This window comes from Thalassophryne amazonica, chromosome 9 (genome assembly GCF_902500255.1).
Source record: "Thalassophryne amazonica chromosome 9, fThaAma1.1, whole genome shotgun sequence".
Lineage (NCBI taxonomy): Eukaryota > Metazoa > Chordata > Actinopteri > Batrachoidiformes > Batrachoididae > Thalassophryne > Thalassophryne amazonica.
In genome coordinates, this window is record NC_047111.1 from 88,765,803 (window position 1) to 88,909,981 (window position 144,179).

The 144,179-nt window shown below is 42.6% G+C and overlaps 1 protein-coding gene and 2 long non-coding RNA genes across 3 annotated transcripts; 1 reads left to right on the plus strand and 2 right to left on the minus strand.

The window, feature by feature from the left end:
- The first annotated feature begins 11,872 nt into the window (after positions 1–11,872).
- On the plus strand, positions 11,873–111,321 carry LOC117517621 (transcriptional regulator ATRX-like). The gene is made up of 30 exons (XM_034178716.1): positions 11,873–12,053; positions 28,293–28,399; positions 28,501–28,556; positions 31,628–31,656; positions 39,643–39,764; positions 39,856–39,969; positions 63,893–64,002; positions 65,346–65,413; positions 65,500–67,274; positions 69,045–69,105; positions 80,743–80,882; positions 81,065–81,235; positions 81,317–81,413; positions 93,164–93,317; positions 93,476–93,620; positions 93,890–93,999; positions 96,400–96,543; positions 96,926–97,103; positions 97,207–97,344; positions 99,083–99,258; positions 99,360–99,477; positions 100,663–100,790; positions 100,872–100,945; positions 101,117–101,208; positions 101,286–101,427; positions 103,464–103,555; positions 103,642–103,747; positions 105,409–105,586; positions 110,945–111,136; positions 111,226–111,321. The coding sequence occupies exons 1-29, from the start codon at positions 12,004–12,006 to the stop codon at positions 111,047–111,049; spliced, it is 4,980 nt and encodes a 1,659-aa protein (XP_034034607.1). The 5' UTR covers positions 11,873–12,003; the 3' UTR covers positions 111,050–111,136; positions 111,226–111,321.
- LOC117517622 lies at positions 66,893–78,104 on the minus strand. The gene is made up of 3 exons (XR_004562771.1): positions 77,945–78,104; positions 69,329–69,333; positions 66,893–66,905 (listed from the first exon to the last, which is right to left on the minus strand). It is a non-coding gene; the product is annotated as an uncharacterized LOC117517622 (long non-coding RNA).
- LOC117517623 lies at positions 78,457–102,579 on the minus strand. The gene is made up of 3 exons (XR_004562772.1): positions 102,564–102,579; positions 90,276–90,284; positions 78,457–79,609 (listed from the first exon to the last, which is right to left on the minus strand). It is a non-coding gene; the product is annotated as an uncharacterized LOC117517623 (long non-coding RNA).
- Positions 111,322–144,179: the final 32,858 nt, after the last annotated feature.

The following is a 144,179-nucleotide window of genomic DNA, read 5'->3' on the forward strand; positions in this document are numbered from 1 at the left end:
CCGAGTCCCGAACTCCCAGGTGGCCACTGCCTCCGTGTGTCGGACCTGGTACTGCTGGCGAGGAACAAAAACACAATTAACGTGGGTGCGTCTGCACCCAGCAATCTGCACGGCAGGGAAGCTACCTCCACCTCTCGTTGGAGAAAAAGTCTGTTATCACTCACAAAAAGGGCTTTCTATCAAGCAGTCAGGCTGAGGATATTACCTTTCAGGTAGAACGATATCTCGGCAAAGAGGTGGAGATGACGTCTTGCTGATATACCGATGCAGATCAGATGAGTGGTGACAGCTGTCACAGGTGATGAGTGTCAGCTGTCACCCCCGGCTGCTCCTGTGAGGGCGGCAGCGCCCTCTGGTGCCTGGAGCCACGCACTCCAGGCAGGGTGCCCTCTGGTGGTGGTGGGCCAGCAGTACCTCCTCTTCAGCGGCCCACACAACAGGACCCCCCCCCCCTCAACGGGCGCCTCCTGGCGCCCGACCAGGCTTGTCCGGGGGGCGGCGGTAGAAATCGGCCAGGAGGGCCGGGTCCAGGATGAAGCTCCTCTGCACCCAGGAGCGTTCTTCAGGTCCGTACCCCTCCCAGTCCACCAAATACTGGAAGCCCCGGCCCATCCTACGGACATCCAAAAGCCGGCGCACAGTCCAAGCTGGCCTCGCCATCGATGATCTGGGCAGGAGGCGGTGCCGGACCCGGAGTACAGAGGGATGAGGTGTGATGTGGTTTGATTCGGGACACGTGAATACAGGATGGATCCGCAGTGAGGCCGGCAGCTGAAGCCTCACTGCGGCTGGACTGATGACCTTCTGGATTTTGAAGGGACCGATGTAACGGTCCTGTAACTTGGGGGAGTCCACTTTGAGGGGGATGTCCTTTGTCGACAACCACACCTCCTGCCCTGGCCGATACGCAGGGGCCGGGGGCCGCCGACGGTCTGCATGGGCCTTTGACCTCATCCGGGCCCTCAGGAAGGCAGAACGGGCGGCACGCCACACCCGACGGCACTTCCGTAGGTGGGCCTGGACCGAGGGCACACCGACCTCTCCCTCAACCACTGGAAACAAAGGCGGTTGGTACCCCAGACATACCTCGAAAGGGGAGAGGCCGGTGGCTGACGACACCTGGCTGTTATGGGCATACTCGATCCAGGCCAGATGGGTACTCCAGGCCGCCGGGCGCGCGGCTGTCACGCAACGCAGGGGCCTGCTCCATCTCTGATTGGCCCGTTCTGCTTGCCCGTTGGTCTGGGGATGGTACCCGGATGAGAGACCTCACCGTGGCCCCCAGTTCCCGGCAGAAGCTCCTCCAGACGTGCGAGGAGAACTGGGGACCGCGATCTGAGACCATGTCTGTTGGGATCCCATGCAGCCGGACGACGTGGTGAACCAGGAGGTCCGCTGTCTCCTGGGCCGTCGGGAGCTTCGGGAGGGCCACGAAGTGGGCCGCCTTGGAGAATCGGTCCACTATCGTGAAGATGGTGGTGTTGCCCTGGGACGGCGGAGACCCGTGACAAAATCCAGGCTGATGTGGGACCAGGGGCGATGGGGGCACGGGCAGCGGCTGGAGCAGACCCGAAGCCCTACGATGGTCAGCCTTGCCCCTGGCGCAGGTGGTGCAGGCCTGGATATAATCTGGACGTCGGCCTCTAGGGACGCCCACCAGAAGCGCTGCCGGACAACTGCCACGGTTCTTCGCACCCCTGGATGACAGAGAGAGCTTAGAGCCGTGACAGAAGTCCAGGACTGCAGCCCTAGCTTCTGGTGGACGTAAAGTCTGTTCTTCGGCCCAGTTCCGGGGTCCGGGCTTCGTGCCAGGGCCTCCGGACGGTTTCTCTCTACGTCCCAGGTGAGGGTGGCCACGATAGTGGACTCCGGGATGATGGGTTCCGGTGGATCCACAACCCGTTTTGACTTCGTCTTCATGTACCGGGACAAGGCATCCGATCTCTGGTTCTTGGTCCCGGGACGGTAGGTGATCCGGAAGTCAAAACGGCCGAAGAACAGTGACCAGCGGGCTTGCCTGGGATTCAGCCGCTTGGCGGTCCTGATATACTCCAGGTTCCGGTGGTCAGTGAAAACCGTGAATGGCACGGACGTTCCCTCCAACAGATGTCTCCACTCTTCTAGAGCCTCTTTCACTGCAATGAGTTCTCGATTGCCGACATCATAGTTCCGTTCGGCCGGGGTCAACCTGCGGGAAAATAGGCACACGGGTGAAGGACCTTATCGGTCTTCCCGCTCTGGGAAAGCACAGCTCCTATCCCTGAGTCCGAGGCGTCCACTTCAACCACTAACTGGCGACTAGGATCGGGCTGCACCAGAACGGGTGCAGACGAGAAGCGCCGTTTCAACTCCTTGAACGCGGCATCGCAACGATCCGACCAGGTGAAGGGAACTTTTGGTGAGGTCAGGGCTGTCAGGGGGCTAAACTACTTGACTGTAGCCCTTAATGAACCTCCGTAGAAATTAGCGAAGCCGAGGAACTGTTGCAGCTTCCTACGGCTAGTGGGTTGGGCCAGTTTCTCACCGCCGCACCTTGGCCGGATCAGGAGCGACGGAGTTGGGGGAGATGATAAACCCCAGGAAGGACAAAGAGGTGCGGTGGAACTCACACTTCTCGCCCTTCACAAACAGCTGGTTCTCCAACAACCGCTGCAGGACCTGACGTACATGCCGGACATGAGTCTCAGGATCCGGAGAAAAGATGAGTATATCGTCTAGATATACGAAGACGAATCGGTGCAGGAAATCCTGCAAGACATCATTAACTAATGCTTGGAACGTCGCGGGGGGCGTTTTGTGAGGCCGAACGGCATGACCAGGTACTCAAAGTGACCTAATGGGGTGTTGAATGCCGTCTTCCATTCGTCTCCCTTCCGGATCCGAACCAGGTGATACGCATTTCTAAGATCCAGTTTAGTAAAGATTTTTGGCTCCATGCAGGGGGGTGAACACGGAATCTAATAATGGCAACGGGTATCGGTTGCGAACCGTAATCTCATTCAGCCCCCTGTAATCAATACATGGACGAAGTCCGCCATCTTTCTTGCCCACAAAAAAGAAACCTGCCCCCATCGGGGAGGTGGAGTTCCGGATCAGCCCGGCAGCTAATGAGTCCCGGATGTAGGTCTCCATTGATTCGCGCTCAGGTCGTGAGAGGTTGTACAGCCTGCTGGACGGGAACTCAGCGCCTGGAACCAAATCAATGGCACAATCGTACGGACGGTGCGGGGGAAGGGTGAGTGCCAGATCCTTGCTGAAGACGTCAGCAAGATCGTGGTACTCAACCGGCACTGCCGTCAGATTGGGCGGGACTTTGACCTCCTCCTTAGCCTGGGAACCGGGAGGAACCGAGGATCCTAAACACACCCGATGGCAGGTTTCACTCCACTGAACCACCACCCCAGACGGCCAATCGATCCGGGGATTGTGCTTTAACCTCCATGGGATGCCCAAAATCACGCGGGAGGTGGCAGGAGTTACAAAAAACTCAATCTCCTCCCGGTGGTTTCCAGACACCACCAGAGTTACTGGTGGTGTCTTGTGTGTGAGTAAAGGAAGGAGGGTGCCATCTAGTGCCCGCACCTGCAATGGCGTAGGAAGCGCCACCAGAGGGAGCCCTACCTCCTTTGCCCATCTGCTGTCTAGCAGATTCCCTTCTGACCCCGTGTCCACCAGTGCTCGGGCTTGAAGGGTTAAATCCCCGCTCAGGATTGTGACTGGGAGTCGTGTGGCAATTTGTGTGTGTCTCACTTGAATGTCTTGACCCCCCCCTTAGCCCAGTCTCTAAGGGCGAGTGTTGACGTTTTGGCCTTTTGGGGCAGTCTCTCTGTGTGTGCTCTGTTGAGCTGCAGAGAAAACACTCTCCACGGATCAGCCTTCCCATTTTGGCCCTGTGCGTCTCCATAACAACGCCAACAGGGGGAGCTGTTGCCCCACAAAGCGCTGCGGCTGTGGAGCGTGGGGAGGGCGGCCCCTTTTCGAACCCGGAAGGGAGAGGGGCGGCGCGTATCAGGTCACGTCCTTCGCCTCGCTCCCGACGGCGTTCCTCTAACCGATTGTCTAATCGTATAACGAGATCAATAAGCCCGTCTAAATCCCACGGTTCGTCCTTGGCCACCAGGAGCTCCTTCAGGACCAACGACAGTCCGTTTACGAAGGCGGCACGGAGGGCAGTGTTATTCCAGCCGGACCTCGCAGCCGCGATGCGGAAGTCGACTGCATAAGCAGCTGCGCTCCGGCGCCCCTGTCTCATTGACAGCAGCACGGCTGAAGCGGTCTCTCCTCTATTTGGGTGATCGAACACTGTTCTGAACTCCCTCACAAACCCATCATATGTCAGAAGGAGCCGTGAATTTTGCTCCCAAAGCGCTGTAGCCCAAGCGCGTGCCTTGCCGCGAAGCAGATTAATTACATAAGCTATCTTGCTAGAATCAGTCGCGTACATGACAGGACGTTGTGCGAAGACGAGCGAACACTGCATAAGGAAGTCCGCGCACGTCTCCACACAACCTCCGTACGGCTCTGGAGGGCTTATGTATGCTTCCGGGGAAGGTGGGAGGGGTCGTTGAACGACCAGTGGAACGTCACTGTTACGCACAGGGTCGACAGGAGGGAGAGCCGCAGCAGCGCCCTGAGGGCGCGCCTCCACCTGCGCGGCGAGAGCCTCCACCCTGCGGTTAAGGAGGACGTTCTGCTCGGTCATTAAATCCAACCGAGCCGTGAAAACGGTGAGGATCCGCTGCAACTCACCGATCATTCCTCCTGCGGGCGCCTGTGCACCCTGTTCTTCCATTGGCCGTTCAACAGCCGGTTGACGCCCCTCGGGATCCATGACGTTGGCCGAGATATCCTGTTGGGAAAGTGTAAGTACACGGACCCACAACAGGGGGCGCAAATGAACGGACAATGGAATAGGTCAAATAACAACACTTTACTGTTACGAACGTGCACAACAAACACAACAGATTACACAACAGATCAGAGGTCAAATTACAAGGTGTCGTGTGGGCAGGCTCGAAGATAGGAGACGCCTGTCCAAAGCAGAACCGGAACCACATGATTTCCTCCGCCACCAGACCCCGGGAATACTGGAGCCGCCAAGTCCCGAACTCCCAGGTGGCCACTGCCTCCGCGTGTCGGACCTGGTACTGCTGGCGAAGAACAAAAACACAATTAAACGTGGGTGCGTCTGCACCCAGCAATCTGCACGGCAGGGAAGCTACCTCCACCTCTCGTTGGAGAAAAAGTCTGTTATCACTCACAAAAAGGGCTTTCTATCAAGCAGTCAGGCTGAGGATATTACCTTTCAGGTAGAACGATATCTCGGCAAAGAGGTGGAGATGACGTCTTGCTGATATACCGATGCAGATCAGATGAGTCAGCTGTCACCCCGGCTGCTCCTGTGAGGCGGCAGCGCCCTCTGGTGCCTGGAGCCCGCACTCCAGGCAGGGTGCCCTCTGGTGGTGGTGGGCCAGCAGTACCTCCTCTTCAGCGGCCCACACAACACCCTTAATGGATCAAATCCTGAAACAGTGGCCTCCATCATCTGTAAATGGAAGAAGTTTAGATCCACCAGGACTCTTCCTAGAGCTGGCCACCCGTCTAAACGAGAACCCGATGGTCGCTCTGTCAGAGCTCCAGCATTCCTCAGTGGAGAGCCCCCCAGAGGGACAACCATCTCTGCAGAAATCCACCAATCAGGCCTGTATGGTAGAGTGGCCAGATGGAAGCCACTCCTTAGTAAAAGGCACATGGCAGCCCACCTTGAGTTTGTCAAAAGGCACCTGAAGGATGCTCGGACCATGAGAAACAACATTCTCTGGTCTGATGAGACAAAGATTGAACTCTTTGGTGTGAATGTCAGGTGTCATGTTTGGAGGAACCAGGCACCATCCCTACAGTGAGCATGGTGGGTGGCAGCATGGTGGCAAGAACTGGGAGACTAGTCAGGATTGAGGGAAAGAGGAATGCAGCAATGTACAGAGACATCCTGGATGAAAACCTGCTCCAGAATGCTCTGGACATCAGACTGGGGCAACGGTTCATCTTTCAGCAGGACAATGACCCTAAACACAATGCCAAGATATCAAAGGAGTGGCTTCAGGACAACTCTGTGAATGTCCTCGAGTGGCCCAGCCAGAGCCCAGACCAGAATCTGATTGAACATCTCTGGAGTGATCTGAAAATGGCTGTGCACCCCATCCAACCTGATGGAGCTTGAGAGGTGCCTCAAAGAGGAATGGAGAAAACTGTCCAAAGATAAGTGCACCAAGCTTGTGGCATCATATATAAGGTGTCTCAAAAAATGTACAAAAATAATTTGACAGCACAGTAATCAGACATCAGATATCAGACATTTTCTGCATGACCATGTGGCCAAAGCATGTAATTTTTTCTCCCCAGTGCACAGTTTTTGGTTCAGTCTTTCCTTTTTCATGTTTTAAGCTTTTATCTTTTACATCCCATGATCAATGTAACCTCCTCGTCTGAAGTTTCCTAAGAAACAAATCATCTGTCTCGTTTTCCGGAAAACTACCTTGCAAATTCAAGTCTCCTTGCCATTTGCTGGGGAGTTACCTCGTACTGAGACTGAATTTTGCATGGAATGAGATGCAAGTCAGCTCGATGCATTGCACAGAAGTAGACAATTTTTGTTCTGTATTGAAATAGGGTCAGCTGCGGCATTTTTCCTGGACTTTAATGTCTTCCAGAACAAACTTTAGGGTTCCTGAAATGAGAAAAACACCATTATTTCCCAGTAAAACCATTTCCTGGTATTCATATTTCAGAGTACTTTTGGGTGCATTTTTGAGATACCCTATGTAATTGCTGCCAAAGGTGCATCAACAAAGTATTGAATGAAGGGTGTGAATACTTAAGTACATGTGATTTCTTAGTTTTTTATTTTTAATAAATTAGCAAAAACTTAAAAAAATAAAGAAAACTAAATGAATTAATAATCTAGAAGCACTCAGAGAGTGCAAACCTCTGCCGAAGCCATGGGGTCACTGACGCCATAACATCTACACGCCGTGGAATCATTGAACCTAAAAAAGTCTAACAATGATGTTTGCTCAGTAGTAAAAAAAAAAGTTTCATCTGCTGTGACTGGATAACATGTATCCTTAGCGCTTGGCATCACAGTTTATTGCAACTCTCTTTCTCTAAAATTGTATATAATAATCATTAGATTATTAATATATAAACAAAAATAAATTTAAGAAATATTACAATTTGAAAACAAATGCACCCGAACGTGATGACAGCTGCAACTGCTTAATGCTAACTTTTAACATTGAAACTGCCATAGACATGCTAACGTGTTAGCATTGGGATCCGGATCGGGATCGGGATCACCACTAAAATTTAATCACTTGTTCCTCTTGTCATTTCCAACCACTCCACAAAATTTCATCAAAATCCGTTCAAATCTTTTTGAGTTATCCTGCTGACAGACAGACAAACAGACACAACCGAAAACATCACCTCCTTGGCGGAGGTAATAAAATCTTTTTTCATGTTGTCATTATCTGGTGTTGTGAATAGAAGTTTGAAGGAAAATTATTTACTCCATTTTGAAATAAGGTTGTAACATAACAAAATGTGGAAAAAGTGAAGTGCTCTGACTACTTTCTGGACACACTGTGTGTGTGTGCGTGTGCGTGTGTGTGTTGTTCTTTCGGCTGTTCCCGTTAGGGGTCACCACAGCAGATCAGTCTTTTCCATCTCACCCTGTCCTCTGTATCTTCCTCTGTCACACCAACCACCTGCATGTCCTCCCTCAGCACATCCATAAACCTCCTCTTTGGCCTCCCTCTTCTCCCAATGTCTGGTGGCTCCATCCTCAGCAACCTTCTCCCTATATATCCTGCGTCCCTCCTGTGCACATGTCCAAACCATCTCAAGCTTACCTCTCTGACTTTGTCTCAAAACTGTCCTATCAGAGCTGTCCCCCTGATATGTTCAGTCCTAATCCTGTCCATCCTCCTCACTCCCAAAGAGAATCACAACATCTTCAGCTCTACCACTTCCAGGTTGCAAGGGCACAATTTAGAACTAGAAATTTGGGGGAGGGGGGGACAAAGTGCGAGGTCCTCAGGGCTGAAGTCCATAGGCTGGGGGTCTGGGGGCCGCTTTGTCTACAGAATAGTTGAAGAATGTCACAGGAGGCAATATTTTGTCACTATCTGAGGATAATACAAAACTTCCAAAAGTCCTCGATTGACATGAAAATAAATGAGAGGCAGAGAAATATTAATTTAAAATTATCCTGGATCGAGGGAAGAGTAATGCATTAACGTAAAAAAAAAGGTTTCCCTGTTTTTCAGAATTAATAAAATCTTTATCTCGTTAATTAAAAAAGCATGAATTCAAAAACAAGAATGTTTTCCTGAATGTCTGTTTTTATGAATTTACGATTCTCTGAAGTTCTATTTTTTCAGGATTAACGAGATGCAGTTTAAAAAACACAGCAGTTCAGAAAAATAGATGAATATGTTTCCGCATGGATCTGTATCTTGCTGTAAACAACACTGCCGCAAGACTTACTTCTCAAAAAAAAAAAAAAAATCGTTCATGTATCTTTGAAATATATTTCTAAACACACTGATGAAAATATAAACTTTCACAAAAAGTAATAATAAATATTTTATTTCAAACTCAAAAGTGGGTCCAAAAAACATTCTATATGTATATATAGGCCCAGGATAACAATGACCACCACCTGGCCAACAAGGTGTCGGCAGAAATTGGGCTACCGCTGGGTGAACAAGAAGATGAGGAGAACATGTCCACAGACAGCATGTGAAGAGGAAAACTAGAAGGGTGGAAGTGAGAGTCAGGATTTGGAATATTGGCAGTATGACTGGAAAAGGGAGAGAGCTGGCTAATATGATGAGAAAGGCAGACATATTGTGTGTGCAAGAAATCAAGTGGAAGGGAAGTAAGAGCAAGAAAATAGGCAGTGGGTTCAAGTTGTTGTACCATGGTGTGGATAGGAAGAGAAATGGTGTTGGGGTCATTTTAAAGGAAGAGTTATGTTAAGAGTGTGGTGGACGTTTGGCGAGTGTCTGACAGTGATGAGTGTGAAGTTGGAAATTGAAGGTGTGATGATGAATATCATCAGTGCATATGCCCCACAGGTAGGTTATGAGACAAAGAAGATGGAGAGTGAACCCAGTGAACCCAGCATGAAAGAATAGTGATAGGAGGAGACTTCATTGGGCATGTTGGCAAAGGGAAAAAGGTGACACTCAAGTAATGGGTAGATATGATATCAAGGGCAAGAATGTGGAAGGGCAGATGGTAGCTAATTTTGAAAAAAGATAGAAATGGCTGTGGTGAACTACTTTAGGAAACGGGAGGAGCACAGGGCAGCATATAAGAGTGGATGAAAGTGCACACAGGTGTACTATATTCTTTGTAGGAGATGCAAGCTAAAACAAATTTGAGACTGTAAGGTAGTGGCAGGAGAGAGTGTAGCTAGACAGCACAGGATGGTGGCTTGCAGGTTGACTTTAGAGGTGAAGAGAAGGAAGAGAGTCAGAGCTCAACAAAGGGTCCGATGGTGGAATCTGAAGGAGGAAGACTGTTGAGTGAAATTCAATGAGCAGGTGAGACAGGCAGTGGATGGACAACTGGAAAAGTACTGCAAATGTGGTGAGGGAGACAGCTAGAAAGGTACTGGGTGTGATATCTGGACAGTGAAAAGAAGACAAGGAGACTTGGTGGTGGAATGAAGATGTTCAGGAAAGAATACAACAAAAAGGTTGATGAAAAAGAATTGGGATAGTTGGAAAGATGAAGAACGTAGACAGGCGTATAAGGAGATGTGGCATAAGGCAAAAAGAGAAGTGGCAAAAGCTAAGGAAAAGGCACATAGCAAGCTATACAAGAAGTTGAACAACAAGGAAGGAGAAAAGGACTTGCACCAGTTAGCCAGACAAAGGGACAGAGCTGGAAAGGATGTGCAGCAGGTTAGGGTGGTAAAAGATGCAGATGGTAATGTGCTGACAAGTGAGGAGAGTGTGTTGAGAAGGTGGAGAATATTTTGAGGAGCTCTTGAATGAAAAAAATGAGAGAGAGAGAAAAGGCTGGATGATATGGATAGAGTAAATCAGGAAGTGCAAGAGACTAGTAAGGATGAAGTGAGGGCAGCTATGAAGAGTATGAAGAATGGAAAGGTAGTTGGTTCAGATAACATTCTAGTGGAAACATGGAAATGTTTAGTAGAGATGACAGTGGAGTTTAAATAGATTGTTTACTAAAATCTTCGAAAGTGAGAGGATGCATGAGGAGTGGAGACAAAGTGTGCTGGTTAATATTTTTAAGAACAAGGGTGATGTGCAGAGCTGGAGTATCTACAGAGGCATTAAGCTGATCATCCACAGCATGAGAAAGTGCAAAGATGCAATGTTTGGTCTGAGAGTACTGATGGAAAAGTATAAAGAAGGTCAGAAGAAGTTACATGGACTATGATGTTTGTAGACAACACTGTGATCTGTTGTGAGATTAAAGAGCAAGTTGAGTCTAGCCTGGAAATGTAGAGATATACTCTGGAGAGCAGGGGAATGAAAGTGAGTAGGAGCAAGACTGAGTACATGTGTGCAAATGAGAGGGAGCACAGTGGAATAGTGTGGTTACAAGTGGTAGAAGTAGCTGATGAGTTTAAATACTTGGGGTCAACTGTCCAAAGTAATAAGTGTGGTAGAGAGGTGAAGAAGAGAGTGCAGGCAGGGTGGAGTGTGTGGAGAATGGTGGTAGGAGTGATTTATGGCTGAAGACTATCTGCAAGAGTAAAGGGGAAAGACTACAAGACAGTAGTGAGACCAGCTTTACAGTTTAAAGTAAAGTAAAGGACAGTGGCACCAACAAAAAGACAGGAGACAAGCTGGCATGAGCGCAATTTGGTGGGGGATAGGGGGACATGTCCCCCCACCTTTTCAACCAGGGGGGACAGAATATGGTATGTCCACCCCACCTTCTGACATACGAGTATATGTGTGTACTTGAAACATGCCATGTCAGTCTTATGTGCAAAACCATGTCAGAATAGTATCTTTGTTTCTGCACGTTTGTATTTTTAGCAGCATTGACTTTTTTACAACACCTGTTTCTTGTTTGTCACATTCAGAATTTTCTGGGACTGCATTTACCCAGATTTGAAACCAAAATAGTTGCCTCTAGGGACTAGTGTCTACACATAAGTATCAATGGACCATGTGCTAATTTATGAAATTCTGAAAGTTAGAAAAGGAAATCAGAAAAGCTATCTGGGACCTCAGAAAGCCCATCTGCAATTATTGCTTGATCTCCAAAATCAGTCTATGCAAGCGAAATTATGTTCAATATGAGTGTTGTCATTAGTGCCTCTTCGAAAATTAAATTCATGATAAGTAATTTATCCTAAACTTATGATCTGTTGTTTTTTCAAACTTATGCAAAAACAAATCTTGAGAAAAAAATACAGTATGCGATAGTTAATAATTACTAATAGCCTGTTCTTTCATATTTATGAATACATTTTACCTCATTGCCGTTGTTTTTTTTTTTTTTTTATAAAAACTCAACCTATCATTCTTTTTGAGTTCTACACATGTGGTGATACCTTATTTACTCCAGGATGTTAATAAAATGAATGCTGGCTATTCTCAGAATAAAGTACTTATATACACAGTTTCAAATTGCATAAGTCAAATGGTGTCCACTTTATGGTCTTCTCAAAACATTAAAATTGCTGTTCTGTATGCTCAAAATGCATCTGAGCTTATCTAGAAACCGTTGGCTTTTGGGGGCCTGCCCCCAGAAGCCAACGGTGTAGACATGCTCCGAGGCACTAGGTGGCAGTAGTGCATTAATGTTGGCTATGAAACGCTGTAAACAACAGTGGGGAGAAGGAAAAGAAAGAGAGACACTTTGCTTCGTTGGTTTTGTTTTTATTTTGTCACGGATTGAATGCCACATTTTATCCTGTTACACTGGTGCCATGAGCCGATAAGGTTTTGAATGACTTCGGTTGTTCAGTGGCTTATCAAAATGTCTACGGTGATGTTAAGGTAAAAAAATTTGCAGACCGAATTGTTGACGAAAATGCGTGTCGCTAGCTGAAGCTGTTTTAGATTAACGTACAGCTAACGGTCGTTCTTCCAGCTAACGGTTTAGTTCTAATTTGTGTCGTATTCCGTTCACGACTTTCTGAACCTTACATCAGACAATATTTTTTTAAATTATTTTTCTTGACGCTATTATATACATTTTCACACAGGTTGTTCTGTACCTCCTGTGGATTATTCGAGTACTGCAGGAAGTAAAAGGCCTTCCTTTCTAAATTCAAAATGGCTGGCACTGCTGTAAAATGCAAGTCACCAATTCTCCTCAACTTGAGGAAAGTAAGTTAATGAGTGTTACATTAATTCTGCTGCTTATACATATTTTTACGTCATAATATACTACCAAAATTTGGTGGTCCTTTATTTTTATATATATATATATATATATATACACACACACACACACACTTCCATAATTGTGCGAAGCTGTGACCCTGAAGCCGAAGTCTTGCTCAAATTGCCACATGATTTATGCATTTGAGAAAAATTTAATATTAAGCCTTTTCCTGCTCCTAGCCCTGACCACATACATTCAAGAGAAAGTAATTAGCAAAGTTGCCATGCAACAAAAAACATTGTCTTTAGAGCTTTGTTTCAAAACCACAAGTGCAGTCAATTATTCAGGTGTGAAACATTTTCAGCCTGTCCTGCCTACTGCATGGAATGTGTACAGTCATATCCATAAATATTGGACAGTGACATTATGCTATGGGTCGCAGCAACATCGCTTTCGGTTTGCTTCCATGTCAAGTGCCTCACTGACGTGAAAACACAGCTGGTGCCTTGGTATACCACAGAGATCTAGTATATATTTGCAAGTGTTATTTGCTGTTGAATTGAAACAGTGGCACAGTGTAAGAAAAAAGCTTCAAATTAAGCTGCGTTACATAAACCCCGGTCGCACAGCACTAACGAAGGACATCGAAGCCAAAACGAAACAAGAAATCTGGACTTACATTGAGTTTTGGAGACATTGTTTAACCATTGTCCAGCTTCGTTTCTGTAGCTGGCGCTTTGTCAGAATTTTCAAACTTGAAAAATGTGAATGAATCCTGATGGCAACCTCAATTCATCCGTATTCTGTTTTGCTTTCTGTCTTAACAGTTCCTTATTGTTTGCGTAGTTCCCGTACTGTCAGCGTTCCATTTGATTGTCGTCCAACTTCGTCCAACCTCCAGCCTCTCTTTCTTGCTCTCTCTCCAGCCTGTCAACGTCTCTGGCTGCGACGTGCGTGTATGCAGACATGTTGTCAAGACAACACAGCTGAAGGTGGCTGTGGATGGACACAACAGACTCACTGCAGAAATGATCATACGCTGATGCTTCGTTTTGATTTTGTTTAAAGTGCCATGGTTGCTGTTCGTTTAGTTTTTGTTTTGCTAGTTTCGGTTTCGTTTCAGTCTTTTATGCGCTCTGCACTCGCAGGCTTTTTGGTGATGGGAGAAGTCCAGGGTCATTTGTCCACTTTTTCTCGACAATTTGTGAATTTTTTTCAGCTAATGCCGTGTGACCAGGCCTTTAAACAGCCCACCTGCTGTGACTGTTTTCACGCCAGCCGGCATTGTGCCTGGATGTGTGACCGACAGAATTGGCTTGTTAGCACAATTGTTCTGAAATGGAGAGGCCTAGGCTCACCAAACTTACATGGAAGGTATACCAGGTTGAGACCTAGGTGAAGTTGCAAATTGAATGACCTTGAAATCAGGGTCACAGGCCAAATTGTAGATTTTTAAATTTCATTTTTTAAATGCCCTTGCATTATGTAAGGTCAGTGAATTAATGTTTTGATGTATAAAAGCACCTTATCCAAGGTTCTAGTCAACATATTTGCCTTGCTCAAACCACAGGAATTCTGTCACCTGTGGATTTCACTGCCGTGTATTTTTATAATATTGTCTCTGTACCCTTGATGCTATATTGAGTCTTGCTTTTAGTACACGCTTGCCTCTATGACTTAATGTATTGAAACTTGAAATAGCCTGCATCCACAGTGTGCTTAAATGGGTTTTACTGGGGCTTAAAACTAATGGCCCAGTCACACGGCACACGACGATTCCTCAACGAACAGAAAAAAGTAAAAAATCCACAATTCATTAAGAAAAGGTGGACGAAAGAGCTTTATCACCGAACAGCCTGTGAAGCAAGAGCGCAAAAGGGAAGAAAGAGGAACTAAACAAAACCGAAGCTTTAAACAAAACGCACCTGGAGCCACAGCTGGAGCAGTGTGTGTCTGCATCTCTGAGATCCAGGACTCAGCGCTGGGACAGAGCTCATAGCGCTTGAGTCCTGGAGAAACTGCAAACAGAAACTGTGGAGATCTGTGCACACGTCGGTGGACCCACCTGTTCTGATTCCTCGTCCAGAACAAAAGAGGGATCTTCTAATAATAATAATAATAATAATTTATTAATTTATATAGCGCCAAATCACGAGTAATCGCCTCAAGGTGCTTCACAAACATTTAAAAGCAGAATAAATAAGATTAAAACACAAAAAAAATTTAACCATAAAAGGTAAAAGAAGTAAAATAAATAAAACGAATAAAAAAAGGCACACAATCATATAAAATAGTAATGATAAAACAGGGAGAACAGATGTGTCTTCAACCTGGCTTTAAAAGTCTCCACAGAGTTCGACTGTCGTATTAGCGCAGGCAGATCATTCCACAGAGCTGGGGCGTGGTGATAAAAAGCTCTGTAACCCGCTGATCTTTTCTTCACCCTCGGGACACACAATAGTCCTGCACCCTGTGAACGCAGAGCCCTTGCCGGCACATAGGACTCAACCAGGCCGGCCAGATAGGGGGGCGCCAGTCCGTGAACCATTTTATAGGCCAATAGTAACACCTTAAAATCCGATCTCAAGGAGACCGGAAGCCAGTGAAGGGATTCCAGAACAGGCATAATATGATCAAACCTTCTGCTTCGTGTCAGAAGTGTGGCAGCAGCATTTTGAACCAGTTGAAGACCCCTGATGCTGGACTGTGGTAAACCAGAAAACAAAGCATTACAGCATGAATCAGAGTCTCAGCATCAGCCATAGACAGGATGGGACAAATCTTTGCTATATTTCTTAGATGAAAGAAAGCAGTCCTCGTAGTGTCCCTAATGTGGAGGTCAAAGGACAACGTAGGATCAAAAATTACCCCACGTTGTCAGTATGATGTATAACACATGAACCTAGGCTAAACGCTAGCTGATCAAATTGATGCCGATGTCTTGCTGAACCAAGAACCATAATTTCAGTCTTATCAGAGTCTTCTCCTTCATAATCAGAGCTCTCACTGTCTGACGTCACGCTGTGTGCTTCGTCTTGCTCCAATTTAAAAACAAAACAAAAACAACAAAAAAAACTCTGGTGTGCCGTGGTCACTGCTGTATCACTGTATTACGTTACTTATATATATATATATAGCTTAGTAAGTATCCCTGTAATTTCCGACGGTACATGAACGCAGCAGCTGCAGCGCTCACAAACCAGCTTCTGCACTGTGTGAAACGTCGGTCGAACGAAGTCAAACTAACGGAGCTTTCACAGTGGCGTATTCGTAGAGCTGCTCATTACAGCTTATCATCTACGCTGTAATGAGCAGCTCTTCGCCCACTTCACGAGGAGTTTTTTCTCAATACGCAGCAGTATGTTGAGGGCTACGTGCGTAGGATGGAAGAAATTAAACATGTTTAATTTTCTTCGGCGTACAGCACAGCATGGAGCCTTCACGTGAGTACACGCGCCACTTCACATCTCCCTGTTGTTCTTCTGGAGCTATAAATGCTGCAAGATCGTTGCTTCACTTTATCATACAGGACTCATTATATGAAGACTGTTTCACTGTGTCGCATCGTTTCAGAAAATCTCTCTCTCTCTCTCTCTCTCTCTCTCTCTCTCTCTCTCTCTCTCTCTCTCTCTCTCTCTCTCTCTCTCTCCTCTCTCTCTCTCTCTCTCTCTCTCTCTCTCTCTCTCTGTGTGTCTAATCAGAGCTGTGACTCTTTAAAATAAATATGCACTCGCTGCATGTCGGTGCGCTCATCAAATGCCCTGATCAATCAGTCTGATCAAAGCTGAAAAGAGCTGTGACTCTAAAATAAACTCGCACTCGCTGCATAAAAATAAATAATAATAATAACTAGGACTGCAAGCAGTCATATACGGGCCCTCGTTCCGCGCGACCGCCTACCCAGGCCAGTGGGTGCCCTTGTGACCACATGTGGGCATGTGCATACCTGGGCAGCCACTCATCACACAGTGCATGAAGGAGTTATGACATGTTGATGGTTCATCCACTAGGGGGCAGTCAGTGTACAAACAGAGGGGTCTGGTGTGTTCAGGGGCCAACCGTGATCACACGTGAAGTTTCAAGTCAATCAGGCAAAGCATGAAGGAGTTATCATGACTTGTTCCACGGCAAGGGGTCAAAATGGTGGCGCCATAGCGGCCACAACTTTCAACATAGAGACAAGCTTTCGATAACTTTTGGTCAGTATCATCTGTGGATGCTGTGAAAGAAATTTGAAGTGCATTGGACAAAATCCCTAGAAGGAGTTCGTTCAAATACAATGTGTGGAAATCATTGCAAAATGACAAGAAAATTCAAAATGGCCAACTTCTTGTTTGGAGTAGACCAATGGTGCAAGAGACTTTTTTGTACGTCTATGCAAGTCACACATGTGTACCAATTTTCATCTCCCTACTCCAAAAAACTCCTATGGGGAGGGGTTTTTGAAAGTTTCAAGGGGGCGCTATTGAGGCATTTTGCCCCACCCATGGGCTACGCCTCTATGAATTGTAAGAGGTTGTCGTGCTTGACCTGTGTATCAGTTTTTCATGATGATACAACAAAATTAAAGCCGTCAAAAGGACTCGTAACTTCACGGTGATCATTGCCTATGTTCAACAACTTGTTCTGCATGTTTTAGAAGTGGAAGGAAGTTGATGGTGTTAACTATGTGACATCAGTACCTGTTTAAGTATAATGTTCCATGGCGAAGGGTCAAAATGGCGGCACCATAGCGGCCACACCCTTTGACATAGAGAAAAGCTTTCGATAACTTTTGATCAGTATCGTCTCTGGATGATCTGGAATAAATTTGAAGTGCATTGGACAAAATCCCTAGGAGGATTTCGTTCAAATACAACATGTGGAAATCACCCCAAAATGACAAGAAAATTCAAAATGGCCAACTTCCTGTTTGGAGTAGACCCATGGTGCATGAGACTTTTTTGTACGTCTATGCAAGTCACACATGTATACCAATTTTCATCTCCCTACTCCAAAAAAACCCATATGGGGAGGGTTTTTTGAAAGTTTCAAGGGGGCGCTATTGAGGCATTTTGCCCCGCCCATTGGGAGGTTGTCGTGCTTGACCTGTGTATCAGTTTTTCATGATGATATAACAAAATTAAAGCCGTCAAAAGGACGAACGTAATTTCATGGTGAAGGGGCGATATTCGGCACGCTGCCACACAGACGTCGTTACTCGTAACTTCACGGTGATCATTGCCTATGTTCAACAACTTGTTCTGCATGTTTTAGAAGTGGAATGAAGTTGATTGGGTTAAGTATGTGACATCAGGACCTCTTAAAGTAAAAATAGGACATTTCCCGCCACCACTGGGGGGCGCTATGGCCGAGGTGGGAACTTAATATATGTAGACATTCAGGGCAGAGCCCTCATCATGTCCAGGAAGTTTGAAGGATCTACGATGAAGTATGTGGGCGTGACAGCCGTTCAAAGTGAAACAGTGTGCTCAGAAAAGCTTGCCAAAGTTTGACGACCCCTAGCAGCCACGCCTTTTGACCTAATTAGAATCGTTTGATAACTTTTGATCACCATTGTGTTATGATGATGTTGACCAAATTTGAAGACGATCGGATGAAATCCCTAGGACGAGTTTGTTCAAATGTAAGTAGTGGAAATGGCCAAAAATGGCAAAAAATTAGCTCAAAATCGAAACTTAAAATGAAAATGGCCGACTTCCTGTCGACATTTCACCATGACGGTAAGAGACTTTTTTTGTGCATCCCGGCATGGTAAATATGTGTACCGAATTTTGTGAGGCTACAACGAAAAAAACCCAATGCGGAGGGGTTTTTGATCATTTCTAGGGGGTGCTATTTTGCGATTTCGCTGCGACCTTGTGTGTGACCGCCAAAATATCGAATTTCGGATCTGGTCGGATGACTTTGGAAAGTTTGATGAGTTTTTCAGCATGTGAAAGGGCCGAATTTTCGATTTCAAAAGTGGCAAGAATAATAATAAATAACTAGGACTGCAAGCAGTCATATACGGGCCCTCGTTCCGCGCGACCGCCTACCCAGGCCAGTGGGTGCCCCTGTGACCACATGTGGGCATGTGCATACAAGGACAACCACTCATCACACAGTTAAAATTTTAAACAAATCACACAATGCATCAAGGAGTTATGACATGTTGATGGTTCATCCACTCAGGGGGTCCTCGTAGGACTTTTTCCTACTCGGGCCCTAATGATAATAATAATAATAAACAGCGCAATTACAATAGGGTCCTCGTAGGACGTTGTCTTACTCGGGCCCTAATACTAATAAACAGCACAATTAGAATAGGGTCCTCGTAGGACTTTTTTCTACTCGGGGGTCCTCGTAGGACTTTTTCCTACTCGGGCCCTAATAATAATAATAATAATAATAATAAACAGCGCAATTACAATAGGGTCCTCGTAGGATGTTGTCCTACTCGGGCCCTAATAATAATAAACAGCGCAATTACAATAGGGTCCTCATAGGACTTTTTCCTACTCGGGCCCTAATAATAATGTTAAATGACTCTGTTTTTGAGCCGCACCACACCATGCAGTAGAGAACACAGCGCACTTCCACCGAGGCAGAAAATAGCACTGAAACTGGTGTGGCATGGTACACGCGACTGTGTGTACATATTAAAACACGAACACATGCAGCTGCAAGTATGAACGAACACTGTTAAAGGCTGAGTATGCGCGGATTTCGGGCGTATTTAAATGACACACAATGCTGCAATGAGCAGCTCTACGAATACGCCACTGTGAAAGCCCCATACATGCTAATGTTACAAAAACTAAGCAAATGATTAAAAATGTCAAGAACGACAGCAAAACGAAACACAGATTGAGGTTTTCGTTGCACTTCGTTCAGATTTTTTGGCAGTTTAAAAATCCTGAAGAAGCGACCTCTGCAGGAACAAAGCTGAGCGAAGGTTAAACGATGCCAATGAAAGTCAACGAAAGTCCACATTTCAGGCTACGTGCTCGTTTGTGGTCGGAGGACACCACACACTGCGATATCGGGGCAAGACAATCCAACATGTTGAATATCCCTGATTTGTGATCGGAGTGCTCCTGACGTCCTTCTGAGCAGATCAGAGTGCTCGTAACGCACCACACATGGCAAGAATATTTGATAAGATTATCTTTAATATCATCACAGTTTTCGGGGCGTCCTTAATATTGTCCGAAGGGGAAAATCGGGTCCGATACTGGTCTAATTATCTTGCCGTGTGAACCAGGCATTGGCTGGCATCAGTTCGCTTTGGATTTTCAAATGGCCATTACCAACAGATTCAAACTAAAATCTGATGCTTGCATTTACGTGATTTTCCCATTATCCATTCCACTAGTAAGTGTATGGTGTCTTATGTCGAAGACGATGTATGAGTAACCCTGGACACATTAACAGAGAGTCCTTTCTTGAAAGTGTAAACAAATCCTGGAGTGATGAGCTTGATTGCAGGTGATGCTGCTGTATAGTTAAAATGTTATGGTGTCGCTGGCATTGGCCTTTTTGCCATTTTGTCAGTGAATTATTTTATTCTGCTCCTCTCAGAAATTTTTAAAGCCCTCTAAACAAATGGTGTACTGTTTCTTGAGCAGTTATTACCCAGGGTCAAAGTTGATACTGGATGCCTTGAGGTTTTGCTTGAGGGTTTCCTTGTACCAAGCCTTTCTCTACCTCTTGGTCGCTTGCCGTTGCTAAACTAGTTGAAGAACCAGTTTGGTTATTCTTGTGTTTTCTATTCTGGCAAGGTGTCTTCCCCAACAAAGCTGTACATTAATGATGTGGTTATCAATGCTGGGGGTACCACAGCACTTTAGAACCCCAGCATTGACAACCTTGTCCTGCCACGTGATGGTGAATCTGAAACTTTGTTGTTGAAACTACTCTAGGAGTTTTATGTGGCAATGGAAGGATGTCAAGTTTTACAGCTATACTGGAGGGAAGTAAGAACAACTGCCTTCCCACATTAACAGTTTTCACAGGCTCATGTCCTCATGCTTCAACTGCAGCCTTAGCATTCTGAAAGAGCTAGTAGCTTGGAAAATGCTTTGTTGTGTCATCATTTATGGTTGATGGTAGCACAGTAGTATCTTCTTTAGTTTGAGAAGATACGACCCAAAAAATATATATATATACGAGGTCTATTAGAAAAGTATCTGACCTTATTATTTTTTTTAAAAACCATATGGATTTGAATCGCGTGTGATTACATCAGACATGCTTGAACCCTCGTGGGCATGCAAGAGTTTTTTCACGCCTGTCGGTTACGTCATTCGCCTGTGGGCAGTCTTTGAGTGAGGAGTCGCGTGAGGAGTGAGGAGTTCATTACAAAATGTCCTTAATGTCCGCATAAACTCCTCATGCCGGCCTCTTCTGAATCTTCTCTGTTCTCTCACGACGTCCTGGGTCAACAGAGCCTTAAATTAGGATGATTTCAACTTGAAACAGGCCGACGACGGCGCCTGGAAGCGCTGCAGGACGTCCCGCTCCGTGGGAAGTCCTTACACCGACAGAAACACCCCATAATCTCTCATCAGCCGTTAAACTGAATTTCTCGAATAGTGTCCACTCGGATATTCCTCACAGGTCCAGAAAAAAGTTTGATAAAGCAATGTGCACCGTCTCGAGCAGCATGTGAAACAAAGGAATTCAGCCGAGAAGGCGGGACCACATCTCACTCAAGGCCTGCCCACAGGGAAATGACATCACCGACGCATGAAAAAACTCACGCATGTGCACGAGGGTTCAAGCATGATTGGTGTAATCGCATGTCAATCAAATCCATATAGTTTTTTTTTTTTTATAAAACTGCTGGTTAGTTTTATAAGCTACCTCGTATATGTATGTGTGTATATGTATGTGTGTGTGTGTGTGTATATATATATATATATATATATATATATATATATATATATATATATATATATATATATATATATATATATATATATATATATATATATAAATAAAAATTTGGCCACAAATTTAATAGGTGATTTGTTGACGGTAGCAGCTGAGGCTGTGATTACTTAAAGTGCATCCGGAAAGTATTCATGGCACTTCACTTTTTCCACATTTTATTATGTTACAGCCTTATTCCAAAATGGGTGAAATTCATTTTTTTCCTCAAAATTCTGCACACAATACCCCATAATGACAATGTTAAGGTGTTTTTTTTTTTTTTTTTTTTTTTGCAAATTTATTAAAAATACAAAACTGAGAAATCACTTGCATACAAGTATTCACACCCTTTTCCAGATACTTTCTCAGACGCTTCCGGTTATCCTTGAGATGTTTCTACATGTTAATTGGAGTTCACCTGGTATAAATTCAGTTGACTGGACGTGATTTTGAAAGGCACACACCTGTCTACATATAAGGTCCCACAGTTGACAGTGCATGTGTGGTAAAGCGGACGAGTTAAGTTCATCAATAGGACAACTAGAAATCATGAATAAACATGATTGGTCAGACTTCTGACATCACTCTGGTAATTTCACCCAGTTAATTCTCCAATTAGAATAACTCCAACTCACGACACACAGGTTTGTTGCAAATGAGACAGCGCAGTGTTTCCAAAATACAAAATAATTTATTAACAATAAACCTACTTAAAATGACAATTTGTTGATCCTTATTAAAAAAGAAAGAAATAATTCCGCAGAGGACAGCAGAAGCGTCAGTTCCATCAAAGGACCAGTGGATGGTGTCAAAGTGCTGCGCAGTCTGTCTACTGGCAAAACCTCCCAGCTGAACATCAGGTCAAAGCAGCAGGGATTCCTTTGGCGGCTCAATCCACAATCCTGCGTTTTAAATAAACAAGCATAAATAAGGAATAGCCCAAGGAAGAAGAGCCCCACGCCCCGCACCACATACCAGACCACCCGTTCAAGCGACGCAGCAATCAGCCAACAGATCACCACTGCAACAGAGTGTCACACACTCTGTGACCACATGGCACCAAACACACAGCAGCGCGCCACCAGCGACGACTCTTGCAAAGATATCTGTGCAACAAAACCATTCACATAAGCAGTCAGCAACACACACACACACATCAACGAGCCCGCAGCTGTGGCCGACACCTACCTGTCCTCCAGGAACGTGGAAGTGAACACGCCCAACAAGCACCTGCAGCAGATCTCCAGCGAGAGAGAGAAGAGCGCACTCTACCTTCTTTTATATGAGCACTCTCCTGCACCAATTGGCTGAACTCAAAACTGCAAACTGAAAATCATTAACTTATTCATCCTGCTACACATGTCAGAGCACAAACCAAGCATGAAGTCATAGGAATTGCCTATTGACCTTGGAGACAGGATTGTCTTTTGGCACAAATGTGGGGAAGGGTACAGAAGCAATTTTGCTGCTTTGAAGGTCCCAATGAGCACAATGGCCTCCATCATCCCTAAATGGAAGACGTTTGGAACCACCAGGACTTTTTCTAAATGTGGCAGCCTGTCTAAACTGAGTGATCGGGGTAGAAGGGCCTCAGTCATGGAGGTGAACAAGGACCGGATGGCCACTCTGTCAGAGGTCCAGCATTGGTCCGTGGAGAGAGGAAAACCTTCAGGAAGGACAACCATCTCTGCAGCAATCCACGAATCAGGCCTGTATGGTAGCGTGGCCAGACAGCAGCCACTCTCCTTAGTAAAAGGCACATGGCAGCCCAACTGGAGTTGCCAAAAGGCATCTGAAGGACCCTCACACTTAACCTGTCGTACATACAAAAACAGATGTTTTTACCCGAGGCCAAAATGTGGCCATCAGGTATTGCATAAGCCTTGCATCTGTCCATCTGTCTGTGCTCGTCATAAATCCAGTCTATTACTGCCAGGGTCTTAAATTTCAGACATACTTGGGACACAGATCTTTGACAAGTTCAAAGATGGCTAACCTTGACCTATTTTAAGAAGTCAAAAGGTCACATTCTGTTTCCGATGTTTATGCTCATAGGGCCGAGGGTATTATAGCATTATATTTATCTGCATGCCGAGCTGTGAACTATGTTGCACGTACAAAGTAGGTGAGTCAAAGCAGGCATTGACATTAAGCTTTTTAGTGTACTTGTACATAGGACAAGTAACCCTGGCAGTTTACTTGTCCTGTAGGAAAAGCTGGTTGTCCAGACAACCCGTGAGTGAGATTCAAATTAAGTATCACATATACTTTGCTTTGACTTGTCACTTAATAAAAACCTGTCATACTTCTTTTGTTTGTAAGTACTTTAACTTTAATAGTCCAACATAAGAATTGCAGCTGAAATAGAAAAAATCATTACATTTCAACATTTTCTGGGACTGAGATTCAGATTAAATATTTATCCCATCTACAAGGTCTGTTAGAAAAGTATCGGACCTTTTTATTTTTTGCAAAAACCATATGGATTTGAATCTCGTGTGATTACATCAGCCAAGCTTGAACCTTCGTGCGCATGCGTGAGTTTTTTCACGCCTGTCGGTTGCGTCATTCGCCTGTGAGCAGGCTTTGTGTGAGCAGTAGTCCACCCCTTTCGTTGGATTTTTATTGCGAATAAATGTCTGAACGATTTGGAGCTTTGCTGCATCAATTTTTTCCAGAAACTGTGAGAGATCTCCAGGTGGACACCATTCAGAAAATTCAGATGGCTTTCAGGGACCATTTTATGGGGATTACACAGATTAAGGAGTGCTCCAGCCGGTTTAAAGACCGCCCACAGCGTCTGAGAGCACGGCGCACTCCGAGCGCCGATCGACAGGCTGACACCCTGCTGAAACAACCAGGTCATTTCCAACGTGAAGGCTTTGTTGATCCGGGACGTCGTCTGACTTCCACAAAAAAGGCATAAGGCGTGGACATCAGCGCTTTATCGGCACATTCCACTGTAACAGGAGTTTGTTTTCATGGAAAAAGAAGCGGACGGATGCGCCACCGTGCCGCTCATGGTGCGGGACAAAACCACCTCCGTGTTGGTCTCACAGGACGACTTTGAGATGGATTTCAGATGGCTGTCGGTGGCTTTTTAGTCATTGTGCATGAGCTGGACATGCCCCAACATGTCCTGTGAGGCTTCATCACGGCGTTGCTTTGCACCATGCACTCCGCCGCGACGCGCGGAATTCCTCCGCATGTCTGTCTCAATGTGCCAAAAAAGTGCTGATGTCCACGTCTTCCGCAGTTTCTGTGCTAGTCAGAGGACGTCCAGTTTAGAAATGAACGGCACATTCCACTGTTACTGGAGTTTTTGTCATGGAAAGAGGAGCGGAGGAATTCCGCTCATCGCGGCGGAGCCGCATGGTGCAAAGCAACGCCGTGATGAAGCCTCACAGGACATGTTGGGGCATGTCCAGCTCATGCACAATTTCTCGGATAGTCACACGACTAAAAAGCCACCGACAGCCGTCTGAAATCCATCTCAAAGCCGTCCTGTGAGACCAACACGGAGGTGGTTTTGTCCCGCGCCATGAGCGGCACGGTGGCGCATCCGTCCGCTTCTTTTTCCATGAAAAAACTCCTGTAACAGTGGAATGTGCCGAAAAAGTGCTGATGTCCACTCCTTATGCCTTTTTTTGGAAGTCAGACAACGTCCCGGATCAACAAAGCCTTCATGTTGGAAATGATCTGGTTGTTTCAGCGGGGTGTCAGCCTGTCGATCGGTGCTCGGAGTGCGCCGCGCTCTCAGACGCTGTGGGCGGTCTTTACACCGGCTGGAGCACTCCTTAATCTGTGTAATCCCTATAAAATGGTCCCTGAAAACCATCTGAATTTTTCGAATAGTGTCCACCTGGAGGTCTCTCACAGTTTCTGGAAAAAATTGATGCAGCAAAGCGCCAAATCGTTCAGACATTTATTCGCAATAAACATCCGACAAGAGGGGTGGACCACTGCTCACACAAAGCCTGCTCACAGGCGAATGACGCAACCGACAGGCGTGAAAAAACTCACGCATGCGCACGAACGTTCAAGCTTGGCTGATGCAATCACGTGATTCAAATCCATATGGTTTTTGCAAAAAATAAAAAGGTCCGATACTTTTCTAACAGACCTCGTACTTTCCTTCTTTTAGTTTTTAGGCTTTAGTGTTCTGTAGTTTTATTTCAGAAGATGTGGCAACAGAAACAGTTCATCTGTGATAATATAGGGAGACACTTTATGCCTTAATCCCCCCCAAAAAAACTTAATTAAAAGACACAAAACATAAATAATGCATGTACTGTGGTCTTATAGTTTTTAAAATGTGATGGACACATAATGATCCTGACATTTACTGTGTCTTCTATTTCTGTAACTGCAGACTGTATGAAATCAACACATTTCTTGTTTTGTGAGATCAGCTTTATTTTTACTTATTTTTTTGATAATGTATATCCATTCCTACATTTGAGGCCTGCAGCATTTTCCAAGAAAAAAAGGTTGGGACAGGGCAGTTTATTGTTAATGGAAGAATTGGTTAATAATATTTACCGCCAGTTTTCTTGGGAAATGTCAGAGGATGAATATATGAACTTTTCCAACTCACTGAATATTTCTTAGACTTCATTTATATCAATCATTCAGAAATATGAACAGTGTGGTACTTTATGGTAAATCTGTGACAGGTAGGCAGTTGTCAAAAAGTAAATGTCCATGCTGGAAGAAGACAAGTGAGGGAGCTACCAAGACACAACTCTGGAATAATGTTTAACTTCTGTGGGTGTGAGTGGAGAAACTGGAAACTGGGAATATAACAACATTTTTATTTTATCTTCATTTTACATACAGTCCCTACGTTTTTATTTGTGGTTGTTTCTGTTCCATTTCTGAAATTAAAGGTGTGTTTACACATAAGCACTCCACTCCATGGCACAGAGCCCAACTACGCATGCAGTCACAAAGTTCTTCTGAAAAACTGGAGCGATCTGAATTTGGTTGGATGAATAAGTGTGTGTGTGTGTGGAGACAATTCACCTCGTTAACAACGTGAGAGAACTTAACGATGCGCTGTTACGCACAATAGTGCGCAACAACGCGGAACATTATTCTTGACCGTGCGTAATGGTTCCTGATAATTCTCCAGCAATACGTGCCATTTATCGTAACGTGTGGTAACGGGTTGCAACAGTTCCTGAGGACACCTGACGCCTCTGCCCCGAATCATCACATTCGTGATCAGCGGCCAAGAATGTGCACTTCGTGGCATTCGTGACTTGTCGTCATTATGTGTAAACACAGCATAAAGAACTGCTATAAGGAAAAATGTTAACATTTTGTTTTTTCAAACTCTGTAGTAGAACAAACACAAAAACCAAACTCCTATAGAGAAGGAAAAAAATGTGCAGGAAAAAACTAAACAATGCAGACTGATTTGACTCGTGATTTTTGAAAATAATAAGCGGTAACTTACTCTTTTTTTTTTTCCCTCCATCACGTTTTGAGCTTGAACATAAAACAACTACATTAAGCCATCTAAAATATCTGTGGAAAATAACAGTCTGTTAAAGTTCAGAGTTCTCAGCTACTTTATGTGATTTCTGCTTCTGTGAAATCACAAAGTGTGTGTGTGTGTGTGTGTGTGTGTGTGTGACGGCTGCAGTGATCAGACCCAGTCTTAATTTTAGACGGCTTTAAGCAAAGTCGCCCTCTATTTTTTCGGCGACTTTTTTCAAAATTGACTGCTCAAATGACAGCAGGACGGCTCGCTGCCTAAAACCTTGGTTCCTGCTCTCGTCTGCTCCCTTGAATTTTTAATCCCGTACCTTCCCAATCACGTGATAAATAGCAAAGTTGACTCCCATCCCAGGGGAATCCCGTGATCTGTGGGATTCACGAAAAAATGTCAGCCTCTGTTACAAACACACACTCCATACACTAGTCTCGTGCACACATTATCATGTTTCCCGATTGTCCGCTGCGTGGAGAGTGGCGGGAAAAACCGAAGACACTCTCTTGCGAGGTGCGACACAAGACGTGATGTAAATAAGAAAATAAAAAGGCGGTGGTCAGGTATTTTGGTGCCGAGCGATGAAAATAAAGAATTTGAGCGGTTTAAACCAAAAAAACGCCACTTGTCCGGTCGAACAACGAATTAGAGCATATTGCTTCTCTGATCACATTTTACACTTGTCCCGGACAATCGGACAAGGGTTAATGTCGATGACTGCAAAGAGGCACTGTGTTTTTTAAATTCATAACACTTCTCTATGCTTGATAAATAGCGAAAATTTCTTCACAAATTTGTTTAATATAATCTCTGGTAATTTCTATGGATCATTTTACAGAGGGTAAATGGTTCTAACCACATGGATGCATGCAGCCAAAATGGCACATTACACTGTGGCAAACTACTGAGGATTTCTCATAATAATTACACCCTTCCCTCCACCACCTCTCTTTGTAAAGTTATTTTAAGCCTGTCCTGCCCAAATAAATTATGGGTCTTATCAGTCAATCAAATCAAGGGAGTTATCAATCAATTTTACTCTGCATATGACACGGCCACCTGTCATACACACAAAAACAAATGCATTTGGATGTTTTTATCTGCATGCGGAACCCTGGACCATTTTGCAAGTAGGTGAGCCAGAGATGCACAGTGTGTTTTTCAAATGTCATATGGCTTCATTCTTGATAAAGGGCAAAATCCCCTCCTTTTTCACAGATGCTTGTTTTCACAAATTAACCCTAGATAAATAGCTGAATATAATACTCAATCTAAAAAAACAAAAAAACAAAAAACTTTTTCACATTGTTATTATGGGGTATTGTGTGTAGAATTTTGAGGGGAAAAGGTAATCCATTTTGGAATAAGCTTGTGACCTAACAAAATGTGGGAAAAGTGCAGCTCTGTGAATACTTTCTGGGAGCTTTGTTTGTAAAACACCCTGATATTGTACATCTATTGTTGTTTTAATAATGTTCTTTTTTCCTCACTGTAGCGCCACGAACAGCAAGCTAAATATCTTGGTCAATAAACTACACGAGTACTTGTCTCATTCCTCTGTTGAGGAAACCAATGGTACAGCAGAGCTAGAGGAACCAGATGGTATGGTCACCGATGCAACTATGAAGCTCATCTTGGATGGCTTGTTTTATAAGACCTGCTAATGATCTTAATGTTTTGTTCAATTCATGTTCTGTTCACAGCTCTCAAGAACAATAGGAATACAATGACAAGTTCAACAGGTCACACTACAAGTGAGGTAAATGAGTATTCTTGTTCTGTGATTGCGAGTGCAGCACAAATGTCAATGTGTGGATGTGCGTGATGCAATAGACAAAAATTGTTCAATACACAATTGCACAGTTTGTATCATGTACAGATTTTGTTTTGGTGTGAGTTTAAAGTATCATTTTTTGAAATTTTAATATAGAGAAGCCTGAAATACCATTGAAATGTGTAAAAGCCAAAGGATACAGGGCTCTCACTAAGCAATGGAAATGTCACAGTGGCAGGTTATTACATTCTCAGTGCCATCGTGCCGATTTTCAAGTTTAGGGTGTTCACTTGCTGGTTTCTCTGATACTTTTACTTAAATTTATTGAACTTGGCCAGTTTGCGGCCATGCTGAGTGATTTCTCGTCTCTATTGATTTTCCCGTGTAAGCTCATAAAGCAGGCATCTCCCGATGATTCAGCATACCAGACTCGTATGTCATTGGTCTGGTTAACCATCAAACACAAGATAAAGCGCTGATATTGGTGGAATATCCAACATCACGCAAAGGTTTAAAAAGTTTACAAACATCTTCAGTTGACTCTCTGTGTGAATCATGGGGAAGCGGAAGAGAGAAACAATGCTTGTGGATCAGAAGGTTATTTTGTTGTTTTTGTGCCATTCCTGGTGGTACCCACTAGGGATGAGCGAGTACACCACTATCTGTATCTCTATCTGTCCAACCATCTAAATGATCTGTATCCGTGTCTGTACTCGTAGTGGGCGGGGCCTAAAGCACAAGTGGGTGTGGTTTAACACGAAATAGCTGGGGCATAAATCAGTACATTAGTCTGAAATTGATATGGATTGATCAGAAGTTGCAATATTTGTTTATTTGATAACTATTTACAGAACAGCCTCAAAATTGAGATTCAAATCAATGTTTTTGATCACAAAAGCAAGAGAACTATTTGCAGAACAAGGTTTTATGAACTCAGAACTTGAATAGTCTGGTGTATGAATGAATATTTACAGAACAGCCTCAGAATTGACATTCAGTGTAGTAGGAAATTATGAACAAGAGTTGTCATACTCAACACATCTTTCTTTTAATAATTTTATTTTATGATCAAGGTGTGATTTCCCCCCCCCCACACCAATTATTTATTTTTACTACCTAACGTTCTTGGCATTTTTTTTCTCACACAAAGTTAAACAGTATTGATTAAGGTGTGTCTGTGTGTGTGTGTCTGTGTAAGAGGGATAGAGAGAGGTTGTTCAACCGACCAATTTATTTTTTATGAACTGCAGTGAGAAAGTTTCAGATACTGCATGCAGGCATATTCAATAAAAATATTAATATAGGCTAGTTTGTGCATTCAGCTATATCTGTGTACGTGTGTAAGTGATATGTAAGACTGTTTATTTTTTTAAATGATCTGTGTGAACTTGGCGATTCATGCAAACATCTAGTGATGGCAAACAGAAATAATATGTCAGCCTTGTTCACTGTATTCTTGTCAAAAGCACCGTGTTCAGTAGGAACAAAGTTTTCGAACTGACTTTATATCACCCAACTAAACGAAGAGCAAGCAAGCAGTTAAAAAAATGAATAAATAAAAAAACAGACCGGAGTGGAGGCAGTGACCGACACGACACGAGCCATTTTCAGCTCTGTCTTGTCAAATGCACTGCGTACGATATGAAACAAGTTCACCAAGTAACTTTAAATATCATACAAACCGAAAAAGAGGCGACCTGAAGAAAACGTAAGGAGTACTGAGAGAGCAACGTGAGGTAGAATCAAGCCAAACACAGAGAGAAATCTTTTCTGTGTTTGTGCGAGAGGCTGCAGAGAGACGTGTCTGTGTAGGGAGGGGTGGGTGCTGTGTGTGACTGGCCAATCACAGAGCGTGAAGACAGTCAGTTAGCAAATGAGGACTTTCCTTCAGCATGAGCACGGATATTGACGAGTTTTACTCGTATCATGCTCATACTCGTCAAAAATGCTTTATCGTAATTTATCAGTTAGCAAATGAGGACTTTCCTTCAGCATGAGCACGGATATTGACGAGTTTTACTCGTATCATGCTCATACTCGTCAAAAATGCTTTATCGTAATTTATTTGTTTAGATTTGTGGGCAACCAAGCAGATTTTCTTTTTTCTTTTTTTTTTTTTCCCCTCCCCAGACTGTTTTCCTGGTCTCTTCTGCCTATAAAGTAACAGGAAATGACTTTCATTGGTATTTAATAAAAAGGCAGTGTTACAGCTTCTCTTCCATTTAAATAGTAATAAATAAAAAAAATCCTTTGGTGACCCCCCCCCCCCCCCCCTCGCACCCAAGTGCCACTATGCTCTAAATTTCTGGGGAAAGCCTGGGATATACAGACTTTATGTATCCACCACAGCTCCTGCAGGTGAATCATTTGAACACATCATTCAGGCAGTGCCTCCTCCTTTTTGGCCACCCACTCACTTCCATATAGCCCCATTCTCGCATGCATGACTTTGACTATGACACCTCCACGACTGTCACATTTTGGTGGGTCCTGGGAATAGTCTTGGTGAGAGTTGGACACTATGGATAAGTTCTTATGGTACAAGATGCACCCCCAAGATGCACAGAGCTCATGGAACAAGCCCTCTTGGCTGTCCTGCAGTTGTGCTTTCGCTTGCCACCATCCTGAATCCAGTCTTGGCCATTTTTGGATATGTGTCAAGTTGGAGTTACATTTTTATCACAATTTCAGCAAGACTACATGACTTTACCACAATAGAATTAATGGTGTCTTATGCAATGTTGCTAAATTCTAGACAGTCTTGATGGAGCATGTATTTGGTGGTCTGCTTCTGCTGCCTCACTCATTACTTATTACAAGAGTGAGGCAGCAGAAGCTACCCCAGTAATACTACCCCTGACCCCACCGCACAAAGAGGAGCGCAAGTATGTTTGTGATTTAAACAACGTAGGCATGACAATGACAAGTGTGATGATTGGAATGTAGCAATGACATCATATTTGATGCAGCTTTGTAAGATCTGTAAAGTGTTTATGAAATTAAAATTCTAACCACTGCTACCACTAAAGACTAAATTCTAACATCTTTCTTTGCAGGCAGGTATGCAGGCTAAATACTCCAGGAGGTGAGTTGACATTAATGACTTGCACGTAAAATATCAGAGACCCCATGTAGTTTTTTTTTTGTTTTTTTTTCCCCCCCCGGAAATCCATTTTTTTGACTTCTGGGTTCTAATATGTTCAGTTATTTTTGTTTTCCTGGCCTGTGTTGGATTTAGCCTGATTTCATGATGTTTGTTTTTGTAAAATTATTTGGAAATGTCTCATGATATCATGATCCAAGACTGAAGGAAAAATGTACCGTACTGCCGCTCATCCATACAGCAGCAAACGAAAGACGGCGTTACAGATTTTACCGTCAACTTCGCATCATGTTTAAACTACAAAGAAACAGATGGAAATGATGTTCTGCTGCAGGGAGATAATTTAAAGTTCACCAAAATGCCGACCGACGTTTTTTTATGTTAATCAGCGTTTATACGGAAAAACTTACACTCCCGGTAAGTCTTTGATCTTATCGGGCAGCGCAGTCTTATTTGAACTCCTTCGTGATATCGCTGGATGTGACCACTTCCGGTGTAACAGTGTATCTTCCCTCCTGGATATCTTAAAGTGCTTTATAAATAAAGATGGTATGGTACTGTGTGTTCTATACATGTATTGTGGATATTTATGCAAAACTAAATTGGAGTATTTTCCCATCACATCACACATTTCATGTTGTCAGTCAGGTCCATATATTTGTAGAGTATAATTGGAAGGGGGATTTAAACACATTTCAGAATAGGAAATATTACTATTGTAGCTATAGCTACAATACAATGTCAAATTTATTTATATAGCACATTTAATACAGAAAAACTGCCCAAAGTGTTGCACACACCCAAAAAATAATAATAGTAATAATGAAAAACACAACAGGAACAAAATGGCTAAAATGATAATCATAACCAGATCAGGAATCGGCTAGCTTGAGTCGAAAGCCAGAGCAAACAAATGAGTTTTTAACCTAGACTTGAAGATGTTTAAAGACATCAAAAGCTATAGATACATACACAAAGAATGCCAATATGGTTCACCATCAATCAAACTGCATCTGGGACCATAAAACATCCATGAAATATAGAGTTTAAAGGTTGCTCTATCCTTATTGGGCCTTATCAAGATTTGGTTTAATCATTGCTGACCTGTAGGAATGTTGCCATTCGGGGGTGTGTGGGGGTGGGTGTGTGTGTGTGTGTGGGGGGGGGGGATTTCCAAGGTGAGGGGGAAGATATCCGGGGGGGTATACTGTTACACTGGGGACAGCCTGCCGTTGCACAACATGAACACAGCATCACTTCACACGGAAAAGTAGTATACTGTTTTGTTTTCAGCTGCAAGGGAAGATGAGGCAAATAGGAAAGGTCGTGTCGGTAAGTTTTAGCCTACACACCTTGACAGAGTAGCTGCGGTCTCTCGCCTGTACAGCATCCTCGGCATGTTTCCGCTCTCTACCGCATCGTCACTTTTTCTTTGCATTTTCACTTTGTCGTGTAATTTGCCCAAAAACTCAAACTGCCATGTTTCTGATGGGAACATACGAGGGCTGTCCCTGGATGTCTTTGAAATGAAATTGCCGTGCACCCTGCAAAAACTTCTAGAATATGATGGGAGAGGAAGGAGTGAAACCAGAAAAGTGACATATCACAGCCCTTTGCAGTGTCTGTCATTTAGCAGGTGCGTAAGTTCACAGCCCGGCAGAGGGCTCTGATCTAAAGCTCTTTGATTCATCACACCCAGGGATATGTGTGAACCTTAACACCATATTGCAGTGCAAGCACCAAGCAGCATTTTGTTAATAAACACTGACCCTGAATTACACCCTCCTCGTTTAGGCACTGGGTCTGAGCACGGTTTGAAAAAATAAACGGCTGGTCTTTTAATCAAGGAAATACAGTACCCGCTTTCCTTAAATCAGCATGTGTCAGTGCTGAAACTCATTTTGTACCTCTGTTATTGGCCACATCCAGACTGCTCTGTCCAGTACATGCAAGGGGTTCTTAACCCCTTAACGCCCATCGTCGCATATGTGCTACAATCTCTGACTCAAATATGCAACTTACCAAATTGACCTGTATGCCTGTTGTCACAAATTTGCAACATACCATCATTATTATTATAACATTTTAACATAAAGTCATTACCAGAATACCCAATATTACTATCTAGATTTTGTGCAAAAGTGAAATTAATAATCTCAACATTATTTACCATCTACTTAAAGGCAAAAACACACACAAAACATTTTTTTTTATATACAGCTATATAAATTCGGGCGTTAAGGGGTTAATGGAAGTACTTTGCAATTGGGCAGGATGTTTTCTCCAGTGTGAGCGAAAATCCATTATATACGGTGTTTATTAAATGGAAAACCATACAAAAGCATTGAAACTTTTGCTTTTGTATGGTGAGTGCGAATATCCAGTTTATATGATGTGGTTTAGGCAAGTTTTACTGTATTCATGTGGAGCAAAATATGATAAACATTTAACATGCTCGTAGAAGTCAAATACTGATGTGAAAAATGTTTGAGTTAGTGCAGCAGATAACAGAATATTTACAGAGGAATCCTTCAAATCTGGAAAGAAGCACCATAGTTGGCACAAATACTCCTTAGACATTACTCTTTTGAAAAAACTGAGTAGCCACTTGAATTTTCAGTAGGCGGCCAGGCAATTGAAGAATTACACAGGGGTCAAAATTTAAAAATGTTTCAATCATATTGAAAGCTATACCACATTATTTGTCTGATCACAACAATATCAAAAAGGTATAGTTTGGACTATCTATGACTGAATGTTATGGAGTTATGGGGTAAAAACAGCAAGAATGGTAACAAAGGTCAGCATTAGTGTGTACAGGGGTCAGATGTTAAAGTTGCTCTAAATATTGTAAAATGTGATGCAAATTATTGGTTGAGTTAATAGGGTTTTAAAAAGGAATAGTTTGCACTATGTGGCATGCTTAGTTATCATGTTACAGGGTAACATATGTCACATGTCATAGAATCCAATGGACGTCGACATTGCTAACACAGTCAAAACCTTTTCATTTATTAATCCTATTAGTTCAACCAATAATTTGCACCACTTTTTACCAAAATTGGAGCAACTTTAACTTCTAACCCCTGTACAAACTGAAATTAACCTTTGTCACCATTCTTGTTGTTTTGCCCCTTAACTCCATAACATTCAGTCATAGATAGTCCAAACTATACCTTTTTGGTATCATTGTGATCAGACAAATAATGTGGTATAGCTTTCAATATGATTGGAGCATTTTTAAATTTTGACCCCTGTGTAATTCTTCAATTGACCCCTACCTGGCCGCCTACTGAAAATTCAAGTGGCTACTCAGTTTTTTCAAAAGAGTAATGTCTAAGGAGTATTTGTGCCAACTTTGGTGCTTCTTTACAGAAATGAACAGTTGTTACAGTTATCTGCTCCACTAAGTGGTTTCGCGTTACACATAAATTGGCAGTATCCCAGAAATGCGGAAGTCAGCACTGGTTTAAAAAAATCTGTTACTGCATTTCCCATTTATATAAGTAAATAAGAATCAAATTTAAACCCAAATCAGTGTTCCTGATAACTAAAAGTGATATTGGTTACTTAATGAACATCAGGTGCAGCGGAAGGTTCCCGGTTAAAATCCCACTTCTGCTACATTTCTCCATATAATATGGAGTTTCATCAGGAAGGGAATCTGTTGTAAAACTTGTGCCAAATCACCCCAGATCCTCTTTGGTTCTGCTGTGGTGATCCTAAGTGAAAACAAGGGAGCAGCCAAAGGGACTTACTAGGTGCAGCTTTACTTGTATCAAAGTTTATTTTAAGACACTATTAGTTGTTGTAAAAGCACAAATTGCTGAAGTCAAATGTTTAGATAAATGTAGAGATTGAACAGTAACAGTCAAATTTGAATATGTCTTTACAAAAGGCAGTCTGTTTGCAAGGCAGCGCCCTGGTGGCAAAATTGGGAACTGCAATTATAAACAAACCAGTCAATGATGAGCTGTACCGAATTCAATTTATTTTATTTATATAGCGACAAATGACAAAGTTGCCTCAAGGTGCTTCACACAAGTAAGGTCTAACCTTACCAACCCCTAGAGCAAGCACACAGATGACAGTGGTAAGGGAAAAACTCCCTCTGATTTAAGGAAGATACCTCAAACAGACCAGACTCAAAGGGGTGACCCTCTGCTTGGGCCATGCTACCGACACAATTGACAACACGAATATACGGTTAAATTTTGGTAGTCCATGCTGGTGCACAGGACGGGAGGCTTGCAGAAGAAGACATCCACTCCCATCTCTGGAAGGAGCCGCACCTCAAATGGAGAGAAAAAAACAGAATCAGGCGGCAGAAAGACAACAAATACAGTGTAATGCTGAGGTGATTGCCGGTCACTAGCCCTAAGCTTCACTAAAAGCTCCAGTTTATAAATATGAGTCCACAGATTTCTAAAGTTGTGGGTACAGATCGACTAGTTTGTTTACAACTGTAGTTCCCAATTTTGCCTCTAGGGCGTTTTCTTGCAAATAGCCGATAGAAAATTATCATCAAGGCTTCCTTGCAAAGGCTCATTAAAAGTCTGCTAACGAGTCTTTCATTGGATTCAGGTGTGTTGGAGCAGGGAGACAACTAAGAGTGTTAGGAATGTGGCTCTCGAGGACCGAACTTGGCCACCCCTGCTTTATGGAATAGTAATAACAGTGTTCTAATCCATGTGACAGACTGTGTATTATAGTTCTGTCATCTTGCCAATATGGGAAAATATGCTTTTTATTACTAAAATGAGCAAGAAAATGGGACTGAAAAATAGCTCTTATTTTGCTTATTAATTCCACCAAAGTCCATGTACTATAAAAAAAAGTTCAGGCCTGCGGCCCAACAAACTTTGGATAATGCTATTGAGGCTAGTAAATCTCAGCAACAGTTTGTTGACCTACATCGGACTTCCAGGCCTCAGCCTGTCAGACATTCACATTCACATTTCACTCTACATCCAGGCTCCCTCCTACTTCCAGAGCTGAACATGCCTCGCTGTTGAGGGCCGGCTCGTCCAGCGGCCTGCCTTTCGAGAGCCTACAGGCAGACCCCCGAGAACTGAATGGTTTCACAGAGCTTCCAGTAATCGCACCCAGAGGTCCTCGGGGACGTGAGGCAGAGGTGGTCAGGTCTGACTGCCAGTGTTTGGCCCCCAGCCATTTTTCACTAACTCATCTCGGGTACTGGGAGGCCCAAGTTCAAGATCCGTGGGTGATAGTAGAGAAGCTTGAATCTTCGACTGGACTGGGTTGCTTGACACAAGGACGTTTCGCTTCAAATCGCAGAAGCTTCCTCAGCTAAAATTCTTGCTCTGGTAGTCTGACTTTTGTCTCACCCTTGTAGAGAAGAACAAACAGAAGCCAAAAAAGCTGGAGTTTTAAACCTAACCTGACTGGCGCTTCTCCTGAAGTGAATGACTCATTACCATGAACAAAAAACTGAAACTGCTTTGACCTGAGTACCCCATTGTAAACAGGGGACAAAGCGTGTCTCAGGCCCCCCCCCCAGGTTGTAAACGGGACAAAGCATCAACCAACCCAGTCCAGTCGAAGATTCAAGCTTCTCTACTATGGAAACCACCTGGACAACTGAGAGCCTTCACAGAAACATCCATGGGCGATTTCAACCTTGTTCGAGTGTTACAGTATTCAGCTCAAATGTCGTCCTCCAAAGTTCAGTGGGGTGAGGATGATGGTTGTTTCTGACCCAGTGAAGTCTGCTGCCCTACAACAGGAGGTTTTGGAACTCCTGGAGAAGGGAGCCATAGAGCCAGATCACAGTTCAGAGGGTTCTATTCAGTCTACTTCCTTGTTCCAAAGAAGGATGGCGGCTTTGTCCTATCCTCGATCTACGACATCTGAATCGTTATCTCAAGGTGCTGCAGTTTCACATGCTCCGCACAGTAGACGTCCTTCAAGCTATCGCACCAGGAGACTGGTTCACAAGCGTTGACTTAAAGGATGCCTATTTCCATGTGCCAGTGGGACCTCGTCACAGGCAGTTTCTCTGCTTTGCTTTCGAGGGACAGGCATACCAGTTCAGGGTGCTTCCTTTTGGCCTCTCTCTCACCCCTCATACATTTACCAGATGTATGGCTGCAGCACTAGTCCCACTGCAAGCTCTTGGATTAAGAATCCCACCCTACTTAGACGATTGGCTTGCGCTGACTCAGGAGCAGGCGCACAACGATACAGCTCTTCCACTGAACCATGTCTCTCAGTTAGGACTCACAGTGAATTTTGCGAAGAGTTCTCTTGTTCACAGTCAACAAACAACCTTCATTGGCATTACCATCAACTCCCTAACTATGACTGCATTGTCATACCTGCAGAGAGTGGGCAATGTAATTCATCTCATCTTACACATTCAACAGACTGTGACACTGTCTTTTGGTTTGCTGCTCCATTTGATGGGCAAACTGACTGCAATGTCACTAGTGGTACCTTTGGGACTTCTGTTCTTGTGTTCCCTACTGATTTGGATCAACAACCTAGGCCTCAATTCAAAGATGCATCAGCACAGGCTTGTACGACTTTCCAACCAGTGCATTCTGCACCTCAGATCCTGGGGGAAAATAGACTTCATCTGCAAGGGTGTCCCTCTCGGCTCCATCCCGATTGTTAACTGCGTGGAGAGTGGCAGGAAAAACCGAAGACGCTTTCTCGCCAGGTGTGACACAAGACGTGATGTAAATAAGAAAACAAAAATGCAGCGGTCAGGTATTTTGGTTTTGAGCGACGAAAATAAAGAATTTGACCGTTTTAAGCCAAAAAAAAATGCCACTTGTCCGGTCGGACAACGATTAAAGCATATTGCTTGTCTGATCGCATTTTATGCTTGTCCCAGACAATCGGACAAGCGTTAATGTTGATGCCTGCATTTTGTATAATGTATAACAAGGCAACCATTCTCTTATTAAAATTATGTGAGAACTGCAAGAACCCATCTGGTTAGAGTTGCATGCTGTATGATCCACAGTTAAAATGTTTTTTTTTCTTATTACCTTTTGACGTTTTTATTTATTGCAGTCAAATGTAATTACAAGCCAGATATTTTGCAAATTCACTGCAGAAAATGGTTCTGGGGGGCATTAGCATGGCTAAAACCCTTCAGCCCTGGCCATTTTAAGCATTTTTCTTTATTTGTCTCTCACATGTCTGATTGTAATCACGCCCACTTTTCCTGTTACTTTAAACATCATCTTTTCACAACCACTGAATCAATGAAGGTGAAACTTGGTGTGCATGCTCCTTCCCATGAGGACACCAAAGTTTGTTTATGGCATTGCAATCAAATTTCAAACATGGCTGCCATGACAGCTATATTGAAAATGCCACCTAGAGGCATTGGTCAACAGTTTTAAAGATATTGAGCTGAAATTTGGCACAAGGGTAGCTCTGAAGGGTTTTTAAGATTTTTATTTCTTATTTTAACCTCAATACAATCTTTGGAGTTTGGCCATGACTACTTTTCTAGCTGAAATGTCTTGTAAGCTAGAGTGCCTCTGGCACTGTTTTAATCTTTATTTCACGTTGATCAGCACGATGTCTGTCTCTGAGCTGTCTTCTTTGTTGCAGTCCAAATACCTCTGCTCTGACACTGAACAAGTGTTTTAAAGACGGTTTATGCTAAAGCAACAATGCAGTCCAGCAAAGAAGCAAAGTTAAGCTCAAATGTCACAAAGTTGCTGGGTGGATCTTTCTGCTCCATCACTGACTGTAGTGGTATCAATATTTTCTTTGTTGAGCACCAGCAAAAATGGAGCATTTTTAGCTGACAAAGCATATACATCCTTAAGAAAAAACACCAAAGCTGAGCTAAATCTGGTGGAATCACTAAATAAAACCTTTCCGCAGCCTGCTTGTTCCCAGTCACAGTAATTACTAGTCAGTAGAAAAGCTTTCCAATCTCTTGAACTTCACACATTTGTTCCCTGATGTCACTTTGTATTTCAGAAAGCCTTCAGTTGTTGTTAAGCATTCTGGACTAGATGAATCTGGTGACTCGAATGGAGGTGAAGACTTGGATCTACCAATTAATTCAAATGGTCATCTCGATATTACTAGATTACCAAAAGGTAAGTCTTACGAGTACATGCTACATGCATTAAGAATACTATTACTGTTAAATATCTTTACTTACTAACTCTGCTTTTTCTATTTATCCAGGCACTGTATTAGTCAGGCCAGAACCAGTTGATAATGTCAGAGGTGACTTCAGGGGACCAGAATTCCAGAGCCGAAAGTCCAATGTTCTGAGAAAAGACTTTTCAAGGAGACGAGGTTGGTAAAATCCCAAAGACTATAATAATTTTTGATATTTAATTAGCACTATTTAATTAATCACTAAAACTATTCATGATCACTGATCATTGGTCAAACTAGCAACAAAGGAAGGCTCACATTTGGCAGGCACAAGAATCTCCCGCCAATTGGCGGTTTCCTGAATTTTGGGGTTCATTTTGGCACCTGTCAAAATAATTTAAAATCCGGTGAGAGCAAAATTGAGGTGGAATGTGATGCATATGTGACAGTCCTCACATTAACCACCAGGTGTTACTGTTACTTTAACCAGTGTGGTGTGCACAAGAGGCTTGACTTCTGTGACTGTGATATATTGCGGTCTCATGCAGAAGATCACTCAGACTAGGGGAGCACTGCGACTGACACCTGTGTAGTGCCAAAGTAGCTATCCCTGCCAGGAATTGTATCCCCTGAGGCGGGAGCGTGCACTCACACAGTGCAGGGCTTACAAACGTTGTGCAGCTCTTAAAAACGATTTCCCCCTACTTCCAGACAAAAATAACATCATGTTGGTTGTTCAGTACATGATTAAAAAATCTGTTTCATAATCTTTTGACAACGTTTAATGCATGTGTGCCTTCGCATTGATTCCACAAGTACTGCACAGGAACGGTGTCCAATAATGCCCCTTTCACTCCGGTGCAAACGTAGAATTGCGTATTGTGGCGTACGTCTATGCCTAGTTAAGCAGCTCTATGCACAGTTTAAACAGTTCTACAGCAAGTTTTTGCTCCCTGCCAGCAGTATGCTGAGGGCTACATTTGGTTTTCTTCTTCTTCTTTGTCTTTCGGCTGTTCCCGTCAGGGGTCGCCTCAGCAGATCAATCGTTTCCATCTCACCCTGTCCTCTGTATCTTCCTCTGTCACACCAACCACCTGCATGTCCTCTCTCAGCACATCCATGAACCTCCTCTTTGGTCTCCCTCTTCTCCTCCTGCCTGGTGGCTCCATCCTCAGCATCCTTCTCCCTATATACCCTGGGTCCCTCCTCTGCACATGTCCAAACCATCTCAATCTCGCCTCTCTGACTTGTCTCCAAACCGTCCCACCTGAGCTGTCCCTCTGATATGTTCATTCCTAATCTTGTCCATTCTTGTCACTCCCAAAGAGAATCTCAACATCTTCAGCTCTGCCACCTCCAGCTCTGCCTCCTGTCTTTTTGTTAGTGCCACTGTCTCTAAACCATACAACATAGCTGGTCTCACTACTGTTTTGTAAACTTTCCCCTTCACTCTTGCTGATATTCTTTGGTCACAAATCACTCCTGCCACCTTTCTCCACCCACTCCACCCTGCCTGCACTCTCTTCTTCACCTCTCTACCACACTCTCCATTACTTTGAACAGTTGACCCCAAATATTTAAACTCATCTACTTTCACCACTTCTACTCCTTGTAACTGCACTATTCCACTGGGCTCCCTCTCATTCACACACATGTACTCAGTCTTGCTTGTACTGACTTTCATTCCCCTTCTCTCCAAAGCATAGCTCCACTTCTCCAGACTAGACTCAGCTTGCTCTCTACTCTCACTACAGATCACAATGTCATCTGCAAACATCATAGTCCATGGGGACTCCTGTCTGATCTCATCTGTCAACCTGTCCATCACCACAGCAAACACGAAAGGACTCAGAGCTGATCCTTGGTGTAATCCCCCCTCCACCTTGAATGAGTCTGTCATTCCGACTGCGCCTCTCACCGCTCTCACACTATTCTTGTACATGTCCTGCACTACCCTAACATACTTCTCTGCCACTCTAGACTTCCTCATACAATACCACAACTCTTCTCTTGGCACCCTATCATAAGCTTTTTCTAAGTCCACAAACACACAATATAACTCTTTCTGTCCTTCTCTGTACTTTTCCAACAGTATTCTCAGAGCAAACATTGCATCTGTAGTGCTCTTTCTCAGCATGAAACCATATTGCTGCTCACAGATCTTCACCTGTTTTCTAAGCCTAGCTTCTACTACTCTTTCCCATAACTTCAGGCTGTGGCTGATCAGCTTTATGCCTCTGTAGTTACTGCAGCTCTGCACATCACCCTTGTTCTTGAAAATAGGAACCAGCACACTTCGTCTCCACTCCTCAGGCATCCTCTCACTTTCCAAGATTTTATTAAACAATCTGGTTAGAAACTCTACTGCCATCTCTCCTAGACATTTCCATGCCTCCATTGGAATGTCATCTGGACCAACTGCCTTTCCACTCTTCATCCTCTTCATAGCAGCCCTCACTTCTTCCTTGCTAATCTCTTTTACTTCCTGATTTACTCTCACCACATCATCTAGCCTTTTCTCTCGCTTATTTTCTTTATTCATCAACTCTTCAAAATATTCCCTCCACCTTCTCAGCACACACTCCTCACTTGTCAGCACATTACCATGTGCATCTTTTACCACCCTAACCTGATGCACATCCTTTCCAGCTCTGTCCCTTTGTCTGGCCAATCGGTACAAGTCCTTTTCTCCTTCCTTACTATTCAACTTCTTGTACAGCTCGCAATATGCCTTTTCCTTTGCTTTTGCCCCTTCTCTTCTCGCCTTACGCCGCATCTCCTTGTACTCCTGTCTACTTTCTTCATCTCTCCAACTATCCCAAAACGTTTTCGCCAACCTCTTTCTCCTTATGCTTTCCTGGACCTCTTCATTCCACCACCAAGTCTCCTTGTCTTCCTTCCACTGTCCAGATGTCATACCCAGTACTGCCCTAGCTGTCTCCCTCACCACATCTGCAGTACTTTTCCAGTTGTCCAAAACTGCTTCCCCTCCAACTAGTGCTTCTCTCACCTGCTCGCTAAATTTCACACAACAGTCTTCCTCCTTCAGCTTCCACCATCTGATCCTTTGTTGAGCTCTCACTGTCGTCTTCTTCTTTACCTCTAAAGTCATCCTACAAACAACCATCCTATGCTGTCTAGTGACACTCTCTCCTGCTACCACCTTACAGTCTGTGATTTCTTTTAGCTTGCATCTCCTATAAAGAATGTAGTCCACCTGTGTGCACCTTCCTCCACTCTTATACGTTACCCTGTGCTCCTCCCTTTTCTTAAAGTAGGTATTCACCACAGCCATTTCCATCCTTTTTGCAAAATCAACTACCATCTGTCCTTCCCCATTGCTATCCTTGATACCATATCTACCCATTACTTCCTCATCACCTCTGTTCCTTTCACCAACATGCCCATTGAAGTCTGCTCCAATCACCACTCTTTCATGCTTGGGCACACTCTCCACCACCTCATCTAACACACTCCAGAAATCTTCTTTCTCCATCTCACAACCTACCTGTGGGGCATATGCACTGATGATATTCATCATCACCCCTTCAATTTCCAACTTCACACTCATCACCCTGTCAGACACTCGCTTAACCTCCAACACACTTTTAACATACTCTTCCTTTAAAATGGCCCCAACACCATTTCTCTTCCTGTCCTCACCATGGTACAACAACTTGTACCCACCGCCGATGCTCCTGCTCTTACTTCCCTTCCACTTGGTCTCTTGCACACACAATATGTCTACCTTTCTCCTCTCCATCATATCAGCCAGCTCTCTCTCTTTACCAGTCATACTACCAACATTCAAAGTCCCCACTCTCATTTCCACCCTTCTAGTTTTCTTCTTCTCCCGCTGTTCGTGGCAACGTTTTCCTCCTCTTCTTCGTTGTCTTCGCCCAGCAGTAGCCCAATTTCCACCGGCACCCTGTTGGGCAATAGCACCGGTGGCGGACGTTGTTATCCCGGGCCGCGACCGATCCGGTATGGGAATTCAATTCTGAGTAAGCATAGTTGGGTTGGCTTGTTTTACGCCCGATGCCCTTCCTGACGCAACCCTCCTCATTTATCCGGGCTTGGGACCGGCACTCAGAATGTCCTGGCTGCACACCCCATGTGGCTGAGTTGAGGGCTACATTTGGTAAACGCAAAAAAAAAAAAAAAACAGGTTTAATTTTTTGCGTTCACCAAATAGGGCTACATTTGGTGAACGCAAAAAATTAAACCTGTTTATTTTTTCTGCATAGTGTGTTGGATGCAGAAAGCACAGTTTTTAAGCAAGTGTGCACAACACGGCATGCAAGTCTGCAACACGGTGCTACTATACACTTACAAAAACTGAGTGCATCCACAGTGAATCAGCTGGAGAACAGGTGGAACATACATGTGTGGCTGATCACGCAGCCTGCAGCGCCTCTGTGTGCTGAGAACAGGTGATTTAACTGGTGGACACGTGTGTGCTCAGAACAGGTAATCGAACCTCAACTCATAAATTCAGAAATCCAGAAACAGAATCAGCAGGTCTGTGAGTGTTGGGGGGGGGAGACACAGCTCTCGCTCTCTCTCTCGAATGCTGACAAGAAACGGGATGTTTAAGTATGCTTCTGAGTTTAAATGGTAAATTTTCTACTTTTTTGGCGGGGGGGACAGACACAACAGACTCGGAACTTTACGATCTGTTTCATGCGGACAGATTGTTTCATTCATACTCGGATTAAATATTACCTGTTCCCTTCAGTCCAATCCATCATCACAGTCTGACAGACACATATTCACATAAAACTCGTGATTTTGGAAAACGACCTTTGAAAATATGTTTAATTCCTTGTTGTAGCTGGAAACGTAGCGTTTCAAAACAAGTCCCTCTATGGTTTTTCTGCTCCGGGTGCATTTTCTCAGAGGATGCCGATGTCTTGCTCTGATCACATCTAGTCAGACAGAAATGCTGTGATGATTTAATCTTTTAAAGTTTAAAGTTGACCGTGATCAGGTCTGATCAAACCTGAATAAGCGATGTGATTCTTTAAAAGCGCCGTCGCTGTCGGTGCGATCATCAGACGACCTGATTGATCAGATCCTGAAATGCTATGATGACTTTTAAAGTGCAGTCGCTGTCGGTGTGATCAGACACCTGATTGTGGTCAACTGGAGCTTTAAAAGTTTAAGTCATGACAGTGCTTCAATATTCAGGTCATCACAGACCTGATCAGATCAGTGGACCTGATTGGAGCAGCCAGCGCTTGAAAAGTTTAAAGAGTCACAGCACTTCATTCACGGCAGCGTTTACCACAGCCAGACTCATCAGCATTCTGTACATAATGGAAATGATCCATCAAGACAAAAAAAAAGTTTCTGACCTGCACCACACCATGCAGTACTGACCCGAACCACTCGGTGGAAATGGGGCTGTCAGCATCTGCTGGTCGTCGAGGTGTGACAGCTGCATTAATTTATGCCAGCATTTTTAATAAATGGTTTGACAGAACAACCATACGTAGTAGTAATTGGGTATGAGTAGGCTTGGGTATCGAGAACCGGTTCTTTTCGAGTATCGTTAAGAAATTATTCGATCCACGATATCAATAGCCTTTTTGCTTAACGATTCCCTTATCAGTCTTTCAGAGCAGCTGTTGTTTTTGAGGGTGTTTGTCGGGAAAATCATCATTCCTCTACGTTGATTACAGACCCTGCAGCGGCTCTGTAATCACCCGTTTCTGCAGTGCGACTCCACTTTAAAGCGTGAACCATTGAAGCAATGCTTCGATCCACTAGCTCATTGGTTCTTTGATTCGCTGCTCTTCAGAAACGGCAAGTCCGCTTCTTAACCCCTCTCAAAGCCATTACAATATTGTGAGTCACTTTTGTGTGTATTAAAGTCACTAACTGGGACTCTTTTTTTGTTGCAGTCAAGAAAAGAGAATCATCCTCCGTTCCCTTGGCACAGCTCTAAACGCTGCGTGGCTCTCTGCCGAGACAGAGTCCGGTCAGAATTAATAACTTCAAAACGAATTGCCACTTTAAATAAGATGACACCTCTTAACAAACATTGCAATACAGACGATAAACTACGGAGCCCTGGACGTGTCATTGCAAAATGTTTTGCATGTAGAGAGAATGTGCGCACGTTTCATGATATTGTGCGCTAAGCATTGTTTGAGTAAAACAAGGGCACGATCTACTTAAATGTGGCCACAATTTATAAAACATGCACTCAGTATTGTCTTGACACATAAATGTTGGCTATTAGCCAACAAACCAGGAGACAGCGTAATACATTTCCCCATTACAAATGGATCTGGTCAGGGTATTTCATGGTTTGGGCGCACAAGGACATAGAGAGATTCCAGCTACCCAGCATGCTATCATCTGGAGTTTAAGCACATTAAAAAGGATGCTGAGGGTGAAGCGTCTCCCCGTAGTGAGGATGACAGTTTAGGTCATATTATACAGTTAATTTTGAACGAAAGGAAAACGTGCGCACGTTTTATTAATTCGAGGGCTTGTTTTATTAATTCGTGGGCTCAATTAAAGGAAAACGTGCGCACAATTTATCACGGCCAGAAAAAAAATGTCACTTTAAGTGACCTCTCCCGGGTTCCATAAGAAACTACAATCGACTAAAATGTTTTTTTTCCTCCCAAAATGAGACATCCTGCATTCTTTATAAATTGCATCCTGACGTGCAGCACGGCAGCTGCAAGAGCTCAGCTCAGATGTATGGAAAGACATTCATGCCAATAATGTCTGAAAGGAAATGGTTTTGACAAAAACTACAGATTTTGTTAATTTATGTCCAGAGATCAAGGATCCACAATGTAGAGTTTATTATGTCCAAAGTTTATGGATCCAGTAACCAATTTCATATTTATTTACTTTTAGACTTAATAAAATGTTGTTCAATTTCAGTTCAATTTAATCGGCTTATAAAGCGCCAAATCACAACAAAAGCCGTCTCAAGGCACCTCACATAGAACAGTTCAACATAAAAAATTTAAAAAATTCAAATGCATAATTAAAAACAGAAGTAAAAGAATAAAACAGATAAAAAAATAAAAAACATTTATAAGAAAGAGAATAAAAATAGTCTTCAAGTCTTGACTTAAAAATGTCCATGGACTCCAACTGCCTCATGGTCGCAGGAAGACCGTTCCACAGAGCGGGTGCACGATAACAAAAAGCTCTTTGACCCGCTGACATAGAAAACCTGTAAAGCCTACTTTTAATACACACACAAAAAAATCACAAGAGGAATCGATAAGGGAATCGATAAGGAATTGGATCGATAAGCGGAATCGATAATGGCATCGATATCTTATCGATACCCATCCATAGGTATGAGCCAAGGTATCTATAAAGACAAAAACCCTGATGGCATGATGTGATACAACTTATGAAGATAGTGGACACATTTTCTGGCAGGCTGAGAAATACTGGCTGCCACAATCTGTGTCCCCTTTGCAGCTGTACTAAATAAATAAAAAAAACTTCCTCAAATTTACTGTAGTAATTGGGTATGACCTAAGGCAGTGCTTCTCAATTATTTTCTGTTACGCACCCCCTAGGAAGAAGAAAACCTTTCACATTCTCCCCACTCTCCGCCGTGACTACAAATACAAAAATTGCTATAAGTACACATCTGCATAACATTGCATCCTTAACATTAAAGAAATATAGATCAACTTATAACAAAGGATAACTTTATTAACATTGTTTTTAGTCTGTAACAGAAAAAAATTTAAAGTACTTTGCTTGAAATAACTTGAAATTACTTAAACTCTAAACATTTTTTGACCGATTGCCATTTGATACTGAAAAATAAAATTAAGTAAAATCAGTAAATGATAATAAATTAAAATTGATCAGAACACTAACTCAGGAGCACAGTATATAAAACACTTTAACTGACAAAACAAAAATGAATAAAGCAATTTGTGTTTTTTTTTTTTTTTTGTTTTATCAAAGGAAGTCCTGAGGAAGTCAGGATTAATGACTACAATGAGCCAGTTTTGCGGTGCACCGCTTTTCAAAGTGGGGCTTGAGGCATGATGCTGCAACTCTCAGCTCCTGCTCAATGTTTAGCTGGGACCTGTACTTGGTCTTAAGTGCATCAACAGCAGAGAAGCCTGTCTCACAAAGATATGACGTTGCAAATGCAAGAAGAATGCCCATAGCCTTCTGCCCTAAGAGTGGGTACTGTCTCTTTACACTCAGCCAGAATTCACTCAGTGTCTGTGATGTGAACCTCAGTCTCAATGGGGAGTCAGACATCATGTCAGTGAACTGGTCCTCCACTGCAGAGCTGCAACCAGTTGGAGCTGGTGCATTGATAGGATCTCTCACCCAGTCATACTGAGACTGAAACTGTTTTCAGGGAAGTTTTATTTAAAGAATCCCATCAATGATGAAATGTGCTGCTTGATATATGGAATCACTGAGGTGGCATCATAGTCATCAGCATCATAGTGTCAACAAATACATGTAAGTTCTCGAATGAATCAGTATTTCCTTCATCCAGTTGCCTGCACCCACGTTGCAAGCTTTCGAGTGAGAGCTGATCTTGTCTATGACCTGAGGAATCTGTAAATTTAGTTAATTTAGCCTTCCAAATATGTTACTCAGACAGTGGTGGGCACAGCTAACCAAAAAGGTAGCTTCGATAACCGCTAATCAGATAACTGGAAAGTTATCTTTTATAATGCTAAACCGATAAACTGCCAAAACGTTTATCGGTAGCTACAGCTAACCGATAATTTCAGTATTGCCTCCGGTACACTCTCAGCTACTAACAAGCCGATTTTGAGTTTAAACATCGCCAATGCTTCTTATACACTCAACAAAAATATAAACGCAACACTTTTGGTTTTGCTCCCATTTTGTATGAGATGAATTCAAAGATCTAAAACTTTTTCCACATACACAATATCACCATTTCCCTCAAATATTGTTCACAAACCAGTCTAAATCTGTGATAGTGAGCACTTCTCCTTTGCTGAGATAATCCATCCCACCTCACAGGTGTGCCATATCAAGATGCTGATTAGACACCATGATTAGTGCACAGGTGTGCCTTAGACTGCCCACAATAAAAGGCCACTCTGAAAGGTGCAGTTTTATCACACAGCACAATGCCACAGATGTCGCAAGATTTGAGGGAGCGTGCAATTGGCATGCTGACAGCAGGAATGTCAACCGCAGCTGTTGCTCGTGTATTAAATGTTCATTTCTCTACCATAAGCCGTCTTCAAAGGCGTTTCAGAGAATTTGGCAGTACATCCAGCCAGCCTCACAACCGCAGACCACGTGTAACCACACCAGCCCAGGACCTCCACATCCAGCATGTTCACCTCCAAGATCGTCTGAGACCAGCCACTCGGACAGCTGCTGAAACAATCGGTTTGCATAACCAAAGAATTTCTGCACAAACTGTCAGAAACCGTCTCAGGGAAGCTCATCTGCATGCTTGTCGTCCTCATCGGGGTCTTGACCTGCTCCAGTTCGTCGTCGTACCGACTTGAGTGGGCAAATGCTCACATTCGCTGGCATTTGGCATGTTGGAGAGGTGTTCTCTTCACGGATGAATCCCGCTTTGCTTTGAACCTTGAATCAGCGAAGCAGTGCTTCAATCTGCTGCTTCGTTGGTTCTTTGTTTTATTTCACTTTATCTTAATTTTTCCCTGCTAAAACCCTAAAGAGCATATGTCTGTAAGTAATATTTACCTTTTTATGTTAAACCGACCTGTTATGGTCTTCTGAAACAGTTGATAGATGTATTTTATAACTTAAAAACGGGATCGATGCTCGCGCATTAGCATGTCTACGGCATTTTCAATGTTAAAGTTAGCATTAAGCTGTTTGCATCTCAGCACGTTTGTGTGCATTTGTTTTCTGTATAATAATTAATGGCTCACGTTTGCTGTCGTAAGAGTCAAATGTATTAAAAATTGTAATTTTTTATTTATTTTATTTATATATTAATAATAATAATAGCAACAACAACAATAATAGTAATAACTAATAGTGCTACAATACAATTTTACAGAAACAGACAAAGAACCTGATAAAACAAAACAGAAAAGATAAAACCAACTAACAATGAACATAAATAAATAAACAAAATTTGACTTGCTCTTTTAAAAGATTTCTAGGGGAGCACCCTCAGACTCCCCCGTAATCAATACTGTGTTTTTACTTCACAGTTTGAAGTGAGTTTTCTTTGTTTCAGAGGGCTTCATACCCATTAAAATTCATCAGAATACACAAAATTTGATTTGCTCTTTTAAAATTTTCTGGGGGAGCACTCCCAGACCCCCATAATCAATAATATGTTTTTACTTCACAGTTTGAAGTGAGTTTTCTTTGTTTCAGGGGGCTTTATACCCATTAAAATTCACCAGAATATACAAAATTTGACTTGCTCTTTTAAAAAATTTCTGGGGGGCACCCCCAGATGCCCCATAATCAATACTGTGTTTCTATTTCATTCCTCCTGACCGCCAGAGGGCGGTGCTTTAGCACCTGGATAACTACATGTGCGCAGCACAGAGGTCGAGAATATATACCAACAAAGTCACACCATTGAATGTGACCTGGGTGACGTCACTGGTTGTCTTTATATATTAGACGCACCCAGCGCTCGCTTCTTTACTACATTCTCGCATTCTTAGAGGTTGAGAACGCATTTAGCTGCGATTGCCGCTCTCGCTTGTAGCCTCGCAACCCACCTTCGGTTGGAGCTACGTGCACTGCATACGTCCTCCAGAGGCTGCGAGACACGGCTTCACCGTTTTTTGTATTCTTTGACGCCTGTCGTGAGTACACCTTCCTAAACGCCGGGTGCGCGCCTTGCTGCTGCCCTGCTGGATAGTTTCCTCTGTGCACATTAGCTGTGTTGTTTCGATGAAAGCTGGCTATTTGTTTAGTTGTGTCGCTAACTACGTGGTAGTGTGTGTATCAGAACCAGTATAGTGTACTGTGTTGGGCTTGCCGTGAGTGTTTTACACTCCTTGAAGTACTTTGTCTGCACTGCTGCCATTTGCTAAGTTTAACAGCTCCGCTAGCAGCTAGTGTTATCGTCGTTGCTCTAAGTAACTTAGCACTTGGGCTGTGAGTTTTTTCGGCTGTGTGCATCGTGTTATTACTGTGGCTGTGAGTGTTTCACGCTCCGGGCCTTGTATTAGCTTTTACACTGTGAGTGTTTCAAGCTCCGTGCCTCATGCCGAGTTTGCGGCTGGAGTGCTTCACGCTCCGTGCCTCGTGTCGAGTCTGCGGCTGTGAGTGCTTCACGCTCCGTGCCTCGTGTCGAGTCTGCGGCTGTGAGTGCTTCACGCTCCGTGCCTCGTGTCGAGTCTGCGGCTGTGAGTGCTTCACGCTCCGTGCCTCGTGCCGAGTCTGCGGCTGTGAGTGCTTCACGCTCCGTGCCTCGTGTCGAGTCTGCGGCTGTGAGTGCTTCACGCTCCGTGCCTCGTGCCGAGTCTGCGGCTGTGAGTGCTTCACGCTCCGTGCCTCGTGCCGAGTCTGCGGCTGTGAGTGCTTCACGCTCCGTGCCTCGTGTCGAGTCTGCGGCTGTGAGTGCTTCACGCTCCGTGCCTCGTGTCGAGTCTGCGGCTGTGAGTGCTTCACGCTCCGTGCCTCGTGTTACTATTTACACTGCGTGTGATTCACGCTTTGTCTTTCCATTTGTAACCATCAGGGCTTGCGTTAGCCATCTGCACGCAGTCCACAATGTTGACAGAGCCTTTGTTGCATGGCTGTAGTACCTGTTTGGCTCCCTTGAGCCCAGATGATGGACATATGTTTTGCCCCTCCTGTCTTGGGATCGGACACCTGAGGGAAGCCCTGACTGGCGATGCCTGCCTTAATTGTGCCAGCATGCCACTGGCAGAGAGATCTGCTAGACTTGCGGCATTGGAAAGTGGAATATCTAGTGCGACTTTGGCCTCCAGCCCCAGGAAGGACCCAAAGCGCCGTAAACACCCACATGCAGGAGCCCCTTCTGCTAAGAAGGTTACTCATGACCATGCTTTGGTTGAAAAGGTCGAAACGTTGACTTCTGAGTTTGCTCTGATTAAGTCCTTGCTTCTGAATCTACAGCCTAAGGATGCAGTGACAGTTCCTGCTGTCCCTAATGAGGCTGATCAGACCAATGTAGTTACTCAGCAGGAGGACGATGTCGTGTCTATTGCTGCAACTGATTCCTTGTACATGACAAGTGATATAAACTGCGTGGAGCATGAGGATGAGAGGAGTCTTTCTCCAAGCCATTCATTAGTGGGCTCTCATACCTCCGAGGCAGAGTCCATGCTGCAAACCGAACCTGGACTATCCTTTGTCAAGCAAGCTGTTCAGTTGGCTTTATCCAGGCTTGGGGGCGACAATCCCCCTGCGGAAACCACCGCTTCAAGTGCCTTTTTCAAAGTCACTCAGAAGCCTGAGTTCAACGTTCCAGTTTCACAACCATATATCGAGGAGCTCCACCGATGTTGGGCGTTCCTCAAATCATTGACCCATCTATCACAGGACTGCAGAGCCCTTAGCTCTATGTGTGATTCAGCGCAATATGGTCTGAACCGTATGCCCGCCGTTGACAGCATTATTGCGAACCTGGTTGTGGCTCCAGCTAATGCTGCTCGGCCGGATGCCCGCTGCCCACGCCCTCAGTGTAGGGTCACTGATGACCTCCTCACCAAAAGCTATGACATAGCTGCTCGCATCGGTCGCCTAGGCAACTCACTGTCCCATTTAGCCCTTGCCCTCTCAAAGTCTTTGAGGGAGGCAGAGGTTGATGATGCTACGCAAAGTCTTAGTGATGCCTCACTCCAAACCTTTGCTTATATGTCCAGAGAGCTTGGCAGACTGATGTCAACCCTTACCATCACTAGACGTCAGGTGTGGCTTGCGCAGTCCCCCCTTTCCGAATCCTGCAGAGGCACACTCCGTTCGCTGCCTGTTCTTCCAGGCCAAGTATTTGGACCTGCGGCCCAACAAACTTAAGAGCGTGCTGTCGAGGCTAGTAAATCTCGGCAACAGTTTGTTGACCTACACTGGTCTTCCAGACCTCAGCCAGTCAGACGTGCTACAGCTTTTCACTCTACATCCAGGCTTCCGCCGACTCCCAGAGCTGCACGTGCTTTTGCAGTTGAGGGCCAGCTCTCCCAGCAGCCTGCCTTTCGTGAGCCTACGGGCAGACCCCCGAGAACTGAACGGTTTCGCAGAGCTTCCAGTAATCGCACCCAGAGGTCCTCAGGGATGCGAGGCAGAGGTGGTCGGGTCTGACTGCCAATGTTTGGCCCTCAGCCGTTTTTCACGAAATCAACTCAGCCACTGGGAGGCTCAAGTTCAAGACCCATGGGTCATTTCAACCTTGTTCGAAGGTTACAGAATTCAGTTCGGATGTCGTCCTCCGAAGTTCAGTGGGGTGAGGATGACTGTTGTTTCCAACTCGGTGCAGTCTGCTGCCCTACAACGGGAGATTTTGGAACTCCTGGAGAAGGGGACCATAGAGCCAGTTCACAGATCAGACCAGCTCAGGGGGTTCTATTCAATTTACTTCCTTGTTCCAAAGAAGGATGGCGGCTTTCGTCCTATCCTCGATCTCCGACGTCTGAATCGTTATATCAAAGTGCTGCAGTTGCACATGCTCCGCACAGTAGATGTCCTTCAAACTATCACACCAGGAGACTGGTTCACAAGTGTCGACTTAAAAGACGCCTATTTCCATGTGCCAGTGGCGCCTCATCACAGGCAGTTTCTCCGCTTTGCTTTCGAAGGTCAGGCATACCAGTTCAGGGTGCTTCCTTTCGGCCTCTCTCTTGCCCCTCGTACATTTACCAGATGTATGGCTGCAGCACTAGCCCCACTGCAAGCTCTTGGATTAAGAATCCTACCCTACTTAGACGATTGACTTGTCTGCGCTCCGACTCAGGAGCAGGCGCACAACGACACAGCTCTTCTACTGAACCATGTCTCTCATTTATGACTCAGTGAACTTTGCAAAGAGTTCTCTTGTTCCCAGTCAACAAACGACCTTCATCGGCATTGCCATCAACTCCCTGACTATGACTGCATTGCCATCCCCGCAGAGAGTGGGCGATGTAATTCGTCTCGTCTCACACATTCAACAGGCTGTGACACTGCCTTTTGGTTTGCTGCTCCGGGTGATGGGCAAATTGACTGCAGTGTCGCTAGTGGTACCTTTGGGACTTCTGTTCTTACGTCCCCTACAGATTTGGATCAACAACCTAGGCCTCAACTCGAAGTTGCATCAGCACAGGCTTGTACGACTCTCCAACCAGTGCCTTCTGCACCTCAAACCCTGGGGGAACGTGGACTTCATCTGCAAGGGTGTCCCTCTAGGCTCTGTTCTTTCTCGCCGAGAGGTGGTTGTTACAGATGCATCACTCAAATGTTGGGGGGCCGTGTGGAATCACAGGATGGTGAGGGGTGTCTGGAGTCCCCAGGGGAGACTCCAACACATAAAGGTGCTGGAGCTTCGCGCTGTGCGACTGGCTCTCAAGCATTTCCTCCCAGCCCTGAGAGGAAGACATGTTCTTGTCCGGTCAGACAACACGTCAACAGTCTATCACATAAACCATCAGGGGGGCACCAGGTCCAATCACTCATTGGCAGAAACTCGGAAGCTTCTCTTATGGGCGTTGCCTCACCTTCAGAGTGTCAGAGCAGTTCATCTGCCCGGTGTACAGAACAGTGCAGCGGATTTACTCTCCAGACAGAAACCACCACCGGGAGAGTGGAGACTGAACCCGATTGTGGTCTAAATGATCTGGCAGAAATATGGTGCAGTGGAAGTGGACCTTTTCGCTTCAAGCACCTCGACACATTGCCCACGATGGTACTCCCTCTTGGAACCAGACAGCCCGGTGGGGCAGGATGCATTGGCTCACCCGTGGCCGGATTGCCTCCTTGATGCTCTCTCTCCTCTCCCGCTGCTGATGTTGACACTGCACAGGATAGATCAGAGCAGCCACAGGGTGCTGCTGGTTGCTCCATTCTGGCCTGGGAGGATTTGGTTTCCCATGATTCACAAACTCCTCGAGGGAGAACCTTGGGCTCTCCCGGAGAGATAGGATTTGTTGTCACAGCTACAGGGGAGGATTTGGCACCCTCACCCAGAACTCCTTCAACTGTATGTGTGGCCGTTGAGGGGCCAGACTTCTTGTTAAGTTCTTGTGACCAGGCTGTTGTTCAGACTATCCTTAATTCACGTGCTGCTTCTACCAGGGCTTTGTATGACAACAGATGGAAGCTGTTTGCGCGGTGGTGTGAGAAACAAAAGTTAGACCCGGAGCATTGCTCTGTGCCTATTCTCCTCACATATTTACAAGAACTGCTGGAGAAAGGACTTTCTGTCGCTACCTTGAAGGTTTATGTTGCTGCAATCTCTGCCCGGCACATCTACGTTGATGGCCGGTCAGTGGGTTCACACCTCTTAGTGTGTCGTTTTTTGAAAGGTGCTCTACGTTTGTGGCCTCCAAGGCTTGCACGTGTACTTCATGGGACCTTCCTCTAGTCCTGGAAGGTTTAAGCTGTTCCCCTTTCGAACCAGTTGAAAGTGCTGATCTTAAATGGGTGTCAGTGAAGACTGCCTTTCTACTTGCACTGTCTTCGGCTAAGCGGGTGGGAGAGCTCCATGCCCTCTCAATCGCTGGGGACTGTTTGCGATGGAATTCTGACGGATCTGGTGTTACGCTGTGGCCTAATCCGTCCTTTTTACCCAAGAGAATTTCAACTTTTCATGTTAACCAGCCAGTTTCCTTGGCTGTGTATGTCCCGCATTCTGATCCAGGATTATCTGTTTCAGGTTCCCTGTGTCCTGTCCGAATGTTGAAGCAGTACATTAGTGCGACTGCCGGGATCCGGAAAACGGATGCCCCGTTTGTGTATTACGGTGATCACAAAAGAGGCTGTGCTGTCTCAAAGCAGCGACTCTCGCATTGGGTCGTGGATGCCATTTTACAAGTATACAGGTCCAGAGGTCTTCAGCCTCCTAAGGTTACGTGCCATTCCACCAGAGGGGTGTCCACCTCCTGGGCTGCACTGAGAGGTGTCCCTTTGAGTGATATTTGTGCTGCTGCTACGTGGGCTTCGTCCTGTACCTTCGCCCCCTATTTCAGACTGAATGTTGCCGCTCCTCCTGCGGTGACCACGGCAGTGTTGTCTGCCTCCACTCCCCACTGCTGATGCGAGGTGAGTGTGACTCTTCGTGACCTTGTTGGTATTAAGTCATCCAGGTGCTAAAGCACCTCCCTCTGGCCGTCAGGAGGAATGAAATAGAACGAGAGTTACGAATGTAACTACAGTTCTATGAATTCCAGATGACCGCCAGAGTTGCTTGTCACTCAGTCTTGCGAGTTCATTCCGAAAAGAAGCGAGCACTGGGTGCGTCTTGTATATAAAGACAACCAGTGACGTCACCCAGGTCACATTCAATGGTGTGACTTTGTTGGTATATATTCTCGACCTCTGTGCTGCGCACATGTAGTTATCCAGGTGCTAAAGCACCGCCCTGTGACCGCCCGGATGACCTGGGCGGTCATCCGGAATTCATAGAACCGTAGTTACATTCGTAACTCTCGTTTTACTTCATAGTTTGAAGTGAGTTTTCTTTGTTTCAGAGGGCTTCATACCCATTAAAATTCACCAGAATACACAAAATTTGACTTGCTCTTTTAATAATGTTCTGTGGGGAGCACCCCCAGAATCAAGACTACACCCTGCCCCCCACCACCCTTTTATGTGCCTTTTTATGTTCACCATTTGCATTCTTTTTATGCCCCCCCCCCCCCCCCCCCCCCAGGCTATTTAGAATAGATTTGTATACTGTATAATGTGTTTATTGTATTTATTGAGGAAAAAGAGTGTGTGCCCCCACTACGCCACATTTTAGGGAATTGCTGGAATTAATTTTTGCCAGGAAAAAAATTCAGTCAGATGAAAATTTATTGCTTTAACCCATGGCATAGTGATGCGTAAAATGGCACTAACAATTGCTGTGTTAACGTTGTTAGAGGATCTTGCAAATGGTACAATCTGACGTGAGCATGTAGTCAGGACACACAAGGATTTACTTCCAAATGAGGAAAATAGGCTCTGAAACCGATTTCAATTACCAATTCCACTGTTACTGGAGTTCCACATAGAACTGCGGTTGGCCCAGAGCGTAATACTGCAAGGACCCAGGGGTTTTCTGTGTCCACACAGATGCTGACCACGTTGAGCTTCCTGGCATCAGAGGCATTCCAGCGTGAGCTGGTTGATCAGTCAGTCGTGTGCTAGTCAACCTTGCTCTTAGCCACCAGCTGTGTGGAACATAATCATCCAATTTTTTTTTAACAGCATGTGTGCCCGCTGTTCTTCGTGTCAGCCTCTCACACACACACGCGCGTGCTTTGTAGCGCCCACGAACATTTTTTCAGTTTCATGATTAATCCGTTTTAATTGCATACTGAATAAACTGTCCCTGTGTGTCTCTGCGTAATTTCCAGTCATCTATAGTAAAATTTCTTTCCTGTGCTCATGTTGTCTGATGTGAAGCCGTGGGGAATCCCTGCTCCAAGAGCCTATTTACATGAATTTGCATATTTAAATGGGCCTGGCCAGGGAGGAGTTTGGTTCCACGCTCAATTCCACGTTCAGTGGGATGTACAACCCCTGGCAAAAATGATGGAATCACCGGCCTCGGAGGATGTTCATTCAGTTGTTTAATTTTGTAGAAAAAAAGCAGATCACAGACATGACACAAAACTAGTCATTTCAAATGGCAACTTTCTGGCTTTAAGAAACACTATAAGAAATCAAGAAAAAAAGATTGTGGCAGTCAGTAACGGTTACTTTTTTAGACCAAGCAGAGGAAAAAAATATGGAATCACTCAATTCTGAGGAAAAAATTATGGAATCACCCTGTAAATTTTCATCCCCAAAACTAACACCTGCATCATATCAGATATGCTCGTTAGTCTGCATCTAAAAAGGAGTGATCACACCTTGGAGAGCTGTTGCACCAAGTGGACTGACATGAATCATGGCTCCAACACAAGAGATGTCAATTGAAACAAAGGAGAGGATTATCAAACTCTTAAGAGGGTAAATCATCACGCAATGTTGCAAAAGATGTTGGTTGTTCACAGTCAGCTGTGTCTAAACTCTGGACCAAATACAAACAACATGGGAAGGTTGTTAAAGGCAAACATACTGGTAGACCAAGGAAGACATCAAAGCGTCAAGACAGAAAACTTAAAGCAATATGTCTCAAAAATCGAAAAATGCACAACAAAACAAATGAACGAATGGGAGGAAACTGGAGTCAACGTCTGTGACCAAACTGTAAGAAACTGCCTAAAGGAAATGGGATTTACATACAGAAAAGCTAAACAAAAGCCATCATTAACACCTAAACAGAAAAAAAACGTTACAATGGGCTAAGGAAAAGCAATCGTGGACTGTGGATGACTGGATGAAAGTCATATTCAGTGATGAATGTCGAATCTGCATTGGGCAAGGTGATGATGCTGGAACTTTGTTTGGTGCCGTTCCAATGAGATTTATAAAGATGACTGCCTGAAGAGAACATGTAAATTTCCACAGTCATTGATGATATGGGGCTGCATGTCAGGTAAAGGCACTGGGGAGATGGCTGTCATTACATCATCAATAAATGCACAAGTTTACGTTGATATTTTGGACAATTGAAAGGATGTTTGGGGATGATTAAATCATTTTTCAAGATGATAATGCATCTTGCCATAGAGCAAAAACTGTGAAAACATTCCTTGCAAAAAGACACATAGGGTCAATGTCATGGCATAGGGTCAATGTCAACGAGCAGATCTGATTTGATGCAGGTGTTAGTTTGGGGGATGAAAATTTACAGGGTGATTCCATAATTTATTCCTCAGAATTGAGTGATTCCATATTTTTTTCCTCTGCTTGGTCTAAAAAAGTAACCGTTACTGATTGTCACAATCTTTTTTTCTTGATTTCTTATAGTGTTTCTTAAAGCCAGAAAGTTGCCATTTGAAATGACTTTAGTTTTGTGTCATGTCTGTGATCTGCTTTTTTTTCTACAAAAATAAACAACTGAATGAACATCATCCGAGGCCAGTGATTCCATAATTTTTGGCAGGGGTTGTACAAATGGAACGTGCGTAGATTCATGGCTACGCACACTTTCATACATCTGAATATATTTGTACTTGCGTCAGATTCAGGGTTTTGGCGTACGCCATGTTTTAGTAGAAAGTCAATGCAAGTCTTTGTACATGAGACCCCGTGTCTTTATAAAATTGACTACACCTACAGGGCTCGAAATAGTATGTGCATGTGCTAGTTTGTGCACGTATTATTCAAGCGGTGCACGTAATTTTATACTGCACTTGCACTGGTGCAAGTAACTTTATCCAAGTTTTATCAACTGTCAGGAATTTTCAATACATTATCAATTATTAATGTCTTTACTTTGATTTGCTGTCTTTGATTTTGTCTTTGATCTCATTCTCCATATACACATTTATATACATGTTTCATTAATATTGGTTTCTTTGTTAATCACTGAATTGCTAAAGTAGTTATATTCACTATTGATACATATCTATTCACTATATTCACTGAACTGTTTAATTATTAAACTGCTCACAAAATGATCTTTGACTCAGTGAGAGGGCAGACTGTTTTTCTGAGATTATGTTTTTGCTGAGCACAGATGCACGTTCTAATTAACAGTCTAGCCTTGAGCAGGGAGCGGTGTGACCTGTGTATTAGTTCAGGGTTATGCTGTTTACTTCGTGAGACTGGAGCCTTAAAGCCATAACAATTTCATATCGATGTGAGACCAGACTTTGTGTCGCTAACGTGTTTTGGTATTTTGTCCTTCTATATGCTTGTATGTAACTTTATTCGAAATAAATATGGGAGGCAGATGGGCGGGGCCCTTCAGAGCGGACGACACGGTGGTTGTCGAGGGATCACGCTTGTTTGCTCTCTCCTGATCAGGAAAAAGAAATTCAGTCTCCTGCGTGATTATTTTCTGTGTTAACTGAATTGTTCTTTTCAGGCCCAGCTCTGAACAACTCTATCATCAACTATAAGCACCAGTAAAAGGAATAAATAAGGGAAAAAAAACATTTCCAGTGTGTTGTCTTCATCTTCCCTGCGTTTTATGACACACGGAGCGCGTTGCTGTGATCTATTTGTTGTTTGCGCGCGCACATGTAAACAAAGAAAAGAAAAAAAAAAAAACTGGCTGGCTGCGTTTTCTCTCTCTCTCTCGCTCTCTCATTGTGTTATGAACCAGTCACCATTTGTTTTATTATACATCTGTGTAGTTAATAAAATTATCTTCACGGATGATTAGTTCGCGCGCACATGGAAAAAAAAGTGGCTGCCGCTGCGGTTCCTTTACGGAACCCGGGACACGTCACTTAAAATGATTTATTTATTTATTTATTTATTTTCTGGCCATGATCATTTGTGCGCACATTTTCCTTTAATTGAGCACACAAATTAATAAAACATGCTCTCAAATGAATAAAACGTGCGCACGTTTTCCTGGCCGTGATAATTTGTGCGCACATTTTCCTTTAATCGAGCCCTCAAATTAATAAAACATGCACATTTTCCTTTAATTGAGCCCTCAAATTAATAAAATGTGCACACGTTTTCCTTTCATTCAAAATGAACTTCATAATATGACCTAAATTGTCATCCTCACGATGCTTTGACCTCAGCATCCTTTTTAATGTACTCCAGATGATGCCATGCTGGGCAGCTGGAGTTCTCTGTATGTCCTTGTGCACCCAAACCATGATGATATACCCTGACCAGATCCATTTCTAATGAGGAAATGTATTACACTGTCTGCTGGTTTGTTGGCTAAGTCAGCATTTATGTGTCAAGACAATATTGAGTGCACATTTTACAAATTGTGGCCACATTTAAGTAGATCTTGCCCTTGTTTTACTCAAACGATGCTTAAAACGAGTGCATGATATAATAAAACGTGCGCATGATATAATAAAATGTGCACACATTCTCTCCATATGCAAAACATTTTGCGATGACACTTCCAGGTCTCCGTAGTTCCTCACTCTCCCCTGAAACTGTCATAATTGTGTTATAAACCAGTCACCATTTGTTTTATTATACATCTGTGCAGTTAATAAATAAAATAATATTCACAGACGATTCGTTTGCGCGCGCACGTAAAAAAAAAAAACCTGAGGGGAGAGCAGCAGCAGCGGCAAACTCTCCCCAGAAAGGAATTAAGTCTTGACACATCAGAGGAGGAGTTTTAAGGTTGATATAAGACTGACTTTTGGTTGTGCAAGTAACTTTTTTTGGTGCAAGTAATTTTTTTTTTTACTAGCACCAGTGCAAGTAGGTTAAAAATGTATTTCAACCCCTGACCTATAATGTCTGTCATAACCTCACTTAATTCAGAGGAAAGGTGTCTTGAGGCCAGTACTTCTCTAACCCCAGTGTGTCCACTCAGCAGTAGGTGAGGCCTTTTTGATGAGTGCCCAAAGTGCTTTTTTCATCCCAGCCATGGTCTCTGCACCATCACTGCAAACACCAATGCAGTTCTCCAACTTTAGCCCAGAAGCAGTCCAGCATTTCGAATAGCTCTTCAGCTGTGGCTCTGTCTCTGACATATTTATAAAAAGTAGATGCTCAGACAGGGAGTTTCTCATGTCAAAACGTACATAACAAATTAACAGTCTTTGTTGCTGTCAGTGGCTTCGAATTGTAAGGCAAAACATTTGTCTTTGAGTTTACTTACCAGCTGTTCTTGAAGGTCATGAGCAATGTCATTTATACATCTGGTGACAGTGTCATTGGACAGAAGGATAGTTTTCTTTTTGCGGGACTTGCATCATCCAGTATGACAGAGACCATGTCTACTGCTGCAGGCACGATCAGCTCATCTGTTATGGTGTGGGTTTTTTTTGTTTTTTTTGAGCAATTTGGTGCGCCACCTTACATGATGCTAACAGTGCTCACTGGTTTACTAAAGTAGCTTTCACAAAGCAAGATGATTGCTGGCAGTATACGCACGTTTTCGCTGAAAAAACTGAAGCAGGTTATCGCGTGATTGGGGTGTAATGTCTTTAAGTGATGTCAGTGTTCCATGATGCATACTACAAAATGGCCGACGCACATCCAAAATGTCCTTGTAACTATTTAATCTTAACCTAACTGCTTTTCAAAATGGCAAACACACACACATCCAAAATGTCCTTGTAACTATTTAATCTTAACCTAACTGCTTTTCAAAATGGCACACACACATCCAAAATGTCCTTGTAACTATTTAATCTTAACCTAACTGCTTTTCAAAATGGCACACACACATCCAAAATGTCCTTGTATTTGGCACGACTGTCTGATCTTTTTATAGCTTTCTAATCCATAAAACCATTTGATCTTTTTAATAGCTGTTTAATTGATGAAACCAAAGTATTCACATCTATTTGGACAGCATGATGGAACAGTCTGATTTGCTGTTTGACAACGACATACAAATGCACTATAAAATTTTTACATACCGCCTTGAACGCAACATGAGCATGACACCCGCTTATACCCGCCTGTCTCACGTAACTTTGCAGCCAATCACATAGCCACTGATTCATGACAGGCTAAGGATCGCACACATGGGGGCTGGCCTAGACTCAGGAATAAAACTTAAAGTAGTGAGAAAATCTGGGCTCTTTGTTCAGACGTTGCATGTGGTTTGTTCGAAGACCCCAGCGCTGCTCGATGATGCTGTAATCAGTGTACGCACCTTCAATACAACATCTAAACTTTGAAGTCCGTTTCCTGTCCAGTTCTTTTTGAGATCACTCACCACATAAAAGAATCCTAACAGTGACACCTTAATTGGTTTCATGCTGTCTGCTGCCAAAATTTTAAGACACAGCAAACGCACCAGTCTTGTCTCCCACCATAGTCACAGTGAAGCCATGCACTACATACATGTCATCATATTTCCTCCTCTTAGCTTTCGAGTGACTTTCGTTTGCCTCTTTATCTCCGTTTCTCTCCGCCTTTCTTTTCATCCCAGTTGAAAATTTGTCCATGGTGTCTCTTGAAGGTTTGTTCACTGCACTTCGTATCACCTGCTCTGTGCTGTGTGTGCGCGCATGCTCCGTGCGAAAACACCTACACCATTGAGCTGCATTCCATTATACTACAGTCCTCAATACTCTTTGCGCACACTGACAATGAGAGCGCCACTGCCACCTACTGTAGTGGATGTGCAACTACACTTGTATTCTACTACGGGGGAAAAGTATGTTCCATGCAGTCACACACGCGCCCTCCCTGGCATCGCAGGGAGGGCTATTTGAGAAGGACTGAGCAAAGGTATATATAAAGACAAAAGACTAATGGCAGCAAAGCATAAATTACAGTTATTGCTGTTGGGGGGAAAATTAAGCTTAGTAATGTTGGTAGACCTGTATAAGCAGTGCATTAAGCTATGCTAGAAATGGATGGTTATGTCCTGCTTTTATGAACATCGTCTGCAAAGTAGAAACTAAAGGCTTACAACATTTATGCTCTCTGGAGTGTAAGTTAATTTATTGGATTTTAATGGCGTTATGTGCATGAAATTGCATTTGCATGTGCTTTATGGTTTTTCACAATACTGTATATGTTACCTGCACAAATATGACAGACATGGCTATACTAATTGCTACCTGTAAAGTGGTGGCAGGACATGCGATTGAATTGCCTTTTGTTACCCTTCGCATTGGCTTAGTGTCAAGCAAGGTATTGTTTTCACTGGTGTGTACGTTGACAAGCGAAATGATTGGTAGGATTTTCTTTCAAATGGGGTGGGAACATTACATTGATGATATCTAGAGGTGATTAGATTTTAGAGTTTGGTCAGAGGTTAAGTTCAAGGAAAAACACAGACCAAAAAGCACTTTTTTTTAATTATTTTTTGATAGCTGGATCAAACTTAGTGGGAATGTTACTTGTGTATATATATCTAGAGATGATTACATTTTGGAGTAGTTTGGTCAAGGCTAAGGAAAAGGTGGTCTGAAAAAACTTTGTTTTGTATTCTTTTATACTTTTCATTGCTTATGATGTTTCTGTGTAGGAGCTGAACATTTGGGAATTGTCAGTTGCACTGCTTGTGGGCGACAAGTTAACCACTTCCAGAGAGATTCTTTCTATCGACATCCAGTTCTGAAAGTACTTGTTTGCAAGGTGAGCCTATTTACATATATGATGTTTTGATTATTACACTAAAAAATTAAATTTGATTTATTATTAATAATGTACACATATAATATTTTATTATTAAGTCAGAAACCATGGAAATGTTCTAAACTATTAAATCTGGAGTTTATCTGAATTAATCATTTTGATGTGTGTGTGTGTGTGTATATTATGTATTTGTATAACTTTTTTAAATAACCAATTATACAGTTAGCCACTTGTGTTAACGTCATAGCCGTTTTGCGGTGCTGCTGTTCCCCAAATAATCAGAAGCCATAGCTCATTCAGTATGACCAAGGCCCTCTTTGCCAGTCAACTGGAATGTTTGCAATGTTTGGTTAAAATGTGTTTGTTGAAATTTGTTAGACCCCCTGCAGCGTTAAATATAGCCACCAGTGATATGAACTGTTGGTAAAGGTAAATTATGATAATTGTTTTGGTAATATCTGAGCATGTTAGGGTGTGTGTGTAATTGGTATCTAGATATAAATGTGCATGATGCGAGTGTATCAATTCGTTCAGTATACATCAATTTAATTGACGGGTGTTTTGAACATGGATGGAAGCCAGAAAGCACATTTCTACCACAACAAGAACAGCAGCAAGCAGTTGGAAGAGATTTTTGATGCACCTAAAACATTTAAATCAGGTATTTGGAGATACTTTGGATTTTTTTTAAACAGATGGGAAACTTGACAAAACGCAGGTCGTTTGTAAAGAATGCCTTGTCGCTAAGCGGTATCGACACAGCCGCAGATTGTAAACCGATCTCCGGCAAAACTGGTAAAGTATAACAAATTACTTTTGCCAAGGTGGTACTCTGCCAGTCAGTGACTCACTTTAAGTCACTCATTGAGTGATGTCGTCTTCCTGTTTACTTTAGTTCTGACAGTGTGATGAAATTAGTTCCAAATTTGAGGGAACAGATTCCTGTTCCTTAGTGTTGAATCTGGTAAAAATGCTGCAAGTCCTCTGCCTCTTGTAGAATCAGAATAGTACCATACTGAATTGCAGCTTCTTATTTTCTGTTTAAATTTTTGGTATAATTTCTTTGCATCATGTTGAGTCGCGTCGTATCTGTGAGGAATTGAATCGCCATCAAATACATATCAAATCACATTGAATCGAGAACAGGGGTGAATCGTATCGCATCATCGCCATGTATCGCTATATGTATCGTATCGCTGGTAGTGTGTCAAGGTGTGTATCGAATTGTTGTCAGTGATGAGATTCACATGCCTAATACACACACACACACACATACATACATATATATGTATATTTTCTTCAATTTATCTGCATTTTGTAATGACATTATCTGTTTTTTCCAGTCTTGCTACAAGTATTATTTAAGTGATGATATCAGTAAGGATGGAGAAGGAATGGATGAGCAATGCAGGTAGGATGACTTTTTTAGATATCTGAACTCAAGTATAGGCAATGTTAACTTGAACATTATAAAGTTTATTTTTCTCCCTTATGCAGATGGTGTGCTGAGGGAGGAAACTTGATCTGTTGTGACTTCTGTAGCAATGCTTTCTGCAAGAAGTGTATTTTAAGGAATTTGGGGAGGAAGGAGCTGTCTGGTATCTTGGAGAGCAAATGGTACTGTTATGTCTGTAGCCCAGAGCCCCTTTTTGACCTTGTGGAGGCCTGCAACACAGTCCTTTGCAGTATGGAGAATCTGTGGCGGCAGCAGCGCAAGAGGAATCGTGCAGAGCCAGAGAAATCTGAACTTTTTCACATCTTGCCACAAAACATTCCTCTGGATAAGTGGGATCACAGTGGCATGGATGGAAGTGTGGTGTTCAACTATAACACTCTGCAGATTTCAAAGGACATGACTAAAAAAGCCAAACATTTAGTGGAATCAGCAAACACTATAAATCGAACATTTGTCAATTTTATTCACACTGTAACAAAAAACAAACAAGCACATGGTGTTCGCGTTCTGCATCTGAAGTCTTTTTTGTCAGTGCTGAAAGGCTTGAGGAAGTCCCTAACAGCCCTTGAGGATTGCCTTAAGGAAGAATTTAATGACTTGGACACAATAGAGAGTTGGGAAAGTTTCTTAAATGATGACTTTGACACGCATCATGTGACAGAATCAGAGCTTGATATCTCGGATGGTGCATGTTTGAATGTCTTGCAGAAGTTGGCAGCTGAACATTTTAATGATGATGATTCAGACTCTAAGGGCTTTACTGATAGTATTAAGTCTTTTTCCCATGGGAGAAGTACCCATGGCTGCTCTGGGGAGTGCCTGGATTCCGAACAAAGGAACAGCCAGACGCCTGTGGTCAGTATGACAAAAAAACTAGTGGTGCAACTTACACCCGTACCTATGGAACAGGAGCCCCCCTCCACTGCTCCGGATGCAGAGACAGAGATAGACAAGCACATAATGGTTAATTTGGAGGAAGAAGAGGAGGTAGGAAATGGAGAAATGGATGTTGCTTGTAGTAAACCTGACAGCAACATGAGCAGTGACATCTCTAGTACATTGAAGGAATCTGTACATCTAGAAGAGGAACAAGGCAATAGGCGGTCTCCTCGGGTGAAAACCACACCCCTGCGACGTCCAAGTGATATCAAGGGTAAAAAGCCACTTTCAGCAGCCGAAACTGACACTGACCTCGACCAGGAGGAAACTCCCAGCACAGGACCAGCCAAAGAGGGTGAAGAAGAGCTTAGAACAAGAGATGACTCAGACTCAGATGAAGTTCCAACAGCTCTGGTTGAAAGAGCAGCTATGACACAAACATCTGATGAGCCCCAGAGTGATGAGGATGATAAAGCATCAAATAAGGTAGCTAAGAAATGTCTCTTTTGGCTGAATAAGAACACTCCGGAAAATATTAGACGCAAGCGCAAGTTCCTTGACTGTTCTCCTGGGTCTGACTCAAGGAAAGTCAAGCCTCGAATGGAAAGTGTAAGCGATTCTTCTAGTGATGAAGACTCTGAGAAGCAAATAAAACGCTTGCAGACTGTGAGGTCAATAGGGAAGCCTCAACTCTCCAAAAGGCAGGATGACTGTGCAGTTAGAGAGCAGGGGCAAATATTGTCCAGCAAGTCCAACTTTAAACCTCGGCAGGAAATAATGGTGTTGACAACTTCGTCAAGTGATGACGAATGTGATGATGATGGTGACGACGATGATGATGACAATGACTCTGGCAGCGATGAAGATGATCAGAAGATCAAGCCAATTACTGAAAATGTTTCCTTATTGGCTACAACAGCATTTCACCAATCATCTGGTGAGTTTGACTTTAATGCTAATAGATACTGTAGGTGTGTAAATCAGTTTTCTCATATGAGCGCAGGACAAGAACATAGATCAGATTTAGGCTAGTGTCTCTCATGTGCCTAAATTGTCCAGAGTTGTCCTTTTGTACATATAGCACATGACTCCATTACAAATGTGTATTTACCGAATGTTCAGTCATGGTGTGAAGGCTGGGTAGAGCATGCAGGAAGCAGGGCTCCGCACACAAAATTATACTGTAGAAATCGCTCTTTTCTTCCCTACATTTGTCTCACAAGTTTGGTGATGACCCTTACAGACAATGGTTTCCAAATCTTGTCTTTTCTCCTTTTAGACCTTTTTTTTTTATTAGTGTCTTTGTATAAATGACCTTTCTGTATCCTCAGATGTTTGTTTTCTCCCAGTTTCATGTCAGTATGGTAGACACATCAACAGTTGCTCACTGTTATTTTTGGGCTGAATTCAGAGAAACAGTTTCACACAAAGAAAGATCTTCCTGTATTCTTGCTTTCTGGCAAACATGCGGAAATTTCACACCTTTTCAAGAACGTTGTCCTCTGTGCACGACACCATAACTGGTGATTCAACAAACAAAACCTGCGCTCTGCACAGTTTCTCCAATCACAGCCACATGAGCCTTTAATGTCTTTAGACTTGTTTGGGTGTCTTTGTGGCTTTATTCAAAAATCTCTTTGCACAGTCACTCGGTTGTTGGGAACTGCCTACTCCAGACACATTATATTTAGTTTGCACAATTATGGCATCTGAAATTGGGGCGCTATGTATACAGATGGCTGTAATGGACAATTTTCAAGTTGTGCCGCCATCTTGAAACCGTGACTTCTGTCTAGTGAGCCTCTCGCTTGCATGTTTGGTGTCATTAGAAACAACAGCTTGTTATGACGCCTCACGGAGCGGCTGACCAACCGGTTAAACAATGTCTCCGAAAGCCAACCTAAGTCCAGATTTCTTGTTTCGTTTTGGCTTCGGTGTCTGTCGTTAGTGCTGTGACCGGCGCTTTACATTCGTTGCTGGGAATGTTCCATGACGTGCGACTGATATCGTTATTCAAGCGTTCAAAAGGCTATTCCTACCTCCACACAACTCAAAACCAGTGAAGCGAAAGTTTCTTGAAGTTATTTTTGTTGAACGAAAACCGTGTCTCCCTAACCACACAGAGTTGTGACATCATCACACACGTGTAGGTGCTGCTCTATATCGCAAATTGAAAATCATCCGTTCCTAAATGGTTAATGTGATGTTTTTGTTAAACCTTTTAAATTAAACTGAAAGTCTGCACTGTAAAAACATCTTGTTTCATTTCATCTCCCAAATCACAAAAATTGTGACTGTTCAATTATTTGTGAACTCGACTGTAATTGTAATCCATGTATTTTAGAGCCATTGTGCTGATAAATGGACAAATATGGACAGTCAATGTAAAAAACAAAACAAAAAAACATTATCTTCATGGTGCAGTGTGCACATTTGAACTGCACATTTGAGGTGCCATGATTGGAATACAGCCATATTCGATAAATAAATAAATAAAACGTTTGTTGCGATTAATTTCATGGAGTCTTCTTTTGTCATCCTCACTATTTAACACGAAAGATGGTTTCATTGGTTTTAATAAATATTTTAGGGTGTTGACAGTGATGTAGTGGCTTCAACATAAAACATTCATTCTGAAGTCAAAAAACTGATCTTCAGTCTTCCTAAGGGCTGGAGTAATAGTTATTTTTATTTATTGTTTTTGTAGGAGATGACGAGCAGTCTGGGCCCTCTTGGGCAGCAGAAGATGACGATGACCCAGAAAATAGGTATGGTTCCAAAAGCCCGGACACAAAGTTTGCAAAATACCATAGATGTGGAAGAAAGAAAACTGCGAACCCCAACCTCTGCGCACGTTCTAGCAACCGCATCGTCATCAAGACTCAGTTGCAGTCTATTCAAACAAGACCAAAACGTAGCTGCAGCAGAGCGCCAGCAATCAAATACACATTCTAGACATACACTGTGAAAATGGCTTGCATGATCATACACTGAACCTGAACTTCCTCAGTTATAGCTTGTGAATCATAAGCCACTTCCTTAGCTTTTATCGTTATCGACTTGAGTTTGCATTCGAGTTGCAGTTTACCCATTATGCCTTTGAGAATCTCTTGAGAGAAAATTTTAAGTTTTTGATGTTGTATTTTCCAGCGATAGTCTAACCTTTGGAAAGATCTGAGCTTTGATCTGTTAGAACAAACTAACAAAATTGTTTTCTTCTATTGAGCAGCACTGTAAAATAAATGGATTGTTTGCAGATTAAACATTAAATTTAATACTTGCCTGCTGCAATATCTTGACAAATTTATTAAAAATAAAAACTAAGAAATTACATGTACATAAGTATTCACACCTTTTCCTCAATACGTTGTTGATGCACCTTTGGCAGCAAATATAGCCCCAAGTCTTGAATATGATGCCACAAGCTTGGCACACCTACCTTTGGACAGTTTTGTCCATTCCTCTTTGCAGCACATCTCAAGCTCCATCAGGTTGGATGGCGAGCATCGGTGCACAGCCATTTTCAGATCTCTACAGAGTTGTTCGATCAGATTCAGGTCTGCACTCTGAAATCAGTCTTTTGACATCTTAGCTGGGTGCTTAGTGTCATTGTCCTGCTGAAATATGAACCATCGCCCCAGTCTGACTTAAAGAGACCTCTGGAGCAGGTTTTCATCCAGGCTGTCTCTACATTGCGGGTTCCTGCTGCTGAAAAACATCACCACACCATGGTACTGCTACCACCATGTTTCAGTGAAGGGATGGTACCTGGTTTCCTCCAAACATGACACCTGGCATTCACGCCAGAGAGTTCAATCTTTGTCTCATCAGACCAGAGAATTTTGTTTCTCATGGTCTGAGAGTCCTTCAGGTGCCTTTTGGCAAACTCCAGGTGGGCTGCCATGTGCCTTTTTACTAAGGCACATGGCATATTACCCCATTAGAGCGCTTCGCTCTCAGACTGCGGGCTTACTTGTAGTTCCTAGGGTTTGTAAGAGTAGAATGGGAGGCAGAGCCTTCAGCTTTCAGGCTCCTCTCCTGTGGAACCAGCTCCCAATTCAGATCAGGGAGACAGATACCCTCTCTACTTTTAAGATTAGGCTTAAAACTTTCCTTTTCGCTAAGGCTTATAGTTAGGGCTGGATCGGGTGACCCTGGACCATCCCTTGGTTATGTTGCTTTAGACGTAGACTGTTTCATAATTATTGTATGGCCTTGCCTTGCAATGTGGAGCGCCTTGGGGCAACTGTTTGTTGTGATTTGGCGCTATACAAGAAAAAAGTTGATTGATTGATTGATAAGGAGTGGCTTCTGTCTGGTCACTCTACCATAGAGGCCTGATTGGTGGATTGCTGCAGAGAAGGTTGTCCTTTTGGAAGGTTCTCTTTTCTCCACAGAGGAATGCTGGAGCTCTGACAGAGTGACCATCGGGTTCTTGGTCACCTCCCTGACTAAGGCCCTTCTCCCCCGATCGCTCAGTTTAGACGGGTATCCAGCTCTAGGAAGAGTCCTGGTGGATCAGAACTTCTTCCATTTTCAGATGATGGGAGCCACTGTGGTCATTGGGACCTTCAAAGCAGCAGAAATGGTTCTGTACCCTTCCCCAGATTTGTGTCTTGAGACAATCCTGTCTCGGTCTACAGGCAATTTCTTTGACTTCATGCGTGATTTGTGCTCTGACATGCTCTGTCAACTGTAGGACCTCATATGTCGACAGGTGTGTGCCTTTCCAAATCATGTCCAATCAACTGAATTTACCCCAGGTGGGACTCTAATTAAGCTGTAGAAACATCTCAAGGATGATCAGTGGAAACAGGATGCACCTGAGCTCAAGTTTTGAGCTTCATGGCAAATGCAGTTAATACTTGTAAATGTAATTTCTTAGTTTTTTCTTTTTTTAAAATAAATATGCAAAAATTTTAAAAATCTTTTTTCCACATTGCCATTGTGGCGTATTGTCTATAGAATTTTGAGGGGAAAAAATAAATTTCATCAGTTTTTGAATAAGGCTGTAACAATAACATGTGGAAAAAGTGAAGCGCTGGGAAATACTTTCCGGATACACGATAGCTTACTTTTTGCGAGATTTGTTTCCTTCCTTTTCAAAACGTACATAATGCATATGTAATAGCTTAATGTGTTGCATTTAAAATTTGTTTGATTTTCTCCGGACCCCCAATAAAGCTGTATTGCAACCAGAACACATTTACTCGTATACCTTAGAAATTTTGTTTTGCTCTAATTTTTATAACATGTTATAAAACTTGTTTGTTTAATAAAATGGTGAATGTACTTTATACAGGTATGCAAATAGACCTTGGTTTTATGTTGATTCCTGTGTCCTAATAATACTTTTGGCTGCAGCATCCATTTCTTAGGAATGTGCCTTTAAAACATCTTAAAAATAAACTGTTGCGATATTGACAGTGGTTGAAATAATGTCTGTGAACACTTGAAATTTTGCAGGCAATTCTTCAGTGTCCTGTCAGAACATTAAAGAAATTCGTGTAATTTGTAAACTCAGATATTATTCATGCCACCATCTTCCACAACAAAGCATTCAAAATTATTAATTACTTTTCAGTGTGTGCAGACTTATAATCCAATAATAGCAGACTGTTCTTTCTTTTCTAGATACAGTTTGTGGTGGATGTCAAGTGACATCTCTTGATGGTGAAACGGTGCACTCTTGTAGTGTCAGCTTCGTACTATCACTGCTTGCCCTTTAGTAGATGAATAATAAATTATCTGGTTGTATAACATATTGTAAGTCTGTAGTTCTTTTTACAACCTCAATTCCAGTGAAGTTGGGACGTTGTGCAAAATGTAAATAAAAACAGAATACAATGATTTGCAACTCCTCTTCAACCTACATTCAGTTGAATATGCTACAAAGACAAGACATTTAATTCAAACTGATAGACTTTTGTTTTTATGCAAATATTTGCTCATTTTGAAATGGCTGTCTGCAACACATTTCAAAAAAGTTGGGACGGGGCAACAAAAGACTGGGAAAGTTGATGAATGCTCAAAGAACACCTAATTGGAAACAGGTGAGTGTCATGACTGGATATAAAAGGAGCATCCCCAAAAGGCTCAGCCGTTCACAAGCAAAGATCGGTCGAGGATCACTACTTTGTGAACAATTGCTTGAAAAAATAGTCCAACAGTTTAAGAACAATGTTTCTCAACATTCAGTTGCAAGGAGTTTAGGGATTCCTTCATCTACAATCCATAATATAATCAGAAGATTCAGAGAATCTGGAGAATTTTCTACACATAAGCGGCAAGGCTGAAAACCAACATTGAATGCCCGTGACCTTGAACTGAATTTGAATTGAACTGAATTTATTAGGTGCCAATGCTTAAAAAACAAACAAACAAACAAAAAACCACTCCTTTACAGACCACAAAATCAATACAAAAAAAAGTTACAGAAAAGAGAGAACAAGGAAACAATGTACATGGTGCCCGTTTTCTAATAAACTCTCTATATAGCATATTTTTCTTCTTGCAAGCCTTTTGCAGCCCTGTTGTTATCCATGGACAATCCTTATATTTATTATTTACACTGTACTGTATAATTGGACAGTTCTTGTTTTATATATCAAGGAATATTTTTTTCAAATTTGGCATATGCTAAATTAGCATTATGCTCTGCATGAATAGAATTCCAATCCTGCAGATGTAAATCATTTTTTAAGGCAGTAATAGCTTCTTCAGTTTGCAGTCTTGTACAATATGGTTTTTTCTCATCACACTTCTCACTTCTAGATCAATTACTATAAAAATTGGTTGGTGGTCACTAATATCATTGATCAATCATCCACTTGATGTTTTGGTGTCAATATCATTAGTAAATATATTATCAATGACAGTAGCTGACTGAGAAGTTATTCTTAAAGGGGCTAGTCATTTTTGGATATAAATTTAAGATGTACATGGTATTAATGAAATCCTTTGTCACTTTATGTTGATATAATATTTATATCTCCACAGACAAATACACACTTATTACCCATCTGAGAAAAATGCTTCTCTATCCAATTTTGAAATTATTCAATTTTTATTGCCTGGAGCTCTATATATGCAGCTAATAATTATATTTTCACCTTTGTCCATACCTATTTCAATTGTAATACATTCCAAAAAATGATCCACGGCTATTGTCATTTGATCTTTAATTTTGTATTTAAGCCTTTTATCAACATACAATCCCACTCCACCTCCTCTATTATTTTTATTCTGATGATTGAATTCGTAACCCTCCAATTCATAGTTTGTATCTTCAACTTCTGCAAGCCAAGTTTCTGTTATAGCAATTATATTGAAAGTTTGGCCAAATTGTTTTAAATAATCTTTTATACTCCCAAAATTCTTGTACAAACTCCTACTGTTAAAGTGAATTATTGAGAAATTCTCCTCATTTGTAATACAGTCGTATTGTTCTTCCGTATAATACTGACAATAGTAATTGTCAGTATTATACAGTATTATTATACAGTGCCACTTCTGATCCCTCAGGTGGCACTGCAATAAAAAAACGACATCATTGTGTAAAGGATCTTACCATGTGGGCTCAGGAACACTTCAGAAAACCATTGTCAGTTAACACAGTTCGTCTCTACATCTACAAATGCAAGTTAAAACTCTACCATGTTTTACGCTTTTTACTCTTTTAACTCATTTATTAGTAATTGGAGCGGGCTGTGGCCTCATCTTTACCTAAATTCTGGGTCTTTTAGTGAAGTTTAGGGCTAGTGGCCGGCGATCACCTTAGTATTTCTCTGTTTTTCTTGTTGTTTAATGCTGGCAAATTATACAGTATTTTTTTTGTCTTTCTGATGCCAGCTTCTGTTTTTTCCTCTCTGTTTAAGGTGCAGCTCCACCCAGAGATGGGAGTTGTATTTGTGTTGGCGATCCTCCTGTCCTGTGCTCCAATAGCATTTCTTGTATATTTGTCCGTGAATTGTTCTGTAATTTATGTTTGTAGCATGGCCCAAGCAGAGGGTCACCCCTTTGAGTCTGGTCTGCTTGAGGTTTCTTCCTCAGAGGGAGTTTTTCCTTACCACTGTTGCTTTGGGCGTTGGTAAGGTTAGACCTTACCTGTGTGAAGTACTTTGAGGCATCGCTGTTGTGATTTGGTGCTATATAAATGAAAATAAATTGAAATTGATACCATGCAAAGCAAAAGCCATACATCAACATCCAGAAGCGTTGCTGCCTTCTTTGAGCCCGAGCTCATTTGAAATGGATAGACGCAAAGTGGAAAAGTGTGCTGTGGTCTGATGAGTCCACTTTTCAAATTGTTTTTGGACATCATGGAGGTTGTGTCCTCCGGACAAAAGAGAAAAAAGACTTCCAGATTGTTACTAGTGCAAAGTTCAAAAGCCAGCATCTGTGATGGTATGGGGGTGTGTTAGTGCCCATGGCATGGGCAACTTACACATCTGTGATGGCACCATCAATGCTCAAAGGTACATCCAGGTTTTGGAGCAACACATGCTGCCATCCAGTCAACGTCTTTTTCAGGGACGTCCCTGCTTATTTCAGCAAGACAATGCCAAGCCACATTCTGTACGTGTTACAACAGTGTGGCTTTGTATTAAGAGTGCGGGTACTAGACTTGCCTGCCTGCAGTCCAAACCTGTCGCCTATTGAAAATGTGGCGCATTATGAAATGCAAAATTTGACAATGGAGACCCCGGACTGTTGAGCAACTGAAGTTGTACATAAGCAAGAATGGGAAAGAATTCCACCTACAAAGCTTAAAAAATTAGTGTCCTCAGTTCCCAAATGCTTATTGAGTGTTGTTAGAAGGAAAGGTGACGTAACACAGTTGTAAAAAATACCACTGTCCCAGTTTTTATGAAACGTGTTGCAGGCATCCATTTCAAAATGAGCAAATATTTGCACAAAACAATAAAGTTTATCAGTTTGAACATTACATATCTTGTGTTTGTGGTGTATTCAATTGAATATAGGTTGAAGAGGTTTTGCAAATTACTAATTTATTAATGTATATAGCGCCAACTCACGACAAAGTCGCCCCAAGGCGCTTCACACAATTCACAACAACACAAATGAATCTAAAATCAAAATTAAAAGCAAGAAAAGCACAACAAAAAGATAAAACACAGAAGAATAAAAGGAAATTACAAAGCAAACACAAACAAATTAAATTAATAAGACAGTCTAAAAAGTGGGTCTTCAGTCTTTATTTAAAAGTCTCCACCGTGTCAGACTGCCGAATAACAGCAGGTAGATCGTTCCAAAGAGTCGGACCACGGTAGGAGAAGGCTCTATACCCCACAGACTTCTTGTTCATCCTTGGAACACACAGAAGCCCTGCGCCCTGCGAACATAAGGGTCTCGCAGTTACGTAGGGCTTAACCAAGTCCGCCAGGTAAGAAGGTGCCAGTCCATGAACAATTTTATAAACCAACAATAAAACTTTAAAATCGGATCTGGCAGTAACTGGAAGCCAATGAAGGGATGCCAGAACGGGAGTAATGTGGTCAAACCTTCTACTTTGTGTCAAAAGTCTGGCAGCAGCATTCTGTACCAACTGAAATCCTCGAATGCTAGACTGCGGCAGGCCAGAAAATAAAACATTACAATAATCCAGTCTGGAAGAAATGAACGCATGTATCAAAGTCTCAGCATCAGCCATAGACAGGATGGGACGAATCCTTGCCACATTTCGCAGATGAAAGAAGGCAGTCCTCGTAATGTCTCTAATGTGGGGACCAAAAGACAATGTAGGATCGAAAAGTACTCCAAGATTCCTCACTTTGTCCGTATGATGCACAACACATGAACCAAAATTAAGCGCCAACTGGTCAAAATGCTGCTGATGTCTAGCTGGACCAAGAACCATCATTTCACTCTTATCAGAATACAAGAGTAGGAAATTACTAGACAACCAACTTCTCACAGATATAAGGCAATCTTCCAAGGCTTTTATATGGGCAAGATTACCAGCAGTTACCGGCATGTACAATTATCATCAGCATAACAATGAAAGGCAATCCCGTAATGCCGCAGAATATGCCCAAGGGGCCTAACACAGACCCCTGTGGAACCCCAAATTTCATTTTACCAAGACTAGAAGTAGTGTTATTATACACAACACAATAAGAACGACTGGACAAGTATGACATCAGCCAAGCAAGAACACTTCCAGTAATCCCAAAGTAATTTTCCAGCCTATCAAGTAAAACACGATGATCCACAGTATCAAACGCAGCACTAAGATCCAAGAGCACTAAAACCATTGTGGTGTCCGAATCCATTGCACACAGAAAATCATTCACCACTCTGGTAAGTGCTGCGTCTGTGGAGTGATGTTTTCTGAAAGCAGACTGAAGTGGCTCAAAAAGATCATTCTCAGTAAGATGGTCTACAAGCTGCCATGAGACCACTTTTTCCAGAATTTTAGAACAGAAAGACAGATTTGATATCGGCCTGTAATTACTAAATACACCAGGGTCAAGACCAGATTTCTTAAGCAATGGTTTAATCACTGCAGATTTAAAACACCCAGGAACAGAACCAGAGATTAATGAAAGATTAACAATTTCCAACACAGTAGACCCAAGAACGGGCCACAGGTCCTTAAACAATTTTGTTGGTATAGGATCAAATAGGCAGGTTGTGCTTTTTGTAGACGTCACGAGCTTTGCAAATCATTGTATTCTGTTTTTATTTACATTTTACACAATGTCCCAACTTCATTGGAATTGGGGTTGTACAAGTTTTCAGAGTAGTTGATTTGCAGGCTACTGTTTGAGTTGAGAAAAGCACAATTTTATGGAAACTTAACTCTGGGTGTAGAAATGACAGTCGTCCTGCTAGTCTACTGAAACCAGGGTAGGCCACATGGAAGATATGAAAATACAGCTGTTGTATCAGATAGGTTAACTAGCTGCAGGTCTCATGTTGCATGACACATTAAAAAATAAAATAATCTTAATGCTGAGATGATCTTCATGTCTTTTGGGCAGCATTTTTTTTATTTACTTTTGTATTATTTTAGATTGCGAAACAGTTACTGCTGGTAATTGATTACAACATTCATGTACATATACCAGATAATGTTTAATTAATTGAAGGGTTGCAATGAGAACTGAGTCAGCCATTGTTTTATTTTTATTTTAATTATTTCCTTTTTTTTTTTTGTTGTAATGTCCAAATTTCCTTGTCTGGAAAAAAAAAACAAAACAAACAATTGCTGATAGAATTGAGATACTGTCATTTTGTTTTATCTTGCAGTGCTGCTCACACACAGATATTTTGTTCAAGCTAAAGCCATGATTTTTATTTTTCTTTCTTCTCTCACTGTGCTGCCTTGGACTGATTCATTGATGCTTTAGACGTTGAAGGGCATCTTGAACCTACCATCACAATTTGATTCTCCTTTGCTTTAGATTGTAACCTATAAGTATTTTTACATGGATGACAATTCTGACAGCATTAAAGACTTTGTTAGGCTTGTTATATTTTGAAGTCTTTGCATTGCTTTTGTTTCCCTACTTTTGTTTCTCTAAATGCTTCCTTCTTGTCCATTAGCTGTATTCTTTTGTTGTTTGTCCCATACTCGAACACAGTTGATTTAAATATTCTACTCTTCCAAGCATATCTGCTTAAAAGTAGGAGACTGAAAACATGCTGTAGAAAATATGGGCCTTAAAAGTTGGTGGGTGTGTCTGTGGTGTTCCTGGGCTGAACTTTTCTTCCACACAGCATGTGGCCACTGATGTCAGTATTTTAAAATAGCTTTCCTTCATTCTGTCATTTTCTTTCTTCATGTTCAGTGAGATTGAGTCCTGACATCTGTTACTTCTTGTGTTTAATATGCCTTTTACACCAAGCTCTTACTGAACATTGGATTGTCTTTGAAAACCGGTTATCCTCTCTCCAGTGACCCATGCAGATGATCCAGTTTGCCGGAGTGGTTTGTTTTAGTCAAAGAGGCGTGATGAGTGATGACTGGATTGACTGATTCCAAGAGTATAGAAGAACAGATATACTGGCTATCCCACATGTCCTGGTTATGTCTTGTGCCAGCTACTTTGGGATATGATTGGTAATTACTGTAAACTGGTGCGATAAGTTGAATTTAAACTTGGACTTGGTGTAAAAGGACATTTTGTTAGGTTGTTTGACAAACGACAACCATAACCTTTTGCTTTATGAAATCATTTTCATACTGAAATATATTTAAATATGTCCATGAAGTTGACGTTGGCTTTTCGGGGGTACTGACATTATTTTACTGGGGTGTGTAAGCAAGTTAAAGATTCATAAGTGTTTTCACTTTTAGTAAATATGTATGTACAGATTTTCTTTCTATTTTGGCTGTTTGTTTTTTTTGTCTTATTTTGTAGCATGCAAAAGATTGAGAACCCCTGTTTGACAGAGAAAAAAAAGCTATTCAGGCTTCTCTGTATTAAAATTTCAAAAAAAAAAAAAATCCTCTTTAAACTCACAAATCTTTGCAACAGATTGTTTAAAAAATCTGAGCTAGAATAATGGAATATACAAGTGTACTTCAAAAACCTCTCAGCCTCACCTGCAAAATCTGGAGGCTCAAGATGTGAAACATCAGTGGACCAAGTGCATTAAAGTTAAAAACATTAAAGAATGTGAAAAATAATTCAAGAACAATCTTGCTCCTGTGACGTTTTCTTAGTGAGGCAGAGAAATGTTTGAAGTACCTTTGGATGACTAAATCAACACTTCTGCAGCTGGTTTCTGTTTGACTAGTCAAGGTACATGAACATACATGAACATTTTAGAGTCACTGAGTATGTGTTGGAGTTTGCTTACATCAGTCATTAAGAAATACAAATAGTATGGTAAATCTGTAGTTCTCAAAAACTGAGTGACACTACGAGGAGACCGCTGAGGGAAGAACCCCAAGGCAACTGAAGGAGTTACTGGTGTTTGTGACTGTGATTAGAGACTGTATTTGTCTGTTGCATCACCACTGACAGTTCTATGGTAAAGTGGAACAGTGAAGATATTAATTTTTTTTTAATGTAGAAATCTTTGCTGAGTTTAACTGGCATGTTTTTTTTAATCAGTTTTAACAGACACCTGATTTTTTTTTCTTCAAAATATGTAAAAATGCTAATGTGTAAACCTCAAATGGGTTCCCAAATATTTGCATGCTACTGTAATATGTTTTTGTCTGCTTTTCCAAGAGCATTGCCTTTGCATCAGTTCTCAGTGTATGTTCAAAATAAATTGTTTCTGTACAACTAGGAGCTGTTGTTTAAGCTTAGGTCAGTATAATTATTTTTACATGGAAAAACTGATGGCAGATGTCTGTTAGATTGAAGGACATTGTAGGGAAAAACTGAACATCTTTCTCTGCACATGGGACATAAACTAAGAATATTTCCTTTACTGAAATCTGTGAACATACCTGTTATAATAAATTCATATAAATTGCAAAGGGTTTGTCTCTGTCTTTGATTTTTGCAGCAGTTGACTTTTATTTGTAACTAAAGGAGCTGTATGTTGACACATTGTTCAAGAGATACTGACGGAATGAATGTTATGGACTGACAAAACGTAGCTCTTGAAATTTGGTGTACAGGTTTTTTTTTTTTTTTGTGTGTGAAATGTCATTCTGCATCTTTTGAGGTGAATGGTTCTGTGAAATCTTTATCCACCACTTCCACATTATTGTGATTTTTGTCTGCAAAATACAGTACACAGGAAATTTTGCTGAGTAAAATTTAATCTGCTGGGATAGCATTTGATCCCAGTCTAAATAGAGCGAATTATACTCTATCATAGAGCTAAATCAAATCAGTGTAAAATCAACTCTTATTGGAGTAAAACAACTTGCATTAAACAGATGGCGTCGCAGACCAAACAGTCCTCCATCAGCCCTGCCTTCACTGCGCTTGTGTCATCAGCCACGGTTCACTGATAATCACCTCGTTTCTGCTTAAAACTGCACTCCAGTCATCTATCTCAGCAACAAATATCTGAAGCTTTTGTCAATGTGTCATCGTTTAAAGCCTTGTTTCTGCTTAAAACTGACTTTAGAATGATTCAAGAGGTTTTACGTTGTCAACTGATGGTTAATAATCCCGTTAGTCCCTTTTGCTTTGGATGGAGAGACTGTCACACGGGCAGCTGGGCTCCAGCGTGACACGTACAGTGGAGGCAGGGGAGACCAATGTTTAGAGGATGGACTGTTCAGTCTGCGACAACTGTTGAGCTGATTCTCTCTGATAGTGTAATTTACTTTAGACTGGGATCCAGTGCTATCCCAGCAGAGTAAATTTTACTCGGCAAAATTTCCTGTGTAGAATCTCCAGCTGAATGCAATGTGACTGACTGAAATGAACTTTAGGCACCTTTTCCTTCTGTTTTACTTTTGAAAGAATTGCTAAGAAAATGCTTTTGGCCCAAATCAATGCCATCTCCTCGAGTGATGATATATCTTCGGATGAGGAAACACAGGACAGTAAATCAGAGTTGGAGGGTGACACAGAAGCTAATCAAAGAGTGGATATTGAAAATGGTGAGTGATTCTTCAACATTTTTGGTTTGCTATTTTTAGTCGTATGCTTTTATAAGAACATGTTCTTTTCCTTGTTGGTTTCATAACATAAATTTTAGAATCTGACAGGTATATTCATTCTTGGTCGGGCACTTTTGCTGTCGTAACTATGGGGGAAGAGGTGATCTTTGTCTTTTCTGCAGGAGAAGACTTGACATTAGCTTCACATGAGCCTGTTTCTAGGCACCCTCTACTCCATCACAAGCTCACCCTAGATGAAAGGCCATTGAATGGCAAACCTCCAGCAGATGAGGATGGAGGAGAGCTAAAAAACGAGACAAAAGCGGACGGGAAACTTGGGCCCACTAGTGACCGTAAGGATGTCAATGTAAACACCTTTTTCTACATGGTTTAATGCATCTTGTTCTAATGGCTTAGTTTTGATTTATTTCAAGTTGATGATAACACTGATGTTGAAGAGTTGGAGATCGAGAGCTCTGGAATGAGCGAAGAGGTCAGCGATTCACAAGATGACAATGTTGGATTAAAAAGGTACATTATTGTAAGCAGTCACTGTTTGAATGCACACACGTGCAAAAAGGGAAAACAAATCACAGAAGGGTGAGTCTGGGAAGGTACTGGTACTGTGCTTTCCACCTAATGAAAGTAGCTGTAGCAAGATGAAGTACAGATTGAAAAGTGTTCCTTCTATCTTGTCTAGGGGGGAATACCCCTTTGGCTGACTTGGTAGAGTTTTGGTCTTCAGTTCGAGTTGTCTGGTATTCGAATCCCACCACCGTCCTGACCACAACGATAGGTCCTCCGGTCACATATCCATCTATCTGCCACAGCAACCAGGTCTTGGTTTCATAAAGTGGTCTAATCTTTTAGTCTACTGAACTTTCTTAATCAACTACGGTTAGTCGCTCAAAATTAGCCATCTAATCACAGTTTCACATTGACGGCTAAACTTGTATATTAGCAGTCTTACATTAGTCGATAATTTTCATGGACATAGCGGCCTCACGCGTGAGAGTTTCGTTTACTTCAGGTTGGTTGCTACAGCAACCTGTGTGTTAGACTCCTGCCCGTTCCTGCAATGTGTATGTCCAGTCCTGCCCGTACCCACTAATCTGAGAATTTATGCCAACACAATAATGCAGATGCATTGATTTTGTCTTCTCCCCTCTTTCAGAAGAAAACACGTCATTTAGGGTATTAATAAAGAGATTTGTGCAATTTTTAGTTTTGTTTTCCTGGCGTGTATGTTTTTTGATGCACTGGTTAGGAATAGCCCTCCTATTTCGTTTTCATTTAGCTTAAAGTTGGTTTTGTATGTGCCATGTATTGGCATGCAGTGTTGCGGTAGGTCTTGGTGCAGCTGTGTCTGTCTGTGTACCTGTTGCTGTCTGTTCATAAGTGCTGAACTAACATCCCTCACGATTTGGCACACGGTCAACTTTGAGACGTGGATGGTGTTGCCAGTAACATGCTGAAAGGTACCATAGGTGCCATTTCTGAGGTAAGACACTGAAGTTTTGTCGACTAAAATAAGATTAGCCTCCTCTATAGTAGGCTAAAAACTTCAGTCAAGTCATGCAAAACTTTAACCGACTAAGCGGTTTGTGCAACGACTAACATCAAAAGGTTAATCGACTAAGTAACTTTAGTCAAGATTAGACTGGTTTATGAAACAGGCCCCAGTAGTTAGCTGCTAAGATGGAAAAATCATGTACTTTGGCATACAAACATGCCTTTGGTATGGTGATACATCTTGACCTATTTATTATTTTAGTATATGGTAACTAGTGTGCCTTAATTGAGAGAGTGGCGATATGGCGAGTTGAAAAAAAAAGTCACATGACTAAGGGTGCCATCTTGGTACCAAAATAGCATTTGCTGTTAATCTGTCTGCATGTAAATCCAGCTATTTTATTTATTCGCGGAAAGTGCCGGGTTGCTGTGCGTTTGGATGCACAAATAGACACAGCAAGGGCTTCAAGATGTACAGATTCCCTTCAGAGCCAAACAAGAAAAATTTGGGAATATAAAGTCAGCTATGTGGGATGGAAGCCAACATCAAATTTTGAGAGGTAAATTTATTGTTCAGTCCCATGTTCAGTAAAACGTAACTAAACAGTCATTGTATAAACCAGGTATTCAGTCACCGGACAAAAAAGTCCCAAAGTTTTTGTATTGTTTTCAACGTAATAAACACCATATATAAAGGATTTTGTACAACGGATTTTCACTCACATTGGATCAAATGTCCCGTCCGATTTCCGTTAAAAACCCCGAGCAGCCTGGACGTGCACAGCAACAGACGTACAAATTAAAGTGCAGTTCTGACACTCACTGATTTGAGGAAAGTGGTACCAGGGTCATTTCTGTGATTAAAAGTCCGACCGTTTATTTTTGTTTTTCGCACCGTACTCAGACTCGGACCCACAGCCTGACATGCACCTGTTAAGTCAGACACAAAAGCCTGTAATTTGATACTTTTCTGATTTTACTCCTTCGTCTGCCATCATATTATAATAGTATTTGTGGTACGCACACTGATGAAAAGTGTATCAGAAAAGTCCACACATTTACAGCACAAAGTTGATAAAAGAGGAAAATGTACAGCTTACCTTTGATTTGGAGATGATTGTAGAAGGAAAAGCTTGTTGAAGGTCAAATTAGTCTAGAATAAAGCATAATCCAGAGACGGAGAAATTTAGAAGTGTCACGCACATCATTGCATGACAGTTACAGAGCTGCAGCTGTATAAATCAGACTTTAAATTAATAAAATAAATTATCAAAAAGGTTCATTCAGTAGTTTAGCGCAGTTGGAACCAAAATGGCGCCATGTTCTGAGTTGACGGCACTCTCAATTAAGGCACTGGAATGACAACAGCCTGAAACTGCCCCCTTGTGACAGGTGGCGACACCTACATTTATATAACATACCAAGCACAAGTTAACCAAGGAAAGATGTCGACCTTGCCATTGCATTCATTGTAAATTCAAACATTGTCATGGCTGAAAGATAAAATATATATCTTGCAGAAAAGATGATACAGATGGCAAATGCTGGTGGCAGTAGCACCACCTACATTGATATATGATAATTAAAGAAAGGTGTAGATCTTGCCATTAAAGTCATTGTAAATTAAAATATTGGTTACTAAAATTACTGCATTCTCTTAAAAGAAAAAAAAGAAAAAAGTATGACTTGCAAATAATCATGCAGGAATTAAACTCTGGTAGTAGGTGCCATCACCTACACTGATATCCTTAATCGAGTTCTGATATAAAGAGAAAATTGGCATTTGCAAGAAAATGAAGATCAACACTATTCTCAGTGAAATTGATGTATTTCTTGTATCCTGTTGATTGTTTTTGTTTAATGAGGCTTAAGGTCACACTCAGCACTAATAGGTTAAAACATGAACAAAAATAAATGGAACGTAGCTATAAACAAAAGGCTGGGCCTCTGTTTGACTATGTAGAAACATCACAAAATGATCCAAAGCTTCATCAAGTCAAATGAGGCTTTCATTTTTCAAATATTTAGAAGTCAGTTTGGGCACAGCCCACCACAGTAACAAGTTCAGTTCACTTGAGGAATTTCTTTCTCCACCCACAATAGGAGTTTCTACACCCTTTCTTGCACCCACAGCTTAGGAGTTTGTCAACAAGCTTCATGCTCAAGCAGCATATCTGTCATGCTTTCATCACTATTGAGCAATTCAGCTTTCAGTGTAATTGGCATATCACAATGAAGAACTTTGTATCCATTTATAACATCTGCAAGATGTCTATAAACTATTCCCTTATCAAATCTGTCTGATCTTGCAGGACATTGCAACTTGTCTGTCCTCTTTTCCTGACACAGTACACATAATGTTCAATCAGTCTTATCTTTTTCATCCATTCTGGGAGAATACTGTTCATACAAACACAAGAAAATTGATCAGGAAAGAATAGCCGAGAATCAATCAATCAATCAACTTTTTTCTTATATAGCGCCAAATCACAACAAACAGTTGCCCCAAGGCGCTCCATATTGTAAGGCAAGGCCATACAATAATTATGAAAAACCCCAACGGTCAAAATGACCCCCTATGAGCAAGCACTTGGCCACAGTGGGAAGGAAAAACTCCCTTTGCGCTTTGAGGCAACTCTGTTGTGACTTGGCGCTATATAAATTGAATATATAATTTGAATTGAAGACAACTTATACTGAAATCTGCATGCTTTATACGGATACTGTAAAAATGGGTTCACTGTCATACAGTGTCCTTGGTGCATACAATTAAATGTATTCGTTCTAGGAAAAAATAACCCTGAAAAAGTAAAATTTTCTGTGATGGATCTAATAATTTGGTCTACTGGATTGAGATATATTTACTTTATGTAATGCAAGATCATATAATGCATCATGTGCCGCCTTACGCAGTTCAAAAGAAATTTATCACTTGAGTCACTCAGTATTTCTGAAATAGAATATAGCATGCACAGCTTTAGCTTGCACTAACACCTGGTCCGCCGTTGACCATTTTTTCATATAGGTCACATGACAGGTCAAATCTAAAATACGAGTAAAAAAAAAAAAAAAAAGATATCCAGAGGGAAATGAATGTAGAATACAAGTACATTCTATACCTACAAATGGACTGTATTTGTAGGGGAGGTGATGGTCTAGTGGTTAAGTGTTGGGCTTAAGACCAGAGGATCCTCGGTTCAAATCGCAGCCTGACCGGAAAATTATTAAGGGCCCTTGGGCAAGGTCCTTAATCCCCTAGTTGCTCCCTGTGTGTAGCGAGCGCCTTGTGTGGCAGCAGCCTGATATCGGGGTGAATGTGAGACATTTGATGTGTAAAGCGCTTTGAACATCTGATGCAGATGGAAATGTGCTATATAAATGCAGTCCATTTACCTACAATCAGCATGGGTTCTGAGAAATTAATCTTCTTATCAACGTGCTATTAACAGATGAGCAGATGGACGGACAGACACACAAAAAGAGAAAGACATATAGAAATGCCAAAATAATATTCACAAGCACATAATACACAGTCTGAGAGCAAAATGTGCACCTTACAATGAGTTCTAGCCATTATTTTGTATCAGTACAGCATATAGAGGAGTGTCTAAATGTAGGTCGCACCACCTGCCACCAGGGGGCACTTTCAGCTTGCCACTATGTCTGAAAATACGTATTCATATACTCTGTTACCATGCCAAAGGGCATGTTTGTATCACAAAATGCATGATTCACCTGATAATGCCAGCTTATCATCTAGACCAGGGGTGGGCAACTAGGGCCAAGACAGTGCAGGTTTTCCTTGCAACTAATCACCTCAGCAGGTGGGTTTGCTGATGAGCTTCTCCTCTAAACATAAACACCTGATCATCAAAGAAGTCACTTGCTGAGACACCTGAACATTAATGAAATCACCTGCTGAGGTGATTGGTAGAAAGAGAGATCTGCAGTGTCTTGGCCCTTCATGGCTCATTATTGCCAACCTCTGATAACGGTGTTCCCTTGGCCATCTCTAGCTCCTGAGGCCATCAACACCGAGACAGCTGCATGCTAGATACGGCTTAGAGAAACGTGCAAATGGTCATACCTAATATTCCTCATTTTAGTCTCGCTAAGTAACTGTTTTGGTCCAGTCTTTCCAGCTGTACCCAAGGATGCCCCCGAGAGCTACAGCCCCAAATCAGAAAACCTTGGAATAGTATGGACAGTGCAGATAAAAACTTTGATTCTTATTTTTTCCATTGCAGACAGTATGAACCAAAGGCCTCATGTTTTTTTGTGGTCAATTTGTGTTGACCACAAAAAAACTGTGTGTTTGTGTGCAGTGGTGGGCACAGTTCCGCTAACCGCTAATTATCGAAGCTAACGTTTTCGTTAGCAGATTAGCTTTTCAGATAACTTTGAAAACCATCAGCGGGCCAATTAGCTTCTGAAAAATTTAGTTCCGATAACTTTTAGACCTACATATTTATTAGACCTACTTTTAGACTAACATATTTCTGCAGGCATAGTGAATAAAGCTTAACAGTTAAAAACATTTGTTAAGTCTAAAATCAAAGATTTTAGTACCAGCTTGTTACATGTTTTGTAGTAGACGAACAGCCATGAATGGTAGAGCTCTGTCCTCTGCAGGCAGAGGAGAGCTGACTACCAGAGAGAAAATAAGAGGAAGAAATAAAAAAGGTAATTTACTTTTAACACCATACAGACCTCTTGGCATATTACTGGAGTCATGCACAGGCTTACAGTTTTGACTTGGGGTTAAAATGTTAAACTAATTCCAAACAAGTTATTGCCATCTACTGGATGGCAGTGTCTGTGGCAGTGTGAACAGCCACACTTTCACTAAAACTGCTGAATCACGAACAGAATTTTCAGTTTTGAAATTGCCTTTTTTAAGAAATGAAAAAATGACATACAGTGAGGAAAAAAGTATTTGAACACCCTGCAATTTTGCAAGTTGTCCCACTTAGAAATCATGGAGGGGTCTGAAATTTTCATCTTAGGTGCATGTCCACTGTGAGAGACATAATCTAAAAAAAAAAAAAATATATGGACATCACAATGTATTTTTTAATAATTTATTTGTATGTTACTGCTGCAAATAAGTATTTGAACACCTGTGAAAATCAATGTTAATATTTGGTACAGTAGCCTTTGTTTGCAATTACAGAGGTCCAACATTTCCTGTAGTTTTTCACCAGGTTTGTACACATTGCAGCAGGGATTTTGGTCCACTCCTCCATACAGATCTTCTCTAGATCTTTCAGGGTTGGAGTTTCAGCTCACGCCAAAGATTTTCTATTGACTTCAGGTCTGGAGACTGGCCAGGCCACTTCAGGACCTTGAAATGCTTCTTACGGAGCCCCTCCTTAGCTGCCCTGGCTGTGTGTTTGGGGTCATTGTCATGCTGGAAGATCCAGCCATGACCCATCTTCAATGCTCTTACTGAGGGAAGGAGGTTGTTTGCCAAAATCTCGCAATACATGACCCCATCCATCCTCCCTCCAGTACGGTGCAGTCGTTCTGTCCCCTTTGCAGAAGAGTACCCCCGGAGTATGATGTTTCCACCCCCATCCTTCATGGATGGGATGGTTTTCTTGGGGTTGTTCTCATCCTCTAAACATGGTAAGTGGAGTTGATTCCAAAAATCTCTATTCTGGTCTCATCTGACCACATGACCTTCTCCCATGCCTCCTCTGGATCATCCAGATGGTCACTGCTGAACTTCAAATGGGCCTGGACATGTACTGGCTTGAGCAGGGGGACCTTGCTGCCCTGCAGGATTTTAAACCATGACAGCATCATGTGTTACTAATGTAATCTTTGTGACTGTGGTCTCAGCTCGCTTCAGGTCATTGACCAAGTCCTCCTGTGTAGTACTGAGCTTTCTCAGAATCATCCTTACCCCACAAAGTGAGATCTTGCATGGAATCCCAGACCGAGGGAGATTGACAGTCATCTTGTGTTTCTTCCACTTTCTAATAAATAATCATAACAGTTGTTGTCTTCTACCAAGCTGCTTGCCTGTAGTTCATCCCAGCCTTGTGCAGATCTACAGTTTTGAAACTGGTGTCCTTGGACAGCTCTTTGATCTTGGCTATGGTGGACAGGTTGGAGTGTGATTGATTGTGTGAACAGGTGTCTTTTCTACAGGTAACAAGTTCCAACAGGTGCAATTAAATACAGGTAAAGAGTGCAGAATAAGAGGGCTTCTTAAAGAAAAATGAACAGATCTGTATGAGCCAGAATTCTTGCTGGTTGGTAGGTGTTCAAATACTTATTTGCAGCAGTAACATACAAATAAATTATATTAAAAAATAAATCATACATTGTGACTTCCGGATTTTTTTTTTTTTTTAAGATTATGTCTCTCACAGTGGACATGGACCTAAGATGAAAATTTCAGACCCCTCCATGATTTCTAAGTGGGAGAACTTGCAGGGTGTTCAAATACTTATTTTCCTCACTGTATTTACACATACAGATTTATTTGTAAAACCCACCACACATTTCAGTAACTTGTGGCTTATACTGACCAGCCAACCACTGATGTCATGAAACTGATCTTCCCATAATGCGTTGCGGCATATGTGTCTAAATGCTAAAACCTTCCAAATTAGTGCATTACTTTAAAACTAAAACACATAGCTGATATTTTCACTTTGTAAAATGACAGACATGACATTAATTTCAATAACTTCTCTGGAATTAGTTTGTTTAAAATTTTAATCATAAGTTAAAACTGTCTGCCTATGCATGACTCCAGTAATAAACTCGCAGATCTGTATGGTGTTAAAAATAAATTATCTTTTTCTTCCCTCCCTCTTCCTTTCTCTCTGGTCACCAGGTCTCTTTTACTGAGAGAAGACTGATCTGAGACACAAGTACTGACTCACTGTTGTGTCGGTAGGTGCCAATGTACTGAAGTCAATACTTAAAGTTATCAGTTTAGCTTTTTATCTGTAGCTTCCACTCAATTTTTTTAGGGGTTTATCGGTTTAGCTTTATAAATATAACTTTTCAGTTAGCGGATTAACGGTTAGCAAAACAAATTTTTTTTGTTTAGCTGTGCCCAGCACTGGGTGAATGTCACTAATGTGAAAAGACAGATCGAATTTGGTTTACTTGGAGCACAATAAGTGGACACAATCATGAACACATAATATTGTGGAAATTGTGTGAGGCTAAAGAAAAAGCGACAATTTCACATTCTATCAACATATTTGCATGTCACTTTAGTTCACTGACATCATTCACATTCACACAGACTTTATAAGGTGGCTCAGCCCCGCTCCTTACCCCACAGGGGTCCTGACAGTAAAACATCAAAGCAGCCGAGCTGGTTGTTTTCATACACAGCAGGAGCAGACCTTTGTCTGCACCTGCTGCAATGCAGCATGTGATTGGGATGAATGGATGTTGTTAAGACAGCTTTAAGAGCAAACAATCATACATCACCCATGCAGGGTACAGCCAGGAAAACCGTGATATGTATGTCTTGGCTTGTTAACGTGTAAAGCAGGGAACACAGTATAAAGTCCCCCTGACACTTGCACGACTTTGAGCCGCATACTTGCACACACTCTGCCATGCACGAGAGTAAACTTGTCTCAAGCTTTGTGCACGTGTGCAAAGAAAATTTTGAAATGTTCAAAATCTCCATCACGCGTTAATGATGTGAACATTGCAAACAATTCAAAAACACTGGGTGTGAGTGTGAGTGATTGTCAGTGCACCGCATCAAACCTCAGCTTCTCTGAATGATTATAACGAGATGTTAAATTTATCATTATCATACTTTTACAGCTGCACACAAGAAGGAATGAACATGCAACTGTTTTGCCAAGCTATTACAATATAAGCATTACAAATATTTACCTTGTTAAACTGTTCCAAATGCGTTCTCCACCACATTAAGCAAGCACGTGCATGCGAGAGAGACAGAAAAGCTGCAGCTGGAGCGGTCCGCTGTGATTCTGGAAGCAATTACAGGAGTTTTCAACAGCCAACTCAGACAAAAAATTTAGTAATCTGCTGCGAATTAATTATTTTATATACGCAGCATCCAGCACACAATGTATGGCATCCAGTGGACCAAAGGCTGCCGTCCGGCTGGGAACACAGTGGGTGGGATCGTCACAACGATGTGCATGCAAGTGTCAGGGCACCTTAACTGTAAGAAGTGGCACATTGACATGCAAAGCAGATTTACATGTAGAGCAGGGCACACATTGTAACTACAGGTGACGATCTGACTTGGTGAATTATGTCTGAACAGTACATTGTGTGTTGCGCGTGTGCTACAATATACAATTATTAAACATTGCCTGCAGTTAAGCAACCAGTTTTGCAGCAATAATCTAGGACTATATTTTTCATACTAAACATTTTTTTCCAAGTACAAACAGCTGTCAACCAGGATTATACAGGGGGGAATATGTACACTGAGCAACATTAAAAATGACCATTTTCTTGTATCACGTACATCATGGATTGTCCACTACATTTTCTCTGGGCATGATCCCTCATGCAGGAGCCTCAGTATTGCAGACCCCAGGTGCTGAAGAAGGCCAAGGGGATGTCCATGTTTCATCTGGCTGCAGCACATAAATAGTTAAATAAATTGAGTGGTGGTAGTGGACTGCTTGTCTGCTTTGGCGGTTGCCATCTGGGATGGTTCCTTGGTGGGGCAACATGCGGAAGCAGCTCGTGCTCACAGATCTGAAATGTTTTGAGAGAACAAAGAGAACTTATGGCCCAGTCACACGGCACACAACGATTCCTGAACGAAGGGAAAAAGTAAAAAAAAAAAGTCACAATTCGTTCAGAAAAGGTAGACGAAAGAGCTTTATCACCGAACAGCCTGCGAAGCAAGAGCGCAAAAGGGACGAAAGAGGAACTTAAAAAACCGAAGCTAACGATCTTGACGCTTTAAATGAAATGCGCCTGGAGCCACAGCTGCAGCAGTGTGTGTCTGCATCTCTGAGTTCCAGGACTTGTCGCTGGGACGGAGCTCATAGCGCCTGAGTCTTGGAGAAACTGCACACAGAAGCTGTGGAGATATGTGTGCACGTCGGTGGACCACCTGCTCTGGTTCCTCATCCAGAACAAAAGAGGAATCATCTCCTTCATCATCAGAATCCACACTGTCTGACGACACGCTGTGCGCTCCGTCTTGCTCCAATTAAAAAAAGAAAAAAAAGTGTGCCATGGTCACTGCTGTATCACTGTATTATGTTCTAAGCCATATATATTGATTTATAACAGAAAACTGTCAAAAGGGAGAATAAATATAAGTGTAAAGATGATTGAATATATCAGAGCAGTAAATTAATCAGTGCGTGTGAACGCGTGCGTTGACTCACGTGCGGTTATTCCACCAGCTGATCACTGATCCACAACGTGAATTCTGTCTTCCAGAACAGCTCTTTATATCATCATTTTGATTCATCTACCTGTTGCCACATGTACAGAAGGTCTGGATTGTCATTCCTACACTCATATTGTTATATTTAATACAAAATAATAAGCACACACAGGAGCTGCTGCTGCTACTAATGCTGCATTCATGCACCGTCGGAAATTACACAACTTTTTTGTTGTTTCAAATTCAGCAGTTGCTTGTGGCAAAATAATTATATCCACACAAAAGATTAATTGTGGCCTATATAAGGTGCCTGAGCCAATTGAAGCTGACCCCCCCCACACAGATAAAAAAAAATACAAGCAAGCAGGCTGAGTTTGCCCTGTAATTTCCAACAATACATGAGCGCACCAGCAGCCTCACCAGTCACAAACCGGCTTCTGCACTGTGTGAAAACACTCAGCTGTTCCAACAAATTAAACAATAACGTTACAAAAACTAAACAAACAATTAAAAAACATCAAGAACGACAGCAAAACGAAACACAGACGAATTGAAGTTTTCATTGCCCTTCGTTCAAATTTTAACAGTTTAAAAATCCTGACGAAGTGCCAGCTGCAGGAACGAAGCTGCACGAGGTTAAACGATACCAACGAAAGTCCACATTTCTTGTATTGTCAGGGCTTCATTGCCCTTCTTTAAGTGCCATGTGACTGGGCCATTACTATTTAATCAAGTTAGCCCTGTTGAGGTGAGAGATATTCTTTTACTAGGGAGACCTGGGCGCAAATAGGAACAGTACAGTTTCAGCAATGAAAGTAATTAACATGTAAATTAAAACTTCACCACATAAAACATTTTGACAGTCTGTTCTCAACAGATAATTAACCAGAGCCTTAAACTCAAATCAACATTGATAGATTCTGAAGTCAAATTATTCCGTGCTTTAGGTGCCAAAACCTTAAAAGCTTTCTTTCCCATGCAGTGTGAACTTTGGGAACAACAAATTGCAAAATGTCCATAGTACAAAGATTACAACTTTGATATTTCCAGTTGAGAAGATACATTTTGTTCAGAATTGTTTTGTAAATAAACAGGTAGCACTGACTGTAGCAACATACAGTTAATGGAGGCTAATTCACTTTTCAGTAAATGGTGATCAGGATTTGCAATCAACTGTAGCAAATTTTATCCTTGTCCACAAGATCAGTGGTGTGGTACTTTGTATATTTGTGCCATTCAGGAGTGTAAATGTGATCTAATTGTAATTAATTTTTGCCTGTGGTTCTCTTCTTCTTTAAGATCCGATTCATTCATTAAAAGGAAAAATGTGCCCGATAGCTACCCAGAGAATAAAATGCCTCTCTGCGTTTTGTTGTTCCTGTCTGTTTTTTGTAATTAGCGACAGCAAAGGCACACCCAAGAGACGCAAAAAGATCCGCAAAATCATAGAGGATACAAACCTGTGTGCTGAGACGCAGGAAGCCCTGAGAGAGGAGGAGCAACGACGCAAACGGTTGGCAGATAGAGAACAGCAGATGGAGGACCGGAGAGAGGTGCAGCAGGCTAAACCAGCTTAAAATGTTCACCATAACCATGAACACAAATTAATATTTGTCTTGTCAAAACATTTCTGCTGGTATGAACCACTGGAGGTCTCCCAATGAGATGAGCACACAAACATAATGATAAAATGTCTGGTTTTGTTTTCCAGATAATAGTTATAGAGGATGAGTTATCTCAAGTTCCGTGTTCCATAACTACCAAGCTGGTCCTGGATCAGGATGAGGACACGAAGGAGCCTCTTGTTCAGGTGCACAGGAAGCTGTTGATCCGGCTGAAGCCTCACCAGGTGGATGGTTAGTGGGCGCTCTTACACATAAACTGAGGCCACTGTTTTAACAGCTATTTGTATGTTACTCATTTCAGTGTGTGTAAATTATTTGGGACTAATTAGTGCTTTAATGATGATGGGAGTTTTTCATTTGTATTTTAGGACCCATGGAAAAATATCCATGTTTTTGGTGCAAGTGCACTTTGAATAATGACCTGTTATTGTTTAATAAAACTAAGTGGTTGAGCTTTTCTTTGGTATTCAAGAGTATTCCTCTTTTTACTTTTTTAACAGGAGTCCAGTTCATCTGGGACTGTTGCTGTGAGTCTGTGAAGAAGGCCAATTCCTCTCCTGGATCAGGCTGTATCCTGGCACACTGTATGGGACTAGGGAAGACTCTTCAGGTGTGCATACAGACATTCCAGTCATTCTCAAACCAGTTCTCAAATACCACCTAACCTACATATTTTCCATCTCTGCCTGCTGTGTCACAACCTGATTAGCTCATTCAGATGTCGGTTAGTACATGATTGTCTGCACACCTGAATGAGCTAATCAGCTTGTAGCACAACAGGGCGTGATGGAAAATATGTAGGCTCTGTGGTACTTGAGAACAAGTGGACATGTCAAACAGCTGTAGATTTCTTTTTTAATTGGCCTCATGAGTCCATACATCAGCCAAGGCCTATTAACTCAGAATGCATTTAGTTGGTCCAATTAATTAGTCTACAACTTATCATTCATTCGCTCATCTTCAACTGCTTATCCGGGATCGGGTTGCAGGGGCAAGAGCTCCAGTAAGGTACTCCAAACTTCGGTTTCCCGTGCCACATTAACCACCTCTGATTGGAGGATCCCTAGGTGTTCCCAGGCCAGTGTGGAGATATAATCTCTTCACATAGTCCTGGGTCTTCCCCAGGGTCTCCTCCCAGATGGACGTGCCTGGAACACCTCCCTAGTGAGGTGCTCAGGAGGCATCCTTACCAGATCCCCGAACCACCTCAGCTAGCTCCTTTCAACGCGAAGGAGCAGTGACTCTGCACCGAGCTCCTCACAAATGGCCAAGCTTCTCACCTCATCTCTAAGGGAGACACCAGCCACCCTTCTGAGGAAACCCATTTCGGTTGTTTGTACCTGCGATGTAGTTCTTTCGGTCATGAACTCATGACCATAGGTGAGAGTGGGAACAAAGATTGACCAGTAGATCGAGAACTTCGCCTTTTGGTTCAGCTCCCTTTTTGTCACAGTAGTACAGTAGAGAGAATGCAACACCACCCCTGCTGCGCCAGCCAGTCTCATGCTGCATTGTCCCCTCACTCCTGAACAAGACTCTGAGGTACTTGAACACCTTCACTTGGGATAAGACGTCATTCCCTGTCCGGTAGGCAATCCATCGGTTTCCTGTTGAGAACCATGTCCTCAGATTTAAAGGTGCTGATCCTCATCCCAGCCGCTTCACACTTGGCTGCGAACCGATCCAGTGAGTGTTGGAGTTTTGTGAGTACAAAAATTGGTTGGGCCTGAGAAGGGGACCGGGCCCCCCCCCCCACTCCATACTCCCAGAGCAGCTCCCGGGGTACCCGAACATACTCCTGCTCCAAGTCCACAAAACACGTACACTGGATGGGCATACTCCCAGGCCCCTTCCAGGATCATTGTGAGAGTGAAGAGCTGGTCAGTTGTTCCACGACCAGGACGGAACCCACATTGTTCCTGTTCAGTATGATGTTCAACTATCGTCCGAACCTTCCTTTCCAGCACCCTGGAGTAGACTTTACCAGGGAGGCTGAGTAGTATGGTGCCCCTGTAATTGGCACACACTCTCTGGTACCCTTCTTTAAATATGGAGACCACTATCCCTGACCTTCATGCAATGTTGAAGAGATGTCTTGTCCAAGACCGTCCCTCCACACACCTAATTACTAATTATTGTCAAAGTGTAAATGGATGCTATTTTTATAGTACTTTTCCGTGTGATGCAGATGCCCAAAACACTTTACAGTAATGCTTTACATTCACCAGTTCACACTCTCACCGACATACTGCCATGCAAAGTGCTCAACTTGGGGATGAAGAACCTTGTCCAAAGGCACCTTGGTAAATATCCTGTCTGAACCAAGGATCCTCTGGTCACATGCCTGCTACTCAGATCTTTAGGCCAGGGTTTCCCAAACTGGTGTGTGTAATAGAAAATTTGGTGGAAGGTTTATGCTTGTTTACATTTGGTTTCGTTATTTAGAGAAATTTGACAAACCCGATCGTGACTGGCCCCACTAATCCTGTGTGTGCGTTCCTGATCACAGGGAATAAACATGAAGCTTTTCAAAAAGCTTTTCAACCTACCATCTCTGGTTCTCAAGACCAGGCACCTATGTGGCTCTACTCTACTCTTTTCTACTCTTCTATTTCTATTTTACTCTTCCTTTTTAAATATTTAGATATACCTTAGTATACTAGCATAGTTCCACCTTAGAATTGGATTATAATATATAAGATATACCTTACTGAATTTTCAGGAACACGGATGATAACAACAACCAGACAGTCATCAAAATTAAAATGCGTTCTTTGAGATGGAACAACAGTTATTTTACCTTAAGTGTCACACAACTCTGATAAGTTGGCTTTGTGTGAAAATTGTAAAACATTTCAATGTAGTTTGGTTCTATTCGCTAAAAAGTGCTGGTGTGGTCACTTTTTTTGCACATTTATATAGCAGCCGGTAGATACCTTAAAGAGCTTCAGAATTATTTCTTTACTCTTTGTTTTTAACTCTTTCTTTTTTTTCTTACAATATTTTGTAGGTGGTGGCTTTCCTTCACACAGTGCTGTGTACAAAAATCCTGAAATTCACAACTGCCTTAGTTGTGTGTCCACTAAACACTGTGCTGAGCTGGGTCAGTGAATTCATGAAATGGCAAGAAAATATCATTGAGGATAAAGTTATGGTATGTAAAGACGTGATTTTCACACCAGTTGCTTATTGTGTGCAAACATAAACTATGAATACCATATTTTCCCGTTGGAGGGCCCAGGTCCAAGTGTCAGCCCACTCCCCCTTTTTTTTTTTTTTTTTTTTTTTTTTTTAAAGTTGTTAAACACCCAGCTGAAATTAAAGGAAATTACATGGAATACATATAATGCATGAGAACAGGACAAAATATGTACTTGAAGTGAGTTATTTGTGAACAAATTAGACATTTTATTGAAATTGGCATTCCAATGTACATGATATTGGCCGTGCTCCTGCATCAGCCCACCCCCCTCTTCGGGCAGAATTTCATGTGGAGAGTCCTGGGTCATCTGATGGGAGAACGGGGTATGTTTCAGGTTACAGAACTGGCTACAATAAAGAGTCCTCGGGAACGGCTCAGTGCTCTGCAGAGGTGGCAGAGAGATGGCGGAGTTGCGATAATGGGATATGAGATGTACCGCAGCCTCTCACTGGGCCATAAAGTCAAAGACGACAGCCTGACACGAGAGTTTAAGAAGCTGCTGGTGGATCCCGGTACCGTCACTGAGATGATGTCACTGTTAGTGTTTTGAGATTTATCACTGAAACATTTGTGATTTGTAGCTGTTTACTCGTGGTCTCCGTCTCTGCTCTTCAGGTCCAGACTTTGTGGTTTGTGATGAGGGTCATATTCTGCACAATGAAGCTTCTAAAATCTCCAAAGCAATGACCGCTATCAAAACCCGGCGGCGAGTGGTGCTAACTGGCACGCCTCTTCAGAACAACTTAGTTGAGTGTAAGCATTAAGACATGTTACATTTCTATATTGCAGTTAAAATGCACTTTTTTGAAGTGATATACAGTAATTTAAGTACATATTTAAGAATTGCAACATTTTCTTGAATAAATACATTAAAATACCACAGCATTGGTGAAATGTCATCAAAGGAGGGAGATGGAAAATTTGTCATGTTTATTTTTTTTAAAAGTTATGTATTGTACACTCACTGGCTACTTCATTAAATAAACCGTGTTAGTACCGGGTGATACAAGGCAGGATGAATCCTTGTTTTCAAGTGTTGTACATCAACTTCTGACCCTAACATCTTAATAAGAACCATCCTGCAGTAGAAATGTAGAATCACCAGAGCAGGTAACAGTTTTCCAGTCTTCCATTGTCCAGCTTTGGTGAGTCCATGTCTGCTGTTTGTTCAGATTTCTGCTCTTACCTCACAGGAGCAACACCCCCTGTTGTCTTCTCCTGCTTTAGCCCGTGAACTTCAACATTCACCGTGTTATGCTTTCAGAGACGGTGTTCCACTGACCTTCTTTGTTGTCAGTGGTTGTTTTGAGTTATTGTTACCTTTCTCTTAGCTCGAACCACTCGTGACGATCATCTGACCTCTGCCATCAACAAGGCATTTCCTCCCAGTTAATCAGCACTCACTGGATGATTCTGCTTTTTTGTTGTTGTTTTTGTTTGTTTTGTTTTGTTTTGGGGTTTTTTTGTTGTTTTTGTTTTGGACCATTTTCTGTAGACCTTAGCGATAGTTGTGTCAAAGTCACAGTATATCAGTAGTTTCAGAAATGCCCAGACCAGCCTGTCTGGCACCAACAACCACAAAGATGCTTAAATCAGATGTTCTCCTCATTCTGACGCTTGAACTTAAATGGATCCTCTTGATCATGTTTGCATGCTTTAGGTTTCTGCCATGTGATTGACTGGTTAGATGTTTGCTTTAATGAACAGTTGAGCAAGCGTACCTAATGTAGTGGTCAACGAATATAGATGCCTGGATACTGCAGGGCAGAAACTGTTCTTTTAAATTGTTGAGAAAAATATTCTGGGAAGTTATTTATAATAATGGATGTTAAAGTAGATTTTAGTATATTTTAAATGGAACACTGTGAACTTGGATGTAGGGGTGGTGGCCAAGTGGTTAATGCACTTGGTTTCAGTGCGGAAGGTTCCCGGTTCGAATCCCACCCCTACCACATTTCTCCATGTAATGTGGAGTTGCGTCAGGAAGGGCATCCGGCGTAAAATTTGTGCCAATTCAACATGCAGATCCACCTTGGATTTGCTGTGGCAACCCCAAGTACAAAAAACAAGGGAGCAGCCGAAGGGATTTACTTACTGTAAACTTGGATGGTGTGGAACAATACTGGCAACAAACATTTTCCTAAATTTTGCAGCCTGTTTGTCTTCCAGCATGTGGCCATTAACTGCATGTCTTTAGTTCTGTATAGACACAGACATATCAAAACAAATCTATTTGAAATATGGCAGTATTTCTAAAACGCTATGTCAGGTTGATGTGTGATTTAATTATAGGTTGGTACAGAGTTTTAACACAATAATTTGATCATTTTGGTCTGAGCTGATGACCAGCTGAACACGTTGATCCCTATAATCAGGAGTGTCTTCAAAACGTGCAGGTTACTGGCCAACATGGACAATTTGGTCACCACTGTTTTCGCAGATAATACATTTTGAAATGTCCTCTTAATTTAAAATGTGTATATTCCCTCAGACCACTGCATGGTCAGTTTTATCAAGCAGAATCTTCTCGGATCACTGGTGGAGTTCAGGAACCGCTTTATTAACCCCATCCAGAACGGCCAGTGTGCCGATTCCACCCCGAAAGACGTCCGAATCATGAAGAAACGCGCGCATGTGCTGTATGGTATGTTGGCTGGCTGTGTACAGGTAAATGTTTTTTTTGTTTTTTTTTTAAATAAACATCCTTGTGTTTTGTGGAATCATCTCTTATGACTATTTGTAATGTCTGTCTCCTTTGGTTTTGTTAGAGAAAAGATTACTCTGTGTTAGCTGCGTTTCTGCCTCCCAAATATGAGTTTGTGCTGGCAGTGAGAGTTTCCCCACTTCAGTGTCGCCTGTATCACCACTACCTTGATCATATTGCAGGTAAGAGTTTGTCACGAGCGAATATTTTTCCTGTTACATGATGTTTTCTTTTCAACAATTGACCGCTACACATTTGTTAGTCAGTGTTGTTTTTAGTGTGATTTCTTTTATGCGACATGAGTGTTATCTTGATTTATATTTCCTTTGTTAAAAAAGCATTAAAACTCTATGTATTTATAAACTTTAGGAAAATCTCAACAAGATAAAGAATGATTATTTATACTGACATCTCTGTTAGCAATGATTAAGGTTCTGCTGCTAACCTATAAAATTATTCATGGACTGGCACCTCCCTCCCTACCTAGCTGACCTAATTAAACCTTACGTACCGGCCTGGGCTTTACGTTCTCAGGGTGCAGGACTACTTTGTGTGCCTAGGGTGAATAAGAAGGCTGCGGGTCACAGAGCTTTCTCTTATTGTGCCCCTGTTCTGTGGAATAATCTCCCTGCGTCAGTAAAACAATCAGATTCTGTAGAGACTTTCAAGTCCAGACTTGACGCACTTCTTTTCCCTTTCATATGGTTAGCATACTGTACAGTTTTGTTTGACGCTTTTTACTCTTTTAATTCATGTTATTAGTAATTGGAGTGGGCCGCGGCCTCAACTTTACCTGAATTCTGGGTCTTTGAGTGAAGCTTACTGCTAGCGGCCGGCGATCACCTTAGTATTTCTTCTGTTTTTCTTGTTGATTAATGCTGGCAAATTACACAGTATTTTTTGTCTTTATGATGCCTGATTCTGTTTTTTCTCTGTTTAAGGTGCAGCTCCATCCAGAGATGGGAGTTGTATTTGTGTTGGCGACCCTCCTGTCCTGTGCACGGACAGCAAATCTTGTATATTCATCCGTGAATTGTTCTGTGAATTTTTTCTGTAATTTGTTTGTAGCATGGCCCAAGCAGAGGGTCACCCCTTTGAGTCTGGTCTGCTTGAGGTTTCTTCCTCAGAGGGAGTTTTTCCTTACCACTGTTGCTCTGGGGGTTGGTAAGGTTAGACCTTACCTGTGTGAAGCGCCTTGAGGCAACTCTGTTGTGATTTGGCGCTGTATAAAGGAAAATAAATTTAAATTAAATTGAATTGTCACCCACCCACAGAAAACATTGGATCCTTTAAAAGTTGATTTGTTTTTTGAGGTTGCATTGGAGTTTTATTTGGTTAATCTAAAGCAGAAAGGCGTCTTTTTCCAGGTGTGAGACCCACCGCTGAAAGGGAAAAGGTCAAAGTCGGTGCAAACCTCTTCAAAGACTTTCAGGTACTTCGTCAAATTTGGTCTCATCCCAGGTGCCTTCAACTGAACTCCATCAGCAAAGGAAAAGTAAGTTCCCATCTTGAATGCAGCATGTGTTGCTTCAGTCTGACCTCAGGGTAATATGAGACATTTTAAACTGAACGACAGGCACAGTCGGGCAAAAATAATCCTATTAAAGCTGCAGCTCTCTCAAAAAGGGAACCATCTGTGACAACTGAAAGGTGAGCGATCCCCTGACAGAAGTTCCTTTGATTTGTCTAATTATTGCACATACTGTGTCACCTTTATGTCTTTGAGTGTTATGTGAGGAAACATGCTCAGTTTGGATGGGAACCAGAAATGAATAAATGGAAGTACAATGTAAAAGATTGTTCTCCTCCTCCCCCCCGTAGTGGAATGAGAAAAGATGGAGGAGAAGCAAACACCGCTGACAACAGTGAAAGGCTTACCGTTGATGTGGTCAGCGGCACTTCAGCAGCTGAAGGTGCACAAGGCTGCACAATCAGTGTTCCTCCAGCACTGTAACTCATTCAGTCTGCACTAATGATTTGTTCTGTGCAGGAGAGATGAATCCTCGCAAAGCCACTGAAGGCTGGTACAACCACCTGATGAGCGATGAGGACACCATCATCCTGGAGCATTCTGGGAAGATGGTGCTTCTGTTTGAGATACTCAAAATAGCTGAAGAGCTGGGGGACAAAGTGTATGTATTTCCCAGACAGCTTGTTAACTCCCAAAAAGGTGAATCAGTTGCAAATTGTGAATTATCTGCAAACCATGAATTGTAAAATGTGAATACTGAAGAAATATCTCCCGAAATGTGAACGCAGGTCTTGCAAAACATATGTCACAAAGCATGAATTTCTTCACAATTTGGTGTATGTGCTTGGCTGAGGAGCCAATGGTGTGAAGCTACCATCTGTGGGATTATGACTGTGCGCCTCTCACTTCCACCACGGGGCTTCACACCACCACTCGAGTCGCTCATGCGACCCTGACACTGGCACGCAATCTGGCGTGCCAATGAGTAAAGTCACAAAGTGTAAACTGTCCGGTTGTGTGCCAGTTCGCAAAGAAAATTTTCAAGTGTTCAAAACTTCTGGCACGCATTAATTTTGTAAACTAGTCGTGAATATTGCACAACCTGTTCGACAACACTGCATGTCAATGCATGTCATTGCACGCAGGGGATCTGAACTTGAAATTGAGATGATGACGAGATGTTACATCTATAATAAACATAACTTTGCAGATACATTATCTATAACTCAGCACGGTGGCTTAGTGGTTAGCACTGTTGCCTCACAGTCAGTGAGAAGGTCATGGATTTGATTCCCAGTTGTGGCCTTTCTGTGTGAAGTTTTTGTGTTCTCCCCATGTTTGCGTGAGTTCTCTCCAGGTGCTCCAGTTTCCTCCCACATTCAAAAGACACACACGTTAGGTGAATTGAAAAATTTAAATTGTCCGTAGGTGTGCGTGCAGGTGTGAATGTGTTTGTTTGTCTATATGTGGCCCTGTGACAAACTGGTGTCCTGTCCAGGGTGTACCCCGCCTTGCGCTCTATGACTGCTGGGATAGGCTGCAGCCCCCCGTGACCCTTAATTGGACTAAGCAGTTGAAGATGAGTGTGTATGAAAAGAAGGAATGAAAATGCATCTGTTTTACCAATCATTACTATAGAAATATTGTAAATAATTACCTTTGACACAAGATTCCAAATATGTTCTCCACATGGTACTTGAACGTACACCAGCTTTAGATAATTTCTCTGTGGTTCTGGGAGCGATAAGAGAATGGTTTCATCAGCCAAGCTCTGCGAGCAAATGTGTCATTGGCTACAAAATTATTATTTTATGCAGCGTGGTGTCAAGTGGGACAAAGCGGGATGTGTTGTCACAATGAAATGCGCAGCAGTGCAGGGATCTTTCTCATTCCCTATTAGTGGATAAACAATCCAACGCTTCATGAATTCTGCTTCATGGTGATAGGAAGAGTCGACGTTGAAGGATCAAAAATTGACATCGCTATGAACACCTGGCTGCCACAAGCCAGTTATCCCTGTGATAACTTTTCTGACACCACCTGCTTAAAACCCAAAAAGTCAGGATTGTGAGACCCCGCTTTCATGGTCTGTATTCATACTGAAAATCAAGATCAAGCGAGGTTTTGCCCTTCTGCTCCACGGGAGGTTTCTGTCATCCCTGAGCTCTCCTTAGGACCCCTGTGTTTGATAGGTGTACTGCCCCAGTCGAACTCCCCACCTGCCACTGTCCCCGGAGCAGGTCACGGCCAGCGGGGCTGGGCGCTTGACACCAGAAGCGAGAATGTGCTCAGGGCTTGCCTAACTGTAGTGACACCCCCCACCCCCCCAAAAAATATTTTTTGCGGAGATAGCGTTTGCGATCAAGATTTCCTGAAGTAATTGATCCTTAAACTGAAATCCGTAAACTACTTAAACTGAAAGAATATATATCATAAATCATATTCATGTTTTGCCCCTTACGATGTGCGAGACCTGCGTTCAGATTTTATGGGATATTTTATTTGCGGTTTGCAGCAAAATTATTAATGGTTCACGGATATTCACGATTTGCCAAATTTTTCATTAATGGTTTGCGAATAATTCATGATTTGCAGCAGATTCACGGGGTCAACACAGCTTCAGATATAGAGACAAACTACAACCATAATGATTGTGACCAGTCATATCTCTGCAAGTCATTATTTTCTCCATTTCAGACTTGTGTTCAGTCAGTCATTGATCTCATTGAATCTAATTGAAGATTTCCTCAGTGCCGCCCACAATGCCAGAAGTTCACAGGCAGGCAAAGGTACTTTTTCGTGTGTGTGTTGAATGATACTAATGCGTAATGTCTTCCTGTAATGTTAATTTGTTTGCTTTATTGTCTCACTATAGATGGCAGCTGGATTAAAAATATCGATTACTATCGTATGGATGGTTCTGTCAATGCTGTGTCGAGGAAGCAATTGGCAGAAAAGTTCAATGACACTGCTAATGTCCGGTATGGGGAGGGGATCACTGCTACATTTTCCTGCAATGATTTCAGTATAAATATATGTTACAGCCTGACTAGTTTTAGTGAGGTGGACGTGGCAGGGAAGGCTAGAATACGGATTTTTTTTTTTGTGGGGAGAGTCTGTGCGCACTAATTTGTAGCATTTTCTCATTAGTAATTGGTATGTGAGCACCTGGTCTGGACTTTGTGACACTTTATAGTCATGATGTCACTCTGAATTCGTGTTATAAGGTAAGAATTATCTGCTAGTCATACCATTTTCTGTACAGGAGATGCAGGTTTAACATGTTCACTGAACATGGTTATCTTCTATTGGTACCATTCAGCTCAAAGTGTTGAATGGTGGTCAAACCCAGTTTGTCAATAAACAGCATTACTGCATAAATTGCTGCCATTCCAGATGAGTCTCTTTCCCCTACTATAGAGTAATAACTAGGGATGGGGACAAGATCTCCTATATTGAGCCACAGTCCAGACCAAGACAAAGTGTCAAGTGTGAGTCACGACCAAGACGTTAAATTTTCGAGTGTTCAAGACCAAGTCGTGACACAATCTTTGGAGGAGCAAGACTGAGTTGAGACCGAAACCTTCAAAGCACAAGCCTCAACTGACAGAACTTACATTGTGCACTATACATCTTTTTGAAATTCATGCTGTAAATGAAACTTTTGTGATTGACGAAAACAAATTTAATGACAGCATGTTGTTTGCTTATTCTTGGCGCTCAGTGGGACCAGTGAATTCAAGAGAGTGTTGCAATATTTTGTATTAACGCTCATATTGGATACAGTTTTTACATGGAAGTTGCCAGCGCACATAGAGGGGAAAATCTCTTTGAGTAAGGTTTTAAAACCAAAAATACAGCCACCAGAAGATCTTTCAAGTTATGGCGTTCAAAGAGGTCTGTTCCTGTAATTCTATGCCAGGTGATATAAACCAGTAAGGTCCCATTGTCGAGGCTTTCAAAGAAAACTGAAGGGCTCCTGTTGACGCTTTCACAGTGTCCACAGATGTGGTTTTGACCCACTTCACTACCTGCTGAGACATCAAGGGATACGACAGGTGTGATATGAAGCAGATTTCGGGAAAGAAAGCACCTGAAAGAAATCAATTCTGAGGGTGTTTCAGATTGGGGAGCAGGTGGTTCTGTGCATAGAAGCTGAACTACCAGCCGATTCGAAGTGTGCTGTGTTTGAGATACCAGTGTATGTCTTCGAAGAAGCCATTTCATCTGCATTGGTCCAAGTCCACCACCAGCTGGGAGTAACCTGTGGTGTACCAGCGTCTCAACCAGGGCAAGTTGTAACTCTCATCTGCTTCATGCTGCTGAAACCAGGGGCCCATATGAACTGTGCTGAGCTCCTCCAGCCATGTGTTATGATGACTTATCCAGCGGACCTCTGTTAGAGCTCTGTTAGATAGTTTTGATACTCTTTTAGTCTTTTAGTTTTTCTCCAGAGTTGGGAACAACAAAAAAAAATCTCACCCACCAGGGATGAATAAGCAGCTATTATTAAAGTTAATTTGCAGACATTTAGGGCTAGAACTTGGGTTTTAAGCATATTAAGACTACATTATACAGTGTTTTACTGTATGAAGATACAGACTTTGTACTTAAATTGCATTTTATTGTACTTTATCCCCAGCGGCCGGTTGTTCCTCATCTCGACACGAGCCGGCTCACTTGGCATCAGTCTTGTTGCTGCCAACAGGGTCATTTTGTTTGATGCTTCATGGAATCCCTCCCACGACACACAGAGCATATACAGGGTGTATCGCTTCGGTCAGCAGAAACCTGTGTTTGTGTATCGCTTCTTAGCACAGGTAAGAGCAGTATAATCATACCAAACGTAAGGGTTGTGGAAACTGACATCTTCAGTGTCTGATTCTTGCCAGTCGGCAGCATTGGTGCAATGTCTAACAAGAAAAGCACAAATGGATACTTGATGGTACAGACTTTTTTCTTTCTTTTTTTTTTAAACAATGCAGTACAACTTATGCTCAAGTTTCTCATACCTGATGTGTTTCCAAGGTCCAACAGGAACAATGGCTCCAGGGTTCCTATTAATTTCTTATTCAGTAAATGAACAGAAACAAATTCTTGTCAAATTCTCATTGCTAAAAACTAGCTGAATTTCAGCCAGTTAATTCGTTTTACAAATTAAATTTGGCGGCTGGGTTTGATTCTCCAGTGTGCTACCTGATCTTGGCAAAGATGCTTTTGTCTCAGTCTACCCAGCTGTAAATGGGAACTGGCTTTGGCTTGGGAAGTAACCTGTCAGTTTGGTGTTCTGTCATTAATAAAGCTCCAGCACCAATGAGCCCTGTGGGTCTATATTGGACTTAATTCTGCTTCTTCTGTTTTCTCTGCATGTACCTCATTTTGTGTAGAGTCAATGTGCTTTTGTCTGTTTTTTTACAGCTGAATAACCTTCCAGATTTTTTTTAAAATAATGTTTTACATTTACAATATGGAAAAGATGCCAGCGTGCGTCAACCGCAAATTGGAACAATTTACCTCATATGGGATCAAATGGATCCACTATGTAATGCCTCCTAGGCCTGATTTTGTTTTCTCAAATTACTAGTTAAGCTACAAGGAAAGTCTACTCCCAAATTGTTTGGTTTGGTTTGTGTTATTTTCTAATTCTGCTTGATGACATTTTTTTGTCAGGGAATGTGTGCTTGTGAAATGACTGTAAATTGACATTGATAGTATGAGGACGATGAACACACAGTGGCTACAGTATATATTGTGTATATCTGTTTGACATGAAATGCAACAAAAAAATAAAATGTTTTAATGTTAATTCTGGGTTTGGTGTCAGGAGCAATTAGAGGTTCAGAGTCTTGCTTAGGAGCAGTTTGTGATTGAACCGCCACTACCAAACCTTTATCATGCTGCAGTGCCTGAACATTTGTTTTAGTTTATGTGGCCATACAAATTTACATCCATCCATCCATTTTCTATACCAGCTAACTCCACTTAAGGGTCATGAGGGGGCTGGAGCCCATCCCAGCAGTCATAGGGTGGGACAGGACGCCAGTCTGTTGCAGGGCCACATATAGACAAACACATTCACACCCACACGCACTCCTACGGACAATTGGAAGTTTCCAATTCACCTGACCTAAATGTCTTTGGAAGTGGGAGGAAGCCGGAGCACCTGGAGAGAACCCACACAAACACGGGGAGAACATGTAAACTACACACAGAAAGGCCACAGGCGGCAAACGATCCCATGACCTTCTTGCTGTGAGGCAACAGTGCTAACTACTAAGCCACTGTACTGCCACAAATATACAACCTCAGTTCAAAAAAAGTTGGGACAATATGGAAAAAGCAAATTACAAAGTGTTTCTTACATTTACTTTGACTGTTATTTCATTTCAGGCTATGTGAATCAAAGATATTTCATGTTTTTTGTTTTTTCTCGTCATTTCATTTGTTACTGTACAGTTTTTAGTCAGAAGTTTGGACATGTGTGTTCAAACTTCTGACTGGTGAAAAGTTTTTTGTTTTTGAATTTTTGTAATTTATTGGGGGGAAAAAAAGGAAATCTAACATGTACGTAAATATTTGCTCAATACTTTGTTGATGCACCTTTGGCAGCAATTACAGCCTCAATTCTTGTTTGAATATCAAATCAAATCAAATTTATTTATATAGCACCAAATCACAACAAACAGTTGCCCCAAGGCGCTTTATATTGTAAGGCAAAGCCATACAATAATTACGGAAAAAAACCCCAACGGTTCAAAACGCCCCCCCTGTGAGCAAGCACTTGGCAACAGTGGGAAGGAAAAACTCCCTTTTAACAGGAAGAAACCTCCAGCAGAACCAGGCTCAGGGAGGGGCAGTCTTCTGCTGGAACTGGTTGGGGCTGAGGGAGAGAACCGGGAAAAAGACATGCTGTGGAGGGGAGCAGAGATCGATCACTAATGATTAAATGCAGAGTGGTGCATACAGAGCAAAAAGAGAAAGAAACACTCAATGCATTATGGGAACCCCCCAGCAGTCTAAGTCTATAGCAGCATAACTAAGGGATGGTTCAGGGTCACCTGATCCAGCCCTAACTATAAGCTTTAGCAAAAAGGAAAGTTTTAAGCCTAATCTTAAAAGTAAGAGAGGGTGTCTGTCTCCCTGATCCGAATTGGGAGCTGGGTTCCACAGGAGAGGAGCCTGAAAGCTGAAGGCTCTGCCTCCCATTCTACTCTTACAAACCCTAGAAAACTACAAGTAAGCCTGCAGTCTGATGAGCGAAGCGCTCTATTGGGGTGATATGGTACTATGAGGTCCCTAAGATAAGAAGGGACCTGACTATTCCAAACCTTATAAGAAGAATACTTTTTAAATTCTATTCTAGAATTAACAGGAAGCCAATGAAGAGAGGCCAATAGGGTGAGATATTGCTCTCTCCTTCTAGTCCCCGTCAGTACTCTAGCTGCAGCATTTTGAATTAATGAAGGCTTTCTCAGGGAACTTTTAGGACAACCTGATATAATGAATACAATAGTCCAGCCTAGAGGAAATAAATGCATGAATTAGGAGCAGAGGTCTTCGTGCGTCGCGGCGGTGCCGCATGGCACAAAGCAACACCGTGATGAAGCCTCACGGGACATGTTCTGGCATGTCCAGGCGCACCACAATTTCTCGGATAATCAACTCGATGGAAAAAACCACCGACAGCTGTCTGAACGCCATCTCAAAGCTGTCCTGTGAGACCAAAACAGAGGTGTTCCTTTGTCTCGCTCCATCAGCAAATCGGTCCGTGATGCGTGAAGCCTCGCTCTGGGTTTCCATGACAGAATCTCTTGTTAAAAGTTGAAATCTGCCGGAAAATGGTTGATGTGCAGCTCTGTGTATAACCAGAGAAAGTGCCACACGACGGTCCCAGCTCCACAGAGCCATCCGTTTAGAAATGATCCGGTGGTTTGTGGCTCTCGATGGCAGCACGGAGCGTGGCGCGCCGAGCGTCCTTAAAGCGTAGTAAACAGTCCTTATTCTCTGTGAAGCCTGTAAAATTCACCGAAAGCCAGATAAATTTTTCGAATGGTTTCAGCTGCCAGTCTCTAACAGTTTCTGAAAAAAATTCTGATGGAAAAAAAGCCCAAATCATTCCGCCATTTCCTGGACAGTGAAAATCCGCCCCGAGGGCGGCTGGACCACTCCTCACTCAAGCTGCTCAACAGGCGAAGACGCAACCGACAGGGTGTGGAAAAACTCAGGGCCATGCGCACGAGGGTTCAAGCTTGTCTGATGCAATCACAACGTGATTCAAATCCATATGGTTTTGAAAAAAATAATAATGTTGGATACTTTTCTAATAGACCTCGTGTGTATATATATAATAGCCCAGGAATATGATCAAATTATGCAAAACATAATTATATATCATATAATTGATATATAATTATATATAATAGGAAAAATGTTTGGAGATTTTTTGCCAAATTATTAATAAAAAAACAATATATATCTTATATATATATATATATATATATATCTATATATAAAATATGGGGAACAAACACCCACAGAATATTTAGAGCATGAATAAACAAAAAATGTTCTTTTGATAGTTCAAGAAACCTAAAGACCATAAAACATCTACATAAAACTTGTTTTCGTCGTGGTCTGAGAGGCTTTTAATAGACCAGCTGCCGCCATTTATTTCAGGTACAGGCGAGTGACGTTCACTGGTTGGGGGGAAGATGAGCATCGTTCTGAGATTCCCTGCCAGAGGCACCAACAAAGAAGTTATATATGACTACTAGAGTCTGCACTCCCAATGCTGCCCACTAAACACGAACGTATCTTCATGGACAGCAACGTGACGCCTCCTAACCGGGCAAAATAATGACCAAGTTCCTGGATGTTAATGCATTTTCAGTGGTGATTTGCGACTGAACACACTCAGAAAAACGCTCGCAAAATACGTGTTAAAATTCCATTCTGACCTGGATATCAAGCCAGTAAAATTAATTAACATTAAATTATGTCAGAAAAATATTAAACTTACTCTGACACCCACACATTCCTAATATAGTGTTGAAAGGTACACAGATCTGCGCTGTTAAGCTGTGCTCGCTGGGCTGACCCTGAGCTGCTGGCTTGTGGGTTTTCAGCATAGGGCAGCTCCTAAAACCATTATTGAAACATATATGTTATATTATTACACAGTTATCCTTTATCGAGTGAGATTCATTCATGAAGTCAGTGGTGTGTGTGCACATCTCTGTGTGTGAGTGGTGTGTGTAAGTGTCGTCTGTGTCCTCGGACAACACAGGCAGGAAACAGAGATCTGTTTATCAACCAAATGTCACAAAAGTGCCAAGAATAACCAAAGCCACTTACTTATGGAAGGAAATACTGTCTCCCTTGTTACTCCATTTGTGGCTTTGCCAATATGTGCAGCTTTCCCGGCATATTCCACCTGTGACACGAGACTAATAGAATTCAATGAGCAAGCTCGGTAAACTGCACTCGTCCCCAGCAGAGGACACCCCAACCAGTGACGTTAACCGGAAGTGCCCTCCTCTGACTTCAGCCATTGGCGATTTACATGTCAATTTAGCTTCAAATTTGATTCAAATAATATTATCTACACTGCGCTCAAACATTCTGCAAGTGTATGAATAACACTTAATTTTACCAAGGAAAGCCACAAACAAATCTCAAAAACATTTCTGTTCCCCTTTAAGCTGTAGAAACCTCTCACGGATGATCAGTGGAAACAGAATCAATTTTGAGCTTCATGGAAAAGGCTGTGGATACTTATGTACATGTGAATTCTTATTTTTTCCCCATTTAAAACATTTCCAAAAATCTAAAAAAAAAAACTTGTCATTATGGGGTAATGTGTGTAGAGTTCTGGGAGGAGGGAAAAAATTAATGTAATCATTTTGGAATGTAACATAATTTGGAAAAATGTTTGAAGCGCTTTGAATACTTGCTGGATGCACTCTAGGTCCGTAGATGCAAGTGGGTCATCTTAAAATATATCTATTGCAAACCAAGGCTATACTTCGACTAGTGGTCCATGAAGTTTTTGATTAATTTAAGAAAAATGATAAAACTGATGGGAATCATCACCTTGTAGATAGGGGTGTAGTGGATAAGGTGGTTAAAGATCTCAGTTGTGTTTTCAGTGAAAGCTTTGTGTTTGGTCCTGTCTGCAGGGCACCATGGAGGAAAAGATCTATGACCGTCAGGTGACAAAAAAGTCTTTGGTCATACCGCCGTGGTGGACGAGCAGCAGATTGAGAGGCACTTCACCCTTCTGAACTGACTGAACATACACATTCGAACCCGACCTGCTGGATGACCCCAACTCGAAGAAAAGCAAGAGATCCACCCCGGCTTTTCCAAAGGTGGCAGCCTTCATGTTTGTTTGTAGTTTGAAATTTGTTACTGACACGAGTCTGCTTTCCTTTTTGTCTTCTCTCCTTTTGCCTCTCAGGATGTGATTCTGGCAGAATTACTACAGGCCTGTAAAGACTCACATAGTGTGCTACCATGAGCACGACTCTCTGCTGGGCCACAAAGAAGACGAGGAGCCTGAGCGAGGCAGAGAGGTAAAGCTGCCTGGGCTGAGTATGAGGCTGAAAAGGTAATGTATAAATTTTCAAAAGCACCAGCATTACCCCCAAAAAGTTTTGAATCCATACATGGTATTTCACAGCATAATTATAACAAAACCATTTTCCTGCTTCAGTCAAACGCAGCTAATGTTCTGCTGGCTTGAAGGAGCTCAGTTTGGAAACAAAGACTGATGAACAGCTCCTGGTATGGCTGTCAGTAAGCATGTTGGTCACATCTCTTAAATTCCAACAATGTTAATATTTCATGTGAAAATGTTCTCACAGGACTTGCTCAACAAGACCCGGACAAACCTGTCAGTGGCCTTTCTATCATATCAAACGGCAGTATCGCACCAAATCGAGAACTACATTTCAAGACTGGTGAGTGCTCTTAAGATGTAAATGGAATAAAATTTAAATAGACCTTCATCCCATTCTGAGCTTAAAAACCAGGTCTGTGTCAGGAAACCAGACAATTAAAGAGCTCCAGCAGTTCTGCTAAGAAGAGTGGTCAAATTATGCCAGAAGCTTATTGATGGTTACCAAAAACATCTGGTTGAGGTGCAGCTGCTAAGGGACATTTAACCAAATATTAGTGGGGTGTATGTTTATATTTGAGCCTATATGTATAATTTTGACCCTGTGTGGAGAAGATCCAAAATAAATTCAAACTTGTGCACGCAAGTCTTGTTTAAAGTCATTAGTGATGTATGTTGTACAATCATTCCACCTTGTCAAAAGAACAGTTCAAAGAAATCATTAAAAGCCCAAAATTACTATGACGTTCATGGCCATGATGAGTGTATGTAAACCTCCGATCACAACTGTACATTGAGTGATGTATGGCTGTATTGGTAGATTCATTTATTAAATTGTTGAAACCCTGTTATAACATCTGTCTGGAGGGACTTTAAAAAATAGTTACATTAAAACATTGCAATCAGCTTTGACAGTAGCCTCATATGAAAGATCAGTGTCATCAGATCAGTTAAGATAGAGTTCAGTTGAGATACTGAGATGGTTATTCAACAACAATTGTTTTGCTACTCATCATCTGATGTCTTTCATGGTGAAACCTCTTGAAGTCAATGAAGTGGTGTTCTATTGAGAGGTAGTTGACTCTGTCCTGTTCATATTACGTAACCTGGAGATGAGCACTGGCACCATTGGGCCTCGGGGCCGATAAAGCGCACTTCTCCTTTGTCGAGATAATCCCTCCCACCTCACAGGCGTGGCATATCAAGATGCCGATTAGACAGCATGATTATTGCACAGGTGTGCCTTAGGCTGTTCACGATAAAAAAATAATGAAAAATACACAATGTGTGTGTGTGTGTGTGTGTGTGTGTGTGTGTTTAGGCGGCTTGCAACACTTGTCTGAACTAGTTAAACAATTTACACCTGTCTATATTAAGAAGTCATTACTAAGTCATTGATTAAGAAGTAGCATTGATTAAAAGTACATAATGAAGGTTCTTAAAAAAAGATATATATTTTTTAATTCTAACTACAGAAAGCAATAATCGTGTGTTAAGGTGCCCCCTCCCTATGTACTGTATGTTTAAGATTTGCAGGGATGCTTATTCACCGGTTTTGGACGGTTTTCCGTCTTTTTGTAAATTCTTGCCATCTGAAAGAAAATGGTGGAACATTATTTTTTTATTTCTTCAAATCGACGAACTAATATTTTGCCGTAAAACGCCAACATTCCTTTGAAATCTATCATCATAAAGTGGTTTGTTTACTGGAGAAGAAGGCCCCCATTTTGGTATACAGACAACAATTCAACATGCTGCGCAGACTCGGTAAGCGCCGCAGCGGTCCACTCACACCACCCCCCTGTCTGCTGTGCGGAGCTGCGGCCAACTCTGGCAACAGGTCCAGAGACTGCTCGAACATTTCTACACGAGCGGGCATGGAAACACTTCTGTTTTTATGCGGAATGCTCCGGCAGCCCGCAAGGATAGACTTCTTGCGGAAAAATCGGCAACACCGGAGGGTCTTGGTAGCCGCAGCCGCAGAGCTCAGTGGCCACTGAGAGAGGTTTGTATTTTTTTTAATGACTTGGATTCGCTGCGGGGCCCGCATCCGTACCCCGTAATGGTAACACTGGAGGCAGTGGGTGGCAGCGACTCTCCACGCGGAATCGCTTTTCGCCGTACGCTCTTGTGAAGGTAGTAAATGTCCAACAATGTCTCGTTGTTCCAGAAAATTTCCTGCCTGCTTCCCGCGCCAAATCTCATAGCATCGTTCAACAAATTTTCTACCTCGTCAGTTTCTCATCGTTTAGTTCTAATATTACACAAGATAAATACAGGTATGGCAATAATTTAACGCTGATATCATTTAAACAAGTAAATTCTGTGATATTTTGGTATTGTTGTATGATAATCGTAATGTTTAGGGAGTAAAACATGGCGATCATTGAAGTTTGTTACCACCAATGGCACCATCCACCACGCATTTTAGTATGTGGCCATGTCTTTTTGTTAAACTGTTGAATCACCTGCCAAATCGATGGAATCTTTGATACAAGCGCAAATAATTCCTATGTAGCCTATTTCCATGAGAAATACATCTTGTATTAAAAAACGTGAAACTAATTACAAACAGTGGGGGAGAGGGCGGGGTAAACCCCTGTGAAAAGAAAATCAATAAATAAATTTCTGTATAAAATTGAAAAGAATTCAGGCTCAGATCTTAGAGGTGTTTGGCCTCAGACTGAGATGGATAATCGAAATGTAACATTTTATTGTTGTGCATTATTGAATGAATAATAGTCATCGAGTGGCTTCAGTATTGCCTCTACTGGTGGTTGGCTCTCACTGCGGTATTGTATCACTTCCTGTTCCGGAGCACAGCGGTGTTTTTCTGTATCTGTTAGCTGTTTAATCTGTGCAGTTAGATTGATCTAGTTATCTAGATTACGATTTGTTTCCCAGTGTAATCTTTATGTGCCTTAACTAAAGCACTCCTTCTACTGAATCACCTCTAAATTATTTACACATTATTCACTTTGCGTGTTTTTAGGAATCCGCTAGCTTAGCGTAGCTACTAGCTCTTAGCCGATTTAGCATGGCGGCTTTCCTGTCTCTCCCGCACTTTTCTGCTATGGGTGTGAATGTTTAGTTATTCCTCTGCCTCCTTTAGCAGTAACGGTACTTGTAATAAGTGTAGCTTATCGTAGCTTTGGAAGCCAGGCGGGCGAATTGGAGACTCGGCTCCGCACAGTGGAAAATTCTACAGCTAGCCAGGGCCCCTGTAGTCGGTGCGGACCAAGGTAGCTTAGCCGCCGTTAGTTACCCCCTGGCAGATCCCGAGCAGCCGGGAAAGCAGGCTGACTGGGTGACTGTGAGGAGGAAGCGTAGCCCTAAACAGAAGCTCTGTGTACACCGCCAACCCGTTCACATCTCTAACCGTTTTCCCCACTCGACGACACACCCGCCGAGGATCAAACTATGGTTATTGGCGACTCTGTTTTGCGAAATGTGAAGTTAGCGACACCAGCAACCATAGTCAATTGTCTTCCGGGGGCCAGAGCAGGCGACATTGAAGGAAATTTGAACTGCTGGCTAAGGCTAAGCGTAAATTTGGTAACATGTAATTCACGTCGGCAGTAATGACACCCGGTTACGCCCAATCGGAGGTCACTAAAATTAACATTAATCGGTGTGTAACTTTGCAAAAAACAATGTCGGACTCTGTAGTTTTCTCTGGGCCCCTCCCCAATGAGACCGGGATTAGTGACATGTTTAGCCGCATGTTCTCCTTGAATTGCTGGCTGTCTGGTGGTGTCCAAAAAATGAGGTGGGCTTCATAGATAATTGGCAAAGCTTCTGGGGAAACCTGTCTTGTTAGGAGCGACGGCATCCATCCCACTTGGATGGAGCAGCTCTCATTTCTAGAAATCTGGCCAATTTCTATAATCCTCCAAACCGTGGACTATCCAGGGTTGGACCAGGAACCAGAGTTGTAGTCTTACACACTCTCTGCAGCTTCTCTCCCCCCTGCCATCACCTCATTACCCCATCCCCGTAGAGACGGTGCCTGCCCAGACTTACCAATAACCAGCAAAAATCTATTTAAGCATAAAATTCAAAAAGAAAAAATAATATAGCACCTTTCAACTGCACCACAGACTAAAACAGTTAAATGTGGTCTATTAAACATTAGGTCTCTCTATTCTAAGTCCCTGTTGGTAAATGATATAATAATTGATCAACATATTGATTTATTCTGCCTAACAGAAACCTGGTTACAGCAGGTGGAATATGTTAGTTTAAATGAGTCACCACCCCCGAGTCACATAACTGTCAGAATGCTCGTAGCAAGGGCCGGGGCGGAGGATTAGCAGCAATCTTCATCCAGCTTATTAATTAATCAAAACCCAGACAGAGCTTTAATTCATTTGAAAGCTTGCCTCTTCGTCTTGTCCATCCACATTGGAAGTCCCAAAAACCGTTTTATTTGTTATTAATCTATCGTCCACCTGGTCGTTACTGTGAGTTTCTCTGTGAATTTTCAGACCTTTTGGTCTGACTTAGTGCTTAGCTCAGATAAGATAATTATAGTGGGCGATTTTACAATCCACACAGATGCTGAGAATGACCAGCCTCAACACTGCATTTAATATATTATTAGACTCTATTGGCTTGCTCAAAAAGTAAGTGAGTCCACCCCAACCACTTTAATCATATCTTAGATCTTGTTCTGACTTATGGTATGGAATAGAAGACTTAACAGTATTCCCTGAAAACTCCCTTCGTCTGATCATTTCTTAATAACATTTACATTTACTCTGATGGACTACCCAGTAGTGGGGAATAAGTTTCATTACACTAGAAGTCTTTCAGAAAGCGCTGTAACTAGGTTTAAGGATATGATTCCTTCTTTATGTTCTCTATGCCATATACTCAACACGTGCAGAGTAGCTACTAAACTCTGTAAGGGAGATAGAGTATCTCGTCAATAGTTTTACCCTCCTCATTGAAGACAACTTTGGATGCTGTAGCTCCTCTGAAAAAGAGAGCTTTAAATCAGAAGTGTCTGACTCCGTGGTATAACTCACAAACTCGTAGCTTAAGAGATAACCCGAAGTTGGAGAGGAAATGGGCGTCTCACTAATTTAGAAGATCTTCACTAGCCTGGAAAACGAGTCTGTTGCTCTATAAAAAGCCTCCATAAGCTAGGACATCTTTCTACTCATCACTAATTGAAGAAATAAGAACAACCCCCAGGTTTCTTTTCAGCACTGTAGCAGGCTGACAAAGAGTGTCAGCTCTATTGAGTGAGTATTCCATTAACTTTAACTAGTAATGACTTCATGACTTTCTTTGCTAGCAAAATTTTAACTATTAGAGAAAAAATTACTCATAACCATCCAAAGACGTATCGTATCTTTGGCTGCTTTCAGTGATGCCGGTATTTGGTTAGACTCTTTCTCTCCGATTGTTCTGTATGAGTTATTTCATTAGTTACTCATCCAAACCATCAACATGTTTATAGACCCCCATTGCCCTACACGGCTGCTAAGGAAACCCTACCATTATTTAATGCTTCGATCTTAAATATGATCAATCTATCTTTGTTAGTGGCTATGTACCACAGGCTTTTACAGGTGGCAGTAATAAACCCAATTACTTAAAAGCCATCACTTGCCCAGCTATCTTAGCTACTTATAGGCCAATCTCCAACCTTCCTTTTCTCTCAAAAATTCTTGAAAGGGTAGTTGTAAAACAGCTAACTGATCATCTGCAGAGGAATGGTCTATTTGAAGAGTTTCAGTCAGGTTTTAGAATTCATCATAGTACAGAAACAGCAATTAGTGAAGGTTACAAATGATCTTCTTATGGCCTCGGACAGTGGACTCATCTCTGTGCTTGTTCTGTTAGACCTCAGTGCTGCTTTTGATACTGTTGACCATAAAATTTTATTACAGAGATTAGAGCATGCCATAGGTATTAAAGGCACTGCGCTGCAGTGGTTTGAATCATATTTGTCTAATAGATTACAATTTGTTCATGTAAATGGGGAATCTTCTTCACAGACTAAAGTTAATTATGGAGTTCCACAAGGTTCTGTGCTAGGACCAATTTTATTCACTTTATACATGCTTCCCTTAGGCAGTATTATTAGACGGTATTGCTTAAATTTTCATTGTTACGCAGATGATACCCAGCTTTATCTATCCATGAAGCCAGAGGACACACACCAATTAGCTAAACTGCAGGATTGTCTTACAGACATAAAGACATGGATGACCTCTAATTTCCTGCTTTTAAACTCAGATAAAACTGAAGTTATTGTACTTGGCCCCACAAATCTTAGAAACATGTGTCTAACCAGATCCTTACTGTGGATGGCATTACCCTGACCTCTAGTAATACTGTGAGAAATCTTGGAGTCATTTTTGATCAGGATATGTCATTCAAAGCGCATATTAAACAAATATGTAGGACTGCTTTTTTGCATTTACGCAATATCTCTAAAATCAGAAAGGTCTTGTCTCAGAGTGATGCTGAAAAACTAATTTATGCATTTATTTCCTCTAGGCTGGACTATTGTAATTCATTATTATCAGGTTGTCCTAAAAGTTCCCTAAAAAGCCTTCAGTTAATTCAAAATGCTGCAGCTAGAGTACTGACGGGGACTAGAAGGAGAGAGCATATCTCACCCATATTGGCCTCTCTTCATTGGCTTCCTGTTAATTCTAGAATAGATTTAAATTCTTCTTCTTACTTATAAGGTTTGAATAATCAGGTCCCATCTTATCTTAGGGACCTCGTAGTACCATATCACCCAAATAGAGCGCTTCGCTCTCAGACTGCAGGCTTACTTGTAGTTCCTAGGGTTTGTAAGAGTAGAATGGGAGCAGAGCCTTCAGCTTCAGGCTCCTCTCCTGTGGAACCACGCTCCCAATTCAGATCAGGGAGACAGACCCCTCTCTACTTTTAAGATTAGGCTTAAAACTTCCTTTTTGCTAAAGCTTATAATTAGGGCTGGATCAGATGACCCTGGGAACCCATCCCTTAGTTATGCTGCTATAGACGTAGACTGCTGGGGGGTTCCCATGATGCACTGTTTCTTTCTCTTTTTGCTCTGTATGCACCACTCTGCATTTAATCATTAGTGATCGATCTCTGCTCCCATCCACAGCATGTCTTTTTCCTGGTTCTCTCCCTCAGCCCCAACCAGTCCCAGCAGAAGACTGCCCCTCCCTGAGTCTGGTTCTGCTGGAGGTTTCTTCCTGTTAAAAGGGAGTTTTTCCTTCCCACTGTAGCCAAGTGCGTGCTCACAGGGGGTCGTTTGACCGTTGGGGTTTTACATAATTATTGTATGGCCTTGCCTTACAATATAAAGCGCCTTGGGGCAACTGTTTGTTGTGATTTGGCGCTATATAAAAAATTGATTGATTGATTGATTGATTGAGTATTATGATGTGATATTATGATATGATATCTCCTAACCTAGTCTGAAAGCAGTTATAAAATTATTTATAACATGTTCGTTGAGAGTTATGATTTTTAATTGCCTAGTCTTTGAGCCCAATCAAAAACTAAATAAAGATTTCATCAAGATTTAGCTATATTTGTAAACTATTGTTATATTCTGTACATGCTCCTACAGGATGGCACAACATGCATTCAAAAGCCACATGTTGTGCCATACTGCATGAGATCACAAGAGAAATTTAACAGCTGTTTCAGGTCCAAATTTAGTCCAAAGAAAGCACCAGAATGCACCACAGGGCACTAATATTCTCAAAATTTTCCAGGAACCCCCCCGTTTTCCAAATGCCTACGGCGTTCGGGGTAACTTTTGCTGTCTTGAATATAGATGAATCACACTGCTGTTTTTTTTTTCTCCTAAGCAACCATGGATTTGTGTTTGTTCATACGTTATGGCGCATCCAGAAAGTATTCACAGCACTTCACTTTTTTCACATTTTATGTTACAGCCTTATTACAAAATGGAGTAAATTTTTTTCCCTCAAAATTCTACTCACAACTCCACATGACAACATGAAAAATGTTTTTATTGAAATTTTTGCAAATAAAAAAAATTGTTGTACATAAATATTCAACCCTTTACACAAGCTTGGTACACCTATCTTCGCTGAGTTTTGTCCATTTCTCTTTGCTGCACCTCTCAAGCTCCATCAGGTTGGATGGGGAGCGTCGGTGCACAGCCATTTTCAGATCTCTCCAGAGATGTTCAATCAGATTCAGGTCTGGGCTCTGGCTGGGCCATTCAAGAACATTCACAGAGTTGTCCTGAAGCCACTCCTTTGATATCTTGGCTGTGTGTTTAGGGTCATTGTCCTGCTGAAAGATGAGCCGTCACCCCACTCTGAGGCCAAGAGCGCTCTGGAGCAGGTTTTCATCCAGAATATCTCTATACATTGCTGTGTTCATCTTTTCCTCGACCTTGACTAGTCTCCCAGTTCCTGCCGGTTTCCTCCAAATGCGATGCCTGGCATTCACGCCAAAGAGTTCAATCTTTGTCTCATCAGACCAGAGAATTTTGTTTCTCATGGTCTGAGAGTCCTTCAGGTGCCTTTTGACAAACTCCAGGTGGGCTGCCATGTGCCTTTTACTGAGGATTGGCTTCCATCTGGCCACTCGACCATCCAGGCCTGATTGGTAGATTGCTACAGAGATGGTTATCTTTCTGGAAGGTTCTCCTCTCTCCACAGAGGAATGCTGGAGCTCTGTCAGAGTGACCATCGGGTTCTTGGTCACTTCCGACTAAGGCCCTTCTCCCCTGATAACTCAGTTTAGATGGGCGGCCAGCTCTAGGAAGAGTCCTGGTGGATCAGAAGTTCTTCCATTTATGGACGATATACAGTGAGGCAAATAAGAATTTGATCCACTGTCGATTTTACAAGTTTTCCCACCTACAAAGAATGGAGAGGTCTGTAGGTTTTATCGTAGGTATACTTCAACTGTGAGAGATAGAAACTAAAAAAAAAATTCTGAAAAATTACATTGATTTTTAAATAATTTGCATTTTATTGCATGAAATAAGTATTTGATTACCTACCAACCAGCAAGAATTCTGTCTCTCACAGACCTGTTAGTTCTTCTTTAAGAAGCCCTCTGTCATGATCCAGCCCTGTTGCTGCTCCTGTTTGTGCTCTGAGCCTTTTGTTTTTCTTAATCATGCCATGTATCATAGTCATGTTTAGGCTTTGGCTGGTCTTGTTTCTTGTTCTTGTCAGGTTTTCATGTTCATGTTGTCATTGGTTTTGTTTCTGTCAATCATCCTCGTATTTGTTCACTCTTGGTTCCTTAAGTAGCTGTAGTTTAGTTCTGTTCATTACGTTGTGTGTATTATGCTTTGGTCACAATTTTTGGTTGTTATTTACCTGCAAGTGTTATCTGTCTAGTTATGTTCCTTTAGTTATTTATTGCATTTTCTGTTTATCTGTTATCTTGTTTTATTAATTGCATTATTCTCTAGTCACCGGGTTTGTTTATTCTCTGTTTTTCAGTTGTTTATTTTGCTCTCTGTTCACTAGTCCCCCTTCCAGAACCTTCACCGATACCTGCATCTCATTTCACTAATCACACCACCAGTTCTTTAAGCCCTCACAGTCTCACAGTCCCTTGCTTGATTGTTGAATGTATTTCACTTTCCAGCTCTCACGTCCTCCCTTGTTTTGCTTGTTGATCTGCCTGCTGGTATTTGACCTTGTTTTGCCTTCGACCACGTGTTTTTTGTTTCTGCCTCTGATTGCCACCACACCGTGTATTTTGACCTCAGCCTGTTTATTCGACCAAGCCTCAGCCTTACGTCTGTCTGTACCTTTGCTTCACTGCTGGACCACCCGTGTACGGAATCTCTGCCTGTTACTACCATTAAACCTTATTCTAACTGCATCTGCTGCGAGAGTTCACATTTGTGTCCACCTGGTTTGTGCCCCGTCCTGACACTCTCCTATTCTGCACTCTTTACCTGTATTAGTTACACCTGTTTGAACTTGTTACCTGTATAAAAGACACCTGTCTACACACTCAATCAATCATACTCCAACCTGTCCACCATAGCCAAGGCCAAAGAGCTGTGTAAGGACATCATGGACAAAACTGTAGACCTGCACAAGGCTGGGATGGGCTACAGGAGAATAGGCAAGCAGCTTGGTGAGAAGGCAGCAACGTTTGGCACAATTTTTAGAAATAGAAGAAAGACAAGATGACTGTCAGTCTTCCCTGGTTTTGGGCTCTATGCAAGATCTCACTTTGTGGGGTAAGGATGAGAAAGTCCAGAACAATGCAGGAGGACCTGGTTAATGACCTGAAGAGAGCTGGGACCATAGTCACAAAGATTACGCCGTCATGGTTTAAAATCCTGCAGGGCAGCAAAGTCCCCCTGCTCACACCAGCACATGTCCAGGCCCATTTAAAGTTCACCAGTGATCATGATCCAGAGGAGGCACGGGAGAAGGTCATGTGGGCAGATGAGACCAAAATAGAGCTTTTTCGCATTAGCTCCACTCGCCGTGTTTGAAGGATGAGAACAACCCCAAGAAAACCATCCCAGCTGTGAAGCATGGGGGTGGAAACATCATTTTTTGGGGTGCTTTTCTGCAAAGGGGACAGGACGGCTGCACCGTATTGAAGGGAGGATGGATGGGGTTATGTATTGTGAGATTTTGGCAAACAACCGCCTTCCCTCAGTAAGAGCATTGAAGATGGGTCATGGCTGGATCTTCCAGCATGACAATGACCCCAAACACACAGCCAGAGCAACTAAGGAGGGGCTCCATAAGAAGCATTTCAAGCTCCTGGGGTGGCCAAGCCAGTCTCCAGCCCTGAACTCAATACAAAAATCTTTGGAGGGAGCTGAAACTCCAAACCTGAAAGATCTCGAGAAGATCTTTCAGTGATGAGCCCACCAAACTGAAGACCCTCCTCACACGACTATGCCTCGATACCCTGTCCATGAATATCACAAACGTGAGTGGTGACAAGACACAGCCCTGGCGGAGGCCAACCTCCACCGGAAATGAGTCTGACTTACTGCTGAGCAGCCGAACACAGCTCTCGCTATGAGGAGTGGACCAAAATCCCTGTTGCAGTGTGCAAACTTGGTCAAGAACTACAGGAAACATCTGACCTCTATAACTGCAAACAAAGGCTTCTGTCTGTTTTTCTAGTGGATTAAATACTTATTTCATGCAATAAAATGCAAATTGTTGTTGTTGTCCATTCGGCTGCTCACCGTTTTTTGTTCGGGGTTGCCACAGCGGATATCATACAGTGTGATTTTCTGAAATTTTTTTTTTTTTTTTAGATTCTGTCTCTGTGTGTACCTACGATAAAAATTACAGACCTCTGCATTCTTTATAGGTGGGAAAACTTGCAAAATCGACAGTGTATCAAATACTTATTTTCCTGTGTAGGTGACTGTGCTCACTGGGACCTTAAAACAGCAGAAATGTTTCTGTACCCTTCCCCAGATTTGTGCCTCGAGATAGTCCTGTCTCTGTCTACAGTCAATTCCTTTGACTTCATGCTTGGTTTGCGTTCTGACATGCACTGTCAACTGTGGGACCTTATATGTAGACAGGTGTGTGCCTTTCCAAATCATGTCCAATCAACTGAATTTACCCCAGGTGGACTCCAATTAAGCTGCAGAAACATCTCAAGTATAATCAGTGGAAATGGGATGTACCTGAGCTAAATTTTGAGCTTCATGGAAAGACAGTGAATACTTATGTACATGATTTCTTTGTTGTTGTTTGTTTTTTAAGATTTGCAAAATTTATTAAAAATAGACATTTGTCCCTCACACCCTCTGGATGACTGTCTTTTTTGAACATTGCGTGGTGGTCTGGGACAGTACCTTAGGAGTGACAAACTGGAGTGCTGGTCCCCATATTTAAAGAAGGGGACCAGAGAGTGTGCGAATTACAGGAGCATCACACTACTCAGCCTCCCTGGTAAAGTCTACTTCGGGGTACTGGAAAGGAGGGTTTGGCTGTAAGTCGAACCTCTGATTGAAGAGGAACAATGCAGGTTCCATCCTAGCTATGGAACAACCAACCAGCTCTTCACTCTCACAAGCATCCTGGAGGGTCCTTGGGAGTATGCCCATACATTCTGCATGTGTTTTGTGGACTTGAAGAAGGCGTATAATCGGGTACCCCGGGAGATACTGTGGGAGGTGCTGCGGGAGTATGGAGTGAGGGGGGTCCCTTCTCAGGGCCATCCAATCTCATAGCGAGAGCTATGTTCGGCTGCTCAGCAGTAAGTCGGACTTGTTTCCAGTGGAGGTTGGCCTCCGCCAGGGCTGCGTCTTGTCACCACTCCCGTTTGTGATATTCATGGACAGGATATCGAGGCATAGTCGTGTGAGGAGGGTCTTCAGTTTGTTGGGGTCATCACTGCTTGTTGCAGATGATGTGGTCCTGTTGACTCCATCGGCCTGCGACCATCAGCACTCACTGGGTTGGTTTGCAGCCAAGTGTGGAGTGGCTGTGATGAGGATCAGCACCACTAAATCTGAGGACATGGTTCTCAGCAGAAGAACCGATGGATTGCCTACAACAGGTAGGAAATGAGGTCTTGCTCCAAGTGAAGGACTTCAAGTACTTCGTGGTCTTGTTCATGAGTGACGGGATGATGGAGCATGAGATTGTCCAGAGAATTGGTGCAGCAGGGACGGAATTGAATTCGCTCTACTGTACTGTGGTGACAAAAAGGGAGCTGAGCCAGGACGCGAAGTTCTCAATCTTCTGGTCAGTCTTCCTTCCAACTCTCACCTATGGTCATGACCGAAAGAACTAGATTGCGGGTATGAGTGGTCGAAATGGGTTTCCTCAGGAGGGTGGCTTAGAGATAGGGTGAGAAGCTTGGTCATTTGTGAGGAGCACAGAGTAGAACCATTGTTCCTTCACATTGTGAGGAGCTAGCTGAGGTGGTTTGGGCATCTGGTAAGGATGCCTCCTCGGCGCCTCCCTAGGGAGATGTTCCAGGCACGTCCAGCTGGGAGTAGACCCCAGGGAAGATCCAGGACTAGGTGGAGAGATTGTATCTCCATACTGGCCTGTGAATGCCACGGTATCCCCCAGTTAGAGGTGGTTAATGTGGCCAGGTAAGTTTGGGGTTCCCTACTGGAGCTGTTGCCCTGCGACCTGATCTCAGATAAGCGGTTAAAGATGTATATATGTATGCAAAATTGCAAAAATGTACACTCAACAAAAATATAAACGCAACACTTTTGGTTTTGCTCCCATTTTGTATGAGATGAACTCAAAGATCTAAAACTTTTTCCACATACACAATATCACCATTTCCCTCAAATATTCTTCACAAACCAGTCTAAATCTGTGATAGTGAGCACTTCTCCTTTGCTGAGATAATCCATCCCACCTCACAGGTGTGCCATATCAAGATGCTGATTAGACACCATGATTAGTGCACAGGTGTGCCTTAGACTGCCCACAATAAAAGGCCACTCTGAAAGGTGCAGCTTTATCACACAGCACAATGCCACAGATGTCGCAAGATTTGAGGGAGCGTGCAATTGGCATGCTGACAGCAGGAATGTCAACCAGAGCTGTTGCTCGTGTATTGAATGTTCATTTCTCTACCATAAGCTGTCTCCAAAGGCGTTTCAGAGAATTTGGCAGTACATCCAACCAGCCTCAAACCACAGACCACGTGTAACCACACCAGCCCAGGACCTCCACATCCAGCATGTTCACCTCCAAGATCGTCTGAGACCAGCCACTCTGACAGCTGCTGAAACAATCGGTTTGCATAACCAAAGAATTTCTGCACAAACTGTCAGTAACCGTCTCAGGGAAGCTCATCTGCATGCTCGTCGTCCTCATCGGGGTCTCGACCTGACTCCAGTTCGTCGTCGTAACCGACTTGAGTGGGCAAATGCTCACATTCGCTGGCGTTTGGCACGTTGGAGAGGTGTTCTCTTCACAGATGAATTCTGGTTCACACTGTTCAGGGCAGATGGCAGACACCGTGTGTGGCGTGGTGTGGGTGAGCAGTTTTCTGATGTCAATGTTGTGGATCGAGTGGCCCATGGTGGCAGTGGGGTTATGGTATGGGCAGGCTCCTGTTATGGACGAAGAACACAGGTGCATTTTATTGATGGCATTTTAAATGCACAGAGATACCGTGACGAGATCCTGAGGCCCATTGTTGTGCCATACATCCAAGAACATCACCTCATGTTGCAGCAGGATAATGCACGGCCTCATGTTGCAAGGATCTGTACACAATTCTTGGAAGCTGAAAATGTCCCAGTTCTTGCATGGCCGGCATACTCACCGGACATGTCACCCATTGAGCATGTTTGGGATGCTCTGGACCGGCGTATATGACAGCGTGTACCAGTTCCTGCCAATATCCAGCAACTTTGCACAGCCACTGAAGAGGAGTGGACCAACATTCCACAGGCCACAATTGATAACCTGATCAACTCTATGCGAAGGAGATGTGTTGCACTGCATGAGGCAAATGGTGGTCACACCAGATACTGACTGGTATCCTTCCCCCCCAATAAAACAAAACTGCACCTTTCAGAGTGGCCTTTTATTGTGGACAGTCTAAGGCACACCTGTGCACTAATCATGGTGTCTAATCAGCATCTTGATATGGCACACCTGTGAGGTGGGATGGATTATCTCAGCAAAGGAGAAGTGCTCACTATCACAGATTTAGACTGGTTTGTGAACAATATTTGAGGGAAATGGTGATATTGTGTATGTGGAAAAAGTTTTAGATCTTTGAGTTCATCTCATACAAAATGGGAGCAAAACCAAAAGTGTTGCGTTTATATTTTTGAGTGTAATAAAATAAATAAACAAATAAAAAAACTTTATTCTCATTGTCATTATGGGATCTTGTGTGTAGAATTTTGAGGAACAAAAGAACTTATTTCCCTCATTTTGGAATAAGTCTGTAACATAAATTGTGAAAACTGAAGCGCTGGGAATACTTTCTGGATGCACGGTATGCTAACCTCTGTAGAAAGTTGTGTTCATCTGAAGCACATGTCACATCTGCACGTTTTTATATTGACTGTTTTATGTCTGCAGTGTCTGTCTCCTGTTAACAAGTGACTCGTGCACGTCTGAGATAAACGTTTCCTGTTTTACAGTGAAGAGCATTTAGAGTTTACACTTTATTTGAATTTCAGCAACAACAGTACCCGTACTTACCTGAGGACGACATTAGGAGCAAGGCTGAAATTTGGAAACAGTATGATGAAAAGGAGAAGGAACGGCGACAAGCATATTATCGTGACATGCACGCGCAGCAATACACCGTAAGTCGTAACACCTGGTTTGTTTTTGTGTGTGTGTGTGTGTACAAATAACAAATGTCATGTTTCATCTCTGCTTGTAGCTCACGCGCCACATTCAAGCCATCCTGAACAGTCGGAGAAACCAACTGAGACAAACACCCAAGGTCACTGTGAACCAGCCTGGACAGACATAAGGATGCCATGATGTCATTGAACAAGACTTTTTTTTCTTTTCTTTTCTTTAATTGTTCTTGCAGTAATTTTTTGATATAGGTGAAAATGTGCACTGATGAAAGCTTGAAAATAGTTGAAAAACTTTTATTTGGAGACTGAGTAGTAGTTTAACTTCTTCATATCCAAAAAGTTTACGCTACCACATTTGGTAAATTTAAAATACCTTTTATACTTTACCCTGACATGTTCTGCTGCTGTATATTTTATGTCACTTATGTTCAACATTGTGACAAGTTGTTTGGGCATTATAATAAATAGGAGCACTACTTGAATCTCCTTCTTGTACTTCTTGTAAACTTGTTTTTATCAGCTGAGAGAAATTAGAGAGAAAAGTTGAATGTGGCAAAAAGCTGCATCTCACACAAATATTAAAATAGCAGTTGAAATGCACTTATACTTTTATCATAAAGGCTTTTTATGCCTAGTTCACACTATAAGATGATTACGCAGATTTTTGACCTGATTTTCTCTTTCCGACAATCTTAAGAAAGCCCAGACTATTGTGATGGGTCCAGGGCTATTACCCAGAATTCTCAAGCCAGACCACTGCAGACTGTAACACATACCGTCAGTTCATTCTCCGTGTGCAGCCACAGGGGTTCAACTTCAGAGCAGAGCTCTAGGATCCAAAAAACTAGATCTGCCCCCAGGGACAAGCCACGGTAGAACAGCTTGAGCTCCTCCATTTGTTGTTGCATCGATAAGTTTTACCTCCCTCGCCTTTCTCTGCCCTTCCTGACGTTTTGTCGCTTCAGTCAACCATCTGCGGGCCTCTTCTAAACCTTCCTGTTCCAGACTGTGGCTTGGCATTCTCTTGCTGAAATAAGCAGGGACGTCCCTGAAAAACGTTGCTTGGATGGCAGCATGGCAGCCAAAACCAAACACAGATGTGTAAGTTGCCCATGCCATGGGCACTAACGCACCCCCATACCATCACAAATGCTGGCTTTTGAACTTTGGGCTGGTAGCAATCTGGATGGTCTTTTCCTCTTTTGTCCTACGTCCATGATTTCCAAAAAAAAGCAAGCAGCTCGTTTAGCCGCAGTGCTCTGATCACTTCTGCTGCCTTTTATGATGAATTCATGGGGAAATGTTTGTTGTACAAAAGCTTCAGATATCTGTCGCTGAGATAGATGACTGGTGTGCAGTTTGAAGCAGAAATAAGGTTTTAATCCGTGAACCGCGGCTAATGACATGCGCAGATGCAAAAGGCGGACCTATTTTTAGGGGGGTACCGTTCATTTGGTGACACTGGTTTGTGCCTTCGTCTACCATAGAGTGAGCTTCGCGGCGCTTCACTCATATAAATTTAATTAAAAATATAAAATACAGCTTCCTGATGGAGTGGTGTAGAGGAGGTTGTTATTAAAAAGAAAATAGTCCAAGAGCCAGGGACTGTTTATTTGCTTAAAATGAGAGGTTGTTTAATGGGTATTTCTGAGAAGGGTATTCATGGGGCATTCAAAACTGAGGGGGTTACGAGTTGCAGCCGGGGCATATAGCCGGTATTAACCCTTTTCCATTTTTTTCAGCCGAGTCACAATTACTGCAAATGAATGGGGTAGGGCAAATTAAAACTTGAATAACTCCACTAGTTGTTGAGCTAGAATCATGTTCTATATCTTAAAATGTTTGGTCAGAGATGCTCCTTCCTCTGAATTACAAATTATGTAAAATTGACCCTTTTTCTGGGTCACTTGAGGTCAAAAGGTCACTTGACATTGGCAAAACTTGAGATTTTGTCAAAAGTTCCATTGTGGCCCTTTTTTCATGTGAAATCCAAACAGGACTCCAAGAAAATCTCTATCTCCTTACAGATTAGACGTCAGGGTAGTTTTTAAGGGAAGGTTGGAGCTAGTTTGCCCAATGTATGTATGTGTGCATCAACTGGGGTAAAACGATCTACATTCATATTTGTTCCACATTTTGCTGATAGATGGCACCTCTGCATAAATCTTTTGTTTTAGGAGGAAGAAAATTAATCAGCATATCAATAAAGACAGTTCTTGAAATTAATCAATTAAAACTAGATATTTTAAGTGTTTTTTTTTTCAATGATAGGATGTGGGATTCGGGTCAGGTAAGTGTAATTAGTTCATCTTCATCAACTGCAGAAGAGAAAAACAAAGGCTGTTGTGTGGTGAAACAACCCAAAGTGAAAGTGATGAAACACATTGCAATACAGTTGCCTTGCACTGTCCATAATGAAACCATGTGCTAGCCCTATATTTTACAGGATCTGTGGTACACAGGTACCAGTTATCAGTTGGTCAGCAAAGCAATTTATATGGTATTGGTTTAATATCATGCATGATGAAGTTGATTGATGCAGAATAATCCTATGTGGCCTGTTGGTTTGTTCTCGCATGTCGCGGAGGTAAATGAAGATGCAGTGCCTGTTGTGGTAGTCAGAAGCATTGACACAGATGTGTTCATACTCCTATATCATTCCCAATACATCAATGCCAAGTTGTGGCGGGCTGTGATTTCACTGCATCATTCATCAGAAAAAGGAAATGGAAACCATATGAGGTTATGGTGAAATGTGACAAATTCACCAAGGCGATGTGCGCTCTAGGGAACTCGGATAGAATAGACCCATTGGGAAAGATAAGGGCATCAGATCCCTGCTGTCTGCCACCATGTAGAGCTGTTTTGGAAGAAAAGCTGAAGCATGCGATTCATGTAGCCTTTGTGTGGAAAAACGCAAGAAAAGCTCAACCTGTGGAATTCGGTCCTGTCGGCCATGGATGGAAAGTGGATGAAAGTAACAGACTGAAGATGGTTTGGTTTGAAGGCCACCAGATGCCCCAGACATTGTCAGTTGAAGATATGGACTCAGAGGTTGAGGATGGGGATGAGGAAGGCGAGGACACACTGGCAGAAAGCCCATCTTCAGATGAGGATTCGGAAGACGAATACGAATGAGACAACTTGACATTTATGTGTTCTGTAGTGAATGATCAGTTTCCAAATTGTAATCAGGTCTGAGGGAGCTAGATAGAAATGTTTCTATCATTCTCAAAATAATTCTTGTAAAGATGAATTTGTTTGATTGAGATGTGGGCAATTTAGGGTTGATTTGATCAGTTTAAAAAAAAAAAAAAACATTATCCAGTAACACTGTAAACCTTGCATAAGTTGAATCTGCAGGAAGGACCAGGGCATTGTGTTCGACTTCAAAGTTCTAGTGACTTGCATGTATTTTTGAAGAAATGCATGAGGTGTATTTAGATTGGGCTTCCATTTGCACAGAATCCCAATTATCTAACTTCAACTTATGCAATGTATACTGTATAATTAATTTACCAATTATTTATCATCTAAAAAATCCTGAAATTGTGGAATTTTTGTGTGCCATGGTGAATATGGTAAATGGTAAATGGACTGCATTTATATAGCGCTTATATAAATGCAGTATGCAATACCAGTATATCTGCATCAGACGCTCAAAGCGCTTTACAATTATGCCTCACATTCACCCCGATGTCAGGGTGCTGCCATACAAGGCGCTCACTACACACCGGGAGCAATAGGGGATTAAGGACCTTGCCCAAGGGCCCTTAGTGATTTTCCAGTCAAAGGATTCAAAGGAGTTTATTGTCATATGCACATAGGAACATGTTCCCTGCACAATGAAATGTGTTTACTGCATTTAACCCATCCTAATTGCCAGTTAGGAGCAGAGATCGCCTTTACGGCACCCGGGGACCCAGCTCTAGATGTATGTCCCTGCTCTGAGTCACGAGCAGGGCTGAGCAAACCTTGACCGGCTTCATGATACACTTAACAACACACATAAGCTGGTCTGGTACATAAACACACATAAAAAGCACACACAAGGAAAGTTTGGGAAAGAAAAAAACTCCATTGCTGCTGTGTTGAACACACACAGCACCACTGAAGCAAAAAAAAAAAAAACAAGCACAGAAAACAGTCACAGAAAAACAGTAAACTGTAAACAATCACAGCAGACGACAGCCGAGACTTAAACGTGTCCAGTGTTCAGACAGACAGCCCGGAGGCCACCCTTGGCGCCATCAATAGGCCTTATCTGTCCATCCTGGGGGGGGATCCCAGTCCTGAATCAGTCCACCAGAGTCCAAGGTCCCACAGTCAACATCACAGGACTGGGAGAGGGAAAGACGAGAGACGGGGTAAGACGAGGAGCGAGGCATCAGGAGTGTTCTTCGGGGGGAGGATTTTATCCCAGCACCCTTGAAGGGCAGCTGGTGTTTGGAAACCAAAGAGATATCCAGATTAATAGACGCCTGAAAGATTCCACTGTCTGAAAGTTCAGAGTGGCTCCCAATACATCTGAATAGGGGAGAAGAGATGTGGTCATTACTGACGATCAAAGCGGTTTTCCAGTGCAGCCATTCTCCCCGAGATGGATTCTAACGTGCGGTTAACACCTGCCGACTGAGCTGACACTGCCCTTCCAATCGAATCGATCATGTGAGGCAGCCTGGACGGGCCAATTAATGCCGCCTCCACCTTCTTAATTTTCCGGTAAACCAGTGCTATGGCCGCTCCACACAGCAGAAACCCGGTCACCACAGCTCCAAATAAGTAAACATCTTCAACGTCCTCCACAGACAACGTGTACAGGCACGACTTGCCACCTCCGCCAGCTGTCCATCACGTAACCCGCCACGTGTCCCGGCAGGACAGGTTGGGTCCTCCGCTCCCGAGATGTCAGGCGGGGATTTGAACCAAGGATCTTCTAGTCTCAAGCCCAACACCTTAACCGCTAGACCATCACCTCCCCCAGTTATATGCCAATTATTTATAGTTATTTTTAGTTATATTTATTTAGTTATATGCCAGTTATTTCAAATGTTTGAGTGAATCTATTCCATTATCCAGTGGTAAGATGATATTCATTTTTGCCAACTCAATGCAGTTCCTTTAAAATATGCAAATATGTTTTCAGCTTGCATAAACAAAATATTTTTCTGTGACTCTAAATCATTCTAATAAACTGCCCTTATGTCTATACTGTATGAATATATGATTATGTGGTTTTTGTTGAATTTTTCATGAAAACAGGAACCCAATAAAATTTTAGACAAAATCTCAAGGTTTGCCAATGTCATGTGAACATTTGACCTCTAGTGACCCAGAAAATTATGTCAATTTGACATAATTTGTAATTCAAAGGAAGGAGCATCTCTGACCAAACATTAGGTATAAGGTATAGAACATGATTCTAGCTCAAAAACTAGTGGAGTTATTCAAGTTTTAATTTGCCCTACCCCATTAATTTGCGGTAATTGTGACTCGGCTGAAAAAAAAAATGGAAAAGGGTTAATACCAGCTATATGCCTTGGCTGCAACTCGCAAGCACCTCAGTTTTGAATGCCCCATGGAATACCCTTCTCAGAAATACCCATTAAACAACCTCTCATTTTAAGCAAATAAACACCCCCTGGCTCTTGGACTAAAACCTGAAAGTTCAGCTGATTTGGCCATATTGTCCAGCTCTACTGTGAATCAGCTTGAAAAGTTAGAATCTGAATTTACATCAACATAAAAAAATGCTTAAAGTGGCAGGGGGTTAACAGGGGCGAAGTTGGGGGGCTGTGACCCCAGAAGTAGGTTTTTAGCCATGCATATGTTCCTCAGAAGCATTTACTGAAAAAAGTTTGAAGGACTTAAATTAATAAATAAATAATAATTAAAATACATTAATTTTAAATTAATGGTAAATTAATAAATAATAGGTTAATCTCAGATTCTTGTTCAGTAATACGTAATTGTTAAGCAAACCTTTATACTGGGGCCACTAATCTACAACCTGTTCACATTCTATCAATGCAGTTTGAACTATGTTGACTCTGAAACAAAGTCTGGTTTTGATTGATTTATTAACATCGGAAATTTTAAAATGAAATATGTTTTTTGGACATGTATTTGTTTTTCTTTCTTCTTATTCAGCTGGTAATTGTACAGCAAATGCATGCCACCTCAACCCTCAGAGTAGCAATGGTAAGGAAAAACTCCCTCTGAGGAAGAAACCTCAAGCAGACCAAAGTGGTGACCCTCTGCTTGGGCCATGCTACAGACATAAATTACAGTACAATTCACAAAACGAATATACGAAATGCTGTTGGTGCACAGGACAGGAGGCTCTCCAGCACAAATACCACACCCATCTCTGGATGGAGCTGGACCTTAAACAGAAAGAAAAAAACAATCAGGCATCAGAAAGACAAGAAATACAGCGTAATTTGCCAGCATTAAACAAGATAAACAGGAAATACTAAGGTGATCGCCGGCCACTAGCCCTAAGCTTCACTAAAAGACCCAGAATTTAGGTAAAGTTGAGGCCGCGGCACGCTCCATTTCTTAATAAAATCAATTAAAAGAGTAAAAAGTGTAAAACTATACTATGCCAGTATGCTAGCCATATGAAAGGGGAAAAGAGTGTGTCTTAAGTCTGGACTTCAAAGTCTCCGTAGAATCTAACTGTTCTATTTCATTCCTCCTGACCACCAGAGGGCAGTGCTTTAGCACCTGGGTAACTACATGTGTGCAGCACAGAGGTCAAGAATATATTAAAGTCAAGCCATTGGATGTGACCTTAGTGATGTCACTGGTTGTCTTTATATACCAGACGAACCCAGTGATTGTTTCTTTTCTACATTCTCGCATTCTGAAGAGGTTGAGAATGCATTTAACTGCAATTGCCGCGCTCGCTTGTAGCCTCGCAACCCACTTTTGGTTGGAGCTATGTGCACTGCACACGTCCTCCAGAGGCTGTGAGACACGGCTTCACTGTTTTGTCGTGAGTACACCTTCCTCGCCAGGTGCGCGCCTTCGCCACTGCCCTGCTGGGTATTTTCCTCTGTGCACAGTTGAAGTCATTAGCTGTTACCTGCTAACCCTTTAGCTGTGTTGTTTCGATGAAAGCTGGCTACTTGTCTAGTTGTGTCGCTAACCCCGTTAACTACGTGGTAGTGTACTGTGTTGGACTTGCCGTGAGTGTTTTCCACTCTTTGAAATACTTCGTCTACGCTGCCCCCATTTTACTAAGTTCAACAGCTCCGCTGCCAGCTACTGTTGTCGTTGCTGTAAGTGACTTAGCACTTGGGCTGAGTGCTTCAAGCTCCGTGCCTCATGTTAAGACTGTGGCTGAGTGTTTCACGCTCTGTGCCTTGTATTAGCTTTTACGCTGTGAGTGTTTCATGCGCCGTGCCTTGTATTAGCGTTTACGCTGTGAGAGCTTCACGCTCCGTGCCTCGTGTTACGACTGTGACTGTGAGCGATTCACGCTCCGTGCCTCGTGTTACGGCTGTGACTGTGAGCGATTCACGCTCCGTGCCTCGTGTTACAGCTGTGACTGTGAGTGATTAACCCTCCGTGCCTCGTGTTAGGCTGTGACTGTGAGCGATTCACACTTTGTCTTTCTATCTGTAACCGTCAGGGCTTGTGTTAGCTGTCTGCACACAGTTTACAATGTTGTCAGGGCCTTTGTTGCATGGCTGTAGTACCTGTTTGGCTCCCTTGAGCCCAGATGATGGACATATGCTTTGCCCCTCCTGTCTTGGGATCGGACACCTGAGGGAAGCCCTGACTGGCGATGCCTGCCTTAATTGTGCCAGTATGCCACTGGCAGAGAGGTCTGCTAGACTCGCGGCATTGGAAAGTGGGATGCCTAGTGGGACTTTGGCCTCCAGTCCCAGAAAGGCACCAAAGCACCATAAACGCCCACATGCAGGGACCCCTTCTGCTCAGAAGGTTACTCATGACCATGCTTTGGCTGAAAGGGTTGAAAAGTTGACTTCTGAGTTTGCTCCGATTAAGTCCTTCTGAATCTACAGCCTAGGGATGCCGTAACAGTTCCTGTTGTCCCAAATGAGGCTGATCAGACTGATGTAGTTACTCAGCAGGAAGAAGATGGCATGTCTATTGCTGCAACTGATTCCTTGTACATGACAAGTGACACAAGCTGTATGGAGGATCAGGATGAGAGGGGTCTCTCTCCAAGCCATTCATTCGTGGGCTCTCACACCTCTGAGGTTGAATCCCTGCCGCAAACCGGACCTGGACTATCCTTTGTCAAGCAAGCTGTTCAGTTGGCTTTATCCAGGCTTGGGGTCGACAATCCCCCTGCGGAAACCACCGCTTCAAGTGCCTTTTTCAAAGTCACTCGGAGACTTGAGTTCAATGTTCCAGTTTCGCAACCATATATCGAGGAGCTCCACTGATGTTGGGCAGACCCCAAATCATTGACCCATCTATCGCGGGACTGCAGAGCCCTTAGCTCTATGTGTGATTCGGCTCAGTATGGTCTGAACCGTATGCCTGCCATCGACAACATTATTGCGAACCTGGTTGTGGCTCTGGCTGATGTTGCTCGGCCGGATGCCCGCTACCCACAACCTCAGTGTAGGGTCACTGATGACCTCCTCACCAAAAGCTATGACATAGCTGCTCACATTGGTCGCCTGGGCAACTCACTGTCCCATTTAGCCCTTGCCCTGTCAAAGTCTTTGAGGGAGGCAGAGGTTGATGATGCTACTCAAGTCTCACTCCAAACTTTTGCTTATATGTCCAGGGAGCTTGGCAGACTGATGTCAACCCTTACCATCACTAGATGTCAAGTGTAGCTTGCGCAGTCCCTTCTGTCTGAATCCTGCAGAGGTACACTCCATTCACTGCCGGTTCTTCCAGGCCAAGTATTTGGACCTGCGGCCAACAAACTTTGGAGTGTGCTGTTGAGGCTAGTAAATCTCGGCAACAGTTTGTTGACCTACACTGGACTTCCAGGCCTCAGCCTGTCAGACATGCTACAATGTTTCACCAGGAGACAAGTGTCGACTTAAAGGACGCCTATTTCCATGTGCCAGTGGTGCCTCGTCACAGGCAGTTTCTCCGCTTTGCTTTTAAAGGACGGGCATACCAGTTCAGGGTGCTTCCTTTTGACCTCTCTCTCGTCCCTCATACATTTACCAGATGTATGGCTGCAGCACTAGCCCCACTGCGAGCTCTGGGATTAAGAATCCTACCCTACTTAGCCGATTGGCTTGTCTGCGCTCCGACTTAGGAGCAGGCGCACAACGACACAGTGCTTCTACTGAACCATGTCTCTCAGTTAGGACTCACAGTGAATTTTGCAAAGAGTTCTCTTGTTCCCAGTCAACAAACAACCTTCATCGGCATTGCCATCAACTCCCTAACTATGACTGCATCGCCATCGCTGCAGAGAGTGGGCGATGTAATTCAGCTTGTCTCACACGTTCAACGGACTGTGACACTGTCTTTTGGTTTTCTGCTCCAGTTGATGGACGAACTGACTGCAGTGTCACTAGTGGTACCTTTGGGACTTCTGTTCTTGCGTCCCCTACAGATTTGGCTCAACAACCTAGGCTTTGTTGTCACAGCTACAGGGGAGGATTTGGCACCCTCACCCAGATCACCATCAACTGCATGTGTAGCTGTTGAAGGGCCGGACTCCTTGTTAGGTTCTTGTGACCAGTCTGTTGTTCAGACTATCCTTAACTCACGTGCTGCTTCTACCAGGGCTTTATATGGCAACAGATGAAAGCTGTTTGACCGGTGGTGTGAGAACCGAATGTTAGACCCAGAGCGTTGCCCTGTGCCTATTCTACTCAAATATTTACAAGAACTGCTGGAGAAAGGACTTTCTGTCACTACTTTAAGGGTTTATGTTGCTGCAATCTCTGCCCGGCCCATCTACGTTGACGGCCGGTCAGTGGGTTCGCATTCCTTAGTGTGTCATTTTTTGAAAGGTGCTCTACGTTTGCGGCCTCCAAGGCTTGCACGTGTACCTTCATGGGACCTTCCATTAGTCCTGGAGGGTTTAAGCTTATCTCCTTTCGAACCAGTTGAAAGTGCTGATCTTAAGTGGGTGTCAGTGGAAACTGCCTTTCTACTTGCAGTATCTGGATACGCAAGTGGGAGAGCTCCGTGCCCTATCGGTCACTAAGAACTGTTTGCGTTGGAATTCTGATGGATCTGGGCTTACGCTGTGGCCTAACCCATCCTTTTTACCTGAGAGTATGTCAGCCTTTCATGTTAACCAGCCAATTTCCTTGGCTGTGTATGCCCCGCATTCTGATCCAGCATTATCTGTCTCAGGTTCCCTGTGTCCTGTTTGAATGTTGAAGCAGTACATTGGTGCGACTGCTGGGATTCGGACAACAGATGCCCTGTTTGTTGGTTACGGTGATCACAAAAAAAGGCTGTGCTGTATCAAAGCAGTGTCTTTCACATTGGGTCGTGGATGCCATTTTACAAGTATACAAGTCCAGGGGTTTTCAAGTCTCCTAAAGTTAAGTGCCATTCGTCACCCAGGTCACATCCAATGGCGTGACTTTGTTGGTATATATTCTCGACCTCTGTGCTGTGCACATATAGTTATCCAGGTGCTAAAGCATCGCCCTCTGGCGGTCATCCGGAATTCATAGAACCGTAGGGGCACGATAAGAGAAAGCTCTATAACCCGCAGACCTCTTATTCACCCATGTCACACAAAGTAGCCCTGCACCATGAGAACGCAAAGCCCGGGCTGATAAGTAAGGTTTAATTAGGTCAGCTAGGTAGGGAGGTGCCAGTCCGTGAAGTTTTATAGACTAGTAGCAGAACCTTAATATCTGATCTCACTGGGACAGGAAGCCAGTGAAGGGATGCCAAAATGGGTGTAAAGTGGTTGAACTTTCTGTTTTGTGTCAAAAGTCTGGCTGCAGCATTCTGAACCAATTGGAGAGCCCTAATGCTGGACTGTGGTAAACCAGAAAATAGAACACTGCAGTAGTCCAATCTAGAAGAGATAAACGCATGAATCAGGGTCTCAGCCATAGACAGGATGGGATGAATCTTCGTTATATTTTGCAGGTGGAAGAAAGCAGTCATCCTAATATTTCTAATGTGGAGGGCAAAGGACAATGTAGGATCAAAAATTACCTCAGGGTTCCTCACTTTTTCAATGTGATGTATGACACACAAGCCTAGGCTGAGCATTAACTGGCGAAATTGATGCCGATGTCTCACTGGACCAAGAACCATCATTTCAGTCTGATCAGAGTTTAAAAGTAGGAAGTTTCTAGACATCCAACTTCTTACTGATGCAAGGCAGTCTTCTAAGGATTTTATGTAAAAGAGATTACCAGCCGTTATCGGCATGTATAACCGAGTATCATCTGCATAGCAGTGAAAGGTAATCCCAAAACGCCGCAATATGTGCCCAAGTGGTGCTATATAAAGGGAGAAAAGCAGGGGGCCAAAGACAGGTGGTTGTCCATGAATAAGTGGCAAAATATTTTTTGTTGACGTTACAAGTTTCATCAGCATGCTACAGATGACCGAACTTTTTTGTCATTTGATTTTTAAATGGACCACAATGGAAATGTAGTCTTTCTTGTGTCATAATTTTTTAATCTATTTACAATTATGTACTTACAATGAACTTACTAAAAATCATACACACATGCATTCACAGATGCCACATCACTTTTACTACTTAGATTAGGTTAGATAGAACTTTATTAATCCCTTGGGAAGAGTCCCTCAGGGAAATTGAGGTTCCACCAGCAGCATTGTATAGCAACACACAGTATAAGCACACAGCACATCAAAAGAGAAAGTGTGTGTGTGTATATATTTATATATATAAAGTGTGTGTGTGTATATACACAACAAAAATATAAACACAACACTTTTGGTTTTGCTCCCATTTTGTATGAGATGAACTCAAAGATCTAAAACTTTTTCCACATACACAATATCACCATTTCCCTCAAATATTGTTCACAAACCAGTCTAAATCTGATAGTGAGCACTTCTCCTTTGCTGAGATAATCCATCCCACCTCACAGGTGTGCCATATCAAGATGCTGATTAGACACCATGATTAGTGCACAGGTGTGCCTTAGACTGCCTACAATAAAAGGCCACTCTGAAAGGTGCAGTTTTATCACACAGAACAATGCCACAGATGTCGCAAGATTTGAGGGAGCGTGAAATTGGCATGCTGACAGCAGGAATGTCAACAGGTTTCTGACAGTTTGTGCAGAAATTCTTTGGTTATGCAAACCGATTGTTTCAGCAGCTGTCCGAGTGGCTGGTCTCAGATGATCTTGAAGGTGAACATGCTGGATGTGGAGGTTCTGGGCTGGTGTGGTTACACGTGGTCTGCGGTTGTGAGGCTGGTTGGATGCACTGCCGAATTCTCTGAAACGCCTTTGGAGACGGCTTATGGTAGAGAAATGAACATTCAATACACGAGCAACAGCTCTGGTTGACATTCCTGCTGTCAGCATGCCAATTGCACGCTCCCTCAAATCTTGCGACATCTGTGGCATTGTGCTGTGTGATAAGACTGCACCTTTCAGAGTGGCCTTTCATTGTGGACAGTCTAAGGCACACCTGTGCACTAATCATGGTGTCTAATCAGCATCTTGTGTCAGATCCCTGTTTTTTTTGGACACACGGCACACGCTCACCCTCCGATGAGTGTGTTTGTGTACAAAACCAACTCTCCGTCTCCGGGGTCCGACCTTCGTGTCTCCACGGGTATTACCTGGCAGGGCTGCACAAAGGCTGTTCAAGCTGGTGGCGAGGAGATTCGTCTAGCCGCTCACTGCCTCCATCCGGACGTCCACCCCGCTGACGCTGATCTCGCACCCCGGTCGAATAGCCTTCTCTGGAACCAGGATACGAACCGGCCACACCCGTTAACGGCAGCTCTCCTCTTATGGATCAGGGCTCTTGGAATGTTGCTAGATTTTGAATTTAGTGACTCGTACAGCGAGTCCCCAGGATGTGTTATTTTCATTAAAAAACCAGACTAACCTTTTAGAGCACTTTTTGATGTTGTACACCCAATAAACTTTAACTTTTACACCTTAAGAAGCATCAATAATCCAATGTCCGAGCCTTAACACTTTAACTGCATGCTTGGAAATTTATTGCAGGTTTTGCAAGTGCCGACAACATATCAAAATAGGTTATATGATGATAATTTCACAACAGTAATTCAAGTATAATTAGAATAATGATTGGCAGAGATTTTTGTTTTTGATTCAATAATTCTGACTGATCTTACTTTGACTGGGACTGGATTGACTTAATTATTTTTTTTTTTTCTAGGAGTGAGGGAAGGAGGTTTTTGAGGTTAAAATCCCCAGCTCGATGAACTTGATTTCCTCTTCATCAGTTATTAATCATTAGCTGACCACGATCCTTGTGTGATGTTGTAATCCTTCAGAACGTTAATCCACATAAGAGTTTATTCCTTCTTCAATCAACCAAAAGTTGATCTAATCCATTCTGGTATGCTGTGATGTTCCTTGAGAGAGAAAACGTTGAACATTCCTCACTCAGACTTAAGGCCAGTGATTATTCTCCAATGCTCTGCTACTCCGTAACTGGACGGCCTGAGTGGGAGTTGAAAACTCTCTCAAATGATCTCTTATGGCTCCAATCCTCTCACTCCACGATTCCAATTGCTGCTCACAAGATGGTCAAGTCTTGTGATCTCCTCGTAGCAGGGGAGAAGTGACAACAGCACCTCTCCCTGGAAGAATAACCCCATTTCCTGGTGTTTCACAGTTTATATATGTGCTTGACTCTTGTTGTCTTCAGATGATCTTGGTTACCATAGGGACGCTGGTGACTCAAAACCTCCTCCCTTCTCCTTCGCTTACTGGAAGTCATTTGCGGCCCCTTGCCAGTAACTTATTTCTCAAGTTCCTCTTTTCTGTTAACACTTCAGCTTTTCTGAGAATTCATTCTTTTAAATTATTCCTTTAGAATCACATCAATCATATTCAGTCATTTCATTACAACTCTCTTTCACATAAAAACAATTCATATGATCATATACAACCATTTTCATTTCTTATTATTCGTTTCATATTTTACCAACATCTTAATCATTTGATCAGTTGTTTAACATCAGCTTTTCTTGCCCTGCTTGCGACATCTTCTTCACTTCCCCTTTTCCTCTGACTCTGCACACTTTATGAAAATCAACTCATATAATCATTCATTTCACTTATTTGTAACATACTTTTTCTAATACTTTTTCTAATCAACTCTTAATTTTAACACATTAATACTTCATTTGATCATACTTGTCATGTTAGAATCATTCTTAGACATATTCCATCGTCTTCACCACTGAGTTCATTCCGTGGGCCTCCCCATTTGCAATGGAAAAGTCCGGTATGACCTCACTTACTCCGGGAAAGTACCAAACACTATGCAGTTTAATCCAACAGCATGTATATTAATCCCATGGCACGTATTATATTCCAAGATGAAAACAAGCTGAAAGCAAGCTTAAAGTCATCTTTCCTGACACCCCCTCCATGACTTGAAGCTCTGCCGATCTCTCTATACCTCCATAAAAACATCCTCCTCGTCGTCGACAGGGTGAAGGGTGAGCACTTCTTTTTCATCCACCATCGGAGACAGAACAGGAGGAGCTGGAGTTGAACGACACTCATCCAGCACCACGTACTCCTCTCCGCCCATCTGTAGATTGCTGTCGCCGTCAGAAGGCTGCTCTTCCAGTAGCGGTGATTGTGATGGTAATCCCGATGGAGAAGGAGTTGCCTCATATTCCTGAGATGATAATCCGTCAGGGAACGATGGTGCGCATGGTGAAGTGGGGGTGACGGGTGTATAACACGGTGTAATTGGTGTGGATGGCCGTGGTGATGTATCCTTCGTTTGAGGTGAAGCTCCAGCGTGAATATTCTCAGGCTCGGGCTGTTGAAGGTGTTCATCCAGGAACACCTGCGTGAGGGCCTCCAAACACCAGTTCATATCCTCGGTCTGCACTCCAACCTCCGCAGTGCGCTGTGGAGATGAACGTGGAACTGGTGGTAATGAAGGACCAATGGCCACGATCCGGCTATCGGCAAGATGAGCTGTGGAAAATCTTATTCCCGTAGGGTACATCCACATTTTGGTAAACACGGGGCAATACATATATCCCTCTAGAGACACTACAGTGTCAGCTTGTATTTGATCAACCAAAAGGGAATGCCAAATCATGTTTGCCTCGACCTCAATTTTTAAGTATGCTGCTGTTGGTACCTGGGGCAGAAAAGAAGTATCCTTCCGTCCCACTATTCCCCGTGCCACTTGAACAGGGAAGTTGTTGCCATAACACGTCGGGCACCACAGAGTCGGTGTTATCTCCCAGAAGTAGAGCACTTGTTCCAGGGTGGCTTGACAATGAATACATCTTATATCCCCCTATAGTGTAAGAGGAAACATTAGTCTTTTAACTATTATATTGCAAGCAAGCAAAAGTGTTCGTCGGGATTATTCAGATGTACGCCAGAGACGCCTCATGATCACCGTAGGAGAGTGGGACTGTGATGACGTTACCATTCCCACTGTAGCTGAAGGAGCTGTACGCAGGAAGCAAGCATCATAGGTCGTAAACCATAACAGCAGGAGTAGTTGACTAACCATGGACAGCCAGTATAAAGCTGATAATATTCCCCATCCTAAGGCCCAAATTATAAGTCCAAGTTTGTAGAGCCAGGGTTTCTTACGTGGTATGGCTCCAGTTAACGTAGCTATGTACGCCAATAGGGTCAGGGCCATCACAGCTTCACACACAATGTCAGCTATCATTGCCGGGGCGTAAAAGATTGCTGTCATATCTATCACCATCCAAATTGTAATTGATGTGTACTGCCATATTCCCCAACAGTCAAACTGGAGAGTAAAGCGACCGAGGACGTGAGTGATGAATAAAGACAACCCTAAGTCACTCTGACCGTAGTGCAGATTGATGATCGCCAATCTGACACATCCATGTAGTAGCGTTACTATTTGCAGTGGTTGTCGTAAGTCCCAACGGCCGACACAGCAGTATAGCAGCCATATTAACAGTAGTGCAATAAACTCCACTCTACTCACTTTGAAGATTGTGTCATTTATGCCGCCAGTATTGTTGGACATTGTGCTCTCTTATTCTATTTACTTATCTCCTTAAGTTTGTACGCTGTTATGTAGATGCTTCTTCTTCCTTCACTCCCCCAAGGCAGAATGAACAGGGGGTGTCTCAGCGCCGGGCTTTGTAAGCTCCATCGCTCCTCCCCTAATGGAGGAGGGGCTCCATATCACTGCGTTGTGTGCTCCTCCCACACAAGCGCAGGGCGGCTGCGAAACTTCCTTTTAACAAAACATATCCAATCACTGCAGCAATAATAAGTCCTATTATGATTAACAGATAGGGCCAAAGATATCCAAACAAATGTCCAATCCAACCAGTCACTACTTCGAGTCCTTCTTTAATGACTTCTCCGGTCTCTGCAGCGAAAGTGGCGATAATTCCTCCAGCTATTATTTGCGTTCTTTCCCACCAAGAACATTCATGCTGACCTCTTCCTTTTCCACAGCTCAACCAATGTTCTGCAGGCGATTCACATGTACCATTATTGTAAATCCAATTGGGTCCCAACCATTCGTAACCGACAATTTCTTGTCCTTCGCATAGACTTTTCTTGAAGGCATATCCTTCCTCAAGCATTATCAAAGCATCACCGATAAATGGCACTATGTGGCCTAGGACCTGCTTCCTTTTCGACATTCCATGTCCCAGGACAGCCTTGGCACATCCAACGTTGGGTGGAAAAGCTCTTATCCATACGCCTGCACTGTTCTTCTCCCAAACTGTTTGATGGCCATAAGTGTCATACTCGCCATCATAGTAAGCGTCACAATATTCTTCCCAGCCAGGAACATTTCTACAATTTTGACGGGCAAGGCTTATCGTGCACGTAGTATTACGTTTATTACAAATCATTTTCCAGGGCCGTGGCGTAACACAAGGGTTTGGTCTCCAGAGTACACTGAACCAAGTAGCTCTGTCTCTAGAGTAGACCGTGGCGATGTATTGATATTTAACCCAATAATTATTACTTTGATCTAAACAGGGGAATACCCAATCTTCAACTTCATATTTCTCCATTCCCCACCAGGTGATGTCCTTACTACGCCTAACTCCTTCCTGCCATGCTTGAAGGGTCCCCTTAATGGTTGGAATCTGTAACAACTTTGTACAGTTATATACCCATCTTAGCCAATTCCCTGTCTTAATTTGGTCTATGGGACATCGGGGGGATTTACCAGAACTTTCAGCCAAATTATAATGGTATTCTGTCTCATGTAAGCTTCCATAGATTTTATTCGCCATGCATTGATCAATTTTGCTAAAATCTTCCTGAGGTACTGACCTTAGCTCATCAGGCTTTGGTAGTTTTTGCACATAGAATTTTGCTTTATGTGGACCCCGCAAACTATGCCCCGTCCACGTGTTTCCCCTTGGAAAATT

What these genes read in the sequence shown, in the direction of transcription:
- LOC117517621 (XM_034178716.1), top strand. Translation starts at nt 12,004, where the DNA reads ATGACTTCGGTTGTTCAGTGGCTTATCAAAATGTCTACGGTGATGTTA. An exon ending in CAGGTCACACTACAAGTGAG is followed by an intron (nt 28,557 to 31,627) that starts GTAAATGAGTAT and finishes CTTTCTTTGCAG; the next exon opens with GCAGGTATGCAGGCTAAATA. An exon ending in AGACTTTTCAAGGAGACGAG is followed by an intron (nt 39,970 to 63,892) that starts GTTGGTAAAATC and finishes GTTTCTGTGTAG; the next exon opens with GAGCTGAACATTTGGGAATT.